The sequence below is a fragment of the Corythoichthys intestinalis genome, chromosome 9 (genome assembly GCF_030265065.1).
Source record: "Corythoichthys intestinalis isolate RoL2023-P3 chromosome 9, ASM3026506v1, whole genome shotgun sequence".
Lineage (NCBI taxonomy): Eukaryota > Metazoa > Chordata > Actinopteri > Syngnathiformes > Syngnathidae > Corythoichthys > Corythoichthys intestinalis.
The window spans coordinates 29,917,980-30,062,158 of record NC_080403.1 but is presented as its reverse complement, the minus strand read 5'-3'; the positions used below and the strand labels follow the sequence as shown (position 1 = coordinate 30,062,158).

General features: G+C 39.3%; 1 protein-coding gene and 1 long non-coding RNA gene across 4 annotated transcripts; one reads left to right on the top strand and one right to left on the bottom strand.

Annotated features, from left to right (window-relative positions):
* Positions 1 to 48,048: 48,048 nt before the first annotated feature.
* cntn3b (contactin 3b) lies at positions 48,049 to 138,597 on the bottom strand. 3 transcript variants are annotated; one of them, XM_057845991.1, is made up of 23 exons: positions 138,250 to 138,597; positions 127,205 to 127,321; positions 123,085 to 123,220; positions 108,182 to 108,357; positions 102,636 to 102,734; positions 91,642 to 91,845; positions 88,415 to 88,517; positions 87,950 to 88,134; positions 83,990 to 84,126; positions 81,379 to 81,508; positions 75,814 to 75,964; positions 72,208 to 72,335; positions 71,235 to 71,410; positions 64,544 to 64,661; positions 63,580 to 63,738; positions 62,903 to 63,052; positions 60,676 to 60,746; positions 60,080 to 60,314; positions 59,564 to 59,673; positions 56,731 to 56,917; positions 54,589 to 54,701; positions 54,329 to 54,494; positions 48,050 to 51,300 (listed from the first exon to the last, which is right to left on the bottom strand). In XM_057845991.1, the coding sequence occupies exons 2-23, from the start codon at positions 127,257 to 127,259 to the stop codon at positions 51,212 to 51,214; spliced, it is 3,078 nt and encodes a 1,025-aa protein (XP_057701974.1). In that variant the 5' UTR covers positions 127,260 to 127,321; positions 138,250 to 138,597; the 3' UTR covers positions 48,050 to 51,211. The 3 variants fall into 3 exon arrangements, 2 of the variants coding, with proteins under 2 accessions (XP_057701975.1, XP_057701974.1); XR_009064396.1 differs by lacking the exon at positions 48,050 to 51,300 and having other exon boundaries at positions 54,347 to 54,494; positions 56,731 to 56,799; positions 56,873 to 56,917; XM_057845992.1 differs by lacking the exons at positions 123,085 to 123,220; positions 127,205 to 127,321; positions 138,250 to 138,597 and adding an exon at positions 115,275 to 115,371 and having other exon boundaries at positions 48,049 to 51,300.
* On the top strand, positions 102,091 to 106,057 carry LOC130921747 (uncharacterized). Its single transcript, XR_009064397.1, has 3 exons — positions 102,091 to 102,171; positions 103,310 to 103,521; positions 105,936 to 106,057. It is a non-coding gene; the product is annotated as an uncharacterized LOC130921747 (long non-coding RNA).
* Positions 138,598 to 144,179: the final 5,582 nt, after the last annotated feature.

Below are 144,179 nucleotides of genomic sequence, written 5' to 3'. Positions count from 1 at the left end.
GCGCTCCGTTCTGATCAATTTATAGTGATATTTGTTCTGTAGAACACATTTCTCTCATGTCACAGCCCCTACAAAATTTCCACCATCTGATCATTACATTTTTTATTTATTTATTTTTTTAATTTTATTTTTCAAGCGCTTGCTTTAACTCTGCAATGCAGATGTTTCATCCACTGTGGTTGCTTTCTTAGGATGCATATTTAATGGTCTCATATGGGATTTAGATGTATCTCAGAGAACACGCTTACGGTACTTGAAGTGCTTTGTTAGACAAAATTACATCCTGGTGAAGGGTGCAGCTTTTTTCCTAAACTGTGAACATCTTGGGTCAGAACTGCCATCATACGACACTTTATTATAAAAATTTGTTGAGATCGTTTCACTATTAATGAATAGTTAAATATTGCCATAACAAAGTGGGTATACACCTAAACAGCTACATTGTTGTTGATTTAAAATGTCACGCTACAGCTTTTGAACCTTCTTTTAAGGTTGATTAGTATTCTAGTCTCCTTTCATGCATACATTTGCCTATTTGGGCATTTTAATGACCTTGACTGGTTTTGTTTCATTTGTGTGTTTGCTTGCCAAATGACATGCAAAAAAAGATCAATTAACATATGGAATATGAAGCCAGAAAATCAGTGGGAAAATATCATTAAATGTTATGTTTTATGGTGAGACATACATATTGCTTTTACACAAAAAACTATTTTGTACAAATGAACAACAGCAATTTGTCTTTTGCTAAAATGTCAAATAAAGGTTGACTAATTAAACTTGGATTTTCCTCTGGGGAAAAAAAACAACATGTTTTTCAGCATCTAAAAGCAGTGTCATGCCTTTAGTTGAGTTTAAGATTTAGTCCTAGGCTACATCTGCACTAGGAAAGATAATTTTCTCCAGGCTATTTTTGTACCTGTTCACACTTACGTTTAAGGTGTGTTTAAGGCCCCTCCGCTTCTGCAAGTTATGCCTGCATTTGCGCAAACTACACATGCCTAGAAATGAGCAGCCTCATATGTTACGTCATCGCCCGCGCTGTTTACCTCTGAACCGGAAACTCATTACTAGTGGGAAGTTTTGAAATTACTACACCTTTGAAGGGAATAGGTACTTTTCTCGCAGACATCATATAACTGTCTACATTTTGCCTGGCATGGCCAGACTATTCTCCCTGTGTTTTTCAAACACTGAGAGTATAGTCTGGGACCCAGCCCATTAAGAGCCTCTCGAGCAAGTACAATCGACAAATCAGATTCGTTTATTTGCGTGACGTGTTCTTAACGAGTAACGTCACTCTTCCGCGTCGGAAGTCGTCTCCACAACAACACAGATGGCGACCAGGAGAGCCGAGAATATGTTCCAATCCACGGTAAAATCGGTTTTAAATTACCAAAAACACATCGACACAAGTCATTGACAACAGTCTGTCTCGCGCTAGCCATGTTGAATAAACTCCGCTCTCCTCGTATATTTACTTCCGCGCGCAAGTCCCTCGTCCCGCCCATCGCTGATTGGTCCACTCCGCTGTCTGTTTGCTTAATGGTGGCCATACTCAATAGCTGGAACAGCGGTGAGTCTGGCGTACCAGATTAGTCTACATTAGTCTAACACATTTCTTATAGTAAGGCAGTTAGGGAGATGATACTACATGCCATTTGACACAGTAAAGTTGACCGGCTTATCAGCCCTTGCCTGATAAGCGAAGAAAAAACATCATCAAGTCTCTGGTGCGGTCAGAACGAAGGAGATGGTACCGTTTCTCGTAGGCACTGTCTAACTGTTTGCATTACTCTTAACACACTTAATATAATCAATCAGGGAATAGTATCGTTTCTCATATTTACTGTAGGACTGTTTGTATTACTCTAACACACCTAATATAAAATAAATAGCACTTATACAATAGGTTAATGAAAAGAAGCAGAATAGAGGGCATAAAAGATACCCAATGCCATCTTACCACAGAAGCCCAACGTACGTCATGAGCATGTGGCCGCTGTTTTGCCGACCCTGGATCCAGCATTGTCTCTCCGTCGTCTGTTTTTACCTTGTTTTTGACCATTGTCGACAAATAAATTGTCAACCTGTTTTCGGTGAGCTTCCTTTAAATTGTTCAAAATGGAGTCAGTACAAAGGGTTAACACCGGAGTGAACGCGCGACATTTTGGCCACTCCCGGTCGACTTGCGGGAGCGGTGCAAGCGGAACACCATTTTTGTTCGGCTGTCGCGGTTTCCGCGGCTTGGACGGGGGGCCGAATTCCTTTAACTTCTTGACCAGGGGTCGGGAACTCTGTTTTGTGATCACTGTTTTTTTTCGTGAACACAATTGAACGCATCACGCGGGAGTGAGAGTGCAAGGAGGGCACGCTCGACTTTTACGAGCAGTCGCCGAGTTGTGATTGAAATAAATCTTTAGAAAACAACGAAAGCCTGACATCGTTACTTGGGATTTTACAATCGATGCTCGGTTGCGCTCTCACCACTTGGAAAATAACAAATAGAAACACATGGTGTGGCGCTTCATATACTTGCTGGAAGCCGCAACCAGGAGTGCTTGTGCATAACAGTGGCAATCCTGGATGTGGCGACAGTTTTGACAGGCGGAAATGTCAAGAAACTGACATTGACTGGGGGTACCACCCAGATCACTTTTCGGGGTTTAATTTTTTACTCTATGCATTTTTATATACTCATGTTCAGTCTACATTGAGTTGGGAGGCACCAGCCCAGCAGCTGAGCGGGAGACGAGCTCTGTAAGAAAACACTCATCTCTGTGTCATCCGTGATGGGAGGACCACAAATGGGCACTGTATTACAGTATATTATTGCGATGTAGTTTGAAGGTTCAAGAAAAATGTGTGGAAAAGAAAAGAGGAACAGGAATGCCACGTCGTGATCGTCCGCCCCCATTGTTTACAATGACTGCGTGCCGCACTAAAATACGTAATTTCCATAGTATCCGATAGCTGTACGGAGACAGCAGTCCATATTAAGTGGTAGGTAATATTACCCGCTTCATTATCCGTGTAACAAATAATCGGGACAAGTGGTGTACTAGTGTGGCCGACATGCTGTATAGTCTAACTAATTACATGTTTAAAGCCATTATCCGTCCTAGTGTAGACGTAGCCCTAGTGTGTCTGGGCATTGTGATTACCCATTGATTTCACCTGTTTTGGCCTGCTCCTTGTGTGTTGACCAATCCGCTTCCTCTTGTGTCACCCACTTGTGCCTCATTGTCTCGTTACCCCTTGTCTGTGTATTTAAGCTCCCAGTTTCTGCGTCATTGTCGCTTTCATGATTATCTCAAGGTTTGGTCTTGTTCATGTCAATTAAGTTTTGGTGCTTTTTGTTTGTACTGTCTGTTTTTGTAGTTATCATTAAATAATTTTTTAATTCACTGCCACCCTGCCTCACAACCCTGCTTCACCTCCCTGTCTTTTTTTCCCCTTCATTCGGGTCCTCCATGCCGCCTCCCCCTGACAAGCAGAGTTCTTAGCTTATCTGATAAATTGGCTAATTAAATGTGATTGAGTTTACGTAAACTAAGCCCTAAGTTTGTCAAACCTTCATAAGGATGATCACATTGGCCTGATACAATGCCAAATTTGGCTCACAAAAATATGGTGAATGTTGCTAAAAAGTAGACACTTAGGGTGTATGGAATAGTTCTCTACTATATACTGTATATATACTGTATCTCAACGCTGTCTTTGAAAAGGAATACTCTACTGAAATCTGCCCTGCTCACAACATACAATATGACATCTGTAAAATGGAATCCTCTATCGGAGTGAACTGTGAAAGCCATTATTCTTGGGGAAAAAAGGTCCTGCACTTTTCCCCATTTTTCTCTGCTCAATGCCATTGAACAGATAACTCTATGCTTTGTTATCTCGCCATATACAGTATTTTCCACCATACATCAACAGTTATGGTAAGATTGTATCAATTTGACATCCTTTTCACGCATTTATAAACCTATCCATTCCATCTGCTTGCAGTTTATAGTACACCCACACCCACACACACCCTCACACCTTGTGTTTTGTATATTGCTCTGCCCCCCTCCATTATTATGTTCCAGCCCATGCTCTCATTCAGCCATTGTTATTTCTAAAGCTTGGAGAAGATCTATTTGGACAGTCTTGCTGCCACGTTAATGGCTGGAAATGACAACGAGGCCATTGTTGACAAGAAAAAAGGGGCTACTGCTCTGAAAACCAGTCTTGTTTATTTGATATGATTTGACATCCCTGGTGACACACTAAAGAGGACAAAAAAGCTTTTTAATCATAATTACAGTCAAACCAGAGTGCAAGATGAAGATATACATAATGGAGAGTAAAATAAGAATCATTGTAAACTGTAAACATTAGGAGTGTAAGGGTACACAAAAATCTCGGTTCGGTACATACCTCAGTTTTGAGGTCACGGTCCGGTTCATTTTCGGTCCAGTAAGAAAACAAAATGCAAAATATAAATGTGCTAGTTGTTTATTACACACATTTGTGCTTTCAACAATAGGAACATTAGCCTATACAAAGCTAGAATTCTGCTCAAAAAGTAGCGGGTATTTAAAGATAATAATCCAACAACAATTTGCCTTTCAGACCCCGCGTATTGGTCAGCTTTCTTTCTGAAAGAAAGAAGATAAAAGAAGTCCTGTACTAAAGAGAAAAGCTATCCCAATGGCAAAGATTTTAACATGTATTTTACAAATGAAATGCCTCAGTGAAACATTTTTTCCCCCTAATGAACGGTTTTCAAAAGCTTTATTGGTGGATTTTCTCAAGTTAAAACGTCACACAGAAATTAATAAATTTTAATTGTGTAAGCAGGATGTGTGTATTATTCTTATTATTTAATTACAGGTGTTTTAGCTCATTTCAATTTATTTTGTTTAAATGGTCTATTACTGATTTTACTGTGTGTTTATATTTTACAAATATGATGTAGTATTCATTTATATTGTATATTTTATGTTGTATAACTTTAGTTCCTATGTGAATATTAGTTCCTACTTGTTTTGTTGTGGTAGAAGGGTTTTGTATTGAACACGGGGCCGTGTTGGTTATTATTATAGCAGAGAAGACAGCAGTAAATCAGCAAAGACAAGTCAATTGTTCCCCGATCTACCACTCAAGAGATCTGATGGACTCAAAAAGTAGGTTATGATTGCATATTAGTTTGAAAATCGACCGGATCCACTGTATTTTTACACGCGTCGATCCTAGCTACCGGTAATAGTATTGACGCAGGAGGGCCGCGTCTCTCGTCAAATAATAAACTCTGCCGTTCTTTTCGCGTGCGTCGCGTTGAGCCGCTTCTAGTACGCATCTAACACGCGGCTGCACTGCGACTGGTGTGCATTGGCTGATTGACTCTAACGCCCGCGTTTCACTGCGTTCTCGCGGCGGCCACGTTGTCGCGCCGTTGACGTTTCTGGGTTATACTGTCCTACCGTGTTGGTCCTCATTATAGTAGAGAAGAGTAAATATAATCTACACAAGAGAAGACTGAGTAAATATAATCTACACAAAGAAACTGTAACCCGATCGACTCACAGCCTTGAAAAGTAAGGGTTATATTATGTCAGAAACCCATTCGGTATGCGTCCGTTCCGAACCGAGCACCACGTACCGAAACGCTTCAATACTATTACACGTACCGTTACACCCTTAGTAAACATGCAAAATAAATAGTGCTTAATATGGTAAATGCCTAACTTCAGCACATTGTTATGGTACAGTTTTGAAGATAATTCTTATTTAATATTTGATTTGGACCACTCTGACCTGATGATTGCACCATATGGATTAGTTGTGATGCTGTTATAATATGCCAGACACTGAGGAATTATGAACTTATCTAAGTTTTCAAGCTGTTATTTTTAATCTTAGCCCCCGAAATTTCAAACAAGACTACAGTTGCAGGAAAAGTCCAAAGATCAATGAAAGTAATTGAGATACTGTATAATTCTTCCCCAAAAAGAATTCAGTGAAAATTCACATAAAGGAAAGTCGAAGACCAAAAAAAAAAAAAAAAAACAGACTACTCAATGGAAAAATGAAGAACGAGAGAAAACAAAATGAATGAAAATAAAATCAATCACAGCCTAACGCAATAAAAAAAAAAAAAAAAAATACAACCTTGTAGTATTATACTTCAAACAAACATTCATGAGTGACAAAGATTTGATAAAAGTGAATAGAACAGTTGTTGTCATTTAACAGCATTGAATTAAATTCTGGCGTGCTGCGAATGTTGTTCTTGAAAACCAATTTAGTTTAAGTCTTAGCTTTTTTCTATCGGACAAAAATGCTTTTTGTCTTAGTGAATGTTTTATTTATCTGTAAATGTGAACGTTTTAGTCTATATCTATTTGATTCATATGTTTTACAATTTTGAAAAAAATAATACCGATTAAGGAACAAACAAGCGAAAGAAAATATATACTTATTGTGTGTTTATTGTGAGGCAAAAGAAATGTGTTTTTTTCCATTTCACCTCATTTAACTCCGAGCAATTCAGCTCTTGAAAATGCCAGAAATGCAATAGGTGTCCTAGCTTTTATGTTATCATACGAGTGCTCACTGTCCCTAGGGTGTATATTAACACAGTATCGTGGGAGTTCTTTCATATGCTCTGATTAACCAACAAAAGGCTCAGTATAATTTTTTTTTTGACATTCCCAGTTGCATGAAAGTTAGCAATGGATCACTTCAGCAAAATGTTCTGCTTTTCAAAATAAAGGTGCAAATCTTAATAGTGGACTGTCTTGATAAGTTCAGTTTTTTAAAGATTTGTTCGTACAATATGAATGGAAAATGCCATTAATCTATCATTAAAAAAAATAAAATAAAAAAAATACAGTGGTACCTCGACATACAAATTTAATTAATTCCAGGACCTGGTGAGGTTGTCGAAATGGTCATATGTTGAGACAGATTTCCCCATAAGAATATATAATAATTCGATTAATTAGTTCCACAGCCCAAAAACCTACGATAAATCCTTAATAACTACTGCAGGTACAATTACAAATAGCAATTACTCATAGAAAAACAAATAAATTATAAATAAATAGAAAATGAAAAAACTTTAATTGTCACCTCAACTAATAGAGACTAGCGAATGGAGGTCGGAGGAGATGGCGGGTCTTGAGGTAGATGAGGACACGGTGACCCGTGTTCTGTCTAATTTAACAAATGCATTAAATTACACACATGTAAAACAAGTAAATAATGAGTAAATAAGAAATTAAAAAAAGCTTTTTTATTGCCATCTTAACTTACTGGCGAACAGAGGTCGGAGGAGACAATGGGTGTGGTGGTAGAGGACAATACGGTGAGCCGTTTTCTTTCTAATTCCAGTTCAGGTTCATGCACACAATGCTCCTATTTTTCTATGATTTCTTACTGTATTTCAATGCGAAGCATCACCGTCTTCATTTTTTCACCACTAATACCACCTGCATAAACCTTCTTGGGACCCTTGATGATTTTTCTCACAAGAAAATCCGAAGTGCTGTTGTCTTGCCGGGAAAACTTGCAACTTGCAAACTTCTGTCGAAAAATTGCAACACTGTTGTAAATTGTCATGTCTCAAGCATTTCCCGTATTTTTCGGACTATAAGTCGCACCAGCCATAAAATGCCCAACGAAGAGGAAAAAAAAACATTAATATAAGTCGCACCGGAGTATAAGTTACATTTTTGGGGGAAATTTACTTGATAAAATCCAACACATAGAACAGATTTGTCATCTTGAAAGGCAATTTGAAATGAAAATACAATAGAGAACAACGTGTTGAATAAGTGTACAGTATGATAATGTTACATGATGCATTCACAACGAAATGCGAACGTGGCCGCCATGTCAATGTAACATAGCTATTAAGAGTTATTCAGATAACTACAGCATAAAGAACATGCTAACAAGTTTACCAAACCACCAGTGTCGCTCCAAAACACCAAAATAACATGTGAAATGATATAATAATGTGTTAATAATTTCACACATAAGTCGCTCCAGCGTATAAGTCGCACCCCCAGCCAAACTATGAAAAAACTGCGACTTACTGTCCAAAAAATGCAGTAGTCATATGTTGAGACAGGAGACGAGTTAAATTTTACGTCACATATCGAAAAAATTGTACGTCAACGCGTTCGTAGGTCGTACTGTGCCATAAATACCTCATTATTTAGGAAATGATGGATGAATCGTGAAAGTAACATTAAAACAATACTTACTGTATTCATGTTGGCATTGATCCATTATTAATCAATGCCAATCTGTTAAAAACAAAATACTATTTTTCAACCTGCTCCTAATTTTAATGATGACAAGGGGGAGTGATTCATCCTGATGAATTTCATTTATCAATCTTTTTCACGAGGACCAAACCACTACACTCTCAGTGACTTACCTCATTTGTATACGCCGGTATGGCCCTGTATGATTCTTGCACCTGTCTCGTTGTACTGCAACAGAGTGTACAATTGCCAAAATGTCTTGTTCAATCTTTGTCACTGATGAGATTTCGATCATCCACTGTCTTTTCTCTTTTACAAATGCTGCTTCATTTCAAAGGGAAATAACCTTCATTATGAAATGCATTTGCACAAAGCATTGTTGCCATAAATATCATCATAGATTGTTGTCCTTTTTTAACTGATTAACAGGACAACATATTTGTTGCATGAGGTATTTTCTGCACTTTTTGAAAAATATGGTGTCGTCTTATCATTCTTAATCGAATATTTGCAGTGCCATCTTGCTGTGAGAAATAAAGTGAACACTTTTAAATATTGCAGAAAAGGACTAGCTAGAGTCAGCATGGCAGGCAGCCATCTTCACAAGAACACACTAAAAGCACAACTTGCCTGTTATTTTTTTTTTCTCTTTTCACTCGACGCCTCAGGAAAACAACAACATTTGCAAAGCCTACCTTGGTAGTATGACCTTGGGCCTTGCCCAAGTACCTAGACGGAGAAGGTTAAACATGTTTTGCATACCAAGAGAGGTGACCTCTTGTTTTCAGTCCTTTGGGCAACTCCATAAGAGCAGACATGTGATGGCCATGCATTTACTCCCTCTCAGTTCTTTTGTTTACTTTGTCCACAGCACCTGCTTCCTCTGAGCCTGCAAACTAGAGGTCACTCACACACACAGGAGCAGCACACTGGATTTGGTACTGCTACACACATGACTTAACTGCTATCACAGTGATAAGAACTTTCATAACTTGCATCCCTTCCAAAAAAGAGCTTTGGGTTAGGATCCTATACATGTGGTGCAAATTAACCAAAATTGAAACAATATCTAGCATTAAGCATAGTAAATGCAGAGCCACTGCAACAACTTTTGATGCCCTAACATTAAAAGTTGGACGGTACATACTGTATATAATTATATATTTTTTCGGACTATAAGCTGCTACTTTTTTCCCCTCATTTTGAATCCAGCAGCTCATAGTACAGTACGTCTTATTTGTTGATTTATTTGGGTTAAGTGGCTGAAGCTTTGAACCAATTGGCTGCAAAGCTTCATTGCTTCAAGAAGCTTCATTTGGCCATCACTGTTCTTTTGGGGAAGACAGTCACCCTCTGCTGCCTCCTGCTGTCAACAGTATTGTAGTCCAACATGCCTCCTATCATGCATTGCAGTGCTACAGATGTAAATAACTGTCACAATTCTTGTTCTAAGCTAATCATTTCTTCAGTTACAGCTCTAGTTTTTTTCATTAATTGCTAGTTATGGAATTTGGCAACACTATATTTGACACCAGCGTCACAAGACCACCAGAAAGCCGTCATAATTATGACATGACATTATCATGGGCATTAGTGAATGCTAATGACAGACGTCATTAAGTGTCATCCGGCAAATTATGTCACTAACTCCATTTATGTCCAGCTCGGATCTTTTACATCCATTCAAAAGTGAGATAGTTTGCCTGATGAAACAAAATGATGTCTGTCATAAGCATTCATTAATAATCATGGTAGTGTCATGTCATGATTATAATGGTCTTATGACAGTTTTATGGCACCACTGTCAAATAAAGTGTTACCAAATTCCATAACTAGCAATTAATGAAAAAGCTAGAAGATTAACTGAAGAAATAATTAGCTTAGTACATGAATTGTGACTGTTATTTACATCTGTAGCACTGCAATGCATGCCGTGAGGCATGTTGGACAACAGTGTTGGCAGCAGAGGTTGACTGTCTTCCCCAAGAGAACAGTGATGGCCAAATGAAGCTTCTTGAAGCATTGAATGGTGCTTCATTCGGTCTTATGACAGCCTTATGATGCCGCTGTCAAATAAACTGTTACCGGGTAATATCTTTTGATGTAAATATCCCATAATACGGTGAGGACAGCTGCGGCTTGTAGTCCAGGGGGGCTTATCTATGAAAATATTGCCGTTTTCGTGTCAAATTTGGTAGGTCACGGCTTATAGTCAGGTGCGCCTTATAGTGTGAAAGTTACAGTATATATATACAGTATATACTGTATATATATACTGTATATATATATATACTGTATATATAACGTTTTTATTACTAATGACTGCACAAAGTATTATTGTTTTGAAAAAAATCAGCTCACCAACAGTGTTGGGAGTAACGCCATTTTAAATAACACCGTTACGTAACGGCGTTATTTTTTTTTCAGTAACGGGGTAATCGAACTAATTACTTTTTCCGCCGTTACAACGCCGTTACCGTTACTGACGGTCAAAAGCAGTGCGTTACTTACTCTGAATAAATTGAAGAAACTACCAGCCGTGTCGAGTCGACTCTCTGCTCTGTTGATTCGTCATTCAAGACTTGGGGTGCATTCAGGTTCGAGAATAGCGCACGTACTTCTGACTCCAAGCTGTTTGTCCCTGCTCATTCAATTAGACAATGCTTTCCAAAGTTTGGTAACGTTTCTGTGTTTGCTACACCTGATGCTAGCCTCGTTCCCATCTCCCACTGTCAGCCAGCAATAATTCTGCTTCCATCTTGAGGACGGCAGACGCTTTGAAGGTGACGTGAATTGTCGGGAAACAAGCCTACCTGAATGCAGCCCCTCGAGAGATGCGATGGAAGTGATTGTGATTGGCTGAGGGTTAGAGTCATGTGTCGTGGTAAGCCAATCAGAACCGGTGATTTCACAAGCAAACCGGAACAGCGCGTGCGGCAAACACACACATGCAAAACAGATGCACAGGGTCGGGATGGCAGAGCATTCAGAAGAAAAATTGTCCTTTAAGAGGTGGAGAAATAGACACTATTTCAAGTTTGTCGAAATTAAAGGAAAGAACCTGCATGTAATGTGTAATTTATGTCCCGGGGCAAAGCTTTTGTCGACATCTGTGGTAAGCAATTCAAATCTGCGGAAGCACCTAACAAGTTAACTACCTGTCTGTTCTTCTCTATTCCACTGACTCGAATACTGCTCAGAAAATTTCAAATTCTTTGACATAAAACAAATTCTTTTTAAAGTAACGGAAATAGTTACTTTCCCTGGTAACTAGTTACTTTTACTATAGAGTAATTCAGTTACTAACTCAGTTACTTTTTGGAAGAAGTAGTGAGTAATGTAACTAATTACTTTTTTAACCCTTTTATGCACAACATGGGTCAAAATTGACCCAACCAAGTTTTTATGATCTGTATCTTTGTAATAACTTAATGTTATCTTTCAGCATTCCAGGTATTCCTCAATTAACTTGTTTTTGGTCAATAAATATTGTTATTCAATTATTTATCTTCATACTTTTTGAATAAAAACATTTTTTTTTATCGCTACCCTTCCAATGCACAACATGGGTCAAAAATGACCCACATCTATTTTCTACGGTATCTCATGTAAGCCCGAGTGTTGCTTAGCTATACATTTGAAATAAATGTATTTTATTGTATACTATCACGTATATTCAGTAAATATCATGTTTTTGTTCAGCACTAACCATCATTTTTATGTTTCCTTTCTTACTCTATGAACAAACACAATTTTTGTATTCGCACATCAACTTCACACACATGGGTCAGAAATGACCCACCTGCCTTCACTGTGGTACTTGGTAGGAACCTTTTGAATTTTAGCATGTTTGTAATTAGGGATGTATTTGGTAAAGTTAAATGGACAGTACTTATATAGCGCATTTATCTACATGGTTACCATGCCCAAAGCGCTTTACATTAACACACATTTACCCTTTCATGCACACATTCACACACCAATGGTGCTGCTGCCATGCAAGGCGCTGCCAACTTCGACAGTGGAAAGTTGTAGCCGGAAATTGAACCACTGACCCTTCGGTCCAAGGACAACTCCAGCTACAAACTGCGCCATGGCCGCCCTTTTGAATCGTCCCACTTCCAGCAGAACAAGAAGTTATAACACTCTTAGAAGTTGCTCTGGACCTACAACTGGATCAAGAACTGTTTTACCAAAAGATGCATGGGATATGTTCATCACTGAAAACATTGAGGAGGTTCTAAAATGCACCAACTTAGAAGGACGCAGAGCAGCCGCAGCTAAAGGGAAAGTGTGGAGAAATATAGAGAAAGAGTAATTCATGGCCTTTATTGGTTTGACCCTCCTTTCAGGGGGGTGGGGGGAACTGGGATGTGGCCTTGCAAGAGCTGTTTCTAGATCAGCTGCAAAATCCAATGTACAAGGCCATCACAGGGCTCAGGAGATATGAGGATATCCGCTGCTTCATACGGTTTGACGACAAGAGGACCAGGGCGTTGCGCTTGGAAACAGAATACATGGCAGCTTTTAGATATGTTTGGAACTGTTTCCTTGACAATTGCAGAAGACAGTTTATTCCCAGTGATTGTGCCACCATAGATGAACAGCTGGTGCCATTCCGTGGCAGGTGTAGGTTTTGCAGTACATGCCTAGCAAGCCTGCAAAGTATGGAATAAAAATCTTCTGGAAGTGTGATGCAAGGGTCCCCTATGCAATAGATGGAATTGTATACACAGGGAGACAGCCAGGAGAGGAGGTGCAGAGGAACCTTGGGGAGAACATCGTCCTAAATTTGAGCAGTCGAATCATACAGAAAAATATATAAGTTCTACAACACTGTTAGAATTGATATAATTTTGAATACTATGTCGAACATTTTGTTCATTTCCTCTCATAGGTCGCAACATCACAATTGACAACTTCTTCACCAGTGTCCCTCTGGCTGAGAAGCTCCTTGAGAAGAACCTGACTATTGTAGTGACTCTTAGCCAGAACAAGCCAGACATATATCCAATCACGAAGCCATCCAAATCACAGCTGATTAATAGCTCAGAATTCAGGTTCAATGGTAACATGACCATGGTGAGCTATGTGCAGAAGAAAGGAAAGGCTGTTGTCCTTCTGAGCACAATGCACGATGACAAAGCAGGGGATGACACTCTAAAGAAGAAACCCGACGTGATTCACTACTACAATAGAACAAAAGGAGGAGTGCACACAACAGATCAGATGGTTGGCACCAAGACATGCAAGCGGAGAACACGAAGATGGCCCATGGTTCTGTGGTACAATATGCTGGATATTGCCACTCTCAATGCTGACACCAGCTTCAATGCAGAACACCCTGGTTACATGGCTGGTGTCACTAATGCACGCTGACTGTTCATCAAGGAGCTGGGCAAAGAGCTGGTCATGCCACATATGAAGAGCCGCTTGGAGGGCACACCCACACTCCAAAAGCATATAATAGAAGCAATGGGAAGATGCGGGATAGAAAAACAAAGAAGCACCGGACCACAAGAGGACAAGGGCACAGCAAAGAGGAAGAGGTGTGCGATCGGCCCATCTGCCAAAGACCGAAAAGCCAGCAGCTGCTGTTCCCGGTGCAAGAAGCCTGTGTGCAAGGAGCACAAACGTACAGTAGTCATTTGTGATACTTGTGACGAATTGTAAGAACTGAATTTACAGTTTGTTCTTTGATGATGTGATCAGTTGTGTTCGATTTTACGCTGATCAAATTCCCTTTTAGTTATCTGTCAGATGTTTGGCAAAATGACAAATAAACAAGTTTCTTTAACAAATGTACAGATTGTTTGGCCTGGACAACATCTAAAATAACTATTTGAAGAAAAATATTATAAAATATGCCTTCGTTTGTTTTTAAATTGCACTTGGATAAATGGGTCATTTTTGACCCATGTGTGTTAACTTGATGTAGTGTCACAAAAATAACTTTTGTTCATAAGATATGGCAGAAAAAATATAAATAATGATTTGTGGCAATGAAAACCAAAGAGTTTTAAAGAATACTTGGATTAATAAATTATGAAATACATAGATTTCAAAAGATGCAGCAAAGAAAAACTCCGGTGGCAGGAAATAACATGAGAACTATATGGGGGTCATTTTCGACCCATGTTGTGCATTAACAGGGGTGCGAATATGTTGAGCATCAGAGGGTTAAATTAACGTGCCCAACACTGCTCACTAATGACAAAAATCAATATCTGTAAACAAAGGTAATAGGTAGTAATAAAAACATTCATATGCCCCCACCCCAAACTACTATATTGTACATATTCCGTAAATTCCCCATTAACACCAACCATTTACGGTTATCCTCACTAGGATTGTGGTTGTGGTTGCTCTGAGGTCCCAGATGACTTGGCAAGAGGCAGATTACACTCTGAACTGGTTGCCAGCCAACTGCAGGCTGCAAATAGACAAACAAGCATTCAAACTGAAATTAACACCTACGGATAATTTAGAGTATCATTTTACCAACCACGTTTCATATTTCATTCACTCTCTTTGTTATTCACATGAGGATTCAAATCGACCCATCTCAAATTGAAGAGCAAAAATATTAGTCTCAAGTATGCTATAATGCAACAATCATTTGGATTATGTTGGATAATTTTTATGGATTATGAAGTGCACTCCAATGCAAATAAAGATGTTACCACTACGCACAATTGGAAATGCTGACAAGTGTTAAACAAGCCTAATGCAGATGAAGTGTGTGGGAGGGTACTTATTTAAAGTAGCAATGATACTGTAATGAAACATGGCACTCACCAATTGAGTTAACACCATTAACAGTTCACGGTCACCAATGAGTTTATCTGATCAAGTCTTACAGCTCAGAGAATTATATTGTTGCCACTGCCTTTAAAATCATCCTTTGTTACTGTTTTATTTACCGTAGCATTTGCAGTTTTGTCAAATGCTGCCTGGATTTTCATGGTAGAGTACAAAAACACTGGCTTGCATGTTTTCCTGTTTGGAATTCTCTACCTGACCCATAAAGTCTAGTTTGTGATATTGTTCAAACATACAGTATAAATGATGCATTTCTTCTAAAATTACAAAATCTACAAGTACTGCGGTAGACTTTCTAAAGGCACACTAATAAAACTAAGATTTACATAACTGAGTTATTTCTTTATTAAGATCAAGGACAATACGGATACTATTCTGATCACTCCCCCAAAGAACAACGGCATTTAATGGACTCAGTCTGCTGTCACAAAGAGCATAAATGTAAATCTGCAGACGTTGCAATAACAAGAGCTACTGTTCTTCACTCTCTGTACAACTATGGTACCATCATTGTGTAGCAGGAATGATTTGCAAGCCTGCAGAATTAATTATCGTTATGGGATTAACGTTCAATCTCACTATACTAGCTAAAGAAAAACATTTAAGTAGGGGGGCAGGGCATTCAGTAATATAATTTTCTTGTTCACAACACAGTTCTAGTTTTATCTCTATTGGGCCTGACTTCTTTTACTCATTTATACAGTATGCTTTCATTGGTGCATTCCAAAGTTGTTTCTTTTCAATGTTTTACATGTCACAGCAATGGTTACATGCTTTTTGCCTGTTGACATGTAGATTCATAGTTGTTTTTATAGCCTTAAACCATCAAAAGACAAACAGCTGAAATGTCCAGCTAAATTATGAACATTGTGTGGTGTGGTGTGGTGGGTGAGGTGTGGTGTGCAGAGAGTGTCTTATATACTATATTTCCCCTTACCACATACTGTGGTATTAACATGAGTAATACAGTATAAAGCTGATTGTTCATGTGATATAGGTACAATAAATAGGAAAGGTTCACATGTCCAGCAGAAAAAGGAACGCAAATACAGTATCTACCTAGTAAATACTCTTCTTTGAATGAGAAATTGAGACCCATGTATTTCAATTCATCTGAAGGATAAGGGCACAAATGAATTTAACAGTTCACTCATTTGTTTTAAGATATGTAATTACAAGCAAATTAAACAATGCTCAGTGTGAATTATGTCTAATCGGATGAATAGATCTCACCAATTAAAGTGCCCTCCAGTCTTGGGGTGTGAAAAAATGTGTTTCAGATTTGCTCATAAATCCAAGTATCGATTGGAACACGAAGGTCGGGTGAGTCAATAAATAAAACCCAGGTTGCTCTTCAGAATGCACTATCAATCTCCACACACACCTTCAGACAATGGATTGAAGCCATTTGGATTGAGAGCTGATGAAAGCAGCCCATCCATACATTATTTGCTATGGTTGAGACCAGTAGTTGAGGCTTGACTTCAGCTACATTAAAGTCTGCATATTATTATCATGATTATTATTTTACAGGTCAGTGGTATCTTGACATACGATCGCTTCGACACACGATCTTTTCGACATCAGAAGTAGAATTTGACTCACCATTTGTTTGTACATCCGATGAAATGCTCAAATAGACGATTTATGACTCATTGTTTCCCTGATGATTCATTGTTTTCCTGCAAGACGCACACACAGCGGATTTCCTTGTGAGAGAAGTCAACATGGGTTCCAAGAATGTTAAAGCGGCCGGTGAAAAATTAAAAAAGTTGAGGCTTACCGTTGGAAAAAAAAATAACATGGGGTGCACGTCCATGAACTGCTTGACAATACTCCTCCGACCTCCATTTGCCAGTCCTATAAGTTAAGGTGACAAGCATCGCCAAAGGGATTGCCAGCTTCGTCAGGTTTTTAATAATTTATTTCAGAACTTGTGCAACACAACACGCCAACTGCCAGCAACAACAGGATGTTACAGTGTATCACAAAAAGGAGTACACCCCTCACATTTCTGCAGATATTTAAGTATATCTTTTCATGGGACAACACTGACAAAATGGAACTTTGCCACAATAAAAAGTAGTCTGTGTGTAGTTTATATACTAGAAATTATTTATTTTCCCCTCAAAATAACTCAAAATATAGCCATTAATATCTAAACCCCTGGCAACAAAAGTGAGTACAACCCTATAAAAAAATGTACATCCCTAAATGTCCAAATTGAGTACTGCTTGTCATTTTCCCTCCAAAATGTCATGTGACTCGTTACAGGAGTGCTGTCAGCATTGCTGCACATATTGAAGAGGTGGGGGGTCAGCTTGTTAGTGCTCAGACCATACGCCGTACTCTACATCAAATTGGTGTGCATGGCTGTCAACCCAGGAGGAAGCCTCTTCTGAAGACGGTACACAAGAAAGCCTGCAAACAGTTTGCTGAAGACATGTCAACAAAGCACATGGATTACTGGAACCATGTCCAATTGTCAACAAAGCACATGGATTACTGGAACCATGTCCAATGGCCTGATGAGACGGGTGGGCTTTCTTGTGTACCGTCTTCAGAAGAGGCTTCCCCCTGGGGTGACAGCCATGCACACCTATTTGATGTAGAGTACGGCGTATGGTCTGAGCACTAACAGGCTGACCCCCAACCTCTTGAATCTCTGCAGCAATGCTGATAGCACTCCTGTAATGAGTCACATCACATTTTGGAGGGAAAATGACAAGCAGTACTCAATTTAGACGTTTACGGATATGCATTTTTTCATAGGGGTGTACTCACTTTTGTTGCCAGGGGTTTAGATATTAGTGGGTATTGTTTGAGTTATTTTAAGGGGAAAATAAATTTATTATACAAACTGCACACAGACTGTTTCCTTTTGTCTGTGTTGTCCAATGAAAAGATATACTTAAATATCTGCAGAAATGGGAGGGGTGTACTCACTTTTGTGATACACCGTAAAAGTGAAAGTAATATCTCAACTGCACTCACTCACTCTGCCGTCAGCCCTGCAGTGCATTCAGGTACACCACAAAAAATACAACTCCCACATTAGAACCCGATTTGTTATATCAGTACAGGTATTTTTACTGTTATTACTGTTATTATATTATTCTTCTGATTTTTATTCATAGTGTATTTGTTTTGCTCTTTGTAATTGCCATTTGCAATAGTAACAGCAGTATTTATTAAGGATTTAGTGTAGGTTTTTGGGTAGTGGAACGAATTAATGGCATTATAATTTGTTTGTGTTTTATTTACCGTACCGTTATGGGGAAATCCTGCTCGACATACGACCATTTCGACTTACAAACAAGGTCCTGGAACGAATTAACTTCGTATGTAGAGGTACCACTGTATGTTAATTTTCTAATTTTCAGCCTTTCACCAAAACACTTAGTCGGTATTCTCCTAAGTAGCCGCTAAAGATGACATTTGCCTTACTTTTTTCTCATCTGGAGTCATAGCACAATGGAGATGAATTCCCTCAATGCATTCTCTGTGTTGAATGTTTTATCTGCAAATACTGAATGAACGCTTCGTGGTCTACTACAAGCTGTGCTTCTCACACATGAAGATCAGTGCAATTGAAGAAAATGCGTGGGAGGAGTAGGGGATCGGAGGATGTGGACAGAGTTTATGCGTGGAACGAATCGTGCTGACTGAGCTGTTTTGTTGGACTAGCCAAGTCTATATGTATTTTGGGTTCCTACATGATGGCAACAGCAGTGTTTGGCTAGGAGGAAGGGTCATAGAAAACAAATGGGGTCTCTGGAAAGGTCTGGGAGGTGGTCTTGTTAGTTTACTACAAGCCTCAGCACAAACATGAAATATGAGAAGTGAACCGCTAGAAGAATTTTGTTACATCTCACCTCTCAAAAATTTCAACTTGAAGTTGGGTGGGCTTTGATTTTACAAAATTAGGAGAAAATGGACTTGAAAAATGGCTACTGTATTTTTACAACAATACTTCACTTGTGCTTAACAACTATTAAATTTGGCTCTCAGAACCTCAAACCCAGAACAAAACGAGGAACAATTTATTGTTTGTTTCAACCATGAAATGATGAACTTCATCAAAATTCAAGGGGTCTTTATCGTCGTCCTTATCTGGTTGGTCAGTAATATTCAAAACCGAGCTATTAGGCATTCTGTTGGAATTTTATGGCTCTGGTGATGACATTATCTTTCTCTTTCCTCCAAGTCACTGCCTTTACCTCCAACATTGTCAAAGAACTTTGTTGACAAATTTTCAGTCGGCAGCCATACATTCCAGTATCATACAAATTGCAAGTTAACAGTGTATGTAGATTCTTATCAACTTCCATCTTGACTTGGAAGGGTTGCCTTAAACTAGAAAAGAGCAATCAATTTAATAAGCGTTCTTACTGTAGCAGGCAATGTAATATTCAATTCAGCATTTAAAACCTAGATGGATGATGCAGGCCACAAATCCCATTATATTTCACTTAATACAAATTTCAGTCACGTGTAAATATTTACAAAAATGCATTGAATCAGCGTGACAATATACATTTTGATTCTGGAACAAGAGGCTAGAGAGAATATTACTGTAAAATACTGTGCACATCAATAATATTTGTTTGAGTCAGACAAAGATGAATATCGATGCATTTTAAAGTGCAGCAGTGAAAGTGAGACATTCAGCAGCAATACAGTCTGTGCAATTGTGCTCAGAGGTTGTTTTGTGTGTGGTTTAATGTTAAGACAATATGTCACTAGAAGCTAACCAGACTTTTTGTCAGCATTAGTACAGAAAAATACTGTCGGATGCACATAGCCATACACCAATCAGATTCACTTTTGGGTGTGGTTTGTCTTTCAGCTCACTGAGTTCATCTGCATATATTTAGACATACTTTTTCTCTTTTGTGTCCATGTGATTACTACAATTCAAAAGCATTTGTGGGGGATATGTTCAGTGAGTGAGGATTCAAGTGATTCAATATGAATTATTTTGTTCCATAGTTTTTGGCGAGTCATTCTTCATTTCATGGCCTGTAGGGGGTGATGGCCAGTTGGGGAGGCTGTTAGCGCTTGAGTGCTTCTGTGTGGGCTTGTGAACTTGGCCAAGACATGATATGAGCAAAATTAAATTCCATTGTTTCCAGGAGATTTTACATTACTGTTCAGCTTGTGCGGTGTATTTCTAAGCAGTGTGATGCACTAAGTGTCTAAGAAAAGGATTAGTGACGAACAAGCAAAAGGGTTTATCTGCCTTCCTGGAATGGCTCAATTTTCATATTTACTCATGGAGTGGCTACCACTATGCTTCAGTAAAATCACGAATTTATGATGTATATTTAAAAATATAATTTTCTGACAGATGTGTTATTAAATTTTTACTTTTTATATATTGACATTTTTCCCTATGAACTGCTTTTGTAAATCATTAAATTACATCTGCAAGAAAAATGTGGATTCAGAGGATAAAGGTTAAACAAATACAGGCAAAATATTGCAGACTGTTTCCGATTTATTTGGGCATTTTCGTCTTCATAATCCACAAATATGATTACTAAATAATAAATAATAATAAACAATGTATTTTCTTTTCCCAATTACAGGTAGTCTCCGGGTTGCGAACGAGTTCTGTTTCGATGCTGGTGACATCACCCGAATCTTCCCGTAAGTAGGAATTAACCCTTCAAGTTCCGCTAAATCTCAAAATAAAAATCCCAAAACATGTATTATATGTCATTGTACTGTCTTCGCCAAGATGTTGGAGCTAAGTCCTAGCTGGACAGCGAGCTCCGTGATGACGTCTGTGTGGCTTGCTGACTTTATTCAGCTGCTCATGAAAATGAAACTAAAATAAAAATGAAATTAAATCAGTTTCATCTTCACCACAATTGAAAATGCACAATAAACAGTACAAGTTGTGTTATACATGTGTTGCGTCTGTGGATGCTTCACAAGCAACAAATGTGCACACAGGCTTGCAGCTGTAATCTTTCCCCTCTCTCTCACTCGGCTGTGCGACTTCTTCGTGGGAGCAAATACGCTCTTCCTCATGTGTGCGTGTGCGCTCTTCTTCGTGTGCGCAAATACGCTCTTCTTCGTGTGTACATGCGCTCTTACGCGCGTGCCATTAGTCCTACCTGCTACGCATTGGCGGAATTTGACTTTTTTGTCAAATTTTGTCAGCAATAAAATGAACTTACAAGAATTTTTATAATAATAAGGTGAAAATAAACGTTTTTTCTTTCCCATCATTTTATAGGGGAATTCTTTAAATCAAGCTGCTTGGGACAGCTATACTACTTAGCCAAGATCGTCATCCATTTAATATGTATATTGTATGCACGCCAGTGTTCTGTCAAATTTTGAACCCCCTCAGAAATAAATATGAAGTAAAAATGGCCGCAAATGCAGCAGTTATAAAGTAAATACTACAAACTTTCTTTCAATAAAGGTACAGTGGGGAGAACAAGTATTTGATACACAGTCAATGGGAAAACCCATTGGCAGTGTATCAAATACTTGTTCTCCCCACTGTATATAGTAAACACTACAAACTTTTTTTAAATAAAGGAATATTTACTTATGTTTGATCATGGACGGACATGTAGAAAAGTTCTCCTCAGACACATCCTGCCATGCAAGCTGCACACAAACACTGTACGCCGCTCTCTCACTGTTTACGTCTTCACAGTGTAGTTAAGCATTAATTTATGCCATATTTGTGTTGAACGTGTATGTTTACGATGTTACTTGTTTATTTAGCACCTGTGGATAACATTGAGAGTCCAACTGAATGTAAAAGAGGGCTTATTCTCCACCACAACAGCTTTGGGAGCAAAATATAAAGATGCAAAATTTGGCAGAACATCTAACCTCTTCGTTCCTCTGGTGGTTTTGGCTAAGTAAAGCAAATGACCGTCTAAGGTGATAGTTGTGTTACTTTGTATTTGTGGGTTTCTTGAATAAGACAACTTACTGAACTTTGCTGACAGATTCTTCGTTACAGAACAGAAGTGAGGCATCAACATTAACTGTCCACTGGCGGGCTTTTTATCAGCTGTCTCGAATTCGCTGCGTATCTCTGACTTCCATGTTCTGTGAAGAGCAGACGTTACTAATCGAACATGCAGATAAGATTTGCTCACATTTTCACAATACTCACATCATCTGTTCGAAAAATAATTTTGACCCAATATATATATATATATTTGTTTTATTGCTTTACAACTTTGATAGACAATATTTTACCGGAAAATTCTTTATTTTAGAATCATATATATATATAGGAAAGTCGATTACATGCAATGACATTTTTCGGCCACCGGGGGGGCCTGGCCACCCCTTAAACTCCGCTCATGCTGCTACGCTTCCTGAGCCAAGATAAAAAGCATGCATCACAAAACAAAAGTCAACATTATAAAAAAAAAAAAAAAAAAAAAAAAAACGAGACCAGGCATCGTAAAGTCGAAATCACGTAAGTCAGGTATGTCGTAACCCGGGGATTACCTGTATTGGTAATTGTTGTTGCCATTTGCCAATGTCATTTTCTATGCAGTGGAAGGCTGAGAAATCACATTTAATAGGATAGTGTCTGACCAGACAGAGGTATTCTGGAAAAAATCCTGCCTTTGTTTCAGGCTGAGAAATTTGTCAGCACCAAACTGCTTTCACGGACCTGTTCCACAAACCGACTCATGAACTCTCAGGAGGTGAATTCAGTCATTTTGCCAGTTGCATTCGCAGACCTCTGTGGATCCACCTTTATTTCAACGAGAAACAATTGAATAAATGTTTCTTTATAACGTATTCATGTAAAACTAATTCAGAATAGCTCAGTGGTGCGCTAAGGTGCATTACCGCCATGATCTTGCCAGTCTATGAAATTGTATAGAGGCACAGCTGGGTCAATGGAACCTTTTCAAAGAGGGATTAATGGAAGTTGGGGCCTGCTGATGCATGCTCATGCTTCTTCGGCCCTCTATAATTCACATTGTCAGCTGAAGAGTCGGACCCCAGCGCCAACCCGGACCTGTCTCTCATCATAACACGCAGTCAAGAGCCTGTCAGAACAGATGAAACCACCGGCTCAGCACTGTCTAGGAACATTGAGCTGTAATTCACATTCTTGTGCCCTGACAGGCCTCACTAAATCCAGGTCCTGCCATGATATGCTGGCATCTAACTGATCAAGAAAGCTTCGCTCACAGACTGCTGGAGAGCCACTGCTTCAAGAATCAGATTCGTAATGAATTACTCACCATGCTTCCCCATCACACTACAGCATAATGTACAGTACATGTACCAATGGTAAGAATGTAATAATTGGTATTTAATCGGTAGTAATAATTGACAACGTCTATGTTCAAGTTGTTTTTTACTTTTGCTTCTGTCAATAATGTCTCAATTTACAGTAGTTGGGGATATAAACAATTGTTTACACCTAGTTTCCTCACGCTTCTATTTTGATTGCCTTAATAGGTCGGAAGGCAGCCAAACACTCATTAGCGCTATATTTTTAAAATGAATTATTTTATGTCCTTTATTGTCATCAGCAAGTTGAATCCCAAAGCTCTGATTAGCAATATTCTCATATACAGTGGGGCAAATAAGTATTTAGTCAACCACCAATTGTGCAAGTTATCCTACTTGAAAAGATTAGAGAGGCCTGTAACTGTCAACATTGGTAAACCTCAACCATGAGAGACAGAATGTAGAAAAAAAAGAGAAAATCACATTGTTTGATTTTTAAATAATTTATTTCCAAATTAGAGTGGAAAATAAATATTTGGTCACCTACAAACAAGCAACATTTCTGGCTGTCAAAGAGGTCTAACTTCTTCTAACGAGGTCTAACGAGGTTCCACTGGTTACCTGTATTAATGGCACCTCTTTTAACTCATTATCGGTATAAAAGACACCTGTCCACAACCCTCGGTCAGTCACACTCCAAACTTCACTATGGCTAAGACCAAAGAGCTATCGAAGGACACCAGAGACAAAATTGTAGACCTACACCAGGCTGGGAAGACTGAATCTGCAAAATGCTTGGTGTAAAGAAATCAACTGTGGGAGCAATTATTAAAAAATGGAAGACATACAAGACCACTGATAATCTCCCTCGATTTGGGGCTCCATGCGAGATCTCACCCAGTGGCGTCAAAATGATAACAAGAACGGTGAGCAGAAATCCCAGAACCACACGGGGGGGCCTAGTGATTGATCTACAGAGAGCTGGGACCACAGTAACAAAGGCTACTAGCAGTAACACAATGCGCCGCCAGGGACTCATATCCTGCACTGCCAGATGTGTCCCCCTGATGACGAAAGTACACGTCCAGGCCCCTCTGCGGTACGCTAGAGAGCATTTGGATGATCCAGAAGAGGACTAGGAGAATGTGTCATGGTCAGATGAAACCAACATAGAACTTTTTGGTAGAAACACAGGTTTTCGTATTTGGAGGAGAAAGAATACTGAATTGCATCCGAATAACACTGTACCCACTGTGAAGCATGGGGGTGGAAACATCATGCTTTGGGGCTGTTTTTCTGCAAAGAGAACATGACGACTGATCTGTGTAAAGAAAAGAATGAATGGCGCCATGTATTGAGTGATTTTGAGTGAAAATCTCCTTTCATCAGCAAGGGCATTGAAGATGAAACGTGGCATGGTCTTTCAACATGACAATGATCCCAAACACACAGTCAGGGCAACAAAGAAGTGGCTTAGTAAGAAGCATTTCAAGGTGGCCTAGTCAGTCTCCAGATCTGAACCCCATAGAAAATCTGTGGAGGGAGTTGAAAGTCCGTGTTGCCCAACGACAGCCCCAAAATATCACTGCTCTAGAGGAGATCTGCATGGAGGTATGGGCCAAAATACCAGCAACAGTGTGTGAAAAGCTTGTGAAGAGTTACAGAAAACGTTTTGCCTCCGTTATTGCACATAACAAAGTATTGAGATGAACTTTTGGTATTGACCAAATACTTATTTTCCACCATGATTTGTAAACAAATTCTTTAAAAATCAAACTGTGATTTTCTGTTTTTTTTTTTCCACATTCTGTCTCTCATAGTTGAGGTAAACTCATGTTGACAATTACAGGCCTCTCTAATATTTTCAAGTGGGAGAACTTGCACAATTAGTGGTTGACTAAATACTTATTTGCCCCACTGTAACATACAGTATATTTCTGAGGTTGAGGCTTTGCAATCTCAGTTAAAGCAGGTCGCTCTAAAGTTACATATTATACGTTTTCAGTACCTTATTGCATTAAACAGTGTGCTTTCTTTATCAAGATGACCAACATTTTTCATAGGATAAAAACCATTATGAAGCATAGAAAAGACATCTATCATTGTCTTGATCACTAAGAAGCATGTGCTATACTTGCGCTTCCAGGCAAGCAGTGTAATAAAAACGGCTCTAAAAATACAAATCAAAATGTTCCATCAAAAAGGCAATTAGAGAGAATGCACTAGTGTATGTTATGGGTTAGATCCTTGTGTACATTAGTGATCTTTGGTTGGCGTTCCTTTCCTCTTCTCTTTCAGACTAATATAGTGTGCTTCAGTTATTTTCATTAGGATGACGAATCCTAATTGAATGGATGATGGACATCTAACCTTTTCAAAGCCAAAGAGGTGAAATGCACATTTGCACCTCAGGTGCTAGCAAATGGTGTGTCTTGAGAAAGGAGATAGGCTTCAGCTAGACAATGATGATCGAGGATATAACCTCCTTGCAGAAAATGAGAACAGTGGCAATGCTACAGCAACCAGACTGATTTCTCCAAGTTAGACCATGCACATGTCAAATAAAACTGTGTTTTTTTAACTTTGGAATGAATAATTTCATACCCACAGTCCAGGTAACAAGATTTATTTATTTAACATTTTCATGTATTTCCCCACTGGACATGTAAGTACACAGCAAAATCACACGTGTTAATTTAACTCAGATACAGTTATAATAATAATAATAATAATAATAATAATAATAATACACTTTTTCTGAATTTAAATAATTCTCACAGATTTGCACTTTGGAGAGTGCTAATATTCTAACTCCTTAATCGTGTTAAATATCTGACATTGGCAGTGTTTTTTAATAACACATTAAAGTGTACTTTCAATACTTAATTGTGATGCTCCTTTTCACTCTGAGTGTTCTAACAGTAATGGTTGCCCAACTTCCCATCCTGCATTTGGGTGGAGCAGGAGACAACCTTTTTCTTAACACGCTTAGTTGAACACAACGCAGAACATGCTGTATACTATTTGCAGCCACCATTGACAGTCATGGTTGCCCAATTTCCCATCATGCATTTGGGAGGAGCAGGAGACAATCTTTTTCTTAACACGCTAAATTGAACACAACGCAGAACATACTGTATACTAGGGGTGTGGAACTCCATTACTGTGGCGATTAGATATGCATCTCGATGCCCTGCCAGCGATACGATATAATTTGCGATACACTTAATCCCTGCCCGATACGATACTTACGATTATTCCATGTTTTCGATACGATGCGATATAATTCATCCTCCGTCCCAATTTGATATGATACAATAAAACCTGTTCCCGATATGATGTGATGCACTTCGATAAAGTGCGATACACCTGTTTGTGATGCTTTTTGATAAATTAGTTCAATCAAATGCGATTCAGTGGGAAGCAAAAACGATATATCGTATTTTATCTACTAAGCAAGCAAACAAAAAAAAATAATATGGCAATTAAGTATGTTACAAAAGGCTTTGGTTTATTAATATAAGAGTAAAACAAAACAAATAAAGATAGCTTAAAAATGCTGTATGTGTAAACGTTACAGTAACATTAATCACCCTCAATGAGTTAAAGTAACACTTTGCAATGTCTACATACCTGTCTGCCAGACAAAACCTAAATTGAAATACACACAACTGCTTGTGCAAAGAAAACCACAAACAACTTGGCAGTGGCATCTGCTCTAAACTGACCACTCTCACCGAGTCTCTTCAGTGCAATGTCCATCTATATCCCAAATAGTAATATGAAAAACAATAACAAATAATGACCTTTTACAATTAGGTCTATCTTTAACAAATCACAACTGCTTGTGAAAAGAAGAATACAAACAACTTGGCAGTGACATCTGCTGTAAACTGACCACTCTCAGAGTGTCTTAAGTGCAATGTCCATACATAAAAAACAATAAATAATAACGTTTCACAAAAGTAGTTGCTTTACTGTTCTTGCCATCATAATCAGTTATCTTCTTTTCCTACTCACCAGTCTTGTTGTTAGCTCCCTGCACTGGCATTTTTGCGACGTCGATACCATGCTGTCTCTTCAAGTGAGTTCCCATGTTTGTTGTGCTGCCGTTGTAAGGTTTAGAAGCGCGACATTCTATACAAATAACGTGAGTCTTGTCAAGTCTGCCATGTTTTTTGTAAAATCCATAGTACTGCCAAACGACGGATTTGAACTTTGAAGGTGCATTGAAAATCTGACCCGCTTCAGCGCCACTGCTGCTACCCTCCGCCATGTTAACTTGTAGCACTAGCTGATGGTGCATTCAAGACACCTCGGAAAAAAGGACAGAATGCAGTCCAACGTGGAAAATATCGATGAAACATTGAAGTTTACCGAAAAAACACACAGCGAACAAATGCATCTTGATTTTACGTCTTTGCACTGATGTACACTGAATGAATTGATACACTCGCATCGCGCACCTTTGTATCTCGACTACAATCCATATCAATTATTTTCCACACCTCTGCTGTATACCATTTGCAGCCACCACTGACAGTCATGGTCGCCCAATTTCCCATCATGCATTAGGGTGGAGCAGGAGACAATCTTTTTTTAACACCCCTAATTGAACACATCGCAGAAAATAATGTATACCATTTCCAGCCACCACTGACAGTCATGGTTGCCCAACTTCCCATCATGCATTTGGGCGGAACAGTTAAGTCGCTACGGTATCATTTCGTGAAAGCACAACAAAAATAATGTTCCTATCCCTCAGAAAAATAATCGCGCTCAATGCAAAAAGAACTGGCATTCCCAATCAAAATAGCTATGCAAAATACACATAAAACTTACTCAGACTTTGCCTTGGCTAGATCTCTAATTAAATTTAAAAACTCGCCATTGACACTTTGTGGTGTATTTCAATCACTACCTTACGTAGTTAAAGACACTGTGGAAGAACGGCAGGGAGCCCGATGTGACGTCACCGCTCGGCGACGTCAACAATGGCGAGCTATTAGTTTATTTTTTTGATTGAAAATTTTACAAATTTTATTAAAACAAAAAGATTAAGAGGGTTTTTAACATAAAATTACTATAAGTTGTACTCAAATTTATCTTTTAAGAACTACAAATTTTTCTATCCCTGGATCCTGTCATATCTGTATGCCTTCTCAGTTGTTTTTTCTTTCCAGCATCTGATTCAGCTGGATGGGCGGGGCCGTGGCCGCACACCTGTGGCGCATTAGGAGCGCTCACTATTTAAGGATTCCTGTCACCGTCTGCGAGTGTCGGACTATTGCATATGCTTGTTCCTGCCTTGCTTACCGCTGTGTGCTCATCGTCATCCTCGGTGCCTTCCGACGTTCTTCGGTCGTGTTCTGGTTTGATCTTATTTACTTTTGTGCTCTTCTGGTTTTTGTAGTTAGGATTTTGTACTCTGTTATATTCACGCCATCTTGGGTGCTCTTTTAGTTATACTTGTTATATCCGCGTTTTCTAGCGTGCTCCCTAAGTTGTACTTGTTATATCCGCGTTTTCTAGCGTGCGTCCTAAGTTGTACTTGTTATATCCGCGTTTTCTAGCGTGCGTCCTAAGTTGTACTTGTTATATCCGCGTTTTCTAGCGTGCGTCCTAAGTTGTACTTGTTATATCCGCGTTTTCTAGCGTGCGTCCTAAGTTGTACTTGTTATATCCGCGTTTTCTAGCGTGCGTCCTAAGTTGTACTTGTTATATCCGCGTTTTCTAGCGTGCGTCCTAAGTTGTACTAATTAAACACAAACATTTGTTCTATTGATCTCCTGGTCTGTGTTTTTGGATCCACATTAACGGCTTGCCGTCATAACAGAATAGTCCGACCATGGATCCCACAGACTCGGAGGGTATTCGCCACGCGCTTGCCGGTCATGGTCATATGATCAGCAAGCATGAACAATCGTTAAATGAACTAGTGAACGTGATCACCGCGCTAACCACGAGAATTGAAAATATGGCCCCACCTGCACAGTCCGGTGGCGTAGGTAACGCTGCCGCGGCGCCCGGTCACTCCGCCCCGTCTCCGGTTGTTCCACCGGCTGCTTTCCGGGAGCCAGTGTTGCCACACCCCCATCGTTACGAGGGAGAACCCGGCGCATGTCGACAATTTCTGCACCAGTGCTCCCTTGTATTTGACCAGCAGCCATATACGTTCGCGAGTGACAGGTCCCGTGTAGCGTATACCATGAGTCTCCTCGCCGGTAAAGCGGCCACTTGGGCAATGGCGGTAAGCAACGCTAATCCCGCAATCCGTCAGTCATTCGAGACTTTTAAAACAGAGTTTGTGAGAGTGTTTGATCACCCGGTTAGAGGCAAGGAGGCAGGCAGCCGCCTGCTGGATTTTTTTCAAGGCGAGCTTAGCGTGGCGGACTACTCCATCCAATTCCGCATTTTGGCCGCGGAGTGCGGTTACGATGAGGCGGCGCTGTGTGGAATTTTTCGGAGGGGGCTGTCGTCTGCGGTGAAGGACGAGTTGGCGGCCCGGGAGGATTCTTCGGGCCTGGAAGACCTTATCTCCTTGTCCGTGAAGTTGGACAATCGACTGAAGGAGCGCGAGAGGGAACGAGCCTTGGAGCAGCGGGGTCGTCGTGGGTCGTCATCGCGGTACGGTCCGGCAACGTTACGTGCAGACGGCTTCGTCGAATCACCATCAACCTCTACGCCGACGCGGAGTCCGGTCCTGGCGGGGGAGGAGCCAATGCAACTCGGCAGCGGTCGTCTTTCTACGGAGGAGCGGCGGAGACGGATGAGGGCGGGCTTATGTCTTTACTGTGGCTTGCCGGGGCACCACGTTGCCGCCTGTGACGCGATCTCTTCACGTCGTCCTGGATCTTCGGCCCCTGGGGTTCCTCTCGCCAGAGGGGGGACCAGGTTCGTACATTATGGCAATCAGTCTAATGATTTGCCTCGCAACGAGTCGATTGAACTAAAACAAACTCGAGGTGAAATGAGACTGCAATTGCCGGGAGAGGTTTCGCATGGGGGGGTTAATTTTAGGTTCACTGCTTTAATAGATTCAGGGGCAGATGAATGTTTTATAGACCAGAGTGTTGTTGATGCTCTTAAATGCCCATTAATAAGACTCTCTACTCCTAAAAAGGTTCTAGATCTCGATGGGCGACCCCTGGCGGACGTAAGGTTTATAACGCCCCCGCTTAAAACAAAGCTGTCCGGGAACCATTTTGAGGTTCGTAGCTTCTTGGTTATGCCATGTAAATCGGCTTCGGTTGTGCTAGGGCTCCCCTGGCTAAAGATGCATAACCCTAATATTGACTGGACTAAAACACAAGTAGTGACTTGGAGTTCCTTCTGTTACGCGCACTGCTTACGCTCGGCGTGCCTGCTTCCGGATCAAGCCCAAACAGTTGCCGAGCCTGTAAATTTAGTAAATGTTCCTGCCGAGTACCATGATCTCGAACAGGTTTTTAGTATAGACCAGGCTAAGACCCTGCCTCCGCACCGCCCTTACGACTGCGCCATTGACTTGCAGCCCAATGCCCCACTACCTAGCTCGAGGTTATATCAAATTTCTAAACCTGAGCAGGAGGCTATGAGAGATTATATAACCTCTTCCTTGGCAACTGGCCTAATTCGCCCTTCGTCCTCACCGTTGGGAGCGGGGTTTTTTTTCGTTGGCAAAAAAGATGGGGGTCTTCGGCCGTGCATTGACTACCGGGGCCTTAATGAGATTACTGTTAAAAACAAATATCCGCTGCCATTATTAGATTCGGCCTTCGCACCGTTAAAGTCAGCCACCATATATACCAAGTTAGACTTGCGCAGCGCTTACCACTTGGTTAGGATTCGGGATGGAGATGAGTGGAAAACCGCTTTCAAAACCCCGCTCGGACATTTTGAATACCTAGTCATGCCTTTTGGTCTGACTAATGCACCCGCTGTTTTCCAGAGCCTCATAAATGATGTGCTTCGTGACATGCTAAATGTCTTCTGTTTTGTTTATTTAGATGACATCTTAATATTTTCTAGAAACTTGCAGGAACACCGCCAACATGTCCGCATGGTCCTCCAAAGGCTTCTGGAAAATAGGCTGTTTGTCAAGGCCGAGAAGTGCGAGTTCCACCGCGGGTCAATGCAATTTCTTGGTTTCATCGTCGAAAAAGGGCAATTACGGCCTGACCCAGCCAAAATTCAGGCAGTTGCAGATTGGCCAACCCCCACTTCACGTAAGCAGTTACAAAGGTTCCTCGGGTTTGCCAATTTTTATAGGCGTTTTATCCGGAACTATAGTATGAGGGCCGAGCCCCTTACCAGGTTGACCTCTAATAAACGCCCGTTTGTGTGGTCCTCTGTGGCGGAAGCCGCTTTTGTAGGTCTTAAAAGGGCATTCACTAGCTCACCTGTCCTTGTTCACCCTGACTCAGATCTTCCTTTTGTGGTCGAGGTTGATGCGTCGAGTTCCGGAGTGGGGGCCATCCTATCCCAGAGGTCTGCAGTCGACCAGAGACTACACCCCTGCGCATTCTACTCCCGCCGCCTCACCCCCGCGGAGGCAAATTATGACGTCGGCAACAGGGAGCTGCTCGCTATAGTTCAGGCTTTACAGGAATGGAGGCACTGGTTGGAGGGGACGGAGGTGCCGTTCCAAATACTCACCGACCATAAGAATTTGGAGTACCTCCGGGCTGCCAAGCGCCTCAACACACGCCAGGCCCGTTGGGCGCTGTTCCTGACACGTTTCAACTATGTGATTACTTACCGTCCGGGATCACGCAACGGGAAGCCCGATGCCTTGTCAAGAATTCATGAACCGGTGGAGGAAATGTCTTCAGAGGAGCCTGTTGTTCCAGAGAACCTGATCATCGGCGCACTCCGATGGGAGGTTGAGCGGCTAGTGGAGGACTCTCTACGGGGTGTTAGGGTGCCCGGAGGCTGCCCTGCTGGCAAACTTTTTGTTCCGGACGCTCAGCGTGCAGGTGTGCTAAAGTGGGGGCACACCTCGAAGTTTGCCTGCCACCCGGGTGTGTCCCGCACGTTCTTCCTCATTTCCCAGAGGTTTTGGTGGCCGGGTATGCGAAAGGACGTCATGGACTACATTTCTGCGTGTTCCATCTGCGCTCGGGGCAAATCGGCCCATCAAGCTCCAGCAGGACTTCTGCGTCCGTTGCCTGTTCCATCTCGTCCTTGGTCCCATGTTGCACTCTATTTTATTACTGGCCTTCCACGCTCAAGGGGATATTCCGTCATCTTGACAGTGATTGACCGATTCTCCAAGATGGCGCACTTCGTCGCTCTCCCCAAGTTGCCTTCAGCTCTGGAGACCGCTGACCTGCTGGTAACACACGTTTTTCGAACCCATGGCATTCCGTCTGACCTAGTTTCTGACAGGGGACCCCAGTTTGTGTCTCGGGTTTGGAGAGCATTCTGCAAAGCTCTGGGGGCCACGTCAAGTATGTCTTCCGGCTACCACCCACAGTCCAACGGACAGACAGAACGGGTCAACCAGGAGCTGGAGGCTGCCCTCCGTTGCGTTTGCCAACTGCATCCGGCCTCCTGGGCCTCACACCTGCCTTGGGTGGAATATGCCCACAACACCCTCATTAGCTCAGCCACTGGGAGGTCGCCTTTTATGTCGGCATACGGGTTCCAACCACCACTGTTCCCTTCTCAGGAAGCCGAGGTCGTCGTGCCGTCCGTCCAAGTGCACCTGCGGAGGGCCCATAGAGTCTGGAGGGACGCTAGGGCTGCACTAGTCCGCACTGCAGCCCGCAACCGCCTGATTGCTGACCGCCACAGAAGACCCGCTCCGGTCTATCGTCCGGGCCAGATGGTCTGGTTATCAACGCGGGATTTGAACCTTGCTGGGACTTCCAAGAAGTTGGGCCCTAGGTTCGTGGGCCCTTTTGCTGTGGACTCTGTGGTGAACCCCGTCGCGGTCAGGCTACAGCTTCCCGGTTCAATGAAGATCCACCCAGTCTTCCACGTGTCTCTGCTCAAGCCGGTCTCCACTAGCCCCCTGAACCCTCCACCAGTGCCTCCTCCTGCCCCTCGCGTGGTTGACGGTGGGCCGGTATATACGGTGCGTACTATTCTCGATTCTAGGAGGCGGGGAAGGGGGGTGCAGTACCTGGTCGACTGGGAAGGTTATGGCCCTGAGGAGCGCCAATGGGTCCCCCGCTCCTGGATCCTCGATCCATCGCTTTTGCGGGATTTCCACTCCCTTCATCCCTCGAAACCAGGTGGTCCGCCAGGGGGCGTCCGTTGAGGGGGGGGTTCTGTCATATCTGTATGCCTTCTCAGTTGTTTTTTCTTTCCAGCATCTGATTCAGCTGGATGGGCGGGGCCGTGGCCGCACACCTGTGGCGCATTAGGAGCGCTCACTATTTAAGGATTCCTGTCACCGTCTGCGAGTGTCGGACTATTGCATATGCTTGTTCCTGCCTTGCTTACCGCTGTGTGCTCATCGTCATCCTCGGTGCCTTCCGACGTTCTTCGGTCGTGTTCTGGTTTGATCTTATTTACTTTTGTGCTCTTCTGGTTTTTGTAGTTAGGATTTTGTACTCTGTTATATTCACGCCATCTTGGGTGCTCTTTTAGTTATACTTGTTATATCCGCGTTTTCTAGCGTGCTCCCTAAGTTGTACTTGTTATATCCGCGTTTTCTAGCGTGCTCCCTAAGTTGTACTTGTTATATCCGCGTTTTCTAGCGTGCGTCCTAAGTTGTACTTGTTATATCCGCGTTTTCTAGCGTGCGTCCTAAGTTGTACTTGTTATATCCGCGTTTTCTAGCGTGCGTCCTAAGTTGTACTTGTTATATCCGCGTTTTCTAGCGTGCGTCCTAAGTTGTACTAATTAAACACAAACATTTGTTCTATTGATCTCCTGGTCTGTGTTTTTGGATCCACATTAACGGCTTGCCGTCATAACAGATCCCTTTAACAGAAAAAATGTTAATGTTAATGCCATCTTGTGGATTTGTTGTTATAATAAACAAATACAGTACTTATGTACAGTATGTTGAATGTTTCCATTCCAACAATAATTTACAGGAAAAATATGGCATATTTTAGAGATGGTTTGAATTGCAATTAATTACGATTAATTAATTTTTAAGCTGTGATTAACTCGATTAAAAATTTTAACCGTTTGACAGCACTATTAATTATATGTACATGGTGTTGTTAAGGTTCTGGATGAGTAGGGGACCCAAGCACAGAAAGGGGGCAAACTGGTTTATTGAAGGTTTTGAGGGGGTTGGCAGTATGTGAGAAGCAGACAGGCAGGCAGGCAGGCAGGCAGGCAGGCATTAATACTGCATCTGGGAAACAAAGAGCAAATTGAGCCCGATCAAAGACTTTATGGATACCAAAAGCTGGAATCCAAAACTCGGAGAGTTTAGTCCAGGGTGGGCAAACTATTCCACAAAGGGCCTAAGTGAGTGCGGGTTTCCGTTCCAGCCCATCAAGAGGAAACCTTTTCCCCAATCTGGTGTCTTACCAGCACAATCAGTTGATCGCAGTCATGTGCTTCTTGGTTCAGCAGAATTCTCATTGGTTAAACTGTACATGCTGGATCAGTTGGAACAAAGACCAGGAGCAGTTTGCCCACCCCTGGTTTAGTCGTTGATTTGGTGATCGAGTGAGACCAAGGACTGGTTTAAATATGCTGTGGATGATGATTGACTGCACCTGTTCCCAGGTTAACTCATCTGTCCAATCCTGTAATTAGAATGTTAACACACCCGCACACACCGAGGGGAGGAGGAGCAGGACTCAGGGCGCAGAGGCCCGAAAAGTTGTTTTCTGACACATGCACACAAACTGGTTGTGGCTCATTAACTGGGGGTGTTTGTGTTCAACTCACTTAATTTACACCGCTCCGAGAGCGATCTTAACACTGATACTGTTAAAACAACACCCAAATCAACACTGATCAGCTCAAGAAAATTTACACCGGAAAATCAGCTGTATAGATTTGGCAGTGATAAATTCCATAGCACTTTGTATTTCCCACAACAGATCCTACACAGCTTATTGTTGCACAAGAACTGTGATTAATTTACAGAATTTGCACCATAATGGAATGGCTGGGAAAAGTGATACATGTAATGAATGAATCAAATGGAGAGAAAAATATTTTCAGGGAGCAGACTGATGCAATTTAAAAGATATGTCTTTAGTCCCTCAAACATACTGTTGTTGTTTTCAGCAGACTAATCCAAACTGAATGTCTATCTTTCATTTACAGAAGGATACTGGACAGCTAACAGTCATACTGTTTCTTGGCAAGACAATGCTCATCACAATCCATTGTTTTCTCTTTACATATGACTGTACTTTTAAAACATTGAGCTTGAACATTGAGAACTTTGAATGAGTTACGTTCTGCTTTATTAAGTGGTCACACTAACTCATCGACGACACTGCCATTTTTTTTTTTTTTTTTCAAAATGATATTATTATTTTTTTTAAACTGCCCTATAAATGTTTTGGACCCCCATATTTCACATTTGCTCATCATTTTTTTCTTTATTCTTTAGTTTTCATGCAATCAGCCTTTCTTATATTATTCTTATTACGGTATTATTATTATTGTTATACAGTTTATTCATATAGTTTTACCCAATCCCAGTTTAACTTTTCAGTCATTTGCATAGATATTTTTTTTCTGAATTGTTGTCAACATTAGCTCAAAACAGTTAAATGAATTTCAAATATTGGAGCTAGATTGGTGATAGATTTGTCACAAGGAGATTCCTTACATTTTGCACTCTCATTCTATCTCAACTGCAGTTTAAGCTGTTTGATAACGGTCAGTTTTTTTTTTGTGTTTGTTTTTTTTTTACATTAATATACTTTACCTTTCAGGACTGACATTACTTTTGACTGTTGAACTGAAAATACAATTGGTGGAGAATGGGGATGTAGCACAATAAGTGCACACATATTTATGGCTTTTAATCCGAGCAGTGCTCAAGGCGACTTGAGTCTAATGCTTTACAATGCTGTTGTAAACTGATGTCAAGCATCAAAGTGTGGACCCAATATCAGCCCTAAATGACTGTGTTATTTGTGATATTAACATGTTCGGTGTTCACCTATAAAGCTTGCCTCCTAAACGCCGTCCTTCTCTGTGGACTCCATTATCCAATGTGATGGATGGAGCGAGCAACTGATCACTCTCTCACATTGTTCTCTGGCCTCAAAGGGCACAAACTGGCTCATTAATAAACCTCTGTGATTAATTTCCAGCCCTTCTTCCTGTGTCTCTTCTCTTGTCATCTTTTAAAAGAGGCACGCTCCTAATTAGTGAACCATAGTACAATGACAATGAATACTGTTAAGGACTACCGTTGACAATGAAACTACATTTAATCTCTTGATGGTTAATGACTTATACTTCTGCTTATTACTGGTTGGGGGTAATTTCTAATTAATCGGCTCAAATTCCTATTTTTTATTTTTTATTTTTTTATAATCAATTCTCTTCATCAGTAATTTCTATAGCATCTGGAAAGATATTAATTTACATTTTATAAAACTAACTGCCCCAGTGAGAATGGTTTACACATGCCTCATTGTCCTGAGGTTGAGGTTCTGAGGCTTTTATTTTGGTTGTTTTCATGTTCTCACTGTGCCTGAGTGAGTTTTCTCCATGAATTAAATTCGATAGTCTAAATTGTCCTCATGTATGAAATCGAGCGGTGATTTTTGTCTATATGATCAGATGGCAGATCTTAATGCAAAATCCTGATTTTTCTTCATATCTGGTCTTTTGGCGTGCCTGTTCAAATTGCCGTTTTCCATTAAGCCCGTTCAAGTATCAAACATGCACACTAGCTCGTATTCCAACATGCGCTGCGCAAACTGACCTGCAAACATCAAAAGAAATATATATACAGTATATAAATAATATATATATGGACGGCACGGTGGCTGAGTGGTTAGCACGTCTGCCTCACAGTTCTGAGATCAAGGGTTCAATCCCGGGCTTCGGCCTTCCTGTGTGGAGTTTGCATGTTCTCCCCGTGCCTGCGTGGGTTTCCTCCGGGAACTCCGGTTTCCTCCCACATCCCAAAAACATGCATGGTAGGCTGATTGAACACTCTAAATTGTCCATAGGTGTGAGTGTGTGCGTGAATGGTTGTGTGTCTCCTTGTGCCCTGCGATTGGCTGGCAACCAATTCAGGGTGTCCCCTGCCCGAAGTTAGCTGGGATAGGCTCCAGCACCTCCGCGACCCTCGTGAGGAATAAGCGGCATGGAAAATGAATGAATGAATGAATAATATATCGTACCTGAGTATAAGTCGCACCAGCCACAAAATGATCAACGAAGAGAAAAAAAAAACATATATAAGTCGCACCGGAGTATAAGTCGCATTTTTGGGGGATAAAAACCGACACATAGAACAGGTATGTCATCTTGAAAGGCAATTTAATATAAAAATACAATAGAGAACAACATGTTGAATAAATGTACAGTGTACAGTGCATGTACAACAAAATGCGAATATACTGTCCTCACAGGGACGCTACGGCTCGGTCCTGGCTATACATCGAACTCCCAAATGACGATGCTGGACGTCTGTATAATTTGCTGCATCACTTTGGTCTTCGATACCAAACAGGTTCGCATCAACGTAAATAAATGATAATTAGGTTGTTTTACAGCAATGGCATAAACGGTTAGCATGCGTTCGCTAGCATTAGCACATCGTTCAAACACCCATACAACTGGCTCTAAGTGTCCGAACGCGGGTGGAAAACACACAACAACAACAGAAAAGATGAAACACACAGGCGTTGCCTCTGTAGAGATATTTTAAAAGCATTAACAATGAACGTAGGTTCGCAGCCTTGTTTCTCTCTCGCTAACTCATCCACTCACTCAGAGCTACGTAGCTGTCTGTCTTCTTCTGGCGTGTGAGCGCTCTTCACCTAAACAAGTGCGAGTGCGCCCCCACGTGGGCGTGAACGCGCTACAAACTAAAAGCATGCATTTCAATATAAAAAAGTCAGTAATACAATTGAACACACATTGCCAAAGGCAGAAGGCGAATGTGGCCATAGCTATTAAGAGTTATTCAGATAACTATAGCATAAGAACATGCTAACAAGTTTACCAAACCATCAGTGTCACTCCAAAACACCAAAATGACATGTGAAATGATATCATAATGTGTTAATAATTTCACACATAAGTCGCTCCTGAGTATAAGTCGCACCCCTAGCCAAAATATGAAAAAAAAAAACGCGACTTATAGTCCGAAAAATACGGTAGTCCCCAGTTTACGAATGAGTTCCATTCCTGCACTGGCGATGTAACCTGGATTTCTGCGTAAGTCTGAATTAACCATTTAAATACATAAAAACATCTTCTAAATAAAAAGGGGTTATCTACAGCCGTTGCCTCTGGATGCTTCACAAGCAACAAATGTGCACGCAGGCTGTCCATCTTCACTCGGCTGCTTCCTCATGTGTGCGTGTGCCGTCACTGCCGTGTGTGGGGTGGGTGGGTGTGTAGATGCTCTCGCGTACGGAAATAAACCTGCTCTACGCTTCGTGCGCCAAAATAAAAGCATGCATCACAAAACAAAAGTCAACATTTAAAAAAATATAAATTTAAAATTGACGAGATGCAGGCGTCGTAACGTCAAAATCCTGGAGACTATCTATATTTAAAGTTTATATTTATGGGCAGAATTTACGCATGCTTGCTCACACACATGCACATATTTGGTCATTTTGCCCTTACTCTCAGTCATGTAAGCAAAATTGACATGACTATGGTCATTTGGCACATGGAAAGAAAACTGGGTGGGCATTCTCAGGCTCACCCAAGGCTTTTATTTTTTTCATTTTTTATTTTGTTTTCCGACTATGGTTAAGCCTGCCTCCAGCCTACAAGGCGGTTTCAAGCCAGGCGCTAACGGTAATGCACACCAACAGGTCTTTGTTTACGTAATTGATGTATGTTTTTTTTTTTTTTTTTTTTTTTTAAATTATTATTATTATTATTATTATTTTTAATGCAGGCCAAATCAGATTTATAACCACATATGAAAGTGGCCTAGATTGGATCTAAAATGTTCCTCCTCCATGCGACTAAGCCCATTCATACCAAGAAATTGTCTCACTCCAGTCAGATAAATGCAAAAAAAAAAAAAAAAAAAAAAAAAAAAAAAAAAAATAAATAAATAAATAAATTAAAAAAAAAAAAAATCAGAATGGGGTCACTTCCCCCTGCGGCGTGAACATAGCCTTTCTGCCCAGGATTTGTTTGGCGACCAATGTGTACACCACCTCCCAAAGTCAGCTGGGAAACCTGCTTCTCTAGTAAACATAAATGGTATAAAAGGCGGCTGGATGACGTTCCCAACAAGTAGTGGATATGGATAAAAGGGTTTGAGTTTCCAGTTCCGTTCACATGGCTTTAGTGGAATTGACCAACTTGGGACAGAAGCAGAAAGTCTCCCATTCATGGCTATGGTGCCTGTGTGGGCTCAACAAATGGTAGAATGCACAGATTAGAAGGCTGTGCAAAACTCCTTTGATGAAAAGGCTGATTATACTCTGAATTGCTCATTTCCTCTGCAAACACCATTAATCTTGTTTGGATCTCAATGACTAAGACAGACCGTTTACTACTGATGTGTGATTCCCACAATCTTAGGGAGCTCCTCTGCTCTTCTTTTATTAAATTGTGGAAGGAGGATCAAACGTATTTGTCACTTTGTCAACAGATACAAATTCAACCAAATAACATTATGAAGGTTTACACAGCTAAATGTGCTTCAGCACTTACATTTTCAGAATAATCAGTAATAAACCACAAACTTATGTATGCACTGAAGTTCAACATAGTGAACATATAGGAAGAATCTTTGACTTTCACAGTCTTTTTTCTTTTTGTTTTGTTTATTATTAAATGTGATCATCGTAACACTTTACTCGAAATGTGTTTTTTCTTTTTTCTATTACGTACTGCAGCCTTACTCTGAGAAATTGCGGCTAGTTAAATGTTCTTTCATATTTGGCTAAAAATAACCTTTTAAAAGTATGAATTATTTCATATTTCATAATCATGGAGGTTGTAACATCACCTCGTATTATAATAATCCATAGATATGAAAAAAATGTTTTGGTTGCAGGCATAGAGACTGATGGCATCCCTACTCTGCTGCCAACTTCACAGGTTATTGTTTTTTAATACTACAATAACATCTCTGCATTATCACACACCTTCTCTTGACATCAGTGAATTGTTTTCCCCCAAGTGCTTTTGGAACATTTTTCATACTTGCTACTTGTTTGTTATATCATCATACTAGTGACACTACGCCCACTGCTTCTTAGAGTGATGTCTCCTGTTGAATTAGAGCATTGCTGCCAAGAACAAGGCAAACAGTAACCTGATTAATGCAAAACATATTAAACACATGTACAGTATGTATGTACTGTATCTAAACATATTAAATGTATGTATGTATGTATGTATGTATGTATGTATGTATGTATGTATATGGCGGAAAACACAGACAAGGCTGGAAAAGCAGTTTCTGCTCTTGCACTCCTTTTTAAAATCAACTGCTGTATTTTAAGCCAAAAGAACTGTTGTGTTTGATAGAGCAGTATGTCTATATGCTGCAATACCAAACTATTTTTAATTTGTCCGTTTTACCATGGAAACCCCCGTTTACAGACGTCGCGCAACCGCTTTTGTTTCAACGTAGCCATAAAGAGAAGGTAAATAATCGTGTCTATCATTCAAAATGTCAGTCATTTTTAGCTCAAAATCATAATTTGATGTCTAATATTTACTTAAAAAAAACGACTTAAAAAAATTATTAAATCGCATATTTTTAACTTTGAAACAAATTACGTCACTAGGAAAAAAGTCCGGAATATCTACCTCAAAACTATCGCTTAATTGTATTTTTTTTTTTGTTACTGTCGCATTTTTACTGTTATTTTAGATGATAAATAATCGGTCCAAAAAAAGAAAAATTGCAAAAAAAAAAAGTTTAAAAGGGTAAATATATGAAAATAAAAATCTCCACTACTTCTTGATGTCTGTGATTTCTGCATCGCGACCCTTGTTATATTACCATGTTTCACCCTTAAAATCCCCCATAAATCCGGCGATGGCCATTCACAGCTATGTTTTGACACTCGGTAATACATGCTGCATGGAGTTTTTGGATCGAAAAGAGGTCAGTACGCGATAATATCTCGTTAAAATCATGGCGTCTTTAATTATTCTCTCGCGTGCTCTCACCTCCAGTTAGGGTTTTGCAGTTTAAAATTTATTCATTTATTTTTAAATGCCTTCCTGTTCAAAATTTTTCTTCCCCTAGAAAATTTCATATATATATATATATTTATATATATATATAACACTCAGGTGACTTAAAGTTCCACTCTGAGACCTCCAATAGGGAATGGGACGTACTACGTCATTGTTTGGACGCGCCTCCATGCTGGCAATATGATTCACTTCCGGGTCGGCAGACTCAATGCGGATTGTAACGTGTGGTCGTGCTAAGCTAACTCTTTCGGTGTTTTAGAAAGAAATTATGGGTGTGTATTGTTGTGTTACCGGGTGCAACAGCTTCTCCTACGACTAAAAAAAGGGCGAGGAAAACTGGACTCACTTTTCACCGTTTTCCTGCACGGAGGACCAAATATCAGATCGCGAAGGCACGACTGATGGCTGGATTGCAGCGGTTCGTCGGAAAAGCATTTCTTATGATCATATTTCTGCTGGAATGAGAGTATTCCCCTCATCTCTACTCTTGTAAGTTGAACGATTTATCCGTTTTGGTTTCAATACGGTTTTTTTTGTGTGTTTTTTTTTACTGTTGTGTAAATCTGCCTCGGTAGCAATGCTAACCTACTCCTCCTCCCCTACCTGTTGTGTTACTAGGAAAACCTGCATATGAAATGCTGACAACACATCCCGATTGGTCACCATATCTCTTCTAAGGTTATTCTGAGGTCAAGCGCACCACATCGGAGCGTTATGAGAGGTTGGAAAGGCGAAGAGTGCACGCTGAAACTTCAGTTTGCTCTGCTCTTACAAACACGATCCCAAGTGTTGTTGTGAAAAGTCAATAAAATATGAATACCAAAACATGACTTGAACAACTTCTTGACAAACTGTAACTGCTTGTTGTTTACTTCAGGTCTTCATAATAAACAGGTGTAATAATTACAAAGTCAGGTGACTTAATTTTGTTATTCTATTTGGAATATGCATTGACAATTTTTGGACAGTGTTGTAGACAAGAACTGGGACTGATAAGTTGCAATAGATTTATTTCAAGTAATGCAATTTCTCCAATACGATATTTTAATTGACAGTTTAAAATCTTTAAATTAGTGTAAACAAGGCCCACCCTCTGACGGTGGCAGCAAATATTATATAATTATAAGTAATACACAAATACAAGATCACAATAAACGTGTCTTTGTCAAAGCAGTTTAAAACACTATTTACTGGCCTTGGGTAAATTGCCAGACAGGATAAATATGTGCTTTAAAGTTCTTGCATTTCCATTTTAAGTATTGCAAGTACTAGTCTCCAACACAGTATTTGAACTGACAGTTTAAAATCCTTTTAGTACAAAATGGCCCACACTCTGGCAGGGGGCAGCAAATATTATAATACATAATACATTATAAAAAGCTATATACTATATAAATACAAGATCACAACAAAACCTGTATTTTTTCAAAGCAGTTAAAAAACATCCAGTGGCCTTAGGTAAATAAAGGTGTAAAAATATGTACTTTACAGTTCTTGCATTTCTATTTTAGGTATTGCAACTTTTCCAACACTATTTGAATTGACAGTCTAAAGTCTCCATAAGTGCAAATAAGAATATTATAATTTAAAAATAATAATAGAATATATAAATTCAACATTACAATGAAACGTGTCTTTGTCAAAGTGGTTTAAAAAAAAAAAAAAATAATAATACGTCACTGGCCATAGTTAAATAGCCAGGCAGAATAAATATGTGCATTACAGTTCTTGCATTTTCACAAGTTAAAAGCCCGCAGTTCATCGACGAGAAGGGCAGACCCAGATGGCGTCTGCAGCAGGGGCTTGTTTGAGTCCGACACAGGACAAATGGAACCACTCCATTGAACAAATTTTCTTTGTCAAATGATCCAAGAAGAGAGATGGTGACAAATCGGGATGTGTTGTCAGCAGGTTTACCTAGGAATACAACAGGTAGGTGAGTCGTAGTAGGCGAGCATTGCTACCGAGGCAGATTTACACAACGGTGTAAAAAAAGAAAAACGTATTGAAACCAAAAGTGGATAAATCGTTCAACTTACAAGAGTAGAGATGACAGGAACACACTCTCATTCCAGCAGAAATATGATCATAAGAAATGCTTTTCCGACGAACCGCTGCAATCCAGCCATCCGTCGTACCTTCGTGATCTGATATTTGGTCCTCCATGCAGGAAAACGGTGAAAAGTGAGTCCATTTTTCCTAACCCCTTTTTTTGTCGTAGGAGATGCTGTTGCACCCGGTAACGCAACAATAAGCACCCATATTTTCTTTCTAAAACACCGAAAGAGTTAGCTTAGCACTACCACACGTTACAATCCGCATTGACTCTGCCGAACCGGAAGTAAATCATATTGCCAGCATGGAGGCGCGTCCAAACAGTGACGTAGTACGTCCCATTCCCTATTTGGCCAAATTTCAAACTTGTCCTATATGCATGTGTGATACATCATTGGAAAGCTTAAAATCTCAATTTTCTGGGGGAAGAAAAAATTTAAACGGGAGCGCATTTTTTTTTTTTTTTTTAATGTTTTTTAAACAGCAAAACCCTATCTGGAGGTGAGAGCACGCAAGAGCAGAATTACAGACGCCATGACCACCATTTTGTTTCGGTCGGGGCAAGCTAGGGAAGGAGTCGGAGGCGGTGTATCAAACAACGGAGCTAATCCGCGTTGCTTTATTGACATTTAGGCTCCAACAAAATACGGAAGCAATGTATGTCTCACATGCAACCCGTGGAATATAACTATCTTTCCGGCTGTTCCCTCAACAAAATACCTCCCCCCGAGACCTACACAACGTGCCAACTTAAGTTCCGCCGGTGAATTCTGTTATAACTCGTTACACGGTAATACTTCACTCTGATTGGTCGAATAATTTCGTCTGTGTTAAATTCTGCTTTTTTCACTCTTCATAAAGCACAGAATTTAGTTTCTTAAACTCATTTGAGCCAACGTTTATTGCAGCTCCGCCAACTCGGACCGCAACAAATGTAACACAACACAGACTTTCTGTGTCCGTCAACGATATCCGTCCCTCTGGAAACTCAAACCCAAATAGTTCCTCTTGTTAGTCTACAGCGATGTGCGCTTTCGGTTTTCCGACTTCTAGCCTCACTTTTACTTTACCGTATCTATCCATGGAAGAAACATTTATTCATCATCATAAAACGAGCAAGTTATACAGCAGCCTTTAAAAGAAAAGCCGCATCTGTTGTGTTTTCTCCTGGATTCTGGTAAGTTGGAGAATTTGTCAAATCATATTATTGCCGTACATATTGTCAGTTTACGGTAATGTTTTGAACTACCAATGTTCTGTGCTTGTGCTGTGTTTCACCAGCCAGTAAAATGACATTTCTGTATCTGTACACGAGCTGTTTTCTTCAGTGAAGTGCGGTGAGGTTCATGGTTGGTGAGGCACTGACTCCTTTAGTGTCAGATTTCCAAATATATAAACAAAAAAGGGTAGCTTATTCAATTGGCTACTGGTTATTTCATATCTCATCAGCATTCTTCACAAAACACGCACGCACGGTACATATTATTGATATGTAAAAGTAAGAAAATAACATGCATTTTCTCTACACACGCAATGTGTTGGCCGTCGCAATTCTATAATTCATGCAACATAAATGAGAGTAAAGAGTGGTGTACAAAACCATAGAATTCAATTCTGACCTTTAGTGAAATATTAAGTTGTTTTTAAAACTTTTAATTCTGATACTTTAATCAATTTATTACAGATTGCTAAACAAAAAGTGTGAAAAGAAAAAAAAAAGAATATTTTATTTAAGGCCAAATTTTAGTTTTTAAATATTCTATTGTATTTTTCTTAGTCTAAGCTCTTTTTTTTAATTTTTTTTTTATTTATTTATTTTTTTAAATTATTTTTTTAAAAATAAGATTGAAATTAAAACTGTTTGTGGTCTTGCGCCTGTCCTTCACCACAAAAACCGGCGTTAATTTGGAAGGGCATAGGTTTGGTCTCAACATTTGTAGGGACGATATAATAGCATAACCTGCCTATAGGTACACTTTTTGCTGGGGACGGGACATTAATAAGACCAAACAGATTAGATGAAGGGGGCAAAGGGCCACATTTCTCATGTATATGAACTTTATTAATTAATAGGCAAAATGATCAATGCAAAATAAATCCTTATCTACTGATAATAACTTTTACGTGCATTGGTTCAGATGATACACTGTTCGATTCAAACCTTTGTTTTAAAAAAATACTAAAGAAACATTTTGAAAACTTCCTGAATAAATGTCTGGTTTTTATTAGCAAACATAAACATAATGAAAATAATTCACTTAATAATGGTAGGGTCAATTCTATCCTTACAACATATGGATCTATTGAAAGATCTAAATTCTCTATATAACTGAACATTATATCATGCAAAAAAGGTAAGGTTGCTTAAAAGTTGGTGGGGACAATTTTAGCATCCTGAAAAGTTGGTAGTGTTATGTCCCTACCATCCCTATGCAAACCTACGCCCTTTTTGTAAAAGTCCTCCTTATTTTCCTTTACTTTAAACAATCTCTCCGCCTCAGTGGAGAGGACTGCTTCAATTAGATCGTTCTGTGTTCTATTTGACAAGCCAGAAAACACAGTGGATGTGTCCAAATGTCTAGCCAACCTTTCATCTTTCTCAGCAAAACCATGTAATCGTTCTACATATATGCCACGTTTAGAAGAGCTTACACGCTCATCGTTACCACGAAATGTTAACTCCTGTTTAGCTAGGATACAGATTGCATTAATGAGGTCTTTCAAACTCCTTCGGTTTTCTTTTACCTTAGAATTGTGGCCGCTACCGTTGAGCTTCCGCTGTTCGTCAAAGCCAAATCGATCCTTGAGCTTCCAAAAGTTTTTAAAGCAATCAGGCTTTGAATGTGAGTGGTCGAGCTCTCATGTTTGCTGAGGCTTCGTGGTAGTTTTTTAATGTCACAATATATCGTGTTAGTCCAGACATTGGCACAAGTTGAGAAGAAAAGGCAGGGAAAGCAGCAAAGGCGATTTTTCAAAGGACAGCCACATAGCCAGTCTTTTCGGGTGTACCAGTCCGTTTGAAAAGCGCGAGTTATCTTCTGTCCCGCAGTTTGAAGCGAACCTTTTAGCTCCGGTGTGGTGTTAATCGCGTCCACTTTTGACGGAAAGTCCAGTTTCACGTACGCCCCCTTTCAGTGCGGCATAGTACTATCTGCCGCAACTTGCGCCTTTTCACTGTGGTTTTATTTCCCATCAGCAAAACTAAATATGTCGCTAACAAACATTAAACTTTAAGGGTTAAAGACATTAGCCAGACTGTGGAAAATCAGGTCAAATAAACGTATCTGGAAACATTATAATGGCGACATGCAGATGTACGGCAACCAGCATGCTCCAATTCCATGTATCAACCCAGTTTGTTATGGATTGCGCAATCAGAGGTGAGGCTTTACTCGCTGCCGCACCTCTCGTTTCATATCTTTATTTGAACAGGAAATTGGCAAATTCAGCGATTTTGACTATAAAAAATGTTTGAAATGAGTCATACATAAAGAGCAGTGGACAAATATTAATATAAATTTGATGCTATAATTATTTTTTTGTCATGATGACAGGTGAGGCTCTGCCTCACCTGCCTCCCCTGGCCGCACGTCACTGGTTATATTCTTCTATTTATTGGTGCTAAAATTAGGGTGTGCGTTATACACGGGTACAATAATTTCCCCTAGATTTTACAAGTAAATTTGGGGTGCGCATTATACACGGGTGCGCCTTATATTCGGGAAATTACGGTAAGTGAGCATGTGCATGGATAAACATAAATGAGTTGCTTTTTCTACAGTTATAATGATCAACAGAGTTGATTCATTATTCCTTCATTAATGGTTGCTATTTTAACAAGCTGTAGGCTCTGCTTTGATTTGGGTGGTCACCTATCATGCACAATGTATAATTAGGGTAAAGTGAGTTTTTTATTTTTTATTTTTTCATACGCAGTCAAGGATACTGTTTGTCCTACATCCCCCACACACTGTAGGTAGAGTTCAGGTAAGGCAACTTTAATCATTTGGAAGCAAGATAGGCTATTAGTGATGAGATAATTATTAAGATGTTTATAATATATTTGCTTTAATCAACTGCTGCCCGCAATGAGGAGATGTTTAGCTTATTTTTGCTCACAATATTGTTTGAAGAAACTGGTAGGATTATAAGAACAGCACCAACCGGCCTGCTCGAGACAGCAGGGCAAGGACAGCGTTGCTGCGCTGGAATGTTTTGATACATGTATTAATTCCACCCACATGTACACACATAGCCAAACAAGTTTCACTGGGTGTCGACCTCGCTTTTTTATCCTCAATTCCCTTTTAAGGTAAGACATCCTCTTTGTTGCTAGGACCATCTCAAATAAAAAGAAAGGGAACGGAGGGCTTAGGTTAGAATGAGTGTGGAATCTGTATTATGTAGTCTTAGTATTGCGTTATATAGCTTCCCTCCGCACTCCTTGCAAGGTGTTTAATTAAATTGAGTGCCTTCTCTCCTTATTTTCTGTAATGTTTGCAAATGTCCTTCTAAGGATTTGTGTTTGAACTTGACAATTAGATTTAGCTTAACAAGGCAAAGACGTGAATGGAGGGAATAAACAATTTTATTAAGTTATGTTTTAGAAAAATCCAACACAAATTCACAAACAGTGATGACCATGCACAATTTTAGTATACAAGACAAAACAGTTACTTTTCAATATGAAAATACAAATCTACATGTCGGTATCTCACAGAGATCATTTATTAATACAGCAGTATTAGGCTGGAAAACACACTATATAAGAGCAATAAGGTTGTTTTGGGTGGCCATATTTTAAAAATATATGCAAATATATACATTATTGGAAATACACTTTCAAGTAACAACCACTTTAACAATATCAACCTTTTGAAAATAAATTGATTTGCTGCTTTATTAAATCAGGACACTTCATGTTGGTGTATGGAATTTCCTAATGATGTAAGGCTTTCTAAAAACATTTTGTACTACATACTAACACAGAAATTCTTGTCTTTTTCAGCAGGACAAACTTCGTAAAGAAATTAACCTATGGTAAAACATGGATCCCTTGGTGTCAAATATTGGGAATCTTGCCTCAAGCTTTAAGTTATATATTAACAATGACAAATGAGTGGAGACTAGTAGATTATGCTAATAGGTTATTTCATTTTGTTGTTTCAAGATCGTCACCATTGACACATTCATCAAAACTCAAAGCCAGAAACATAAACGTGATCTTAATGGTAAAATTACAATCACTCAATGTTATACAAAAAGCTCTGATCTACAATAATACCATTTTAAAACTATAAAAAGACATGATGATGTGTTTGTTTCAAATTTCACCTCGATAATATATATCATTGATTATTGCAATTGCAAGGGTACATCTCTATTTTCTTGCCACCTATGACATTTTCAACAAAATGAGATGGATGATGCCTCACTCCAAGAAATAACTGCAGAACTATACATAGAAAACACCATATCTTGATAAAGTTACTATATTTGGAATCAAAACATACTGTGACAAGCAACGTTAAACTTCATTCGCACACCAAAAAGTGTCACCCAAGTTTCATTAAATGCTTTTACTTAGATTTCAAAAGAAAACTCTTTTTGGAGCAAGCTGGTAAGGAACATCTGCACTTTAAGGAATTTGACGATAAAATTTAGCCTCTAAGAATACTGGTGTGTCCTGGTATTTAGGTTTTTACAAATAAAGTCATCACAATTGTAATAAAGCACAGTAATCATACATCAAGCGTGTAAAGATGCACTTGCAACAATCAATAGACCAGAAAAGTCACTGTCAATCACTGCACTATAACTCTTCAAAAAAAAAAAAAAAAAAAAAGCTTTCACGAAAACATTTATTCGAAAACCAAATTACAGATTTTATGGCAACAGAATGATTACAATAAAATGGAGGCCATCAATCAGACAGGTAACTGAAACATGACCGCTATAATAATAGAAAAGTAAAATCAATATTACATTGACTAACAACCGCACAGCTTTATGAAGTCAGTCAGGTAGCCGACAGAACAGGCCTTATTATGCCAGCTTTTTGGGACTTTTTATGAGGCCTCCGAAGTCTAAACATCTGCTCAGACGACAAGTGGGGACAAGCAGTCACCTTGCATCAGTTGCTTGTGCTTTTGTTTGACTTTGGGAGTGGCAAGAGTGCAACACTACAAATGATGACAACCTTACAGCTGATGACTATACACACAGCCCCACATTCAGCAAAGGCACGGTAACGTCTAGCAGTTGGCTGCATCGTTCCACATCCATTTGGGCATCATCAAGACTCGAGTTGTCACATTGCAACTCTGAAGTGCCTTTCAAAGGATGAAAAGTGTAACTCCCTCATTTTCATTTCTAACTATTCATTCTAGTATGAAGTGGATGGCAAAATGACAGCAATACGTTTTGCTCTGACCGCAGGCAAGACAATGCTAGTTCTGTTGCCAATTATTATTTTTTTTATCAACGATATCTAAATTTGGTCAATTCACAGTTTACAATCTCCCCGTATAAAGCTTTCAGCCCAAGTTTTTGATACGTCGGGCTTACGATGTTAAGTTTGTAAGCAAAAAACAGACGTTAACCTTTAAACAATGTGAATGTCAAGTCTGGGCAGCTGAAAGACGTTTGAGCTCTGGTGAAGGCACTGTCATTGGTATAGTCCATTGTGCACTGGGGCAATCTTGTGTATGGGTTGTTGTGAAATATAGAACTTATTGTTAGTCATCTAAAAGTAAAGAACAATACACATGGGATTTGTTTGACAAGGCAGCACATCTCTCGGTGAAAACCATACTTTTCACTAGACTGAATAAGCCAGTGTGATGGACATTTATTATTTAAGGGTATGAGATGGAGAGCAAGTAGTGACATCTTTCACGGTATTGTAGAGAGGGCCTGGGGCTTACAAGTCTGTGGCTGGACATCTGACTAAAGATTTTTTGAGTATGGGAAAATATGTTTATTCGAGGCATAGCTGGTCAGTTAGCAATTACAGTTGCTACATTAAAAAAAAAAAAAAGGTAATATTTTAATGCTTTGTCTTTTGTTTCTCAAAACCAAATAACTGCTGTCTTTTTATTTAACTCGTTAAAATTTTTGCTCTTGAAATTGCATTTAAAAACAAAGCAGAACTATGGGCCATTCTTGATGGGCAAGCTGTCCAAGAGATACTTTTGTAAAGCAAAAATCCTATGTTTATTAATTTGGTATAGATTGTACGTGTTAAATTGCTATTAAGGCAGTCATATCTTTTTCAGACACGTGGGGTAACTCATGTTGATATTAAACCCTTGAAAATACTGGTGGCACTTAGAAATCCAGATGAAACATTGCAAGTTATCATGCACTCAAATTGTTACATCTTCATCATATAAGCTTTTCTTGTATGGACTCTTTAACAGTTGAGCCTGTTCAGGAATCTATAGTCCTATCGCTGAATCCGGAACCCTCCAGTAGAGGGATAACATTGAGCCAGGCAGGCTGAACGGACTGTCAGGAACACTAGAGTCTCTGATTGGACATCATCAGACAAAGCAGAGCAGTGCGCTGATGAGTGCTGCAGAGAGGTTGAATGGGTTGAGACAACGTGCATCTGATCCCCGTGCTCCCATGCCTGTAATGACAACCCACAAATTATTAGCTTTTAATAAAACCATATACTGTATATAATATTAACATAACATTTTGTCTTAATTTCATCATAAAATAGAACACAAAATTCATTTCACTATAAATAACGTTAAACTAAGAAATAATTTTCAATTTCTGGGCTTATGAAATGTTTTAGCTCTTTATTTATGATCCTTGTCCTAGCAATCAAGGTTAGGGGCTGCATATTGTAGCTGACATTGACATTTTCCAACTACCCTGCACAAGAAAAAACAGCACTGTGACCTACTGTGTTAGAAATTAATCACTGTTTAAAGACACCCCCACAGAGGGCAAAGTCATTTATTTGCACACTAGTGTTTCAGTTATTAATAATTAACTAGAAAAAATATAAATATCCTATACTGTAATCCATCTTTAAGACAAAGAAAATGCTCGCTTTCCCAAATCACCAGTACAATATTAAGCACATGCTCAGTTTGTAAGTGCTGGTTGATGGTGGGATGGAGAGATGGGTGGATGATTTTGTAGGCCATCTTTTTTCTTTTGAGTTGACCTCAAGTACATTTTTGTGTGACATCAGATTATTCTGTTAATGCAAGGAAACTCTGATTTGCCCCTTTGGTGATGTTGTTTGCTAGTTAACTATTTCCGCCTTTTATGTTTTCTATGAAGACAAGACTCAAAAAACAGTTTCTGCTCTTGCACTCCTCTTTAAAAGAAACTGCTGTATTTTAAGCCAAAACAACTGTTGTGTTTGATAGAACAATTTGTCTATATGCTGCCATAGCACATTCATGCCACATTAAGCCCCTGAACTATTTTTAATTTGCCCGTTTTACCCTGAAAACCCCAGTTTACAGATGGCGCGCAACTGCTTTTGTTTCAACCCAGTCATAAAACGAAGGTAATTATATTTAGTATTCAATATGTTTCTCGATTTTAGCTTAGAATCATTAATTGATGTCTAATATTTCGTTTAAAAAAAAAAAAAAAAAAAAAAAAAACTTTAAAAAATTATTCACTCGCTTATTTTAAACTTTTAAACAAATTACGTCACAATGAAAATAAATGGTGTCTGTAAAAAAGTCACGGATAATTACATCATAACTATCGCTTAATTGTATTTTTTTTGTTTCTGTCGCATTTTTGATAATCAATCCAAACAAAGAAAAACTGGAAAAAAATGTTTAAAAAGGTAAATATATGAAAAATAAAATCTCCACCACTCCTTGATGTCTGCGATTTCTGCATCGCGACCCTTGTTATATTACCATGTGTCACCCATAGAATCCCCCAAAAATCCAGTTGTGGCCATTCACAGCTGTGTCTTGACACTCAGTGATACATTCTACATGGAGTTTTTGGATCGAAACAAGGTAAGTACGCGATAATATCTCGTTAAAGTCATGGCGTCTGTAATTCTGCTTTCGCGAGCTCACACCTCCAGATAGGGTTTTGCTGTTTATTATTTTTTTTCTTTTTTTAAACGCCCTTGTGTTCAAAAATTTTCTTCCCCCAGAAAATTGAGATTTTAAGCTTTCCAATGATGTATCACATGTGCATATCGGACAATTTTGAAAGTTGGCTAAATTGGGGGTTTCAGAGCGGAAGTCACCTGAATGTTTTCCGCCACATACAAAAACATCTCTGTCAGTCATGCCCACAACACAAACGAGGTTTCACACAAAAAAGAGGCGAGTTTCGAGCACATATTAATTTTTCTTGAGATGATGAGAGGGGTTTGATCTGCCACCACACTGAGCTGCGTGCTGTCCGAGTTGCGTGATGTTTGAATTGCGCCAAACTGCGAGGGCCTGTTAAGTCCTCCTTGCAGGCCTAGTTACTGTTTACTTTCTGATGAGTGAACTAAGCCATCCCAAAGTTATACACAGAAAGTGTGTAAGAACACAAGTGCTGTACAGCAGGGATCCTCAAAAAACGGGCCGGGGACCGGTAATGGTCTGTGGCGCATTTGTTCCCGGGCCGCAGAGAAATAATAAATCACTTGTTACTGACCGCAATCTGGCCTGTGCCTCTAGACATATGACTAATTGGTGCAGAGATTTGTGTACATTGCCCTTTAGTGGTTGGCCACCATTACCAGGGTGTTTGCACACCTATAGCAGCGTCTGTCAATGCAAACAGTAACATTAGCTGCTGATGGCTATGTGCTGCAAGCAGCACACCTCAGCAATGGCAGGTCATGGTACTTCCGGTCGTTTTGCTCAAATTAGTCAATAGATATAATAATAAAACTGGATAGGAAGTAGTCATTGAAATTCATTGGAGCTCGCATCTAGCATCTATTTTTATATCTATGTGCACTTGTTCTCGACAATGACGTAAGCGCATCATATTTTAGGCGAACATAACTGAAAAACACACGTACTTGGACAGCTTTTTTACGAGGAAAAGGCCACCTGCTGAGCCATAAGAGGAGCCTACAACCAAGTCAATTCTCCATAATATGTGGCTAAAAGCTAGCAAACAAGGCAACAAAAGCAAATGCACTGAAGGTATCATACCTCGTGGTGAACCGTACCGCTAAAGCCAAGAAACCTTTCATGATTAGAGAACTCATAATGCCTGCGATTAAGGATATTTGTTGTCAAGTTTTAGGAGAGGTTGCTGTTAAAAATGGTTGATTCAGCTTTCAATAGGTTACATTTTCTGTGCACTTAATGTTTGTTTTTAGCGCCGTCATGTTATTTTATATTTACTGTAATTTTCTGCAACAGATTGCCGGATCGTGAAAAAAAGTACAGTATATAATATGCTGCAGGGTTGTCTAGCCATTCAACATGAGAAAAATGATGTCATGGCTGTGATAGATGACAAGGAGCCTATACACTCTAAAAAACTATCACTTGTACAGTTGCACTGAAACAGGTTTACAGTATAAGGCGGTTTATAAGATATGCTTGAATAAGGAGATATTAAAATCAAATATGGCCTACTGATAATTTTCCCACACACTTTTTTGTCAGTCGTTAGAAAGAAGAGTGAAAGGAAGAAAACTGTAAACTTACTTAATTTGTGGATGTGGATGGGTTCACTGCCTAAACCTTCACCACCCTCGCTCATGGCCTTGATCTGAATGAGATAGTTGTCATTGCTGGACAGATTGAGCTCCACAGAGGTTTTATTTGTGACATAATAATTCATATCATTATAACGATGTCTTTTCAGAAGCACCTAGAGCAGAGGAGGATCAGAGATAAAAGTAAACTAAGGCAAATATTTTTTTTATGCTGAAGAACGATATTTATTGCAAAGAACGGAGCCCTACCAAATATCCAGTGACTTTTGACTCTTTCTCCGTGGCTACAACAGGATCCCATTGCAGTGACAGTGTGGAACCAATCATGGACCATTGTACGTTTAGTGGTGCCCGGTCAGGTGCTAGATGAAGATCAGGAACATACATTCAGTGTAATTTTCAACTGTGTTTAAAAAGCAAGAATACAGAGATGGACTATATTTTTCTCTCTAGAAAAGCTACGATATTAAAGGAGGCTTCTTCAGTAGGTGACAAGATTTGTCTTTTAATAACATTTGACTGCATTGTTTGTGGCTGACCGGTTGCTGTTTTCAAGGATTATACATTCCAAACACCACAGCGTCACCGAATACAGGGAAGAATTCAAGAACTTGACAGACTGCGAGCGAGCTTTAGGAAACCTTTTATTCGGCTCTGGAAAGACTCTATCTTAAAGAACATCAGTGTACTGTGGTCCTCGCATCATGCCTTCAATGACGTGTAAACTTTTGACTCTACGCCAACCCTTCCGTAATTTTCCGGCCATAAACCACTACTTTTTTCTCCCACTTTGAACCCTGTGGTTTATAATCCAGTACGGCTAATTTATGGATCTTTACATGCTATTGAGCTGCAAGTCTTTTCGTAAAAATAAACCAAAATATAATTTGAACACCTGTGCCTAATATTGTATATGAACAACACAGGATTTTCTTGTAAACTGTTGGGTGCGGCTTATAGTCTAATATTACCGTTCTCAAATTAGAAATAAACTAGTTGTTGCAGTCAGTTTGCACAAAGGTGTACATGTGTACATGTTTTTTAAAATTGGAACTCAAATGGGACAAGCTGGTAGGTGTAACAACAGATGGCTGATCAAATCTGACTATTAAAAATGCTGGATAATATGACCCTATCCCTGAGTCGAAATTGACATTTTTGCATTGTACTGTGATCCCTCATTTTTTGAAGTTAATGGGGACCACAACCCGCTTCGATAAGTGAAAAACTGTGAAGTAGCCGCCCCAAAAAAAAAAAAAAAATATATATATATATACATTTTGTTTGGGGTGTGTTGAATGTATTTATTCAGATTTAGCATTGGAAATAAAAAAAAACCTTATACATATATATTAATATATGTTTTTTATGCACTTTCAGTTTTAAGTTTTATACCTGTTACTGTACCACTGAATTATTTTTAAATAAGAATATAGCAGAAAAAAAAACTTGGCTTTATTAACTGCGCCATTGAGTGAGTCGACTCAAATCCGCTCAAGTTGCTCACTCACTCACAATGAGTTGCCACAGCAAATGATTAACACCTTAAACGATGATTGACACATGGGGCAATTTGAAGTTCATCAAACATTAAACATCTGTCAATCATTGTTAACTTTAATAAACAACTCCAGTGCACTACCACCAACAAAGAGCAGGGAGGGAGGGAGGGAGGGAGGGAGAGTGAGACTAAGCGATCGGCTTGGGACAGCTCATCTGTATTTTTTTTCAAAAAAAAGGATTGAGGGCACAAAGTTTGAAGCGCGAAGTCGCGAGGCATCACTGTATTATAAATTAGGATATGAAGTGAAAGTAACTGTGAAAAGTAAACCTTCAGTTAACTTCTGATAAAGAGCACTTCTTCAGTTAATTGCAATCTCTTTTTATTTTATTTCAATTGATTATTTGCAATAATTATTACATGACACTGTCATGAGCATAAATGAATGCTTATAACAGATTATGTCACTTTTGAATGGATGTAAAAAATGCAGACTGGACATAAATGGAGTTAAAATTTGCCGGAAGACACTTAATGACATCTATCATAAGCATTCATCAATGCTCATGACAGTGTCATGACATAGTTATGACTGTCTTATGACAATGTTATGACACCCATTTCAAATAAAGTGTTATCATTTATTTATTATAATGGAAAAATAATTAATAATAAAAACAAATCAGCTCAAGTTATTGTTGGTCCAGTCCTCCATCACTGTAAAAACAATTAATATGGCCCCCTTTTAAGAATAATTACTCAGGGCTGTCTTGGAACATGAATCAGCAAAGCACATTAAAATTGGTGGCATCATTTCTAAAGCCTGATGTAATCTGTTGACTTGGGAACAATTAGGAAGTTAAACCAACACCCACACATGGTTTACTCACGTGGTTTTTTTGTTGTGATGTTGATAGGCACCGACTGAGGCCCAGGGCCAGCTGTGTTGCAGGCGGACACTGCAAGATAGTACGCTGTATTCGAATTCAGCCCAGTGATGTTAACAACGGTGTAGTTTCCTGATATGCGTACTTTGCCAACTGTGTCAGGCTTAGTGTCATCTTCCCAGTACATGACCTGTTAAAGGGGGAAACATGGCAAGACAGAAATTGTGATTTACATGTTTCAGAAATTAATATATCACTATCAAATTGTCAACATTTGGTGCAGACAGGGATGATGCTATGCTAAATAATACAAATATCATAAGTACCCGTTAAAAAAAAAACATCTTCTCTTTAGTCATTTACACTTACAGGTTTTAATGTGTCACATGATTACTGTATTTGTTGTTCCTGCTTGAAAAAGTGTTATTGTATCTGAAACGCATGAGCAAATAGAAATATAAGAAGTAATATTAAAAGCAATACTGTATGTAAAAAATATTAGAATTTTACCAGTACAATTTAAAAAAAAAGTAAGAAAGTGGATCAAACCTTCTATAGTGCATTTCTTACCTAATTCTATAATTAAAAAACTGCTACATAAGGCTTTCTTTAGATGGCAGCATTCCGTTTTGATCAGTGAAAGGAAGAAGTGCTTGCTTGTGAAAAATTAAAACTGTTTAAAGTGCATGTGACACGAAAAAGCATGTTTATTCCATAATACACGCGGTATTTTATGCTCCTGAATGATATGGACCGCTTGGATGTTTGTGGAAGCGATTGCTATATTTATTTAGTTTTTTGAATCCCGCGCCATGAAAATGAGTGACTTCCGGCTTCGGTCTTGCATTGAGGAGGAGGGCACTGTGACGTGTACGTCCTCTTCATTATACAGCCATACTATTGTGTATGAGGACTAAGGATTCAGCTGATTTTGTGGATTAATATGTTTATTTTTCGCATCACGCCAGCCAAACGGCTGCAGAAAAATCTTTCTGTATAAGGGAGAGGTGTGTGCACCTTTTTGGAGTTTCAAAAGGTTCCCATTCACCGTGGATGTTGGCCAAAACAAGCCCTACTACTGTGGGACCATTGGACTTACGAGGAAGTGAGTAAACATCTTGTTTTGTATTATGTCAAATATGAATACAGCAATTACAAAGTAAACACTATAAACTTTCTTTAAATAAAGGACTACTTACGTTTGATCATTGATAGGCATGTAAAAAGCTCTCCTCATGCACATTAGCTGCACGTTAACTGCACAAAAACTGCAGCCGCCCTCCTCCGGGGAATGAGCTATAAATTGCTCTCCGCCGAGCGGTTTGCCGATCCGCGAAGACAATCGATAACCCAGTCATCATGTCAAATAATCCGGGCTAGTCATGTGTGATTTTTGCTTCAAAGACTTTGAAACATCACTCGGTTCGGGTTAGCATGTCGGCTAGCTGTCACACCTCTTGGTTTGTTTAAATTCTCCAAAGCCGGGGAAGGGAAATGACATATGTCCGATTTAGGTGTCATAAAATATCGTTCGGGAGGTGCGTCAGTAAAGTTGAAGTCGACAGTTTTGACCATTACGGAGTAATTTTATTATGTCGTCCTGAATAAGTGCATTTCTATTATTTCATATTCCATTTAGCACAACACTGTTATTTCTCATGACCATGCCATTTATTTAGCAATTGGGGGAAATACTTGGATAAAAAGAATATCCTGTAAAAATATTGAAGTAAAGAGACAGAAACAATGAAATTTGGAGCTCTCTTTGTCGCGTTTTCCACGTTGTGAATAGTTCCCCCTCGACGGGCTGATTGGTCCTTCTCAAGCCATTTATTTAGCTTTTGGGGAAAAATACTTGGATAAAAAGAATATCCTGTATAAATATTGGAGTAGAGAGACTGAAAAAATGACATTTTGCGGCTCTCTTAGTCGCGTTTTCCTCGTTCTGAATAATTCCCCCTCAATGTGCTGAATAGTAAAACCGATGAGCCCAGTTTCCCGTTGACGTCATCCACCTGTTGGGGACGCTAGAGCCCTATAATGGCAGCCGTGGCTAACTGGCAGATAAAAAGACTAATTTCTTGTCATCTGCGCTTTGCTCGCTTTGCTAAATTGTTGTATATAGTCGAATCGTCTCAAAATATGATTCTAATTCACATAATAATGCTATTTAAGACTTTTTTTCTCCTGTCCTATGCTCTTTAAAGTCCACTTGTTTTAAAAATACATTCAAGAGTCTAATTATTTGCATCTAAGCGCCTTAATAATCACAGTCAATAAAAACGGGGATGTAAAGTCGTCCTCAGGGATTCCTTCATCTCACTTTTTTCATCCATACAAGCTGTATGATCATTGCTGGGATGCAGTTTATAGTAATAGTGTGGGCAGTAATAAGTAATTAAACTACATTGCAATTCAAAGATATTTTAATGAAACGGTGGATATCACATGTGCAGTTAAAATCTTTGGAGCTCTTCTGTTAGCAGTGCATTCAGCATTTGAATGTTTCAGGACTGGAAAAGAGCTCAGTTCTAAGGACATTGTGCTTAGTGCTATGGCAACAGGAGATATTTGCGTCCAGGGCAAGAGGTGACAGATATTGAAAGAGCAGTAGAAAAAAAAGGCAAAAAAAAAAAAGCTAATCCCTATTTGCATTCTTGAACAGTTGAGGGAATCTATTTGTTCACATGATGATGGAAAACTGGAGGATAATACATGAACTTAAAAAAAAAAATGATATAACAAACAATAACAATAATAATAATAATAATATAACAAACACTCCAACATTCATGTTTACTAGTGGAAAATTGTTTTATAACAAGTTATAACTTACCTCATATCCCAGCACTCTTTCAGGGATGGCTGAAACAGCTTCCCAGATCACTTCAATTTGTGTTGCAGACACAATCCTAGGTATAACCCTCTTAGGAGCTACACTGGGGACTGCAGAAATAGAGCACATAGTGAAAATCTGTGAGGCTCAGCATCTCACAGACTAATAGCAATAAGTAGAAAGCACAGAAAAGACCTGTACTTTCACCGAAAAGCTATTTCCCCTACTCTTTTAATGGGTTATGTGACTGACGTAAGGGAATACTGCTGCCCTGCAAATTCAATTAATACTCTACCTCCCTGACAGTACGCTGTGGTAAGTGTCTGCCAGGATTCCCCATAATCTACCATCATGATAACTAATGTACGGTTGACATTCCCAGCTTGAGTGGGTAAGGAAACAACAGGGGTGTGCAAAAATCATCAGAGCATTACTGTTCAAGGTCAAGTTGTAAGAAGATAGCACATCTTCAAGCCCCTTCTCCCTTTGCTGATTGGATGTTTTTGGATACTGTACCATCTTCTGCTGAATACACAGTGGCAATAGAGCTGAAAGGGCCCTCCCCTCTGTTGTTGAAAGCTCCCACTTTCACATCAAAAGGCGAGAATGGTGGGATGGTGTCATTATGGAAGACATAACGTGCAACGCCGGGTGTGGAGATGATGGCTCGTGTCCAAGTAACTGTGCCCACAGGCCTGAGGGCGATGATGTAGCCGAACCCCTCACCGTTCTGCAATTCCTCGGATACAGGCTGGGAGCAAAACACATAACTACAGTGATATTAAAACACATACAGACGGATAAACAGACAGACCCCTCACTGTGCTGCACTTTAAAAAATACACCAATAGTTTCTTTGAAAATACTGCTGAGAACGCTTAGGCGTTGTATTTGCCTTCAAACACGTTGCTATGTACAGTAATTAATTATAGCTCCTCAAAAGCAAATGCTCTCTGTCCTTGCATTTGGAAGGGGGAATGGCACTCAGAAGCTATACCAGGGAGGGGTGTCTCAGGCTGATGGGTCATATAATTGTACAGCTCGGTCTGCACAATTAACCAAAGCTATTATTCAGCAATGGTAACAATATTAAAATTCGTCGGATGACTTACCTCCCATGTTATCACTAATTCCGACTTTGTGCCCCCTCCTCCTCCGATATCAGTGGGAGCTGTATCAGGAACTGAAAGCAGAAAGGCCAGAGGGGAGCAATTAGAAGACAATACAACCAACTCCTTAACAGGCATACTGCAGACACTCTTATTATACATACAGTATACTGTACCTAGCACAACACTTACACCATACCAACATTCAAGAGTCATTCACATAATTAGAATGTGTTGATATAGAATGCTCCCAAAATGTGTTTATCACATTAACAGATTTTTGTGTGCAATTTAAAATGTTCTTTTTGTGACAATCATATTGTAGTTTACTCGAATCTATATATCCGTCTGTCTGTCCGGCTTTATTCTGAGACATCTAATGCTGTTGGGAGTGTGCGTATTTGGAAGAGAAATAATGAGTTTATATTCTTTAAGTGATTTGTCAAGAAATGGCTTCAAAATGGGTAAAATTATGACATGAATCAGACCCAAATAATGGTCTCTATTTAATATTTCCTGAATATTTTCTGCTTCATCATAGGCAATTATCTGTGTAGCCATTTGGGAGCTTTTTTATGATTTAGGGCTATAAAAAATTGACTTAACAAGCGCCAACTGGTCCTCATTGATTGAACCAACTGGTCCCACTGATTGAAAGAACAACTTTATATTTTGGATAAGCAATTGCCACATAAAGACATGACTCAAACTAATCTAATTTGATAAAAAAATTGATAGCTTGCCAAAGAAAATCAACAGAGCAACTATGTAGTATGCATTTTGGAGGGGATTAGTGACCCTCTCAGTGCAATCAAGCATCTGCAATTCACAGACGTCTGGAATATAAATATTATTTGTCTGTCTATAATGCTGATGCCAAGAGGGCATCACTAAGCACAGAGTGGGTAGATGCACATGTATGACTTAATGTGGTTGTTCAAGTTAACAGTATTTATTTGCACAATACTTTTTGGAACAACAACACAGGAATAATGATAACTTTCTCAAGTTAAAAAGTCAGCCTTAGGCTCGGTTCATACCGCAGGTCTTGCACAAATTCGATTTGCCTTGGTCCATTGAGCCCATTCAATTATCTCGCATGACGCATACATACAGTATATGAACAGTTTTTCCCGACTCTCGGCCGTGTAAGCAATCTTGAAATATTGCTCATTTGGAGGACAGAAAGAAAACCGAGCATTTTAATTGTTTATGACTGTTGTCAAGCTCACATCTTCTATATAAGCCACGTTCAAGCTAGGCACTAACGCAGATGCACAGCTCCATCGCTTACATGTGCCCTGTCTCTTTCACTCTTTGGAGACGTAATTGCTGCATGAATTCCAATTTGGAGGACTTGACAGTTCAGAGAGCAGCCACATTCTGGAAAAATGTGGCCCAGATCGGATTTTAACCACATATGAAAGTGACCTACCGTATTGGCCCGAATATAAGACTGCCCTGATTATAAGACGACGAAAAAGCATGTTATTTTGCCTCATTCAAATCTTACTATCTGAACATTTAAATATGTAAACTAAAGTGAAATCACATTTGAAATGTAAATAAACCAATCTATTGTGATAAAACAACAAAATTGCAATAACTGCATTAACCATCAAAGTGAAGTCTAACTGTAACTGTAGTCTTGAAACAAATCTGAATAAGGAAAAACATTAATAATGCAATAAAATAATGCAAACTGGTTAAACTAGTAGCTCAGATATGTCATGACAGAACATTTCTTCAATGATATCTGGCGCCATGTAGCATCGTGAATGGGGAGATTAGCTGAGATCTGTCAAAACAGAACATTGCTTCAACGATATCTGGCGTCATCTAGCGTTGTGAATGGGTATAATGTCTAAACCGCGAAGATAAGACGACCCCCTCTTTTTCAATCTTATTTTAATGCAAAAAGCACCGTCTTATATTCGGGCCAATACGGTATATCGGATTTGAAATGGTCCACTTTTATGCAACCTGTACCATTAAGACCATCAATTCAATGCCTGACTCGAGGCGGGAAAACACGAACAATCGGATTTGTGCATTAAGACCTGGGGTATGAACCTAGCCTCTCAGAGAGTATAAAGCTGGTGTAATGCGGTACCCTCCTTTGTCAAAATTTAGTCTTTATTATTGCTCAGTTCCCAAATGCGTTATTTTTACAAATTAGTGACCAATCTAAAATGTTGATAATGAAGCGGGTGTGATTAATTTTACTTACTAGTATCCTCCGTCTTGGTTTTGGCCGATGCTGGACTGGGCTCTCCAAGGCCCACACTATTCTGTGCCACTATTCTGAACTCATACTCCACCCAAGCATTCAAACCCACGACTGTCGCTGTTAGTGTGTTCCCATTAATCACTTCGGGCACTGCAAAATTAAGAACATAAATTGAAGGTTAAAATTTTGTTTGGTTGAGATTGTTTTGTAATTTGTTTTAGGAGTTTGACATTAATGGTTGAAACGTGGAACAACAGATTATTCAATTCTAGAGATTTGCTGCCCTATTTTCGAAGACTGGGCTAGTGTGATTTGGCACAAAACAACGCAAGTGTGTTTTTCTTTTGTCAAAATGTCCAACTTGTTAGCCAATGTGTGGACAAGGTCTTGTGGTTTGTTTGTCTGCTATAGAGCATCTCATTCTCTGCCATGAATGAAGGAACAACATGAAGGGGAATTTCTTTGAGCACAAAGAGAACCACTAATATTTCTTTCACCATTTTGGAGTGTCATTTTGCTTTCTAATCTTTTAATCATTCATAATTTGGAAGGGTTGTTCACATTCTTCTACGTTGTGTGTCACATTCAGGAGAGATTGTATTTTACTTTTACTAGACTTTGAATGAATGAGCATCTTTCATAGATACAGAATGTGGGTGGGTAGTGTTTGATGATACCCGTATCAACAGCCTGCCAGCCCACAGTAAAAGGCGTCCGACACTGGATGATGTAACCGGTGATGGGGCTGCCATTGTCCCTTCCAGGAGTCCAGGAAAGCTGCGCCGTGCTGTCCGTGATTTCTTCCACTGTCACTTTGTCTGGAGGGCCTGGTGGACCTAAATCAATGAGACAACGAGCTGGGTGAGCTTCCCTCTCATTCCAAGAATCCTCCCATCAAACTCATCAAGCCCTCCATGCTATGTCTAATTAAAAACTCTGCCCTTGATGTGCACACGAAGGGACTTGTTATATTTGATGTGGTGAGACTAAATGGATTACCAAGAATGAAAAGAGATATTGAATGAGGAACATTTATCAGAAAGTGGATGAGTTAAGGGGGAAACAGTGAAGACCAAAATTAGATGCATAGTGAGAGTGCTAGTCATATGCGCTGGGTGACAGTGCTGTTGTTGTTTGATGTGCTGCTCCATTATTCAATGTTTTCTATGATATTGTGCTGATGTGTAAATGAACCAATTAGACTCATTTTTTATGATAAACATTACCTCCTCAAAGCACCTGGGATAGCTATTACAGTTTGTTAAGGGCATGAATACCAATGTAAATCACTAGAGATAGCCCTGCACAGAAGCGTTATACACAGAGCACATACCAATGAGACTGCCTCAGCTGGCCCTCAAGTCACACATGCAGGAATGCGCATGTTTGTTTGTTTGTTTGTTTGTTTAAATATACAGTATATATTCCAGCACTACATACATAATGTAAAAAGAAATTGTCATACTTCTGAACTTGGGAGTATCTATTTTACCATTATTTTCATTATACAGTCCACTCAAAGCGAATTTCAAGGATTTCTTCCCACCTTTATTGATGCTTTTCATTTTTTTTGTACTGATGTATAATGCAATATATGGGTGAATTATTTTTAAAAAAGGAAAAAAATGAAATGGTGGTTACCTTTGACAACCAGGATGGCAGAGGTGGACAGACTCTCTACGTCAGTGTCAATAACACAGACATACTTCCCACCATGATTCAGTTGAATGTTACGGATCATCAGATCTCCAGATACACTCTGAAAAGAAGTATAAACATTGAACATGTGTTGAGAAAGAGATTATAATTCATTTCATCATTATTTTTTTGTATCATGAGTGTTTTAACTTTCATGACACTTTGAACAATCGTAATCTCTCGAGACCACCGATGTTTTCATCTTTTTTAAACAACAACAGCAGACGTGACAGATGTAGCCAGCACACACAGAGCTAATGGGTATCCTTCAGGCTTTATCCCACTATGCAGCTTCTCATTCCCCAAACAGCTACAAGCTCAACACAGGAAGTATAAAATAAACACTGTCTAGTTAATTGGTAAAGTCGTCCTAATTAGTGTGTAATTGCATAAGCATAAGCAAGAAATGAGTACAGTGCGAGGAAAAAATAATACTGAATTCGCTGCATGCATGCACTGGCTAAAAAGACAAGAACAGACTAAAATCGCAATTCTGTAAGTAAACAGTACAAACAAGGTTTTATATAGGCATTGCGTATAATTATACTAGGCATGCAGTATAATTTTCTTCCATATTTTTTAGTGAACAGTGTTATTTATATTGGAAAATTTAGTAGCATGTCAGTCAGAAATTAAAAAAACAAAATAATATTTTTAGACATAAATTGGTCCTGTGTGATCTTGGTTAAGTAATTATATCTTCATTAAGCCCATAATTTCTTAGTGACTATGCAATAATGCAACCTAACCCAAACTTATTCTGACCTCATTTTAATGAACCATCTTGCATCTCCATTTCAACCTGGAATAATAAAAAAAAAAAAGCTCATTGCTTTCCAAGCGAGTTACTTTGGGGTTAACCCGGTATGGGAGCCGACTATTTATATCAGACGTCATCACCCCCAGCGGGGATCCATCAAGGATGCGTCCACTCTTGAAGAACTGGCAAGATAACCTGTATTAAGCCGAGAAGCAAAATCTAAATCTAAATCTACCTTTAGATAAACTCCTCTTTTTCATCTGTTAAGCCCCACACACATATCTGAGTCTGATTCCATCCCTAATGTTATTAGCCACCTGGCCAACCTCAGAGCTACAGTAGTTGTTTAGAGTCAGGAATCTCTGCCTTGGCAGGAAGCAAGTGAGGCAAATTTGCTTTAATTATGTAAATTAATTCAGCGAAAGCTGTTGAGCAAGGGTCTGGCAGTTTTTCTGGACAGGAGCAAGATGAAATATCACATGACACAGCCCAATACTGAATTGCATGTCAATAATAGCTTTCATTGGAATTCACTGTAAGACAGTAAATTAAGACAGGTAATTAAAACAGCTTAAAACAATTGTCTGGGATAAAAGAAAAACTCAACTAATTTTACTGTAAAACAGCTATGATCTTGGTAATCCCACAACACTATGTAATGGATGTAGCAAAATTATGGTTGTATGTTTAATATTACACCACCAGTCAAACATAGTGGTGGTAGTTTGATGCTCATGGGCTGCTTTGCACCTTCAGAACCTGGATGACTTGCTGTGATTGATGGAATCATGAATTCTCATCTTTTCCAGAATCCTGTGGGAGACCTAAATTTAATAAAAATGCTGTGGCATAACCTTGATAGCCTATTGATCTTTAGAAAACATCCAGTGTTGCTGAGTTAAAACTATTCTACGAGGTGCAGTTGGCCAAAATATCTTCACAAGATGTGAAAGACCCATGGCAAGATACAGTACAGGCCAAAAGTTTGGACACACCTTATTCAATGCAACACAAATGAAGGTCCCAATCCCATTCATAAAGCAATAAATTCCATTAATTAACCCTGAAAAGGCATACCTAGGAATAGTTAGCATACTTTGAAGATACTAGAATATGATACATGTTTTTAGTTATTTAACCTTTTTTTGCCAAGTGCATAATTCCACATGCGTTTATTCATAATTTTATTACCTTCAGTGAAAATTTACAATGTATATAGTCATGAAAATAAAGAAAATGCATGAACGAGAATGGGTGTTCAAACTCTTGGTCTGTACTGTACATACAAATATATAGAAAACATTTGATTTCAGTTGTTGCTGTTGGGGTTGGCGCAACCATTTACTGTATTAGTGTAAAGGGGCACTTACTTTTTTCAGCACAAGGCTTAGTATTGAATCCCTTGATAAGTAAAATCACAAGAAAAAAATCCTGCAGAATACATTTACTTTAGTATCTATGTCTACAATATACACGATACAGTGGTACAGTGGTACATTCGAATTTAATTCATCCCAGGTCATTAGTATACTAGTCCTTCTCAAAAAATTAGCATATTGTGATAAAGTTCATTATTTTCTGTAATGTACTGATAAACATTAGACTTTCATACAGTGGGGAGAACAAGTATTTGATACATTGCTGATTTTGCTGGTTTTCCCACTTGCAAAGCATGGAGAGATCTGTAATTTCTATCATAAGTTCTTTTCAACTGTGAGGGACGGAATCTAACACAAAAACCCCCCAGAAAATCACGTTGTATCATTTTTAAATAATAAATTTGCATTTAATTGCATGAAATAAGTATTTGATACATCACAAAAATCGAACTTAATATTTGGTACAGAAACCTATGTTTGCTATTACAGATACCAAACTTTTCCTATAGTCCTTGACAAGGTTTGCACACACTGCATCAGGTATTTTGGCCCACTCTTCCATGCAGATCTTCTCCAGAGTCTTCAGGTTTCGGGGCTGCTGCCGGGTAACACGGACTTTCAGCTCCCTCCATAGATTTTCTATCGGGTTCAGATCTGGTGACTGGCTAGGCCACTCCAGGACCTTAAGATGCTTCTTACGGAGCCACTCTTTAGTTGCCTTGGCTGTGTGCTTTGGGTCGTTGTCATGCTGGAAGACCCAGCCACGACCCATCTTCAGGGCTGTCACTGAAGGAAGGAGGTTGTCAGCCAAGATCTGGCGATACATAGCCCCATCCATCCTCCCCTCAATACAGTGCAGTCGTCCTGTACCCTTGGCAGAGAAGCAGCCCCAAAAAATGTTTCCTCCTCCATGTTTCACGGTTGGGATGGTGTTCTTGGGGTTGTACTCATCCTTCTTTTTCCTCCAAACACGACGAGCCGAGTTTAGACCAAAAAGTTAAAACCACATGACCTTCTCCCATTGGTCCTCTGGATCATCCAGATGTTCAGTGGCAAACTTCAGACGTGTCTGGACATGCACTGGCTTCAGCAGCGGGACCTTGTGTTCGCTGTAGGATTTTAATCCATGACGGGGTAATGTGTTTCCGATGGTTTTCTTCGAGACTGTGGTTCCAGCTCTCTTCAGGTCATTGACCAGGTCCTGCCGTGTAGTTCTGGGCTGATCCCTCACCTTCCTCATGATCAGTGATGCCCCACGAGGTGAGATCTTGCATGGAGCCCCAAAACGAGGCAAATTGACCGTCAACTTGAACTTCTTCCATTTTCTAATATTCGCTCCAACAGTTGTTACCTTCTCACCAAGCTGCTTGCTTATTTTCCTGTAGCCCATCCCAGCCTTGTGCAGGTCTATTATTTTATCCCTGATGTCCTTACACAGCTCTTTGGTCTTGGCCATTGTGGAGAGGTTGGTGTTTGTGTGTTTGAGCATGTGAACAGGTGTTTTTTATACAGGTAACAAGTTCAAACAGGTAGGTGCAGTTACTTCCGGTAATGAGTGGAGAACAGGAGGGTTTCTTAAAAAAGAACTAAGAGTGAAATATTTACTAGTTGGTAATGTATCAAATACTTATTTCATGCAGTTAAATACAAATGTATTATTTAAAAATTATACAATGTGATTTTCTGGATTTTTGTATTAGATTCCGTCCCTCGCAGTTGAAGAGAACTTATGATACAAATTATAGACCTCTACATGGCTTGCAAGTGGGAAAACCAGCAAAATCGGCAGTGTATCAAATACTTGTTCTCCCCACTGTATATTTTAGATTCATTGCATACAACTGAAGTAGTTCAAGCCTTTTATTGTTTTAATATTGATGATTTTGGCAAAAAAGGCAAGGAAAAAAAAAATCTCTATCTAAAAAAATTAGCATATTTCATCCGACCAATACAAAAAAAGTGTTTTTTAATACAAAAAAAGTCAACCTTTAATTAATTTTATCGCTATGCACTCAGTACTTGGTCGGGAATCCTTTTGCAGAAATGACTGCTTTAATGCGGCGTGGCATGGAGGCAATCAGCCTGTGGCACTGCTGAGGTGTTATGGATGTGTTGATAGCGGCCTTAAGCTAAGCTGGTGTCTCCCAACTTCCTCTTCACAATGTCCCACAGATTCTATATGTGGTTCAGGTCAGGAATGTTGGCCGGCCAATTGAGCACAGTAATGCCATGGTCAGTAAACCATTTACCAGTGGTTTTGGCACTGTGAGCAGGTGCCAGGTCATGCTGAAAAAGGAAATCTTCATCTCCATAATGCTTTTCAGCAGATCGAAGCATGAAGTGCTCCAAAATCTCCTGATAGCTAGCTTCATTGCCTCGCCCTTGATAAAACACAGTAGACCAACACCAGCAGCTGACATGGCACCCCAGACCATCACTGACTGTGGTTACTCAGGCATTTTGGCATTTCCTTCTCCCCAGTCTTCCTCCAAACTCTGGCACCTTGATTTCCGTATGACATGCAAAATTTGCTGTCATCTGAAAAAAGTACTTTGCACCACTGAGCAACAGTCCAGTGCTGCTCCTCTGTAGCCCAGGTCAAGCGCTTCTGCCGCTGATTCAGGTTCAAAAGTGGCTTGACCTGGGGAATGCCGCACCTGTAGTCCATTTCCAGCACACGCCTGTGCACGGTGGCTCTGGATGTTTCTACTCCAGACTCAGTCCACTGTTTCTGCAGGTCTGGAATAGGCCCTTCTGCACAATCTTTCTCAGGGTGCTGTCACCTCTTCTGGTTGTGCAGCGTTTCCTGCCACACTTTTTCCTTCCCACAGAGGTCCAACTGAAGTGCCTTGATACAGCACTCTTGCTTGAGGGTGTCAATGATGGTCTTCTGGACAGCAGTCTTCTTGGCCATGATTGCGGATTTGAGTAATGAACCAGGCTGGGAGTTTTTAAAAGCCTCAGGAATCTTTCGCAGGGGTTTTGAGTTAATTTGTTGATTCAGATGATTAGGTTAGTAGCTGCCTTTTCATGATATGCTAATTTTTGGAGATAGGGATTTTTGGGTTTTCTTGACTTTTTTTTTTGCCAAAATCATCAACATTAAAACAATAAAAGGCTTGAACTACTTCAGTTATGTGTAATGAATCTAAAATATTTGAAAGTCCAATGTTTATCAGTACATTACAGAAAATAATGAACTTTATCACAATATGCTACTTTTTTTTAGAAGGACCAGTATATAGATAACAGACAGCTTCCCTGTGGTATACCACAGCAAACAATTTTCCCATCTGATAAGCTCCCATTAAAAAAGACAGCTTCCTCCTGTTTTCTAGATAACCTGTGTGATAACATGTGACTGGTGTGTTTTGCATGCTGTTCCTGAACACAGCTAAGGCGGACAGTAGTCGTGTTGTGTTGCACAAGTTCTGAAATAAATGATTAAAAACCTGAGAAAGCTGGTGATTTCTTTGCCGTTGATACAATAATAACAATTGTCACCTTAACTTATAAAGACTGGCGAATGGAGGTAGAAGGTGGATCATCCAGATCATAGACATATTCTGGCCATATTGTCGAGTCGGTTCACTGTCGTGCACACCACACTCATATTTTTCTATGATTTCCATCTTAATTTCAATGGTACCTTATTCCTTTTTTCACCACCTGCACTAATTTTCTTGGGACCCATGGTGATTTCTCTCAAGAAACTCCGCCATGCATCCTTCTTGAAGCAAAACAATGAAATTGCGACGCTGTCATAAACCATTGTATTTCGACATTTCAAGCATTTCGTCACATATCGAGACAAATGACGAGTCAAATTTTATGTCGGATGTCGAAAGGATCGTATATCGATGCGATCGTACAGTGTGTCGACGCACCACTGTATATATTTTTCATCTTTCTTGATCATTGACATTAAAATGGAGAAAAGTCAGTGACGTGCAGAAAAGCAAGAATTTGAAAAGGGTGAAAGGAGAGCAATTAATTTTTTACAGCACTCTCGGCCTTCTGAAAAGGAACGCATATCTAACAATGAATGACAATTTATAATTATTTCTATGCCAAAGGATTGCAAATGAGCTTTCATAAATGCCACGATGGAAAATGCCGTCATTAATGAAAGCCTTTTGGAGCACATGCTCTAAAAATAGTACATATGCAAATGCAACCACTGTAAAGAAAGAGGATACAATACTTTTCTTCCATGAAAAGTACAAACTGTATGATTGATATCAAACACATTTAGGTTGGAAATGCAACAGTGCCACAGCTCCGTTGATCTTTTTTTTTTAGGCTTTTACGGAATATAGAAACTGGCACTACACATGGAAACTTTCTAACTTGCTGCTGCTTTAGTATTTATTACTCACCTTTTAGCAGGCCTCTATGGAGCTGCTGAGTATACCCTGTGCACACTCCACTGTACATACCAATTAATCCCGGAATACCCTGACAGCATTCGAGTTTAATGTTTGGCATGACTCACCCCGCCCACTCTCTCAAAATGATCGCTGTCTTGCTGGAAGTCGATGAGCAGGCCATTAAATGCCCATGAGAAAGAGACATCCAGAGCTGGATCGTAGGCAATCTGGCACGGCAATACGATGCTCTCGCCAACAATAATCTCAGTGTTTGTGGGCCTCACAGTTATTCTGGTTGGCTCTGAGCAGGGAAACAGATGACATTGAAAATGTGTTATCTCTGCTGTGGGTACCCTGGAATACCACTGCGATATTTGCAGCAGGAACCTAACTTTAGCTCAGAGTGCAACTGTCGTACAACATCTCTACATTGCACATTACAGTATGTTCCTTTATCCATTTGTCAGTGTTACTTCATGCCTTTCAAGTTGTTTGTTCATATGAAAAATCTTTAACACATGTTAAAAACTGTAGATAATTGTATAATAAATGCAAAGTGTAGAATATAAATAGGAATCAGAGGCCAGTTGTCAAATAAGAATATAGGCCAGGGATCCCCAAACTTTTTACTGTGAGGGCCCCATAACTTTTCCTTTCTCTGATGAGGGGCCGGGTCAGTTTGTAACAGAAAAAGTGTGACGATTGCAGGAGTGCCTAAATGTAAAAATAACTGTTTTTCAGAAAGCCACAATCAAATAACCTATATTTAATATAATATAATATAATATAATATAATAATAACACTATTAATTAAATAGATAATAACCAAATAACCCTCTCTGGGTTCTTCACAGAAAAAAGCCAGGAAATAAATAACACTATTGGGAAAAAAAAAAAAATTGTTCAGGGGGCCGGACCAAATGTGGGGGTGGGCCGTATCCGGCCCGCGGGCCGTAGTTTGGGGACCCCTGATATAGGCATTGGTTTAATTATCGAGTGTCATTATCAAAAGGTGCGTACAGTATGTATCGGACATATAGTGTTTTATTTTTAAAGCATGGCAAGAGAGGTATAAACAATAAGGACAAGAATACCCACCGGTCACGATCAGCCTCCCACTGGTGCTTGCTGACCCAAACTGGTTCTTTGCAATGCACATATAGTTAGACGCATCGCTTCTTGTAACGTTGGTAATCTTTAATGTTCCATTTGAAAACAGTGTAATTCTGTGTGAGAAAGACAAACTATCACGGTCAATTGCTGTGGTGAGCTTGCTGATTACACTTTGATTTTACAATTACAACTCCATTTACAGTATAGCATAACACTGCAGAAGAAAATAATGGACAGCACCAAAAGTGGTTTAGCTACCTGTACTCCATGACTCAAATTTGTCTTGAATGCTCATGAGAAAATTCAGTATTGGGTAATGCCTTCTTCAAATGTATAAGCAGGACTTTGAACATAGGCCCGATTTTCGACATTCAAATAACAAGAAACAAATGATTATACGAAATATAAGATCACATTTAGTTCTAATGCAATCCATAATGTACTAGGTGAAGAGAGAGAGGAGTAATATAGAAAAAATAGCCCTGTTGAAAGTCTTTTTTACTTTTGGGCTATGTTATAATTGTCTTCCACAATTCTGTCCAATCTGCATCAAGTTCAACTGTCCTATGAATCTGCAACTCTAGACTGTTAAGGATAAATGGTTGTATGTGCTGCCTGTGACAATATGGATGTTTGTTGTATGTTGGGTTGGGCATTGTTTGAAATTAAATGATTCCGGTTCTGATTCCACGTTTCGAATCTGGTTCCGAACGATTCTCGATTCCGGTTCTTTTAAGAGGCAGAGTAAAAAAATATATATATATAGATAAGAGGCAGAGTAAAAAAAATTGCAGTTTATATAAATGTCTTAACTTCTCGATGACTTTTTATGAACTTCTCACACGGCTCATTTTTACTTTTATATAAATATCAGTCTTTGAACTTGAATGTGATGAAGTTTCTTTCCACAGGAGTGCACTTTCACAAAGATCTTACTTCGAAGCCCTAGTATAAATTCTTCTATTGATTGTAATTTGCTGATCTTTTAATACTGTTGATTTTAATGGAGACAGCAACGCACTACTGCTTATATAGACTATATAGACTGAGAAGTCTACTGCATTAAGATGGCTGCTGTTTACTAACGTCGGCGAGTCTGTCATTTTGCATCTAGTTCTCTATACATGTGCTATCGCTGCCAAGTCTGTCATTTCGCATCTAGTTTTGGATACATGTGATATATACCGTGGCCTGACATAATAATACGATTTATTCTCATTCTATTCCATTGATCTAGCCATCATCTACTGCTTGATCCGGGAATTTTTTTCCACTCGGCAGTCAGAGCATTGAAACATGGTGAAGGGGAATATTGGAATGTGTTGTTTTCAACCCATCAAGCTGACTTCGCAAAATAGTGTACCTTAATGTATCTCAAAGGGAATGTGTTGTTCTTAACCTTAAGGGCAGCCTGACCACTAAGTCAAAGGCCCCGAGGGACCACTAAGTCAAAAGCCCCGAGGTATCACTAAGTCAAACGAAGGAGTAAGGATCCCCAGGTACGGCCTGACCACTAAATCAAAAGAAGGGAGTAAGGACATACGAAACTTCTAAGGGAGGCCAATTATTCTCGCCGTGTGTGAAACTCGAACGGGAGGGGAAGTTACGAAGCGCGAAACTTGTTATAAAGAAGCGACGGGGGCAGGTAGGGTTAGAGTCTGCTGTGGGATTACGCGCGGTCGCCCAGCCTTGGTATTTCTTCGCTCACTATTACTGAGGACGCCCGGCTCTCCGTCCTTCCAGCACACGGTAATGAGATTTATGTTATTGCATGTAATCTATGAGCTGAAATACAATTGTTGCTTGTACACTTTATACTGTGGGTTAAATAAAATGTGCCGCTTGTTTAACGCAGTGAAGTGTTATTGTTTGCTGTCCATGTAAGTCGCCGACGATCCGCGATCCTGAAGTTAATAATAAGTCATAGCAATTGATTATGAGTTGTGACTATTATATTATTTGATACTGTAATTGATTATAAGCAGTGTCTACTTAAAGAATACTTGTCTGATTGGATATAACAGACAAGTTAACCCATAGTAGCCTGGTGATTGGGTATCAGCCTCGCTACTATTCATTTTCATTGATACTGTGATTGATCATAAGCAGTATCAGAATTGTTTCAAAACACATGGTATCGACATTTAAAAATTCGAACAGCTCCGGGAGCATCGAAGTGTTAGAACCGGATCTCATCGATGCTCGATGCCCAACCCTAGTTGTATGGCTAACATTCATGTTTCATGTTTTTTTTTTTTAGACAGGAGTCTTAAAGTCACTAGTGAAGCATCTGTTTAGTTGACATTGTTGTTTATCGAATCCAGTCACGCTGCTTGAGTCCAAGTGTGGTTTTCCCCCGCAGTGCAGGGACCTTTCCTTCTGGAAAAGATTTCCCATTCTGTGCCTTCACACATTGAGTGTTGTGTACCTTGAAATACTGTGTAGTGTTCCTCTATAGTATGCTAAATGTCAGTCATTTTGGGAATTGTACCACTTTCCAACATTGGCATCCAACAGAGCCAACAAAAGAACATTAATACTCATTTTTTGAATAATTTTCTAACCATCATTTTGAGTCCTGCATTTGAATAAGCAGTGTGGGGGCAAACAGCACAGTTAGACATTTCCTCTGTTCAATAGAAGCAGTCAATTTGGGTATTTAAACTCTCCTCGTGTGTCTGAGCGTGTGTTGTTTATTTCTGTTGTCTGTTTCCTCATTCTTATCAAAGTAAAACTTTTCATTCTTCGCATATGTATTTTCATGTACTATTTAATAGTGGTCTTAGAACCCTGCTGCTGTTGTAGAGGCCTGGGTTTGATTCTTACTTGTGAGTTTCTTCAGGATGGCCATCTGGCATAAAAACCTGTGAGCCAAATCTGTCATGCGAATTGATTGTTTTACAGCGGCGAGCCCTGAGGTGAAAAGCTTGAAGGGATGGATATGTATTCACGTTTTTGTTCAGTCTTGCTTGTATTTATCTGTTCTAATTGACTATTCACTTCTTTGTGTCATTGTTTTAGTTGACTAAATTAAGTTTATTTTGTTGACAATACCCAATCAGACAGACAAACACTACAATAAATCAGGCCCCAAATTGCAGTGTTGAGTTTCTGCATGGAATTTAGTCTGCCAAGGATCTACTTCTATCATCTACAACAAGCCTTAATATTTGCAACTACTCTGCTGATCTATCCCTGGCTCTATTTTCAAGACATGATAAGGAAGAACACAATTGCACATCTAATCACAGGTGGAATAGCTTAACACGTCTTCTTTTATATCAATCTAGAAACAGTTCCAGCTCTGTTTAGTTATCTTGTTGGCTATTTCAGCCAGCAAATATAGATATGAGCATGAAGTCCTATTCTCATTACACATACCAAATACTTTTCAAAAGGGTGTCACATATTGTCGTTAAGTACTAGCGTTGAGCAATTTTCCCAGAAGGGAACCTTGCTCTCCCTTTCTCAGTCCTCATTAACTTTCCATTGTTCCTCCTTAGCACTTTTCTTATGCAGCTGCACAAACGCCAAATATACAATTCAAACATGTCTGCACATGATTGTGAATGAAATCTGCAAGGACCCTACCTTTCATTTCTCTGCAGCATCTCATTATCCTTTTTCCACAGGCTAATTGCTGGGGGCGAGGCTTGCGGCTTGCATTCAAGAGTGACTTCACTACCCAAGCGAGCTTTTAGCACAGCCTTTATTGGGCTTTTGGAGAAACTGGGAGGTGATGCTGAGAGTGAGCGAAAAGAGAAAATGAGTGAATTGATTAAAAAGCAAGAAAGCAAGAAAGAAAGAAAGAAAAAGGACAAGTTAAACGTTTCTGTCATATTCTGCTGCTGGTCAGATTTTGTTTTGTTACAGAGCCGGCTATTGGGGCGTTCCTGACACCGTACCTGCAGCTTCCAGCTCATCAACCGTACTATATAAACAAAAACGATCCAAAAGAAGGGTGCCGAGATATTAGCTTGCTGGTCGCAATTCGACACCTAGTACTCTCGAGTCGTATTGTATTTGCTAGCTTGTTCGTCAGCCTCCTTTGTTTTATGATCCTTTATCTTGTCCAGGTATTGAGTGTATTTATTTTTGTTGTCTTATTGGCTCTCTGCCCACCGCTTAGTTATGTATTATTGATTCCCGTCGACCAGTTGTCATAGACCCATTTTGTTATTCCCTTTTTCCGCGAGCACGTTTGTTTTGTTTGTATTTAATAAATCCTTGAACGCTTTCCCTTGGTTGTTGTCTGCTCTTGGGTCCTATCTTGTTTTACGCATTCACGAACCATAACACTTTCCAGATCAGCCATGCACAGATCACTAATTATAAAAGCAAAGAGTGGATGTGGAAACATATGCATGCTAATGCAAAGATATAATATTATTATTCATTATATACAGTACACTTGAGGCTGTCCTACAGTGGGGCAAATAAGTATTTAGTCAACCACCAATTGTGCAAGTTAGCCAACTTGAAAAGATTAGAGAGGCCTGTAATTGTCAACATGGGTAAACCTCAACCATGAGAGACAGATTGTGGAAAAAATAACAGAAAATCACATTGTTTGGTTTTTAAAGAATTTATTTCCAAATTAGAGTGGAAAATAAGTATTTGGTCACCTACAACCAAGCAAAATTCCTGGCTGTCAAAGAGGTCTAATATTCTTCTAACGGGGTCTAAAGAGGTCTAACGAGGCTCCACTCGTTACCTGTACTATTGGCACCTGTTTTAACTCATTACTGGTAAAAAAGACATCCGTCCACAACTTCAGTCAGTCACATTCCAAACTCCACTATGGCCAAGACCAAAGAGCTGTCGAAGGACACCAGAGACAAAATTATAGACCTGCACCAGGCTGGGAAGACTGAATCGGCAATAGTTAAAACGCTTGGTGTAAAGAAATCAACTGTGGGACCAATTATTAGAAAATGGAAGACATACAAGAACACTAATAATCTCCCTCGATCTGGGGCTCCATGCAAGATCTCACCCTGTGGCGTCAAAATGATAACAAGAACGGTGAGCGAAGATCCCAGAACCACACGGGGGGACCTAGTGAATGACCTGGAAAGAGCTGGGACCACTGTAACAAAGGCTACCAACAGTAACACAATGCGCCACCAGGGACTCAAGTCCTGCACTGCCAGACGTGTCCCCCTGCTGAAGCCAGTACATGTCCAGACCCGTCTGCAGTTTACTAGAGAGCATTTGGATGATCCAAAAGAGAACTGGGACCATAACACATTCTGGTAAGATGAAACCAAAATATAACTTTTTGGTAGAAACACAGGTTCTCGTGTTTGGAGGAGAAAGAATACTGAAATGCATCCGAAGAACACCATACCCACTGTGAAGCATGTGGGTGGAAACATCATGCTTTGGGGCTGTTTTTCTGCAAAGAGACCAGGACGACTGATCTGTGTAAAGGAAAGAATGAATGGGGCCATGTATCGATAGATTCTGAGTGAAAATCTCCTTCCATCAGCAAGGAAATTGAAGATGAGACGTGGCTGGGTCTTTCAGCATGACGATGATCCCAAACACACAGCCAGGGCAACAAAGGAGTGGCTTCGTATGAAGTATTTCAAGGTCCTGGAGTGGCCTAACCAGTCTCCAGATCTCAACCCCATAGAAAATCTGTGGAGGGAGTTGAAAGTCTGTGTTGCCTAACGACAGCCCCAAAACATCTTTGCTCTAGAGGAGATCTGTATGGAGGAATGGGCAAAAATACCAGCAACAATGTGTGAAAAGCTTGTGGCGAGTTACAGAAAATGTTTGGCCTCCGTTATTGCCAAAAAAGGGTACATAACAAAGTATTGAGATGAACTTTTGGTATTGACCAAATACTTATTTTCCACCATGATTTGCAAGTAAATTCTTTAAAAATCAAACAATGTGATCTGTTTTTTTTTCCCAGATTCTGTCTCTCATTGTTGAGGTTTACCCATGTTGACCATTACAGGCCTCTCTAATATTTTCATGTGGGAGAACTTGCACAATTAGTGGTTTACTAAATACTTATTTGCCCCACTGTATGAGCACACTTACAAACTTGTAAAAACTCATTTTTAGCCACCCTCTTTTAGAGTTGATAAATTATGTCATAAAGAAATTGCGATCAAAGGTTGACAGTGATGAAATAATAAGTAGAGATGTCCCGATCGATCGGGGATCGGGTTCGATCACGTCATTTTCAAAGTATCGGAATCGGCAAAAAAATATCGGACATGCCTTTTTTTAATATATATATATATTTTTTAATTAAATCGTTTTCTACAGTAATTGTATTTAACGTTACTGACATAATATGTTACACTCATCCAGAGTCTTTAGTTTAGGCTTAAAGTAGGGTTATCAAATTTATCATGTTAAAGTATTTAACGCATGCGCTGCACGATCCACTCACGCATTGTCGCGTTCAATCTGCAGTGGCGCCGTTTTACCTATAAATCGTGCTAAAAGGCAGCGTAAAATGAGTAGAGTGATTTTGGCAGCCTTTGGAGCCTTTTTTTAATTGGCTAAAGCCTTACAATCCCTCTCCCTACGATTAGAAACATCATGGGAAGTAATGTGGGGAAGAAAGGTAATAAATGATCTTTTTCTTAACACCCTATGTTATTTTCCAACGCAGAGAAGATATATCCATTGGTACCATTACGCACAGTCATGGTTGCACTTCCCATCATGCATTTGGGCAGAAGTTAAATGGCTACAGTATCATTTACTGAAAGCTCAACAAATACACTAGATGGCAATATTTAGTCACAATATACAAAGTCACATTTATCCTTTAAGAATTACAAGTCTTTCTATCCGTGGATCCCTCTCACAGAAAGAATGTTAATAATGTTTATGCCATCTTGAGGATTTATTGTCATAATAAACAAATACAGTAATTATGTACTGTATGTTGAATGTACAGTGCCTTGCAAAAGTATTCGGCCCCCTTGAACCTTGCAACCTTTCGCCACATTTCAGGCTTCAAACATAAAGATATAAAATTTTAATTTTTTGTCAAGACTCAACAACAAGTGGGACACAATCGTGAAGTGGAACAAAATTTATTGGATAATTTAAACTTTTTTAACAAATAAAAAACTGAAAAGTGGGGCGTGCAATATTATTCGGCCCCCTTGCGTTAATACTTTGTAGCGCCACCTTTTGCTCCAATTACAGCTGCAAGTCGCTTGGGGTATGTTTCTATCAGTTTTGCACATCGAGAGACTGACATTCTTGCCCATTCTTCCTTGCAAAACAGCTCGAGCTTAGTGAGGTTGGATGGAGAGTGTTTGTGAACAGCAGTCTTCAGCTCTTTCCACAGATTCTCGATTGGATTCAGGTCTGGACTTTGACTTGGCCATTCTAACACCTGGATACGTTTATTTTTGAACCAGTCCATTGTAGATTTGGCTTTATGTTTTGGATCATTGTCCTGTTGGAAGATAAATCACCGTCCCAGTCTCAGGTCTTGTGCAGATACCAACAGGTTTTCTTCCAGAATGTTCCTGTATTTGGCTGCATCCATCTTCCCGTCAATTTTAACCATCTTCCCTGTCCCTGCTGAAGAAAAGCAGGCCCAAACCATGATGCTGCCACCACCATGTTCGACAGTGGGGATGGTGTGTTCAGGGTGATGAGCTGTGTTGCTTTTACGCCAAACATATCGTTTTGCATTGTGGCCAAAAAGTTCAATTTTGGTTTCATCTGACCAGAGCACCTTCTTCCACATGTTTGGTGTGTCTCCCAGGTGGCTTGTGGCAAACTTTAAACGAGACTTTTTATGGATATCTTTGAGAAATGGCTTTCTTCTTGCCACTCTTCCATAAAGGCCAGATTTGTGCAGTGTACGACTGATTGTTGTCCTATGGACAGACTCTCTCACCTCAGCTGTAGATCTCTGCAGTTCATCCAGAGTGATCATGGGCCTCTCGGCTGCATCTCTGATCAGTTTTCTCCTTGTTTGAGAAGAAAGTTTGGAAGGACGGCCGGGTCTTGGTAGATTTGCAGTGGTCTGATGCTCCTTCCATTTCAATATGATGGCTTGCACAGTGCTCCTTGAGATGCTTAAAGCTTGGGAAATCTTTTTGTATCCAAATCCAGCTTTAAACTTCTCCACAACAGTATCTCGGACCTGCCCGGTGTGTTCCTTGGTTTTCATAATGCTCTCTGCACTTTAAACAGAACCCTGAGACTATCACAGAGCAGGTGCATTTATACGGAGACTTGATTACACACAGGTGGATTCTATTTATCATCATCGGTCATTTAGGACAACACTGGATCATTCAGAGATCCTCACTGAACTTCTGGAGTGAGTTTGCTGCACTGAAAGTAAAGGGGCCGAATAATATTGCACGCCCCACTTTTCAGTTTTTTATTTGTTAAAAAAGTTTAAATTATCCAATAAATGTTGTTCCACTTCACGATTGTGTCCCACTTGTTATTGATTCTTGACAAAAAAATTAAATTTCATATCTTTATGTTTGAAGCCTGAAATGTGGCGAAAGGTTGCAAGATTCAAGGGGGCCGAATACTTTTGCAAGGCACTGTATATATTCGTCCGAGTTTTATTCATTTTTTTCTTAATGCATTGCCAAAATGTATATGATCGGGAAAAATTATCGGGAATGATTGGAATTGAATCGGGAGCAAAAAAAAAAAAAGCAATCGGATCGGGAAATATCGGGATCGGCAGATACTCAAACTAAAACGATCGGGATTGGATCGGGAGCAAACCCTAATAATAAGTATATTTTTAATATACAGTGTATGTAGTCATATTTTGTTACAAAAAATATACATACAGTATATATACATATATATAAAATATTTCATCTATAATGTGTACGTTGTCGTATTTGTTAGTCTCCATTTTTCTCAGATGAAAAAAATCAGTCAGATCAAAGTCATCCAAGCTGTTAAATAAGTAATCACTTCATCGATATGCATGGCCATTGTTCATGTAGAATCCAAATCAATATGATGAAACGACTGTATGAATATGAGACAGATTCATGTACAGTCCAAAAAATGAGTCAGTAAACTGATTGTAGAGAGAGATGTGGCTGCCTGCTGTTATTAATCTCAGAAGATGATCAAACACACAAACAGATAAGTAGGATAAAAGCACAAGGAAGGAGGCAATCTTACCTAACACCATTAGTTGGGCAGAAGAATAAATAATCCCATGTTTGTTTTCAGCTACACACTGATACATTCCAGCATCTGACAGGTTTAACGCAGCTATGGACAGGGCCCCATTTTCGATTTGTATCCGGCCCTGCAGAGGAAAAACAAACAGTTGAGCATATCCATTGCAACGCCAGCCTTTTATGTCCGAAGGCACAAAAGCAATTACTCGTGCACCATGAGGGGAGGGAGACAGCGGGAAAGAAGAAATTAAGGCCTAAGGAGCCTTGTGGCATTCCACATATGTTCGTGTTGGAACATAGTTGTAAAAATTGCACCCCTGCATTCTCATTACTTTTTTTGAACAACTGCATGTTGGAAAGTAATTCCTGGTTGTAGGTTAAAGTAACTACTGTCATAGATTATTAGAACTTGTTTTCTTCAACTCAGCAGTCATATGTACAGTATGTCATTTTAAGTGATTTAAGTGTATTTTTGATACAGCACAGAATTAGAAAACAAGCAATCAAGTAATCATTCGCGCCCACCTTCACACGTACAGACAATTTGGAGGGTTCAGTTAACTTAACATGCTTGTTTTTGGAGTGTGAGAACATGAATACTCCACACAGGAAGTCCAGAGCCCAAATTGAACCCCTGATCTCAGAACTGTGAGGCGATGTGCAAACTAGTCACCCACCGTACTGGCAACTAAGGTTTAAGTGTCTTTTAATGTTAATGATTCAGCACATTCAACACTGTTCATGAAAGCATTATCATTTATTATGAAAAATGTTTTGGGAAGCAAAATGTTCAGGTTCGGTGATATAATTAAAAGAACCAGAAATTAGAATGTTGTAACAGTTGAAAGTAAATTCGTAAAGTAAAGTAAAGTAAAGTAAAACTCTGGTGGTGTCTGTGTAAGCTACTGTGTAGCAAAAGGCCACTAATTGTAGTATAAATATAATGGTTATCTAGTTTCTATTTACTTTCTCTATTCAATACAGGACAGGTGCTGCAAAAATCAAGGAACTGTTCTTGTAGAGTAAAACAACCATGACAAATTTGTAAAACTTCCCACAGCGTAGTGTCTTAACTAACCATTCTTGCTTATCGACCATGAGGGGAAGACAAGCAATTTGGAGGTAGCAGCCCAACAGCGACTGCATATAACATAAATATTAGTTTGTCAATTCAGAAAAACAAATTGGAAGACGCGGGTAAGTAAGGTGAGATATTAGATTTTTTGCTTCACCATAGACTTCACTATCAGTTGACGGGAAACGGGGCATGGGGCCGCTCCGTAGGGGGCCTATTTTCAAAAACTTAGAATTCCAATATTTTCAAAACCAAAGCCACTAGTGACCTAAAACCAAAACAGGCACCTCCCTTAGGCATATAGAAGTCTCCATGAGCAGGGGTATCAAAAAATTTAAAGTCGTTCCCTAAAAAAACCCTGATTAATTATTTTTTTATTAAGTATTATTTATTTAGTAAGTATTTCAGAATTTAAAATGTCTGTAAAATTCTCAGATTTAACGCGAGATGCACAAAAATCACAAAGTGCAGAGATAATCACCTGTATTTTCACAATCAATAGCCACAGTTAACGTATCATATGAGTTTTTGCCCAAAATACTGACTTTTTTTATTTTATCTTTTTATTTTGTGCAATTTTGATGTTTTCACCAGTCAATACATCACTCATTTTTTATTAACTTAATACTTGAGGAAAGCATGCAGAATCATCTTAATTTTATTCAACAAAAGCAAATTTTGCATTTTTCTATATACAACCTCAACTTATTTAGGTTGAATTCCAATGTCACTATTGCCTCAGCATGTCTCGACGGCTATCTGGTCCTCGCCTCGTCGTTTTTAGAGTAAAATGTTACATAAAATATAAAACGTAAAAGCCATTTTTTTGTGTGTGTGGACGTAGAAATGTATAAATTACTAGTTTTTTTTTTTGTTTTTTTTTTTTTAAACGGGCAGTTAGCCAAAAATTACCTGATTATTTGAATGTAAAGTTACGCTATTGTGTAGGGATACAACATCTTACATGGAGGCCATCACAAAACAAAAAGCTTTTTAAGTTAAAAATTCCTGTACATAAATGCGAAAAATTCGGAATTTCTATAGATATGAACGGAAAACTGTCTAGATTCTTGGTTAAAGCAAAAAAGCGGGCCGTTATCATTAATTTTACGTAAATATTTTAAGCTAAAGTTACGCTAATTTTTTCCATTCATTTCATTTTTTTCACAATGTTGCAAAGTGCATGCATGCTGCTATTTTATACAATAATTACCTTAAATCCTTGACCAAATTACTCTTGAGACACTCCTGCCTGCTTCAATGCACTAAAACTTTTTTCCTGTTTCCGCCTAAATTCGCCGTTAGAACGTAGCGTGTGTTTTGAGCTTATCACAGTGAAAGCAGCCACGATGCTCTGCCTGGCCAGCCCCTTATGGGAAGCCGTGGCGCAATGTCTGTAGGAGCTGTCTCGTCAACTGATATTGAAGTCTATGGCTTCACCTTTCCACTGACATATAATTTTGCGTTTAACCAATTGGTCTCATAATTTTATCCCTGTTTTAATTGGCATGACAATCGCAACTAGTCATATTACCTCAGTTATCAAATGCTCTCCATTCCTCAGCCAGCTGTAGGATGGTTTAGGTTTTCCGTTCGCCTTACACTCCCAGAACAGCTTTTGGTGGATGGACAGAACCGTGTCCGCCATGGTCTGGAACCAGTGAGGTTTAGCTTGAAATGAATGAGAGGATTACTTTTTCAAACGTGTTTGCAGAAGAAGGCACCATATTAGTAGTGTAGCGTCTGACATTAAAATGCTGTTACAGATTTCATATATTAATTATTATTTAACCAAATAAATGAATGGACCTTTGACTACAAATGTATAACAGCTGTACAAAAGCAGAATAGTCTGTTTGGTAGACAAATTTGAAGTTGTGAGTTTCATTTTGTGGTAGAAAATATAGAGAGCTGAATATGGCTGCAGCTATCGATTATTTTTGTAGTCGATTAATCGATGAACTATTTAGTTTGAATAATTGAGTATTCGGATAAAGAACATAAAAAATTAAAATACCTCAGTTGAGCTTCAAACGGTATAACAAAATAAATAAATGAGGATCTAGGTATACAACAAAAGAACAATTTGCAATTAACAAGAACAATTAACTTACATAGCAAAAGTCCGCTCGCTTAAATGCTATAAAATGCTAACTTTTTTTTTTTTTTTTTTTTTTACAATGCTCAAAACAAATGGTTCAGACACATATTCGCACAAAAAAACGGCTAAATATACCTATAAACTAATTTATGAATGCATTAAAAAAAAAACTTTAGCTCAAAAAAAAACTTAGCTTATGTTGATCTTAAAAAGGACCACCTGGATTCAGCCATGTGAATTGAGGCATACCAGAGGGCAGTGTATTCATCCAAATCAATAAAGCTAAATGCAAACACTTTCAAAACAAACCATTTCAACACCACTTTAATTAAACGAATACTCGAAGCAGCGAAATTGAATTGAATCTTTTTTTCTAATCTAATACTCAATCGATGAATTGTTGCAGCACTAGAGCTGATTAATTTTACAAGTGTAGTTGAAAAGTAAAAATTGGTATTGTTTCCCATCATAACATTGTTGAATTCTTATTATATTTTATTGCACTTATTCTATTTAAAAAAGGAAAAAGGAAAACACGTTATTACATTACAGCAAGGTGAGTTTTCCTCAGTGGCTGTTCTCACTTTATGTTCTCACTCCACACACCTGCGTCATCATGTAACACACCAAGAGTGAACAAACTGACTCTTTGAAGGGAGGGATTGGCATCATCTGACATTTAGACATGTTAGCATGAAATCAGTGTTTTTGTCAACAATAACAATAACGAAAATATTTCATCGACGAACAGATTTTAATGACGATGATGTGACTATGGTGAGCTAAAAACGTGGCTTGGGTGACTAGAACATAATGAGACGAATGCCAGTTTTTGTCTGACAAGACGACTACGAGACGAAAATGTGATAACATTTCTGTCATATGTTCAAAATGCGTGACATTTTCATATTGTATGTGGAGGACGTCAGCTTGCATCGTGGCAGTGTTTGGGTCGTGCCACTCGCGTGTGATGTGCTGCGCCTCCCCCGCCTCACCGGAGTTTAGGATGTGTCCAAAGCTAGGCTGCGCTCCATCTTGCTTGTTTGGAAACATGGTAAGATTTCTTCTATAAGTTTTCTTATCTTGGCAAGAGAGAATATGCAATGTTGCTTTAGCCTTTAATAAAAGTGCATACGACAGGATTTTAAAAAAAAGTCTTAAATAGCATTATTATGTGAATTAGAATCATTTTGAGACAATTTGACTATATACAACAAATTGGCAAATCGCAGATGACGAGAAATTAGTCTTTTAGTCTGCGGTTTAGCCACGCCTACCATTATAGGGCTCTAGCGTCCCCAACAGGAGGATGACGTCGGCATTTAGACTTCAGCCCATTGAGGGGGAATTATTCATAACGAGGGAAATATGACGAAGAGAGCAGCAAAATGTAATTATTTCAATCTCTCTACTCCAATATTTTTAAAGGGTATTCTTTTTATCGAAGTATTTTTTTCCCCAATTGCTAAGTAAATGGTATGGTCATGACAAATGTTTTATGCTTCCGGCTTTTGTCGTTTCCCTGCCCGCCCCGGCTTCCAAGATGGAGGAAAGAGCGTAAACAACGGCGGGCTGGCAGTGCTCGTTGTCGGGAATAAACGCCGAAAATAGCCTCGGTGGAAAAAAAAAGGCCGATATCGGAGCACAGAGCTGCGCGTGGCCAAGCTGAGGAAAACGAATTCTCAGCATGCACGCGAAGAGGACCGATCTGGCTGGGTCAGCCAACCCGACGTGTTACTGGGGCCACGGTGGGCTGCCAGGGCTCGTCATCAAGCAGAGGAAAGCGCATTCTCGGCGGGCATGCGAAGAGGACCGGGCGAGCAAAATACAGCTCACCATTCTGCTGAGGCCACGGCGGGCTGGCAGTGCTCGTCGCCGGGATTGAACGCTGAAAATAGCCCATTCTCCGCCGACCTTGGAGCACGGAGCTGCTCATGACCTAGCCCAGGAAAGCGCGTTCTCAGTGGGCACGCAAAGAGGACCGGTGGGGGGGTACAAGCCGCCGATCGCCGGCCACAAAATGCAAGCTACTTCCTTATTAAATATGTGCCATGATCCCAGTATTTAACATAATACAAAACACAATGTTTACTCACTTCCTCGTAAGTCCAATGGTCCCACAGCTGTCAGAATTGTTTACACCAATCTCGGGGTGAAGGGGAACTTTTTGAAACCCAAAAAGGCTCATACGCCTCTTCCTGGTGCAGCAAAATTTTTCTTCAGCACATTTGGCTGGCGTGATGCGAAAAATAAACCGATTAATCCGCAAAATCAACTGAATCCGCAGTCGTTCTGCAGACTGTAGTATTGGATGTATACTGTACATGACTCTCCCGCTGACATCACATTTGAAATCCTAGTCAATCCAGGAAGTCGCTCATTGTCATGGCACGGGATTAAAAAAACTGAATAAATATATCGATCGCTTCCACACACATCCAAGCGTTCCATTTCATTCAGGAGCATAAAATACCACGGAAAATATGAAACAAACATGCACTTTAGAGGTCTGTGCTTAGTGATTATCAGACGCTAAATGTAATCCTACTGTTAGCGTAGCATGCACGTTCGGGTTAGCATTAGCCTCAGAATGGCGAGCGTCCTCTTAAATCATTGGCCAGTCTAAATCTGAGCCACTTGGCTTTTCTGCTCAGTAAGTCTTGAGGATGTAAACACTTGGACAACACTTTTCACATACAGTTTGTGGCTTCTAGGTAGGTTTAATTAAAAATAATGTATTGCTTTTCCTGCTGAATGTGTATTATTACAAATATGACGTCCTAGTAGATGCTACAAAATGTGCTCGTGTGTTTGTTTATACGAAATTGATACCTTTATTTTTTTACTAAAACTTTGAATCTGAATTTTACCAATGAAAACATTTAGTAACTGTTGACTAAAACTAGACAAAACTTTGTGTTGCAATTCGAAAACCGCTGAAGCGTATATTGTTCACAATGTGTAAGAGCTCTGCGCATGTAAGTATGTGCCCTGCTCTATGCGTACATCCATTCATGTATTTTCTTCCATGTAATCATGTTCAGTGCTACAATTTAGCCTGGACCGATCACCAAATGACTCTGGACTAGGACCAGTCAACCTAAGAGCTATGTAAACAAGTACTCAGACTAAAATCCACATGAGTTACACGTGAATGATCTGTGAATAGTATGTGTGCTGATAATGAGCAAAGATGGTGCGACATTTGCACCGCTGCATCCTCAGTACTGTATTGCAAATACATTAAAATGCAATGTACACAAAATGAGCTGCTTCAATCTTTGTGAGAAAACAGTCAAATTGGACATTCCTCGTGAGAACTATAAAACATTATGAGACTGCCGTATGATATGTTGATGAATTAAGTGAATAATGCAAGAGGTATTTACTGACCATGGAATGAAATACGACCTCGTGCTGTATTTTTGCCCCGTCGATTTTCTGCAATGCACTCATACGTTCCTGTATCTTCTTGTTGGAAATTTGGTATTTCCAGGACAGCGTTTGCGTTTTTCATTTTCACTTTACTAGGGAAAGGGACTCCACTTGTTCTTCTCCAGCTTATTTCTGGGACAGGGCTGCAAAAGATGGGAAATATGTTCACATAATGATAACTGTAATGTGGATATAAATTCTTGAATGTTTGATTGTTGAATAAAAAATGAATAATTTGGTGTTAAATGGTAAATGGTGTTGTACAGCGCTTTACCACCTTCAAGGCGCTCAAAGCGCTTTTCCATTATATCGCCATCCACCTACTGGTGACGCAGCACCAGAATCTTAATCTTAAATCATCTTGAATAGATCTAAACCATGCATAGATGAGTTTATGTCAGAGATGCAATAATACTGACTTACTTTCCCAGAGCAAAACATTCCAGTTTCACAAATGATTCCTTTGCAGCTGGAATCGACTCAGGAAAATGAACTTCTATTTTGGGTTCATATTCTCCCATTACTCCTACAAAAGCGAGACAATTCATACATCAATGATGAACAGTAGCCATGGCATTCACAGTGACTGCATCAAAGATTGAGCCGTGGCACCAGGGGGAAGCAAGAAAAAAAAAAGGAAATCGTTATATGTGCAGAGTTTAAGAAACTACAGTAGGGCTGGTAAAAAAAAAAAAACAAAACAAAAAAAACGGTGGTTCATGAAAGATTTAGGGAATTTATTAAGAAAACGATGTGCCTACAAAAGATTTGACATCTTTTATGATTGTTTATATTCTAACTAGGAAGGTACAAAACTTTGGTGTAGAGAGCGCATTAGAGACAACTGAGCTTCTAATTTGAAATTTGATGGATTAGAGCAGGGGTCCCCAAACAATTCCATGTCAGGTCGCAGTGGGTAAATGATTTCTTTCCAACAAAACAGGATGACACCTTTGCACCAATCTGATGTCTTACAAGTCAGTTGATTGTAGTGAGGTGCTGCTTGTTTTAGCAGAAACCTCATTGGTTAAACGGTCTGTTAAATGCTCAATCGGCAGGAAAAAAAAAAACAGAACCCACAGCGACCCTTGAGAACCGGTTTGGGCATCCCGGTTTAGAGGTTGGTCATCACACCATGACATAACTAAAGAGTTTTAATTTAAAGTCGATAGATCTGACCACTGAACTGATGGCCTTGCATTTGTTATGGTATTAAAATCAGATGTGGTGGTTAAGCAAACAAACTGTTCTGTGAACACTCTTTAAAGAAAATGCCGAGAATAGGTAAGAATCTGGTGGAGAGAAGAGAACACTGATGTCTCACCATGTTTTTGGGAAAAAAAAAAAAAGTTAATGGGGTTTCAACAAACAAACAGTTATACAATTAAAATTAAATAAAATACACTCTTATTACCTCTTAAACTTTTGTCTGTATATAGTGTAAGTTGGATTATTGCAAGCAATCTAATCACAAAACTAAACTTAAACAATTGTAGAGGAGCGAAATAAAAATTGTCACCCATATTAATTGTCACCTAGACATAAATCTCTGTCACAACACAGTAGATAGGAATTGTTAGTGCAATGGCAAAGAGCTGGGACAGATTTGTTCACATATCGACCCTAAGATGCTTCCATTGCGCTTTTTAGCTATACCACCAGATGCGGTTAAAAGGTGGTGATCTGGGTCACTGTCATATGTGGTTAAAATCCGATCTGGGCCACATTTTTCCACAACGTGTCTGGGGTCTGAACTCTCAAGTCTCCCAAAAATCGTTAATAATGCAGCAATTACGTCAGCGAAAAACGAGAGAGACAGACAGGATGGCAGCGACAGAGCTGTGCTTTACAGTTAGCACCTAGCTTGAACTCAGCTTTTAGGCAGAAGGCGGGCTTGACGAGTCATAAAATAAAATGGGGAAAAAAGCATATGCCTGAGAATGCTCCGTTTTCTTTTTGTGCGCCAAATAAGCAATATTTCAATATTGCTTACATAGCCGAGAGTCGGGTGGGGCAAACTGACCGTATGTGTTTGCGTTATGCATGCGTTTTAGGGGTGTGACAAAATATCGAAATGGTAATATATCGTGATACATTGTATCCCAAAAGGTTATTGATATGCTCCTGCCAAGAATCGAGATATCATTTTAAAAAGGTGTCAATATTTAAAAAAAAAACAAAAATTGAAACAACAAGTTGCTATCAAAATCTTCCACCATAATAGTGTCTCATTTAACTCTAAGGCTGCCATCGACGGGGCTCGACTCCAATCCATTTAGACTGGGAACGTTCGTTCATTCGACACCACAGCATTTGCATTCTGTCCGATTTTCGGGGTAATTACAGGTCACTTGCTTTTCATTTACAGGTCATTTCCTGTTGAATTTGAGTTACTGCCAATTCATTTGGGTGATTCCCAGGTCACTTCTAGTTCTGTAACTCAAAATAAACAGGAAGTGACCCTTAAAATACCCCAAAATTGACAGGAAGTAACTAAAAATCAACAGGTAAATGACCTCCAATGGCTCAAATTTACCTCATTGCCTGGCATTGGCTGCCACTGACGGCCATAGATGTTCAATCCGTTTGAAGTGGAAGGGATGGCAGCGAATTTGTTCATTCGCTGCCACCCACCCAGTTTAAATGGACTGGACTTCTACTAGTGATAAACTCATTCCAGTTCACAGCAGAAGCTTGTTTATTAGTTGTTTGGTCGGAAAGTCATTCTAGGATGTTCCACAATGTAACGATAATTGTTGTATCTCCGTATCGTCAGATCATCGTTATCGTGAGCTTTGTATCGCAAATTGTATCATATCGTGAGGTAACAAGAGGTTCCCACTCCTAATGCGTTCTATCAATCCTTTGAAACTGTGAATATTAGACTAAACGGAGATTTATGGCTTTTATTTGTGTTCTCTTTTTGGAAATCAAAATATGATCACCCTAGAATGACGTAGAGCCAGCATGTATAGTCATTTGTTTTGATGCTTCTGTGCATGCAGGTCAGTTACTCAGTGCTTGTTGGACACGAGTTAGTGCGCATGCGTAATACTTGAACGGGCTCAATGGACAAAGGCAGTCTGTGGGGGCACGCCAATAAACAGATATGACAAAAAAATCGGAAACGTGCTGTAAAACCGGTATGACAGTATGAACCTAGCCTAAGTGTGTATATTCACCTTACTCACACTTTAAAGATGTTACATGAAAATCACTGTACAGGAACACATTCCTGGATAAAAAAAGATTTCTGAATGATGTTCTTCAGATGTGGATTTAGGCCAAAAGAGAAGCCTAGAGATTTCCCTAAAAATGTCTTGGCACCAATGTGATTAAATGATACACTGAGTGTACAAACAGAAGTGGACACTTGGCTAACAGGAAATAATGAACAATGTTCCCAAAAGATTCCTTCATTTAAAATTCCTGACTATTTTGTGTCCATTTTACTTGTCCAGGAGTGCCAATACAATGATAGAATTTTTTTTGTCTACAGACCGAATCAAAGCTGTAATATACTCGTAATCTTTTATTTATTTATTTATTTATTTTCTACTTGCTGCTGTTTATCATTGACTGATGAACACAGTAATGGGTCTGATGAACTCGTGGACAACAAATCGGTGAAGCCAAACGATTACATTTACCGTCACTTCTGAGGACCAGCGGGGTTGGTGAGCTTAACACCTTCTCCTTTGTGATCGTGTTGTTAACCACACAAGTGTAGTTGCCCACATCGGATGGTTCTACTTTGGCTATATAAAGACTTCCAGTCTCCTGTGAGATGAATCGACGACTGTCTTGTTGGACAAAGTGGGGATATTGATTGAAGATCCATGCAAAAGTCAGCTCTGAAAAATACAGTAAAATCCTTAAATTGTATAGGGCATTTAGTCTTTCAGTATTTTTGCGGCCTTATTTCCACCAAGCAGGACAGGTCATTTTAGCTTGAAATATGTAAGGATACATCCAAATCTAGGTATCTTGGCTATTCACTCTGCAGTGTTTAAGATGGATGGTGATTATTTCTGTCTAACTCACTGAGAATGTAGTGCAGTAAACAAGCTGAACAATTAGTGGCATCTAACCGTTAATGTTGCTTTTTTTTTTTTTTTTTTTTTTTTTTTAACCATGACTATGAAAAGAGAAACAGCTTTATTCAGAACAAAACGCCTTCCACTCATTTCATTCCAATTGTCAAATGGAAGTGTAATTATTCTCTCTCAATCAGGTAGTGTCACCTTCTTCCTTCATGATTATAATGATTTCCAACCTAACAAACAGGCCCCAAAAAGTGTTACGGTATTCTCAAAAATATATTTTTGTTGAAAAAGAAAGTATACTACATACCTAAATTTAATGAACTAGAAACAGAGATTATGCTGGTTGCATCTATATCACGTATTGATCAGGGGTGGGCAAACCGGTTCTCTAGGGCCGTAGTGGGTCCTGGTCTTTGTTCCAACTGATTCAGCACAGACACTTTAATCAATAAAGTGTCTGCTGAAAAAAAGAAGCACCTGACTTCGAGCAACTGATTGCGCTTGTTAGACACCAAATTGGTGAAAAGGTTTCCTCTTGATGGGTTGGGACAGAAACCCGCACCCACTGCGGCCCTTTATGGAATAGTTTGCCACTATATATTGTACATATATCATATATCTCTAACTATATACAACTCAAGTCCCTTAAATCTACTCCCTCACCCATTACCTCTAGTGTGCCTCAGGGCTCTGTCCTTGGGCCCCTACTTTTCATCATCTACCTCCTTCCCATTGGAAATATTTTCTGTAAATTCAACATCAACTTTCAATTCTACGCCAATGACACCCAGAATTACCTCACTTCCGATACCTCCTCCTCTTTCCCGCCCACCTTCCTGACTGAGTCTATTACCAAAGTAAAAAACTGGCTCACCCACAGTTTCCTCAAACTCAACAGCAGTAAAACCGAGGTGATTCTCATCGGCTCCAAATCCACAATATCCAAATACCATAGCCTCACCATCGACAACTCCACTGTTTCACCCTCCCCCCAAGTCAAGAGTCTGTGTGTCATCCTGGACAGTACACTTCATTCACACATCAATGATATTACCTGGATTGCCCACTCCCACCTACGCACCATCAAGCGCCTCCGCCCCTCCCTCACCCCCCATTCTGCTGCCATCCTGGTTCATAGTCTTGTCACTTCCCATCTGGATTACTGCAACTCTTTCCTCTTTGGCCTCCCTCAAAAGACCCTCCATAAACTCCAACAGGTCCAGAATTCAGCCGCTCGCATCATAACTCGTACCCTATTCTTCCACCACATTACCCCAGTCCTCCGCCAGCTCTATTGGCTCCCTTTCCACTTTCGCATCCAGTTCAAAGTTCTCCTTCTCACATTCAAGGCCATCCACAACCTTGCCCCGTCATACCTGTCCGACGTCCTCCATGCTACAGCTCCCTCCCGTGCCCGCGAATCTTCTACCTCCATACACATGTCTGTCCCCACCGCTCGCCTCAGCACCATGGGGAGTACAGCATTCGGCCTCTCGGCTCCCCGGCTTTAGAATTCACTCCCATCTGACCTCAGGAACGCTGACTCTCTCCCCCTTTTTCAATCTCCCAAACTCAAAACTCACCTGTTCAGACTCGCCTATGCATTAAAATCCCTAATGTCTTTGTGTTTTAGTTTTCTGATAATTATTTTTTAGCTATTAGTATTTTTATTGTTTTCTGTTTGTTTGTTTGTTTTTCATCTCTTTAGTACAGTGGTACCTCTGCAAACGAAGTTAATTCGATCCAGGACCTTGTTTGTAAGTTGAAATGGTCATATGTCGAGCAGGATTTTCCCTTAAGAATACATAATTCCATTAATTTGTTCCACAGCCTGAAAACTTCACTAAAACCTCAATAAATACTGCTGGTACGATTACAAATAGCAATTACACAGAGCAAAACAAATAAATTATGAATAAAAATCCGAATAATAATAGTGATAACAACAGAATACCTATAACAATGTAACGAATCGGATTCTAATGTGGCGAATGTGTTTTTTGTGGTGTACCTGAACGCACCGTGTGGCTGACTTGACAAAGTGAGGGAGGACTTTTTACTTTCATTTTGTTCAGCTACAGAAGACAATAGGCATGTTGTTGCACAAGTTCTGAAATAAATGATTACAAACTTGACGAAGCTGACAATTTTTTGGCCAAGTTACAATAATAATAATTGTCACCTTAACTTACACTCACCGGGCACTTTATTAGGTACACCTGTCCAACTGCTCCTTAACACTTAATTTCTAATCAGCCAATCACATGGCGGCAACTCAGTGCATTTAGGCATGTAGACATGGTTTAAGATAATCTCCTGCAGTTCAAACCGAGCATCAGTATGGGGAAGAAAGGTGATTTGAGTGACTTTGAACGTGGCATGGTTGTTGGTGCCAGAAGGTCTGGTCTGAGTATTTCAGAAATTGCTGATCCACTGGGATTTTCACGCACAACCATCTCTAGGGTTTACAGAGAATGGTCCGAAAAAGAAAAAATATCCAGTGAGCGGCAGTTCTGTGGGCGGAAATGCCTTGTTGATGCCAGAGGTCAGAGGAGAATGGTCAGACTGGTTTAAGCTGATAGAAAGGCAACAGTGACTCAAATAACCACCCGTTACAACCAAGGTAGGCAGAAGAGCATCTCTGAACGCACAGTACGTCAAACTTTGAGGCAGATGGGCTACAGGAGCAGAAGACCACGCCGGGTGCCACTCCTTTCAGCTAAGAACAGGAAACTGAGGCTACAATTTGCACAAGCTCATCGAAATTGGACAATAAAAGATTGGAAAAACGTTGCCTGGTCTGATGAGTCTCGATTTCTGTTGCGACATTCGGATGATAGGGTCAGAATTTGGCGTCAACAACATGAAAGCATGTATCCATCCTGCCTTGTATTAACGGTTCAGGCTGGTGGTGGTGGTGTAAAGGTGTGGGGAATATTTTCTTGGCACTCTTTGGGCCTCCTGGTACCAATTGAGCATCGTTGGAACACCACAGCCTACCTGAGTATTGTTGCTGACCATGTCCATTCCTTGTTGACCACAATGTACCCAACTTCTGATGGCTACTTTCAGCAGGATAATGCGCCATGTCATGAAGCTGGAATCATCTCCGACTGTTTTCTTGAACATGAAAATGAGTTCACTGTACTCAAATGGCCTCCACAGTCACCAGATCTCAATCCAATAGAGCATTTTTGAGATGTGGTGGAACGGGATATTCGCATTATGGATGTGCAGCCGACAAATCTGTACCAACTGTGTGATGCCATCATGTCAATATGGACCAAACTCTCTGAGGATTGCTTCCAGCACCTTGTTGAATCTATGCCACGAAGAATTGAGGCAGTTCTGAAGGCAAAATGGGGTCCAACCCGTTACTAGCATGGTGTACCTAATAAAGTGCCCGGTGAGTGTATAAAGACTGGCGAACAGAGGTCGGAGGAGAACGGTCGAGATTGTAGACCAGGGGTGTCCAAACTTTTTGCAAAGGGGGGCCAGATTTGGTGTGGTAAAAATGTGGGGGGCCGACCTTGGGTGACGTTCTTTACGTAGAACAATATATTTAAGCAAATTTTGGCAAGCCATTCTTGTGTGACATTTGCTTTATTTTTTTTTTTAATTAATGATTTCAACAATCTCGCAACTAGCCTTTGTGGCGTTCTCTTTCGACTCTTGGGCTCTTGTGAAATACTGCGGCAGTAAAATTAAACTAGCTTCAGGTTGCTTCAATTTCTCACTACGTATCTTCCCTATAATCTTGTCGTACATGTCAGTGTGTCTTGTTTGGTAATATCGCCTCAAATTGAACTCTTTAAAAACAGTGACTGTCTCTTTGCAAATGAGGCAGACACAGTTGTTGCGTATTTTAGTGAAGAAATAGTCCAATTTCCACCTATCCTTGAAGCGTCGGCCGTCGCAGTCAATTTTTTTTTTTTTTGTTGATTGTCGCCATTTTAGAAAATTGGGAGTAAAGAGTCACACGGGGTAATGTTGCTTAGAGTGCTGCTGCCTTTTAGTGGGTAAATGAGGAGCAGCATTTCGTGTGTAAGCTACTTCATATGCTGGTAGCAGTACTGCTGACCAATTTATTAAGTGTGTGTGCGGGCCAGACGTTATTGATTTTATGACAGAGGCTGGGGGCCGGATGAAATTTGACCTAGGGCCGCATTTGGCCCCCGGGCCGTACTTTACACGTGTCTGTTGTAGACATTTTACGGCCGTATTGCCAAGCCAGTTCACGGACGTGCCCACCAAGCTCATAGTTTTCTATCATTTCCATCTTCATTACAAGCCACATTTTTTCCTTTTTTCCCCACCTGCACTAACATTCTTGGAACTCATGTTTATTTGTCTCACAAGAAAATCTGACAAGCATCCGTTTGCGGGAAAATAAAGAAACTGTGGCGCTGTCATAAATCGTCGTATTTCGTGCATGTGCAAATAGCCATCAAATCGGTTGTCGAAAAGATCAGGGTCGAAATGATCGCATGTCAAAGTACCACTGTACTAGTTTTTTAAATTTGCCTTAAAAGTTCTATACTTAATTATTTTTAATATTTTCAGTCTTTAATTTGTTTGTTTTTTAAATGATTGTACGGTGACCTTGAGTGCCAGAAAGGTGCCTTCAAATGAAATGTATTTTGACTATTATTATCCTTATACCCCAGCTCTAATTGCTTGATACAAAATACTGACTCTTAGAGACAAAACATGTCACCATTCATCAAAAGGCATTCACATGATACATGAACTTTGAAGTGTAACTTTCATGGTTGACATGAACACATTTGAATGACAGCAGATGCACATTAATAATAGTCATGCTTTGTTTGCAACATGTGGTCCAGTCATAAGAAAAGACACATCTTGCATGAGGAATAAACCTAACTCTGAGAGAAGCACACTAAACAGATTTGCAGTGGTGAATAATATTTTTCAGTTCAGAGGTTAAGAGTCAGAAAGGATATCCAACGACTGTCAGTCCTCTAATGCAACCTATGTCAGAAAAGCTAAAACTATGGAGGGGAGTGAATGTTGCAGTATTGCAGTTGCAATGCTCTGCCAAATTTGGCAAGCAGAATTTTATATGCAGTTGTTCATTGAGTCATAGTAGTATAACAATAATCTCAACTGTGCAGCAATTGTGTAGATAACCTGGGTAGTATTGATTTTTTAAAAACTAAATAGAACTTTTCCTGCGTGAAAAATGAAACTTTATTATAATTATCTTTTATATTCAGACATCATATCATGAGTGTATTGCAAACCATGATGAATTATTGAAGCTGAAAAAGCACTGGATAATTTTTAAATTGAATTGTTTTTAAATGCCAACTCACACTGCTTCATATTTCAATTAAAGCAGTGTTGTTGTTGTTTTTTTTTTTTTTTAAATAACTCAAAAACACACAGACACATTTCTCATCATTTGAACTATAAGACCATTGCAAACCAACTGTGAAAATAAGTCTGCTACCACAATTCTCAGCTCATAAATATCACAGCTAAGACACTTTAGTAGTGCAACTATAAAAGCAACTGTGAACACAACATAAAAAATAAAAATACAAGTATAATAGTACTAAATATTGATTTTAAAAGGGAGAATAATAATAATAATAATAATAATGTTTTGTTGTAACAGGCTACTGACCAAAAGCACCTCTTTTTCATAATAAAAAAAGTCTGATATCATGGATTTGAAATTACTAGTGTAAGGCAAACATACTGAGTCACTGAAAAGAAATCTATTGCTACAATAAATTGGAGCAAGCCAGCCACCATATTAAAACCATGTTTTATTTGATTTCAACTATTCCCAGCTGTATGGCAATTTTATGTATGTGCCCACTGCCCATAATGTGCAATCGCACCTGAAAATCTGCTTTGGGTGATGCCAGCACAAGATAATTTTAATACGGCACTGAAATGAGCTCAGACGCATGGAAATGCAGAGTTCAAAGGCATAATGAGGTGACTGACTTCTTGTGACTGTCTCTAAGCCAGCTCTTCTTGGATGACTCTGATCAGTTCCAAAACAGCATTGCTGAATCTACAACATGTTGTGATATTTTTGGTTGGCATTTCAAAAATGTTTACATGGGCAGAAAAGTTATTCCCTCCACCTTACTTTTTCCCTGTGCTATCCCAGCACCACTTTGTGTGCCAGATATTGTACCTACCTGTCAGGCACGGTATATAAAGATGTAATATCAGCAACTACCCAACAAGCAGGCTTGATAAATCACACAACATGTGCTAAAATCTTCCGTATTGTAATACAGTACAACTTAGATAGATTTTTTGGGTTGATAGTTCTCTTTGTTGTAGAGCAATTGATCCGTGATATGACTTGAAATTTGCCCTCATTCACCGACACATCAGTCAACTTCAAAATGTAGCGTAGGCTACGTATATGTAAAAATGTGCTGACGTTAAAAACGGTTTGTATTTGTGTCACTTTTTTTTTCAAAATGCAACATAAAAGGAACAAGCTATGAACAAAATAAATAAATAGCACCATGCTCCCACAGCTTGCCTTTCAATTCATTTCTAAATACGTGAGAATAGTGCTTTGGTTATGCAGGCAATGCACATAAGCCTGTGTCAGAGCAGAAAGCTGTCAAACTGTATTTCACACAGGGTACTCTGGCCCATTATCCCATAGACCAGCTGTACAATGCACCGTACAACAAATGATTCTCTTGTGTGGTAAATTGGCGTTCCAATGTGCATGCTGCTGTATGAAGAGGGAGACAAACTCAGCAGCAGCCATTGTTCACACTGCTCAGATGCCGACAAAGGACGGGTGGGTGAGTGGTGGGGTGACGCTGCATCTTTATTTGGAGTGTCATTTAAGGAAATATTTTTAGCCTCAAATGTGGAGAAATTTTTAGATTTTCCCATAAAGTCTTCTCACTGATATATTCCAAACAAAACTAATGGCAGCTGCTACTTAGCTTGGCTTGACAAATCCAAACAAAATGTTTTGTGACCAGGTTTGTGAGAATTGCTTCATGATTTATAAGACTAATGGCAAAAACAACATTACTGCACATTAGAATGAGATTTCTAACTACATCGTCACTTGGATTACAATAAATAAATAATAAATAAATGTCCGTATGTATGTATGTATGTATGTATGTATGTATGTATGTACAGTACGTGCAGTACAGTACATACCAAAAGTTTGGACACACCTCATTCAATGCAACACAAATGAAGTTTCCAACCCCATTGATTAAGCAATAAATTCTACTAATCAACCCTATAAATGCATTATTTCACCTGTTTTTGTTAAGTACGTAATTCCACACGTGTTCATTCGTAGTTCTTCATAGACTTCACAGGTATACCTTTTCGGAGATGATTAGTGGAATTTATTCCTTTATCAATGGGGTTGCGGCCTTCATTTGTGTTGCATTGAATGAGGTGTGTCCAAACTTTTGGCCTTCACTATATCCAGGGTGTTCAAAAATGTTTGACCCTATTTCGTAGGCCAATAATTTTGACAATTTTGTTGGAATGACCTCAAATTTTCACAGCTTGTGTAGAAACGTTTCAAGTTTTAGTGTGTAACGTTTGGCATTTCTATCTTTTCAGGTTAAGAAATGCCGTTCACTTGAAAAGAAAAGGCATTTTGCATGTTAGAGTACTCTCGGACTCAGTCACCGAAGACAGTGCAGCATGCCTTCACAAATTTTGCATAGAAGGCACCAACTAAACAACAAAACAGAGAATTATAGCTGCACTGAAAACTTACTGAAGACCCGCTACAGCGAGTTTGGCACGAGCTCGAATACAGACTCGACGTGTGCAGAGTCACAGGCGGCGCTCATATTTAATATTTATGAAAATCTGTCATAGAACCAACAAAAATGTGTACTTTTCACTGTAAATTTAACAAATAAAACTTATGACCTTCAACATAAAGTGTATTTAGTTTCATTAAGCTCCATCAAGAACTTTCCGAGATATCGGCATTTAGCATGGGGTCAACCATTTTGGAACACCCTGTATATATATGGCGGAAAACACAGATAAGTCTGAAAAAGCACTTTCTGCTCTTGTACCCCTCTTTAAAATAAACTGCTGTATTTTAAGGCAAATGAACGGTTGTGTTTGATAGAACAATATGTCTATATGCTGCCATAGAAGTCATTAAGCCCCCGAACTATTTTTAATTTATCCGTTTTACCCTGGAGACCCCCGTTTACAGACACCGCGTGTCAGGGACGCGGGCAGGCAAGGCAGGTTGTGTGGACCCAATTGCAGGGCAACAAAAGCGGCAAGGCAGGTGAACTCAAAAAACGTTTTAATTATAACTAACCAAAGGCACAAAGTACAAACAAAAGGACTGTGGATCAAAAAGGCAAGGTTCAAACAAAACTTACTCTACCGGAGGGACTAATACACGAGGGCTTGGAAAGGACTTCAACTTGGACGCAGACACTGACATTGACATAGACATTTACATTGACAATGACGCAACCAGGAGTGACAAGAAACTGGGTCATTATATACACAGACAAGGGGTAACGAGACGAGGAACAGCTGGGTAACACAGGTGGATGCAGATTGCAGGATACACTGGGAAAACACACACAGGTGAGAGCAATGGGTAATCACAGGGACAAGTCACACAAGGAGAAACCAAACACAAAACCTAACACCGCGCAACCGCTTTTGTTTCAACCCAACCATAAAAAAAGGAAAGTTATTATATATACTATTCGAAATATCTATCATTTGTAGCTTACAATCATTGATGTCTAATATTTAGTTAAAAAAAAAAACGATTTATAATTCTTCACTCGCATATTTCAAACGTTTAAACAAATTACGTCACAATGAAAAAAATAGTGTCTGTAAATAAGTCACGGATACCTCATAACTATCGCTTAATTGTCTTTTTTTTTTTTTTTTGTTACTGTCGCATTTCCCCCCGATATTTTAGATGATAAATAATTAATCTAAACAAGGGAAAAAAAAAAACAAAAAAACGTTTAAATGGGTAAATATTTGAAATAGAAAATCTCGACCACGCCTTGATGTCTGCGATTTCTGCATTGCGACCGTTGTTATATTACCGTGTTTCACCCATAGAATCCTCCAAAAGTTCGGCTGTGGCCATTCACAGCTGTGTCTTGACACTCGGTGAGACATGCTACACGGAGTTTTTGGATCGAAACAAGTACGCGATAATATCTCGTTAAAATCATGGTGTCTTTTAATTACGTATGTTCTCACCTCGAGTTAGGGTTTAGAGGCTTATTTTATTGTATTTTTTTTTTAAATACCCTCCAGTTCAAAATGTTTCTTCCCCCAGAAAATTGAGATTTTAAGCTTTCCAATGATGTATCACACATGCATATAGGGCAATTTTGAAATTTGGCCAAATTCGGGGTCTCAGAGCGGAACTTCAAGTTCACCTGAGTGTTTTCCACCATATATATATATAAACTGCTGTATTTTAAGCCAAAAGAACTGTTGTGTTTGATAGAACAATATGTCTAAATGCTGCCATGCAGATTCATGGCGCACGAAGCCTCCGAACTATTTTTAATTTGTCCGTTTTACCCTGAAAACCCCCGTTTACAGACGTCGCGCAACCGCTTTTGTTTCAACCTAGCCATACAAAGAAGGTAAGTAATTATATTTATTTTTCAAAATGTCTGTCATTTTTAGCTTATAATCATTAATTGATGTCTAATATTTAGTTAAAAACAAACAAAAAAAAGACTTTAAAAGATTATTCACTCGCATATTTTAAACTTTTAAGCAAATTACGTCACAATGAAAAATTTGGCGTCTGTAAAAAAGTCATGGATATCTACCTCATAACTATTGCTTAATTGAATTTTTTTTTGTTACTGTCCATTTTATCGCATTTTATAAATGATAAATAATCGATCCAAACAAAGAAAAATTGAAAAATAACATTTAAAAGGGTAACTATACGTAAAAAAAAAATCTCAACCACTCCTTGTTGTCTGCGATTTCTACATCGCGACCCTTGTTACATCACCATGTTTCACCCATAAAATCCCAAAAAAACTGGCTGTGGCCATTCACAGCTGTGTGTTGACACTGAGTGATACATGCTACATGGAGTTTTTGGATCGAAACAAGGTAAGTACGCGATAATATCTCATTAGAATTGTGGCGTCTTTAACTCTGCTCTCGCGTGCTCTCGCCTCCAGTAAGGGTTTTGCTGTTTAATTTTTTTTTTTTTTTTTTTTTTTTTTAAATGCCCTCCTGTTCAAAATTTTTCTTCCCCCAGAAAATTGAGATTTTAAGCTTTTCAATGATGCATCACACATGCATATAGGACAATTTTGATATTTGGCCAAATTGGGGGTCTCCGATCGGAACTTCAGGTCGCCTGAGTGTTTTCCGCCATATAGATATATATAAATATACAGTGGGGAGAACAAGTATTCGATACACTGCCAATTGTCAGTGTATCAATATATATACAGTATACTGTATGTATGTGTGTGTGTATACTGTATGTATTTATGCACATATAAAACATGTAATTCTTACAACTCATTTACATTGACAAGAAATCTGAAAGGGCTCCAGCGCCTTACCTCCAGAATGTGCTGGTGGACCACATAAGAGAACCACTCCTTGACCTTCTCTGACGTTGACCGTACTTCTCACTGCTTGCGTTTTAAAGTTATCAAGATCTGAGGAAATAAGATAAAAATAGATTTAGATTGCAGCTCAAAAAAATGAAATCCCTAACAGTATTGGACTATCTGTTCGGGATCATGCGCGTTCACTCCCTAGTTTTCACTTATTCACTGAGGCATGTATTTGATGTTACACTTTGAGCCATGGGACTTTAATAGGACATCATTGGCTGCCCTGGGACATCTCCTGACAGCCTGTAATACTTTGAAAGCATCTGGAGTGCTGATGAAAGAGATAGATATAGCTGTATGACGTTTACTGTTTTGCACAAGGAAAAGATTAGGCAGCGCATGGACTGAACAAACACAAGGGAGTATGCATGACAAATGAGTTTGCGCCGCCAGCAGCCATAAGTAGCATCATTATTAAATGGGGTGTAATCTTGCACTTATAAGCATTAGCTTCCCCATCCATACTTACAGCTCAACTTATCCCTTTCAAATTAATGACCGGTTTCTGGCAGCCAAAAATGTAAACCTGGGATGATCAACCACCTCGGACTTCATGAGTGATGGAGGTAAGCGGCTGCCATCCATTCTCTAATCTGCCTGTACCCTCTTACTAACAGACTGGTGTAAGCCTTTCAAACATAAACAAAAGAAAGTCAGTGTGACCGATAAGGGAAATTAGGAGTGAGAAGATTATGGTGAGAAGTGGGACAGACCATTGGCAAGATTAATGAGCAGAGCTCTGATGACCGCAGCGGAATCAAACAGTGCCAAGTCACGACAGGACACCAGGGTCACAGGACGAGATGGCTGACTTGAAATGGAGACAGAGGTGACTTCCTTATGATCTCAGCAGGTTGCTTTGCTGATTCCATCACTTATTTTAATTTACAATTCCAAGCCATCCATACACTAAAAAGCATTTGATCATATACGTAGGCCTATTGTAATTATTAATAATAATATTAAATAATAATTATTTTTGATGAAAGTACGAAATGAAGAACTCTTCTGAAATTTATTGGAGTACAAAGGTGGCCATTTGTTTTTCATTCAACCAGAGGAGTATTTGGGTGCTTATATATTAACACTGGAAAAGAGGCTTGTGCTCAGGTTTCTAGATCATACTTGTCATGTTTTGTATATTTTTGTATGTCTTCAAGTTTTTGTCATTGTTGGTGTTTCCGGGGTTTTATTTTTTAAATTTTGCTAAGTGTTCACTGCCCCAGCATTACATTCAGCCACGTGTATCTTTCCCCTCCCCTCATTCACTCTGATCTCACCCACCTGTGCAACTCATCCAGAACACCTAATCCTCATCATCTCTCCGCTACTTAAGGGGAACCTCGGACTTAAAGACTTACAGGCTGTAACAAGCCACAATTGTTCTCTTTTACTAAAATATGTTATTAGAAACACATGAAATATTGCCAGTAATGAAAAAAAATCTATCTGTTTTGACCTATGGAGGACGCCATGTTTTATGCACGCAATGGAGGCTCGGGGTGATGACGTAGAATATCGTTGTCACGAGACGAACACTAACGGGTTACTCCAATTCCTTCTACAGGGCGAAACGTCCAACACATGCGCACATCAGATAAATGCAGCAATTACTTACTTACTCACTTACTCATTGTCGCAAAATACTTTTTGCATGTGTTCCCCTCTCATACCTTTAAGCATTGTGTTTTCTTGTGGTAGATTTAAAGCAGATTGTTGATCTGTTAAACCACATTAGTCACGTAGCATATTTAAACCACCCTCATTTGATATTACTACGTTTAAGTTTTTTTTAAAGCATCTTTTTGTTCTGTCTGTATGAATCTGATCAAAACAAGATGAAAGCGCACGGTGGTACTTTGCGTTTCAAATTGGCCTCTTGTAGGACGTTTTGCCGGTGTAGTACATTTTGGCAGAACACTTTTTTTTACCCTACTCTCATCTCGTCCCGTCTGTTCATTTTGCTTTTGCTGCTCGTTTTGTGAAATATGGACTAGGGGTGTGAGAAAATATCGAAATGTGATATATCGTGATACTTTTTATCACAAAAGGTTATCGATATGCTCCTGCCAAGAATCGAGATAATGTTTTAAAGAAGTGTCAATGTCGAAGAAAAAATTAAAAGGAACCAACAAGTTGCTACCAAAATCTTCCACCATAATAGTGTCTCAGATAACTAAGGCTGCATTGACGGTGCACGACGCCAAATCCATTTAGACTGGGAACGTTCGTTCATTCGAAACCAGAGCATTCACATTCTGTCCGATTTTCAGGGCATTTACAGGTCATTTCCTGTTGAGTTTGAGTCACTGCCTATTCATTTGGGCGATTCCCAGGTCACTTCCTGTTCTGTAACTGAAAACAAACAGGAAGTGACCCGCAAAATACCCCAGAATCAACAGGAAGTAACTGAAAATCAACAGGCAAATGATCTTAAATAGCCCAAAATTACCTCACTGCCTGGCATTGGCTGCCACTGACGGCCATAGACGTTCAATCCGTTTGAAGTGGGAGAGGTGGCAGCGAATGAACATTCATTCATTCGTTGCCACCCCTCCCAGTTAAAATGGATTGGACGTCTACTAGTAATAAACTCATTCCAATTCACAGCAGAAGCTTGTTTTTCTGTTTATTAGTTGTTTGTAGAATATTCTAGAATGATTTCCTGACCAATGTATTGATAATCGTTGTATCGCCATATCGTCAGATCATCGTTATCGTGAGCTTTGTATCACAAATCGTATCGCATCGTGAGTACCAAGAGGTTCCCACTCCTAATATCGACAGTGCTGTCATTAATGTTCCTCTCGGGTTCAAATTAAAAGGGTTGAACAGATGACATGTTTATGTCGCTAGAGTCATACTCTGGGGGGCAGACAGCATTACCATGTGACCTCACTGCCCAGCAACGTCAAAAACAATGGCGACCTACAAGTTAAACACATTTTACAAATTGTATAAAAACGAAAAAATCAAGAGGGGCTGCAGCATTAAATTATTTTAACTAATAATAATGTTTATCTTTTAAGAACTACAAGCCTTTCTATCCGTGGATCCCTTTAAACCCTCTCTTTCCTCAGCTTCACTGCGAGAGTTTGTTAACCTTTCAGTAGCATATGAGCATTTTTCCCACCTGGATTAACTGAATTCCTTACAACTTTTTGACCTAGTAGATTTTGCCACGACCTGTAACTTGCCTGTGCTCCTGAATGTTTTCTGCGGTATTTGTGTTTTGACCCTTAGCCTTCCCTGGACCTTGACCCAGCTTTTCCATGCCTGTACCTCTGCCACTTCGGAACCCTGACTTGAAACACCTGCTGTGGCAAGAATCTACTGTTGCTGTTTCCTGACCACTGTCTGCGTGGATTCACACCAGATTCAAGCTGCATTGCTAATGCTAATAAATTGTGAACTGTGCTTCTGTCTCGGAGTCTGCATTTTTGGGTCTACAGTATTTGTCCCCTGGCTCATGACAGCTTGTTTTGCTATTAGAGGCAATATATTATTTTATGCCATGTTAAATCCCACTTTACTACATTTGTACATATTGTGCTTTGTATCGTAATGAACAGAACGTGGAAAAGCGGCATTTTTTGTCCATGCAGATCTGTACCTTGTCACAATCTCTAGCATCTCTCTTCAGCCATTTATTTTGATCTCATGACAATTTTATTGGTCTGATGTATCATGGCAGCTTTTTTCCCCCTTACATACACAGTTGTGTTTTGGAACTGCGTCAAAATACACGATTTGAACAGTATCAAGTGTAACATGGACACTAGTTAAATTTCAAGAGGGACAACACAGGATTAAAACATTTGTAACATGTTTTGATATGACTTAAAATTTGTTTTATGATCTAATAAAGCACAAAGAATGGAGAATATTACCTGCTATGCTAATACCAAGAATGATATCTTTCATTACTAAGTTTGATATTTATCACAAAAATATATTTAATGTAATACATAGCCATTTCTAGTCAATTGCGGTGGCTGCTCAAGAAGTGATTCCCATCATTCTTGTGATGTAATGTTGTAACACTAAATACTGTAACAATTTTAGTGGTTTAGTCAATAATTAATTTATCTTTCCTCAGTTTGAGCTCAGCACCCCTAATGTTCTTATCTTGAATCACCCCTGATGCTGTACTATTTGAATTCCTTTTGTGAGAGATGGTCTGAATTACCCTTGTTGATTCAAATTAGGCACACATTTAGGGGCTGTTTTCATAGTGATGTTCACGAATATGACATATTTCATGTTTGCGTTTAAATGGCTCCGTCTCCTTTCGAACGATGTTGCAATTCCACGATAAAACAATGTAGTATTCATGCCAAGCCATAGGTGGCAGTGCAGTTTTACAAGGTGACAGCCAATGATGCGCTTCCTTAACAACAACCTCCTCAGCCGGGAAGACAACATACAGTACCCGCCCACTTGAAGCAATGGCGTCCGTGTGGTTTTTTCTTTTGCTTCAAAAGGGACAACAATGCAAAAATATATTTATATTAAAAATCTTACAAAAACAGTAAATTAAAAGTGACATTCCGCCATTTTTGCTGCTTTGAATGTTCAGTAGCATTGATTGCGCATGGCCAAAGTGAAGTGTGAACTGGCCATCACCATGTAAAGGCGAAGCCATTCCGCAACACAGTTGTTGCATCTTGGTGTCACAGCGGTAAAGGTATTTGGAAGTTCTACAAAGTTACGGGATGATCATAATTTATCATAAACCTAAAAAAAATGCTGATATGAACATTTCTATACACTTTTGAAAATGTGGTTGTAGAAAATTAAATAGGTTCAAATGGACATCGGCTAGAGAGGAGGCATAGCATGGGCAGTGTCCTTATTACACAGAGAAAGTGCATCAGCTATGCTGATCTCTGAGACGTCTCTCACTGTGCATTTGGCAGACAATAAATGTCAAGCTGCTTTGTTCTTCTCCCTAGCCCCCACGGGTAAGATTCATTACCGGACTTCGTATTTGAATAAAAACCGGCTAGCTCAGGAGAGGAAGTTAAAGGGTCTTCATCCTCGGAACTTAATCAATAATCATGATCAGGAGAAAAGAGGTTACTTTGCAGTGCCCCCTAAAATACAGGGAAAATTCCACTGATGTTTATGTTGTCAACAGATGCATTACCTACGGCCCAAATATTACTTGAGTTGGTCTCCTTTAAAGTATGGATCACAACACCTTCCTTATTACTTGGCAAACTATGTGTCAGTTTAGATTGAGCATTGATGCTGTCAAAGCTGGAGCCACTAATTAGAATCAATGGATTTCAGAAGCTGCTTTTCCCACAGTGTTTGTTGCAGCTGGCATTTCATTCGATTACCATCACTCCCTCTAAAAATCTATTTGGAGGCAATCTGAATAGTAAATTAAAGAAGGCCGAGACCATAAGCACATTACATGCACGTCAGGTCGACCTCCAAGAGATATTCAGATGAAGGCTGTGAGTCTTGCCAGAGCTACTCACATGCAAATTGGACGCTGGCTTTCCGGCTCAGGATGGACCCCTTCGTGTTGAAGGCTAGACACTGGTATATCCCAGTGTCTTGGTCCTTGTCCAGGTTGCTAATGATCAGGCTGCCTCCAGACATGTGACGCCGGTAGTCATTCCCAAGATCAATGAGTGTTCCGTTGAGTGACCATCTGAAAAAAACGCAAACACAATCAGTTGCTGAGCCCCCAGGAGATACACACTCAGTATTTATCACAAAGATCAATATCTTTGCTCTGCCCACGTTTAACAGACAAGTTAGGTTAAAATGGAGAGCAGGAGAGGCCACGCATTTTTGCCTCACGGTTTGTATTGTATCAATATTTAAAACCTTAAATTTCATTCTATGAAAATAATGTTATCATTTTTCATATGGTGTATTTTAAAATATATACATTTATGCATGGTATGAATTTAAAAGACAGCACTACAGTGCCAGTTTGGTATGTGGATAAAAGCAGATTTGCAGAGTAAAAATGATTCTTCACAATGTCTTGAAACTAGTCAATGCTCACCCAGTTTCCTGCCTTAATGACTACAAAAGATACACCAGACTCTCATCTTAAATGACTGACTGAAATATTCATTTAACAGTCAATCTTTTCGATTTTGTATACTCTGGGGCCAATATTATTTTAAGAAATGTCCTTCTCAAAGCAAAGTTGCTGTTCTTAAAATATCTGTTCACACAACGATGAGATTAAAATCAAACACCTTTTGACATTTTCTGTTTGTAGGTCTACTGTATGTATGTTTACAACGCCAAGTAAAATGAAGCAGGGATGTTTTATTAAACATATACTAATTTTAAAAAATTACAGTGATGTGCCAATCATGTTCAACCTATATTTGATTGAATACATGACAAAGTCAAGATATTTAATGTTCAAACTGACAAATTTGTTTTTAGCAAATTGTTAAATTAAGAATTTTATGGCTGCAATATATTCCAAAAGAGCTGGGACAGAAGGCAAAACGGAAAGACAAAAGTTAAGAATGCTCATCAAGCACCTGTTTGGAGCATCCCATGTGAAAAAGCTAATTGAGAAGAGGTGGGTGCCATGATAGGGTATAAAAAGGGCTTCCCTGAATTGCTCAGTGTTTCACAAAGACTGGATGAGGTTCACCTCTTTGTGAACAAGTGTGAGAGAATCGTTGAACAGTTTAGGGACAATGTTCCTCAATGTAAAATCGCAAGGAATGTAGGTCTACGGTCCATATATATCAGACATATTTAGTCTGAGAGGAGCACACTATCAGTGCAACGTCCTATTTCCTTTGAGCTGTGCTGTAGTTGCGGCCAGATCTCAGCCCCCTGAGTGAACTTACCATAACCTTGGGTTTCACATACATTTTGCATGAAGTCTCATCAAATAGACTGGGGAATGTATTGTAGCCCTGTCTCATCTAGCTTTCCTTGAGGCCAGCCACCCACAAGAGGCTGCATATACAGTGGTATGAAAAAGTATGTGAACCTTTTGGAATTTCTCACATTTCTGCATAAAATAACCATCAAATGTGAACTGATCTTTATCAAAATCACACAGATGTAAAAACAGTGTCTGCTTTTACTAAAACCACCCAAACATTTATAGGTTTTCATATTTTAATGAGGATAGCATGCAAACAATGACAGAAGGGGGAAAAATAAGTAAGTGAACCCTCTGCCTAAGGAGACGTAAAGAGCAAATAAAACCAATTTTTACCAAACAATTTGATTCAGGTGAGTGCCCAATCACCGATGAGTGGTTTAAAGTTGCCCTGCCCACTATAAAATACACACATGGTAAGAATTGTCTTGATGAGAAGCATTGTCTGATGTGCATCATGGCTCAGGCAAAAGAGCTGTCTGAAGACCTGCGATCAAGGATTGTTGATTTGTATAAAGCTGTGAAAACCATCTCTAAAAGTCTGGATGTTCATCAATCGACAGTCAAAGTACCCTACAAATGGAGATAGTTTGGCACTGTTGCTTCTCTCCCAAGGAGTGGCCGTCCACCAAAGATGATGCCAAGAGTTCAGCGCAGAATACTCAGTTAAAAAAAAGAACCCTAGAGTGTCTGCTAAAGACTTACAGAAATCACAGTCCAATATCTCTGTGCACTCATCAACTACATATAAAACTATGGCCAAGAATGGTGTTCATGGAGGACTACACGGATGAAGCCACTGCTGTCTAAAAAAAAAAAAAAAAACATTATTGCTCGTTTAATGTTCGCAAAAAGGCACTTGAACACTCCACAAACGTTTTGGCAAAATATTATATGGTTGATGAAACCAAAGTTTAAATGTTTGGGAGTAACACACACAGTCATGTGTGGAGCAAAAATGGAACAGCTCACCAACATCAACACCTCATCCCCACTGCAAAGCATGGTGGAGGGAGCATCATGATTTGAGGCTGTTTTGCTGCCTCGGGGCCTAGACAACTTGCAATCATTAATGGAAGATTGAATTCAAATGTTTATCAGGATGTTTTGCATGAAAACCCGAGGCCGTATGTCAGACAGTTGAAGCTAAAAAGAGGATGGATGCTGCAACAAGACATTGAGCCAAAACACAGACGTAAATCAACCTCAGAATGGTTTCAGAAGAACAAAATATGTTTTGTAGTGGCCAAGTTAAAGTCCAGACTTGAACCACATTGAGATGCAGTGGCATGACCTAAAGACAGCGATTCATGTCAGACATCCCAGGAATCTTACTGAACTACAGCAGTTTTGTAGCTATGAATGGGCCAAGATTAGTCCTATTTGATGTGCCAGACTGATCTGCAGCTACAGAAAGCCTCTGGTTGAAGTTATAGCTGCCAAAGGGTGGGGCCAAAAAATGTTAAATGTGATGGTTCACTTATTTATTTTTCCCCCTTCTGTCATTGTTTGCATACTATCCTCATTAAAATATGAAAACCTTTAAATGTTTGGGTGGTTTTACTTGAAGCAGACAGTTTTTTCATCTGTGTGATATTGACAAAGATCAGATCACATTTGATGGTGATTTTATGCAGAAATGTGAGAAATTCCCAAAATTTCAGATACTTCTTCATACCGCTGTACCATTTTTCAAAATAGTTCTTCAGGATGCTCTCTTCAATTATGTTTAGATTATAATTGCAGCTCAGTAAAATGGTTCACAGCTTTTAAGAAAAAGCTAAAACAATGAAATTATATAATACTTCATTTTCTGTAACTTGACAAAAACTGAAATATAGAAATCTAGGAATTTAGAATTACTGAATACTGGTGGGCCAAGCAACATTAAATATTTTTTTCCTTTGATACATAATGGGCAAGCTGGAATTAATTGTTGTTAAATGATAAATTCAACTGTTTCCACAATAAGATGCACAGCACAGGCAAAGAAAAAAAATCTTCTTTTACACTCCATATGGACACAAGGTTCATTGGAGCATCTGGCTTTCAATGACCTCCGCCCCACATTGTTATTGCAATAGTGCATGCTTGCAGACCTCTTACCACACAACACGTTACAGAACATAACTGTAATGCCTTAAAATCTCAGCGGACTACATGATTTGACAATGATTTGGAATTGAATTTACCGTAATTCCCCAAATAAAACGTGCACCCGTGTATAACGCACACCCAAAATTTACATGTAAAATCTAGGGAAAATTCTTGTACTCGTGTATAAAGCGCACCTTAATTTTAGCAGCATTTTTTGTTGTAAAATTGCTCACAGTATAATCATTTTGCCAAAGTAAGCGGTCAACATTTTGTTACCGGTATCCCCAAGGGGTCGCTGTCTCATTTGAATATGACTGGCACTGCCTATATAGCGTGGAAGAAGCGGGCGAGCGAAGGGGGAGAGAGAGAGAGCAGGTGTTAAGAGAGTTGCGCGGAGAGCGCGGCGTTAATCGGCTTTGTCCCCCACTGGTTTCATTTTTTTTGTTGATAAAGTATCCAGCAAAGCCATCCAACACGTCCAAGTGTTTTTATACACATCGCCGCCTTCCTAAGGAAGCACCGGACGAACCGACGACAAACGAGCCACGTAAACTCCCGACTACGGTCCGGAGTTGAAAGCACCACAACTTCCCAAAACTGCAGATTGGTAACAATTTATACGAATTACATCGCCATATACGTTCTCTTCAAGACAACATCAATAAGCTGGCATGTTAAAAATAATAATATATTTTATTTGAAGGCGCCTTTCTGGCTCTCAAGGTCGGCGTAAAATAAAAACAATTAGACAAAGACTAAAAACGGTAAAAATAACTGGGTATAGAACGGTCAAAACAATAAAATACTTATCTATGAAAATAATGATTAGAACAGCAAAACCCAAAGAAATCAGGGATTATTATGGATATGTGAGTCTGAACAGGTGAGTTTTGAGTTTCGATTGGAAAAAATGGGGAGTGAGTCTGTGTTCCTGAGGTCGGGTGGTAGTGAATTCCAAAGCCGGGGAGCAGAGCTGCTGAATGCTCTGCTCCCCATAGTGCTGAGGCGAGCGAGGTGGACAGAAAAGTGTATGGAGGTGGAGGACCTAAGGCAGACATGTTCAAAGTCCGGCCCGGGGGCCAAATGCGGCCCTTGGTCAAATTTCATCCGGCCCCCAGCCTCTTTCATAAAATCAATAACGTCTGGCCCGCACACACACTTAATAAATTCGTCAGCAGTACTGCTATCTGCATATGAAGTAGCTTACACACTAAATGCTGCTCCTCATTTACCCACTAAAAGGCAGCAGCACTCTAAGCAACATTACCCCGTGTGACTCTTTACTCCCAATTTTCTAAAATGGCGACAACACAAAAAAAAGCTGACTGCGACGGCCGACGCTTCAAGGATGGGTGGAAATTGGACTATTTCTTCACTGAAATACGCAACAACTGTGTCTGCCTCATTTGGAAAGAGACAGTCACTGTTTTTAAAGAGTTCAATTTGAGGCGATATTACCAAACAAGACACACTGACATGTACGACAAGTTTACAGGGAAGATATGCAGCGAGAAATTGAAGCAACTTGAAGCTAGTTTAATTTTACAGCAGCAGTATTTCACAAGAGCCCAAGAGTTGAAAGAGAACGCCACAAAGGCTAGTTGCGAGATTGTTGAAATTATTAATTTAAAAAAAATAATACAGCAAATGTCACACAAGGAATGGCTTGCTAAAATTTGCTTAAATATATTGTTCTACGTAAAGAACGTCAGCCAAGGTCGGCCCCCCACATTTTTACCACACCAAATCTGGCCCCATTTGCAAAAAGTTTGGACACCCCTGAGTCCTAAGGGGACGGGAGGACATTGTAATATGGAGGAGGTCGGACAGGTAGGGAGGGGAAAGGTTGTGGATGACCTTGAATGTGAGGAGAACTTTGAATTGGATGCGAAAGTGGAAAGGGAACCAATAGAGCTGCCGGAGGACTGGAGTGATGTGGTGGATGATTGGGGTAGAGATTATAATGCAAGCAGCTGAATTCTGGACCAGTTTCAGTTTATGTACTGTCAGTTTGAGGGAAGCCAAAAAGGAGGGAGTTGCAGTAATCCAGGCGGGAAGTGACAAGACTATGAACCAGGATGGCAGCAGAATGGGGGTGAGGGAAGAGCAGAGGCGGTTGATGGTGCGTAGGTTGTAGTGGGCAATCCGGGTAATATTACTGATGTGTGAATGAAAAGAGAGTGTATTGTCCAGGATGACACCCAGGCTCTTAACTTGGGGGGAGGGTGAAACAGTGGAGTTGTCGATGATGAGGGGATGGCCATGGTACGTGAATATCGCGGATTTGGAGCCGATGAGAAGCACCACAGTTTTACTGCTGTTGAGTTTGATGAAATTTTGGGTGAGCCAGTTTTTTTTTTCTTTTCGGTGATACAGTCAGTCAGGAAGTTGGGCAGGTGAAAGGAGGAGGGTTCTGAAGTAAGGTAGAGCTGGGTGTCATTGGGGTAACAGTCAAAGTTGATGTTGAATTTACGGAAAATATTGCCAATGGGGAGGAGGTAAATGATGATCAGTAGGGGCCTGAGGACAGAGCCCTGAGGGACTGCGGAGGTAACAGGTGAGGGAGTGGATTCAAGGGACTTAAGTTGTACTAGTATGTAATGAGAACGTCCAGAAAGTTAGGATGAGAACCAGTTCAACGGGTGTTGCTGATTCCAATAGTGGATAGACAGCAGAGGGTAGCATGACAGATGGGGTCAAAGCTGAAGATAGGTCCAGGAGGATGAGGATGGTGAGAAATCCACAGTCTGCTGCCATGAGGAGGTCAGTGGTTATTTTAATAAGTGCTGTTTCAGTGCCGTGGAGTGCGCGAAAGCCAGACTGGAACCGCTCATAGAGGTTATTGTGGGATCGATGAGAATGGAGCTGCGAGGCAGCAGTTCTTTCAAGGATTTTAGAGATTAAAGGTATGTCGGATATGGGATGGAAGTTGTTGAAATTTGAGCAGTCGGCACCAGGTTTCTTGAGAATTGGAGTGATGGCAGCAGTTTTAAAAGAGGTGGGGACTATTCCAGAGGTGAGAGTGGATGATAGCGGAAATGAGTGGGACCACGGAGGGGGAACAGGCTTTGACTAGTTGTGTGGGTATGGGATCAAGTTGGCAGGTGAATGATTTGGACTTCCGGATAACTTCAGAGATCTCGGAGAGGGAGGGGAGGTAGAAGGAGAAAAATGGGCGTGAAAGCGGGTGCCAGTCGGGCGAGATGCTGGGATGAGGGGTTGATTGGAGATCATGGTGGATGTTCTTGACTTTATCGGTGAAGAATCTCACGATGGAGTAGCAAAAGGAGGCTGTGTAGCAGTGAGAGGGGAGTGATTCTTGGGGTTGGGTGATAATTGCAGAGGAGACCGAAGAGTTTTGGGGTTACGATAACAAGGTAAGAAAAATGTAAATAATAGACAAATAGTACAAAAGCATATTTAAATATTTAAGGGAAAGTACATACAGTACATAGCACATGTGGATTTCCATAAATGATCATATCATAGGCATATCACAGTCATATCATACCATAGTATCGTAGTCATTTCACCAAACTAATTTTGTGTAGAAAAATACAGACTTTCACCCAAAAGAATCAGTGGTCATTTTTTCCACTTACAGTGCTTGCTGCCCAAATGTTGTGAATGAATTCAGAACAAACGTATCCATCTTTACGCACCCTCAATTCTAATTATGCTTGGAGCTGAGCCATAAACATAGCCAAAGCCATAAATCTGCTTGAAGTTGCATTCCATGATAGGAGAGAATCCAGAGTCAACCCCCCCCCCCCCTTTTTTTTTTCCCAATCACTGCCGTGTCCTTGATCTTGTGTTACAGCAGATTCATTGTAAACAACGTGACAGGTGTATTCATAAAGCCCAGCTCGCAGCCCTGTGGTGTGCTGCAGTGCTTCACTGGACTATTTATCAAAAGAGACTCTGTCAGGGCCCCTTGCTCTATACCCGCGGGATCGAGAATGGGTGAGGCAGGAGCTTAGTAGTGGAGGATAGTGATAGAGTGATAAACCTTCCAAACGTGAACGCAACATCTTTTTGTATTTTGGAGGTGATATTTTTCAACATTTTTTTTAGACTGAATAGTGTAAAAACAATATTTTAACCTAAATCACAATGATTACTAACTATTTGTGCACCATTGATATACATCATAAAGGGGACATATTCTAGAAATTTTCCCTTTAATTTCATGTTTTCGAATGGGCTACATATTCTGATATTCTCTGTCACGCTTATAAAAAAAAAAAAAAAAAAAAAAAAAAACTTTTCAACATTCATAATGGGTACAGCCATTTCACACCTTGTTCTGCACATGTCATAAAGTAAAGGAATCAGTTTGAAGTGTCTGCTGACAAGTGATGGGTCAAAACAAATGACATGGGATTCAAAGCTTCTCTTGAGCAAAAGTGTGCGTGTAAAATGAAGTGTTGTATTGAGGTGTGTATTGGCGAGGAATATATCGGGTGACAAACAAAGCTGTGTTTTGGGTGGCACATGTCAAAGCAGGGAAAGTCACATGACCAGTAACAAACGAAGCTTCGTTTTCAACCTATGCGTCTATGATATACCTAAGGATCTGAATTTATTTGTGCTACGAGTCGCTGTCAGCGGCTTTGATTTTCTTTATATCCTGTTTTATTCTTGTGAGTTCCCCTGGTACTTTGTGTTCTTAATCAGCTTTGTCTTTCCTCCCCTAATTACCATAGTGCCTATACCTGTTTAGTATTAGCCCTACTCCTTAAATACTCCTCTTGTTTCTTATCCTGTTCCAGTGTGTTTTCCTGTGTTTGGAGAGAAGTAGAAAGCTATGTCACTGCCTTCAAGCTAAGTTTTTTGTTGGAACTTTTGAAGCCTGTTTTCACATTCCTTTTTGAATAAAACGTTGATTGGACAATCTCTCACGTCTACTGCATTTGAGTCCAGCCATGTGTGCCCCCGTAAGCTATATGAGAATCTGGGGCGCAAATTGTTGGATGTTACGGCTGACACACAGACTTTCACATGCAGCATACGACTCAGGCATGTTTACTTTCTTTAGATTCCCTCCAAGAAACTGTTAATTTACTGTACTGATCGGATCTATTCATTTGTAAACAGTGTTGGGAATAACGCCGTTATAAATAACGCCGTTATTTTTTCAGTAACAGGGTAATCTAACTAATTTTTTCCCGCCGTTACAACGTCGTTACCGTTACTGGCGGTCAAAAGCGGTGCGTTACTTACTCTGAATAAATTGAAGAAACTACCAGCCGTAACGAGTCTACTCTGCTCTGTTTATTTGTCATCCAAGACTTGGAGTGCGTTCAGGTTCGAGAATAGTGCACGTGTTTTGTTTTGTGCTTTTTCTTAGCAAAGATATACCACACAGGACGTGCTGGCACTCTGTTTCTTTAATAGCACATATAACTTCAACATTAACACGAACGTACAGCTCTCAGCAGGCCGTGTCTCTAACTCACTCCCGCATCATGTGAGCATAACAATATTGCCGCCGTGTGCACTTTCGGGTGCCTCGGATAATTCTGTATCAGAATATTACAGCACGTACTTCTTATGACTCCAGGCTGTTTGTCCCTGCTCATTCAACTAGACAATGCTTTCCAAAGCTTGCTAACGTTTCTGTGTTAAATACACCTAAATGCTAGCCTCCTTCCCATCCCCCACTGTCAGGCAGCAAGAATGCTGCTTTCATCTTGAGGACGGCAGACGCTTTGAGGGTGACGGGAGGAGTAGGGGGACGAGGCTACCTGAATGCACCACCTGGATAGATGCGATGGAAGTGATTGTGATTGGCTAAGGGTTAGAGTCATGTGTCATGGTAAGCCAATCAGAGCCGGTGGTTTCACACACAAACCGGAACAGCGCATACGGCAAACACACACAGGCAAAACAGATGCAGAGGGATATGATGGCAGAGCATTCAGAGGAAAATTTGTCCTTTACGAGGTGGAGATATAAACACTATTTCAAGTCAAAATACTTGAAGTACAGTAGGCTATGTCTACTTGACCAGTTGTCTCAGGTTGTGAGAGTTAGATTTATTTGATTAAACTCACTTTATTTTGTTTACTGCTGATTGTTATTTTATTATATTGTTTACTGTTTATTTTTGTTGCACTTCAAGTGTAGGATAAATCTGTTGCTGGTTAGGTGCAATAAATATTGCAAGGTTCTATAAAACAACTACCTTTATGTTCTTCTCTATTCAACTGACTCGAATACTGCTCAGAAATTTTTTTTTGACATACAACAACTTCTTTTTAAAGTAACGAAAATAATTACTTCCCCTGGTAACTAGTTAATTTTACTATAGAGTAATTCAGTTACTAACTCAGTTACTTTTTGGAAGAAGTAGTGAGTAACTATAACTACTTACTTTTTTAAAGTAACGTGTCCAACACTTGCCACGTTTACATGGAGCCAAATATTCCAATTACAATCGGAATATTTGTTCAAACCGAATAAATGTGTTCCATATAAACACCTCATTCGGAATGAACAGGTCCAAACCGAATGGAATTTCATTCCGATTCACAGGGGTGGAATATTCCTTTTCCCAAACCGATTAGAAGTAAATTTATATCATGTAAACAGGGAAGCGGAATGGTGTCTGGTTGTGTTCTTTCTGCGCATGCTCCGTACTGACATGGTGACGTCACTCGGTGACGTAAGTAACGTCACTTGCAACATGGCTTCCAAGCACACGCACAGCGCACCCACACAACTTTTTAAATGAACGGCGTATCATTCTGAAGTTTTGTTTCCACTCGAAAAGTTAAAACAGCAGCTGATCTGACGATCGATCTCCATGTTTTGCAACGTGACGCTTTGTTTTGATTAATCTGCGCATGTCAGACGGCAGTTGTCAAACATCCTTTCGGAATAAAGGCAGTCACATGTAAACGCTGGATCGGAATAGATGAAGTGACATGTAAACAGCTGATGTGAAATTTCCATTCGGAATGATTTGAATCGGTATGAATAAAAGTCAGCATGTAAACGTGGCTACTATTTACAAGAGACCAGAGTAAACCACACGTTCTCAATCATGTTTATTTGAAAATAATTAGAAAATAAGATACGAACACTAATTATTGCCTTTGCTCAGCCACCGAATCCCGCGTGTCCAGTTCAAAGGTCCCAAGCTCTAAACCTGGCAAAAAGTGTTATTGCAAACAATTCGAAGTGTTAAGAAGCTGGCTACAGTGTCTGGCTATTGCAGATGACTGCAATGACTGTTTTGCACGGTTTGGAAGTATTTTTTATTTATTAGCTTTTTGTGGTGGGTCTATACTTTTTCGATTGTATTCATGCAATGAAAGTAATGAATTTTCAAGTTATTCACAATATATTTATAAGTGAGTTTGCTGATTATCTGGAATGCTAAATAAATAATAATTGACCCCCTCAAAGTTGAATAAATAATATTTGATTGTAATGGTTTGTAGTTTAAATTTGGAAAAAAAATCTGAACCTAATTTTGCGATCATTATTTTCTGTACAAAGACTATGCATTCTTGATGAAAAACGAGCAAAACTACAAACAAGTACTTGTTTGTTTCTTTGTTTGTTTTTTGATAAAAATAGAAATGATAAGGAATGTATACTTTCGATTTTATCATCAAGACCTCTCAATGCCCTTAGGGGGAAATATCAATGACTATCAGTGTCTATTAAGTGACGTAACCCAAATAATACACAAACACATACACAAAACACTCAACCTCCAAAGATAAATTAATGAGGGAAATCTTGTGTCCTTAAAGAAATTGCTGGACATGTCAATCTGATTTGCAGATTCAAATACATTAATTGTTAAATGTGATTTTAGTCTGCAGAAAATAACTACTACAACCTTTTTAATAGTTATATTAGGTGCATGTTGGCATTTTGAGTATTTTTTTTAATGCCAAAATAATACAAATTGGTATGAATGAAAGGGTTGAGCACTAACGCAAAGCCTAGAGTTTTTCAATTACAAGATTTGATATAATTGTTTATAGACTGGTAATGTATCAATAAAGATTCATTACAAAATCTTAACCAAAGACGACAAGTTACCCCTTTCAGAGTATTGCCTTCTCTGCCACTCCTTAATACACTCTTAGAAAGATTCTTCCTTTCTTGTAATCACTATTTTCAATCGACTCTTTGATTACCCTCTTGAATTTAGGAGAAGGGAAAAGGGGGGGGGAATCACTCTGAGATATCGGATGAGTCTGGAGATTCCTTCGGCAGGTCAATGTTCTTCTTGCTTGAAAATGTTGAATGCCCAGGGAACTGTGAGCAGGCGCCTTGTCAGGTTGAAGCAGACACCAGTTGTTCTGCCACAACTTGCCGCTTATTAAGCACTGAAGGAAGTAAAAGCCTCAAGATCCCTTTGCAGACATGCTTGTTGATTGTCTGACCTTCTGGTGAGAATTCAGAATGGACAATAATCCTCACATTGACAAATGCAAATGGCATGATTTTTTATTTTGACTGACTGCCTTGCTTTCTTCGGCCTTGTTGATATCGGAGTCTTTCACGGAAAAGTCAGGTTTGGTCTTATAGCAACTAATGACCAAACACATCTACAACCTCACGAAATGGAATTTTTTTCTAGATGTGGCGCATGAATTTTCAATTGGGCATATGCAAAGCAATTCAGACCATTCTGAAGCTGCACCATAGCAATTAGCAACAAATGATGTTTCGTTTACACCACAAGGCAATAACGAATGACATTATCAGCTGAATCGCTGCACTGAATGCGAAGCTTCTTGTTGGGATGAGACAACTAATGGCCCAGTTCTGTAAGTTTTTTTTGTTTCCATGCAATCATTGCTGAACCCTTTCATGAAGCTTTTGTTCCCCAAGATAATAAGGTGGAAATTTCACACCAATTTCTACTGGCATGGAATGTAAAACAAGTAATGCTCCATCATGAGTTTAAGCTCAACAAAGCAATGTTACTTCAGATTTTTGTTGATGTGTAAATTTTGTTTTTACTGGTTTCTAGGTACAGAATATAAATCATGAAATATTGTCAGAAGCAGTGTTGTTAATAACGGCGTTACAATATAACGGCGTTACTAACGGCGTTATTTTTTTCAGTAGTGGGTAATCTAATTAATTACTTTTCTCATCTTGGCAACGCCGTTACCGTTACTGAGGACAGAAAGGCATGCGTTACTATGCGTTACTATATTGGTCGAAAAGTCTGAGGGAGACGGACTCACCGAGACGACAGAGCAGAGCAGGAGTAGGGAGGAGGCAAGAAAGTTGTGACGCCGAGCAAACGCGATGCTAGGTAGCTCCAATAATACATGTTGTAGCCGATAGCTAGTACAAACTACGCCCGCATATTATGGTAGATATGGTAGACATGGTAGATATCACATGTACTGTACATAGATATAACTAGATGCAAATGACAGACATGGCACTAAATGAGTTAGTAGACAGCCGCCATCTTAAAGCAGTAGACTTTTTAGGACGGCTCTGTTGTAGAGAACCTTCCTAGCGAACCTAAGTAACTTTTAATATAAAATACTTCTAAATCGGCAAAATCTTGACTTGAATCTATCTTTAAATGATGAAACAGTTTTAAAATTTTCATATGTCGAAAGTAGAGACAAGGGAACTAACGCAATAACGGGAGCAATTTTAACAACTTTTAACAGTTGATTCAGGGTAAAGGGTAAATTAGGGTAAAGAATTGGGCTCGGGCCAATTGTACCAAAAACCTTCACAAAAAACTTCACATAGTGTGGCCAATGTTTTTTTTGTTTTTTTTTTTTTGAGGAAAAAAAAAAAAGTAATCATCACCAATTACTTTGCCAAGTAACTAATTACTCTTACATTCAGGTAATTGAGTTACTAACGCAATTACTTTTTGGGAGAAGTAATTTGTAACTATAATTACTTTTTTTCAGTAAGATTAACAACACTGGTCAGAAGTGAGGAAATATATTTTGATACCACGTTTTTTTTTTCTCGAACGGGAAGAATTTATGTGTGGACAGAAAGGAAGGAAGCAGACAGAGGAGGGGAAGAACAAACAACAATCTATGAACATAGAGGTGCTATCCTTAGCTAAATATATTTACCTGTGGACCCATGGGGGCCTGATAACTGAGGGGATGCAAGTCAAAGGAGGTGTAATTACGAAGGTTGACACGTACACAGATCAGCAAAGTGAGGCGTGGAAGCCAGTATTATGTGAATCACATGTCAGTGTGGATATGTTGACATCCTATTTTATGCTACTTGATTGCTAATCCTGGCACTGACAATCTCTCTACCTGAGTGTGTCTTATTGCACCCAGTCATGCGTGAACACATGTGTGATAGTCCTGCAGAAAAGTGGAAGCAGTGCGTGGGGGCCACCCCAGGGCTCTGGCACCACCCTAGCCAAACAAGTGGGGAGTGAGTGTGACCAACCTTTCCTCCCGCAGATCTGGCCATTCCCCCGGGACCCAGGGAGGTCCCCAGGACCATCCCCGCCCCCATTAACCGGCCCTTGGTGAAGGGATGGGGGGACGCACCACAACCCGCCCACCTGGACCCCTAGCCACCGCAGCAACCCCCCAACCAATACCAAGTTTGCTCGGCAGGTTCCCAAGAAGTGATAACTATGTACTGGAGAAAATAGGCTAAAAACTCACTAATGATGCACTTTGTTGACTAATCACTTAATTCCTTACACTCTGGCTCACATTTTAACAGTATGCCTACATGAAATTAGTGTCCGAAACATATGAGGTCACAAATGTGTTTTAAATCTGCCTACCATCCAAGCAGATCACATTGCTTGATGAGTATCTCATCTTTTTCGCTTTTCCCGTTACATTTATATTATTGATGTCACTCACAGGTCACTCCTCCCTCTTTTCTGTGAGCTATACATCTGCAATACATGGTGCTGAGCATGCACAGAAACATAATCTTCCACACCACAGCCAGATGTTGTTTTAGGCAGAATCCCGAAGCAGGAATATGTCTCGAGAGCGCTTAACATGTGTCACAAAGTCGACTAAAGGGCAATTTTCTCTTAAGCTTTCAATTCAGGGTTATAATACAACTCTGTCCTAACCTCATTATGTGTGAATTTAATCTTAAACACTTTCAACATTTTTGACAAATTTAACAGCCACTGTCGGAATCACAACACTGAAAATGAATCAAACATTCATCATCATTGAGGTATTGTATTATCTGGAAATGTGTGATGTACAGTATAACAATACAATTAATGTTACTAGGCTATTTTACCTATATTTTCTTGCACACTGTATTAGAACCTTTGTAGAAATAGTAATAAAAATACAAAACCAATAATGATGAATGATACGTATTCAGTTGTGAAATGTGAAGCACAGACCAGATTGGGATTTGTGGGGAAAGTGTACATTTGATGAGGTAATTTACCTGTATTGTGGCGATGGGCTCCCTTCTGCATCGCACATAATGGTGGCCTGTTGGTTGGGGGAGTTGATCGGCAAAATGAGGTCAGCAGGCTCTGTCCTTAATCTTGGACCTTGAAATATGACATCGTCTGTAAACGCTGTGGGAAAATGACAAAACTAGAAATTTATAAAATTGTACAAATTATAAATCATGACAGGCACTGCATATACTGTATTTTATTATTTGATTTTTCTCTCTATTTTTTTTTTTTTTTTTTTTTTTTTACCATTGCTTATTTCAACTTGTTGTTGTTTTTTCAAAGAAATGCTGAAGGACTATTCCCATGGTGCGGTGTGTAAATTATTTGCTTATCTTGCAGGGAGGAAAATACGTCCCGCTTATCTTGGGCTTTAGCTGCATATAGACACATAGTTGCCTCTATAGTATCACCAGGCTTTAAAACTAATGCAAATGATTATAAATGTTCGCAATAAGTCATATACTGCTTAAATTACTGTGAAAATACAGCACAAGGGTAAAATTCACCCAGTTTGAGATATAGATATTCGTGGGGAACTACATGAATAATCACAATAGCAAAGACTAAAATTGGGGATCGCTGCGGAGGAATGTGTCCGTAATAAATAATTGCTTTTACAGTAAGCCATGTAGCGATGAACAAAGCAGGGTAAAACATTTTCACATTATCTGTGTCAGACTCAGCATGCACATAACTAAGAGCTGTATGGGTGAACATGTCTTTCAGGGCTTCAAAGGTAGAGAAGTGGAACAAAATCTGGGATCAAATGAAGGCAGAGCCAACAAGCGGCCAGAGAAGAACTAATTGGTGCCCTACTGCTTACCCACTGCAGCATGTGGCTCATAGTTTAACACATGGTTAACCAGCTGCCTATTAGATCAATAACACACATTACATGCAGTGATAGATTGATATGTAAAAGCACCCATATAGAGGCGCATCATTCGTACATATTTTACATCTGAAAAAAAATATAGCAATATAAGAAATATTTTAATGAGCATGTTCAGCTATGGTGATTTTCAAGCGTTCTGAATTATTTAATTACTGTACTCTGACTCGCCAGACAATATACAGTGCGGCAAATAAGTATTTAGTCAACCACCAATTGTGCAAGTTCTCCTACTTGAAAATATTAGAGAGGCCTGTAATTGTCAACATGGGTAAACCTCAACCATGAGAGACAGAATGTGGAGTAAAAAACAAAACAGAAAATCATATTGTTTGATTTTTAAAGAATTTATTTGCAAATCATGGTGGAAAATAAGTATTTGGTCAATACCAAAAGTTCATCTCAATACTTTGTTATGTACCCTTTGTTGGCAATAACGGAGGCCAAACATTTTCTGGAACTCTTCACAAGCTTTTCACACACTGTTGCTGGTATTTTGGCCCATGCCTCTATGCAGATCTCCTCTAGAGCAGTGATGTTTTGGGGCTGTCTTCGGGCAACACGGACTTTCAACTCCCTCCACAGATTTTCTATGGGGTTGAGATCTGGAGACTGGCTAGGCCACTCCAGGACCATGAAATGCTTCTTACGAAGCCACTCCTTTGTTGCCCTGGCTGTGTGTTTGGGATCATTGTCATGCTGAAAGACCCAGCCACGTCTCATCTTCAATGCCCTTGCTGATGGAAGGAGATTTTCACTCAAAATCTCTCGGTACATGGCCCCATTCATTCTTTCCTTTACCAAGATCAGTCGTCCTGGTCCCTATGCAGAAAAACAGCCCCAAAGCATGATGTTTCCACCCCCATTGCTTCACCGTGGGTATGGTGTTCTTCGGATGCAATTCAGTATTCTTTCTCCTCCAAACACGAGAACCTGTGTTCCTACCAAAAAGTTCTATTTTGGTTTCATCTGACCATAACACATTCTCCCAGCCCTCTTCTGGATCAACTAAATGCTCTCTAGTGAACCGCAGACGGGCCTGGACGTGTACTTAATTCAGCAGGGGGACGCGCCTGGCAGTGCAGGATTTGAGTCCCTGGCGGCACATTGTGTTACTGATAGTAGCCTTCGTTACTGTGGTCCCAGCTCTCTGTAGGTCTTTCAATAGGTCCCCCGGTGTGGTTCTGGGATTTTTGCTCACCGTTCTTGTCATCATTTTGAAACCACGGGGTGAGATCTTTCATGGAGCCCCAGATAGAGGGAGATTATCAGTGGTCTTGTATGTCTTCCATTTTGTAATAATTGCTCCCACAGTTGATTTCTTTACACCAAGCATTTTACCTATTGCAGATTCAGTCCTCCCAGCCTGGTGCAGGTCTATAATTTTGTATAAGGTGTCCTTCGACAGCTCCATGGTCTTGGCCATTGTGGAGTTTGGAGTGTGACTGACTGAGATTGTGGACAGGTGTCTTTTATACCGACAATGAGTTAAAACAGGTGCCATTAATACAGGTAACAAGTGGAGCCTCGTTAGACCTCGTTAGAAGAAGTTAGACCTCTTTGACAGCCAGAAATCTTGCTTGTTTGTAGGTGACCAAATACGTATTTTCCACTGTAATTTGGAAATAAATTCTTTAAAAATCAAACAATGTGATTTTCTGTTTTTTTTTTCCACATTCTGTCTGTCATAGTTGAGGTTTACCAATGTCGACAATTACAGGCCTCTCTAATCTTTTCAAGTAGGAGAACTTGCACAATTGGTGGTTGACTAAATACTTATTTGCCCCACTGTAAATACAGTAACGTAATTACAATTCATTTTAACAGAGCTTGTTATTTTGACCTAGTGTTGCCGGTCTCAAGTGGGCACAAGGACAGAGAGAGAAACTGTGTTGACCATAGCTTAAAAAACACACTGGTTCCATTGGATGGCTCGTGATAATGATCTAGACAGTTCATGAACGGGAATAGGATTGGAGTCCCAGTTGTCCCTCACTGTTTGCTGCTTATATGGACTAAGACATGGCTTTAGGGAAGATGAAATACATCATCCTATATGTATAGTGCATTTCTATCACTGTAGTCTAATTGAAGATGTCTTATGGTGTTTACTGATATACTAATTAGGTTTCTTATTAGCTTTATATTCCATCTTTACATTGTGAACAATTACTGTAATTTTAATGGTAACATCTATGTCAGAGCAAGAATGACCCCAAATACCGTTAGTGTTGTTGTTATGAGGTATCAGCGTTGTTTTTGTCATAATGAGGATGACGAAAAATTTTGTCGACAAACATTTTTTCACGACGATGACCTGACGATGATGAGCCAAAAATGTGGCTTTGAAGAGTAGAACATAATAAGACGAATGCCAGCTTTCATCTGACGAGACGACAACAAGACAAAAATACGACAGTTTCTGTCATATGTTCTTAATGCGTGACATGTTCATATTGTACGTGGAGTATATCAGATTGCATCCTAGCGATTTTTGGGTTGTGTCACTAATTTAAGATGTGCTGCGCCTCTCCCACTGTCCAAACCAGGCTTCGCTCCATCTTGCTTATTTGGAAACGCATGGTAAGATTTGTTGCCTTATCCGCTAAAGGTCTGTGCTGAGTGATCATCACACACTAAATGTAACTCATCACATTACCATAGTATTCGCGTTAGCATTAGCATCAAATTTAGCGTGGCAAGCATCCTCTTCAAGACTCGGACAACTTGTTTTATTTTACATACATTTCGTGGCTTCTTGGTGGGTTTAAATGAAAATAATTTATTGCTTATCCTCTTAAACGCTCGGACAACTTGTTTTTTGCATACATTTCGTGGCTTCTTGGTGGGTTCAAATGAAAACAATTTACTGCTTTTCCTGCTGTGTGTGTGTGTTATTATCACGAAAGTTGGCGTTGTCCTTGTAGATGCTACAATAATGCTAAAATGCTCTGTCTATGTTTGTTCAAAATTGTTGGAAACCTTTTATTTTTGAACAAAAACTTTTGAATAACAGTCAACTAAAATTAGACGAAGACAAACACATTTGGAAATGACTAAAATATGACTATGACTAGTAGTTATTTTTAGTCCAAAAGAAAAAAACAAAAATTAAAAAGGCTCCTAATAATAACACTGTAAGGTACGATAAATTATGTCAAAGAGGACAAGGTCCCTCAGCATTTACTACAAGTGTTAAATTTTCTTACCTGCAAGGCATCCTGTGATTGATAGGAGAACAATTTGTTTCCATGGCAACATCATCTTTCACTGAAGAGGGCTAATGGGACTCTCATCCAATTACTTGTGAATAGAATAATTTTAATCTGAAGGGAAGCAATTATAGATGTGATTAAAATATGACATTTTGATAGAAATACAATACAGTAAGCATAAAATGGTGAATAAAACACTGAAAAACTAGTTGTTATTATTTTTGAGTCACAATATGGAAAGCAAGTCAAAAGAAAGCCAGAAGCGACACTGGGAAAAACTGCTGAAAATATCTGGGATGCAACCCGTCAGTGCAATTTTCAGGTGGCACTGAAGAAGAAACAGCTGCCTAATGGGTGTGTTTTCTTCTACTATGCTTGTTTCTCATCCTGCCTAACAAGCTCATATCCGTGGTTTAAAAGAGAAGTGAGAAAGGGGATGAATGACCTCAAAAGATACTTACTCTCTCCCAGTTTGACTATTAATAGGAGCTGGCAGACTGTGTATACTAGTACTCTGTAAAACACCACTTCACACTTGAACAAAGAGTTTGGTGTTCAAGGCTGTGCAGGCAAACTCCATTTAGGTTCACATAAATCATTAATGGTGTAAGAGGTTATTGATTATCAAAATAATCAACAACTGTTTTGATAATCAATGAAGAGAGAGATATCAACTTGTCAGAAACCTTGTTTTAATCTCTTAATTGGAATTTCAATAGTTCTCCATTTAACACCAAGTGATTAATGTTGTGTTTGAGTAACAACAAATTTTTATTCATTTGTTTTTTGGGTTAACATCTGTTTTTACCTAAGTAAAGATTGATCAACATGTTTGCATGTTTTCTGACATGACCAAACAAGTAGGCAATCATTTTTGTGCATTTTCTGGACACACAATTACAAAAAAAAAAAAAGTCCCGTATTTGATAGAAGACTTATATCCAATTCAATTTTTGAAAATCAAAAATGATAATACACAGTTAGGTTATTAAAATTGAATGTTATGTTCCATGAACATGTGAACATGGTACATGAAACTGTAAGTTTTGCCAATATTCTATACATTCAGCAACATTAAACGGACTTAAAACCAACCTTTTTTTTCTTTATACCTGCCCTGTTCAGCTGCTTAGACACGGAGAATGGGAATATGAGTGTCCTTAAGCACATCGCACATCATCAGATTGGAACAGTGGGTAGGACTCACTGACACTGTTCTTGATAGGGATGATAGGGATTTCTTTGCGTCAATCGGAAACCATCAGTCAGAACGAACCAAATTCATGTGTGGAGTCCCTCAAGGGGCCATTCTTGAACCACTCTATATCACTCACATCTACTAGTATATGCTTCCTCTAGCTGAGATCATGGAACAGTATGACATCTCCTATCACACCTATGCAGATCACACACAACTCTACATTTCTGTCCCCACATGATTATAGTCCCTTAGTCTTCCCGAGTAAATGCATTCATCAAATCAATGAATGGATGTGCCAGAATTTTCTCCAGCTAAATGTGGAGAAGACAGAAGTGGTCATTTTTGAGCCAAAAAAAGGAAAGGTCAAAGATAAGCATGCACTTTGGCATAATGTCACTTACAGCTACAAATCAAGTCAAAAATCTTGGCATCATTATTGACTCAGACCTAAAATTTGATAGCCATCTAAAGTCCGTCACTAAATCTGCTTATATCCAAATAAAAAATATAGCTATAATTAAGGGGCTTCTGACTCAACAAGGCATTGAAAAACGTATGCATGCATTCATTTTCAGTAGATTGGACTATTGCAGTGGTATACTTACAGGTCTTGATAAAAAAAATAAAATAAAATTTAATAAAAAGTCAGTCAGCTTCAGTCAGGAAGCTGCAGCTAGTACAGAATGCTGCTGCCAGAGTCCTTACAATTACAAAGGAATTGGGCCACATTACACCGGTTTTGAAACCGTTACACATGCTTCCAGTGAGTCAAAGGATAGACTATATAATACCACCACTCGTCTACAAAACACTTAATAGCCTTGGACCAAAATACATGCTTATTTGTTGGATCTGTATAAAACATCAAGACCCCTAAGATCGTCTGGAACCAGTCTCCTGTATCTTCCAAGAACAAGAACCAAGCAGGGTGAGGCAGCATTTAGTTATTATGCTCCTCACCTCTGGAACAAATTACCTGAAGGTCTGAAGTGTGCTCAAACTGTTAGCTCCTTAAATTAGGGCTAAAAACGATTTTTTTTTTTTTTTTTTTTTTTACAGCATATCCATAACTCTTTACATATTTCAAACGTCAAGCTATTTGCTTTTTATTCCTTTTCTGCTTTATTTCCATTTCTGATTTCAGTTTAATGCAATTTTTATGTATAATTTTATGTCCTGCTTCGATTGCCTTTGTTTTAACGTTTTTTTGATTTAATGTGATCTTTATGAGCTTCATGTGATGTAAAGCACTTTGAATTGCCTTGTGTTGAATTGTGCTATACAAATATGTCTCTCCTTGCCTTATGGTCTGAACAGTTTTAATGTTATCACATGGGACTTTGATATTCTCCCATTGTGGTTATTCATTGTGGAGAAAGCAGTGAGCAGAAAGGTGTTATGGGGGAGACAGAAATGAAAATAGAAGAGGAAAGGCAGAAGAGAAGAACGAACAACAACAAATAATACATTAGACGCCTATACTACCTATGAACATAGTGGTGCTGTCGTTAGATAATTGTATTAAAACCAAATTTAAAAGAGACCCATATTTTTAATCTGGGTAAAAAAATGAATGGCTTCAGTGACCCCTGAGAGGCACGTATCATTTAATTTCAGTAAAAAAAAATGCAGTGCAACCAGTGTTCATGAAATTTAAGCACAAGAGAAACATTACTCTAATAAAGTGAAAAATAGAGTCGTTCCCACTGATCTGATCTGAGAAATATTGTCCAAGTACCTTCAAAAAGAATTTTGAAGAAAAATTTCCTCGATAGAAATCCCAAATGAAAAAAAAAGAATCGCAATGCATTCAAAAACACTTAAAGATATTAAGGCAATGATGTACTACAATCATTAATACATGATGGAATCGTTTTTTTTTTTTTTTTAAATGACGGTGTTTAATTATATTGACTTGATATCAGTCAGGGATTTCCATGGTTCATATTAAAACACTGGGGGCTAGAAAAAGTTCATCGATCTGAAAGCTGCATTGCATTTATCTGTCAGCAGTATTTGTCTTTGGGCAGTACATCATCATAAAGCAACATATTCTCATGGTTTAAGCCATTACAGTAAATTTATCTGATTTTGCCATGTATTTGATAGCATAAACATGGCATATGATACATTACAAAGGATGAATTAGACATTTGCCAAGCAAGATGTACGTCCTGAATAGGGTAATAAGAACATGAACTTCATAATGACTTTTTTTGTTGTTTAAGTCTTGACTAATCTTTCTACCATACACACCAGATCAACCAGATCCCACCTATCAATCAGTGACCTATATAATCTTTCAAAGTATTCTCCTGTGTATGTGCATTGGACCTTGACGACTGTAATTGTAGTATCTGTAGCACAGAAGGGGCTTTGCTCAAGCTCTGACCTACATCACAGTAAGTGGAAACTGATATGCCTCTCAGGATTAAGAAACCAACCCAGCCCCTCATCCTTACAACATAACATTGTGGTGATTAACCCTGGGCTATATTTGGAATTCTTAAAATGGACATAAAATAGAGTCAGTCACATATTTTTACTCACTTGTTATTGTAGGATTGTGACGATAACATGAAACGAGAAGGTTGACATTGCCATGCGAGGAGGGGGTATTGGGGGATGAAATATTTGTATGCTGGCCAGGCATGTCTTGGATAGTACGTGTATATTAAAATTTCCATAGTAATTTAATGACCAATGCAGGTGTAACTTCACTGTCCTGGAGATGATTCCTTGTGTGATGTAAATCCAGTCACAGCAAGAGTGGATTTTCTGTAGTTAAAAATTCTGCCACTCTAAAACCCATCGCATCGAATTATACGGTTCTGGATTCTACTGGACAAAAAATACAGAATTTCTCAGTGGCTCAGTATTAACTGCCATCTGCTTTCTATGAGATCCAACTGTATTATCCTAACCCATCAGTTCAAAAAGCCTCAGGCTCTAGTGAGGAAAATCTCCCAGAATAACTTTGACTGTAAGTTTCTTGTTTTCTTGTTTTCAGCGGCACAGTGTCTCTCTTGATTTTACACATTTGTGAAGAGCTTTACTTGAAAGCCAGTTAAACCTGAAAAATATTTTGCTGAGAAATTTTGAGGTCACATGTCATAAACAGCATTATGACATGTTTTTGTAATTTTTTTTTTTTTTTTTTTAATTATTGTTTTTAACCAATCGTAAGCCTGTTTACTGGAATTATTCTGTAAAGACTAACATGCATCAAGCATAACATTCAAACTCTGAAATCATTTTATTTTTATTTTGGGCTGCACGTAAGCATTCATTATTTGACATGATAATAAAGAGATCCCAACACACTAACCTTAATAAAAATCGATATACTGTTTTTAGTCAATTTGTAAGAATACCATTAAACGATATGTAAGGGACAGACCTAGTATATAGTAAGACCTTCCTGTGAAAGATGGTTGTTCAAAGTATTTAACATGCAATTGGAAAATTTCTTAGACCTCTGATTATGGAGAAAATTATGTTGAAACACAAAAAAATGACACGGCTTACTAGCAAAGCCATTTTGTGTAATCAGTCATATACAAGCCTATAACATCTGATAGGCTCCAGCACAGTTGTATGTGACAATGAGTAAATAATGATGTCACGAGAAAGGGCGGGAAATCTGAGATACTTGCGTTTGATTGGCCAAAATAGTGCCAGCAATGTTAAAATGTCTACTTGTACATGTCGGACAGACACATCCTGAAAATACGATTAAGTTTTTACATCAAAAAGAAATTCTGTGTTTTTCTTCAGTTCACTTTTTTTTTTCCCACAGGGACGCACATGATAGAGGTGTTGTCTGTCCCTTTAAAGAACTTTTTAACCATTGTATTTTGGTTAGTGTTGTGCAAAATTTAATAAAATGTCATCATTTACTTTGTAGATGATTACATGCAAGTAAATTTGATGAGTCAATGATTAATGTCATTTTTGTTGTGGGCTTATAGACTTATACGTTCTGAAAGGGTAGTTATTTCTGAAATCCTGAACGTGGCATAAGTGTGGAGTAGGGTTGTTCCGATCATGTTTTTTTTCTCCCGATCCGATCCCGATCGTTTTAGTTTGAGTATCTGCCGATCCCGATATTTCCTGTTCCGATGGCTTTTTTTTGCTCCCAATTCAATTCTAATCATTCCCGATAATTTTTCCAGATCATATACATTTTGGCAATGCATTAAGAAAAAAATGAATAAAACTCGGATGACTACCGTAATTTCCCGAATATAAGGCGCACCCGTGTATAATGCGCACCCCAAATTTACTTGTAAAATCTAGGGAAAATTATTGTACCCGTTTATAACGCGCACCCTAATTTTAGAAGAAAACAGAGCTTGTGTACAGATACTGAGATGTCATTTTACTGACTGGTGAAACACAGCACAAGCATAGCACATTGGTAGTTCAAAACATTACCGTAAACTGACAATATTTATGGTAATAATATGATTTGACAACTTCTCCAACTTACCAGAATCTAGGAGAAAACAAAACAGATGTGACTTTTCTTTTAAAGGCTGCTGTATAACTTGCTCGTTTCCTCATGATGAATAAATGTTTCTTCCATGGATTGATACGGTAAAATGAAAGTGAAAACGTAAGTCGGAAATCCGTGAGAGCTCATAGCTGTCAACTCGACAGTAACAAAAGGAACTATTGTTATTTGGGTTTGAGTTTCCCGAGGGACCGATGTAGTTGACGGACATAGGAAGTGTGTGTCCTTACATTTGTTATGGTCCGAATTGCGGAGCTGCAATAAACGTCGACTCAAATGAGTTTAAGAAACTAAATTCTGTGCTTTATGAAGAGTGAAAAAAGCAGAATTTAACACAGACGAAATCATTCGGCCGATTAGAGTGAAGTATTACTGAAACAAAACGGTGACGTCACGTACCGTAATGGTCAGCAACGGGTCGCCGCATACGTTTCTTCAACACAACGTGGCCGTGTCAATGAAAAAAAATCGGTTTATACTGGTATATATATGTAATACATATATATTTCTGTCTCCATCCATGTACCCGTTTATAATGCGCACCATGAGTTTACAAGTTGATTTTGGGGAAAAAAAGTGTGCGTTATATTCGGGAAATTACGGTATATAAAGTATATACATAAGTACTGTATTTGTTTATTATGACAATAAATCCTCAAGATGGCATTTACATTATTAACATTCTTTCTGTGAGAGGGATCCACGGATAGAAAGACTTGTAATTCTTAAAGGCCAGATGTGACTTTGTATATTGTGACTAAAAATTGCCATCTCGTCGATTTTTATGAGCTTTCAGTAAATGATAATTCAGGCATTTAACTTCTGCCCATATGCATGATGGAAAGTGCACCCATGACTGTGCGTAGTGCTTCTCTGCGTTGGGGACCAACTTAAGATTTTAAGACAAAGATCAAGTGCTACCTTGCTTCCCCACATTGCTTCCCATGATATTTCTAATCATAGGGAGAGGGATTGTAAGGCTTTAAACAATTAAAAAAAGGCTCCAAAGGCTGCCAAAATCACCCTACTTGTTGTACGCTGCCTGTTATCTCTTTTAATGGGTAAAACAGCGCCATTACAGAATGAGTGCGACAATGCGAGAGTGGGTCGTGCAGCGCATGTAAATATTTTAACGTGATACATTTTTAAAAAAATTAATTACCGCCGTTATCGGGATAAATTTGATAACCCTACCTTAAGCCTAAACTAAAGACGCTGGATGAGTGTAACATATTATGTTTGTAATGTTAAATACAATTAGAAAACGATGTAATTAAAAAATATATACTGTATATATTAAAAAAAAGGCATGGCCGATATTTTTTTGCCGATTCCGATACTTTGAAAATGACGTGATCGGACCCGATCTCCCGATCGATCGGGACATCTCTAGCGTGGAGAAATCTAATAATTAGAGTTGTCCGATAATGACTTTTTAACCGATACCCAATATCCCAGTATTGTTTAATTCCAAAAATCTGATAACGATGTCAAATCGATATATGCGGTTTTGGACTTATTTCATTATTTTTCCTTCATTTATTGTTATTTTAATTATGGCATTATGAATGCAAATGTTCTGCTCACATAACAAATCCCAAGCATCTTAGTTTAGAAACATAGAATTGTCAATAAGCATAACTGCTGTGCTAAGCTGTGACCAGCCCTTGTACAAAGGCAGAATCCTTCTACCTTTACTTTGAAGGCAACTTGCATATTGGCCCGAAACCAATGTTGATATTATAGGCTACAGCACGACTAATAGCCATGCTGGAAAAAGATTCAGGTTCTATTTTATAGTTAAACAAAACTGCTTCCAGATCACGCGGTAAAGAATGCTAATAAATTACTGAAATAACTACAACCCCATGCAATTCCAATGACGTTGGGACGTTTAGTTAAAAGTAATTAAAAACACAATATGTTGATTTGCAAATCACATTAAACCTATATTTAATTGACTACGCTACAAAGACAAGATATTTAATGTGAACAAACTTAATTGTTTTAAAAAAATAATTATGAACTCATGATTTTATGGCTGCAACACGTTCAAAAAGCTATAGAACAAGTAGCATGAAAGTTCAGGAATGTTAATCAAACACCCATTTGCAATATTTCAGAGGTGAACGGGCTAATTGGTAACAAGTGGGTGCCACGACTAGGTAAAAAAGGAGCTTCCTTAAATTCCTCAGTTATTCACAAGCAAAACATAGGACAAGGTTCACCTTTTAGTGAACAAGTGTTGGACAAAATAGTCGAACAGTTTAAGGACAGTGTTCCTCACTGTACAATTGTAAAGAATTTTGGGCTACAGTTCATAATATCATCAAAAGGTTCCGAAATTCTGGAGACATCACTGCATGTAAGCGACAATGCTGAAAAACCATACCGATCTAAAATGACACTGCACCACAAACAGGAATGTTCCTGTAAAAGAATTTATACAATGTGCACAGCAATACTAAACAAAAAATCGAAAACTGTTCTATGGTCGGAAGAATTACGATTAGAACTCCTTTATAGAAAACTGTGACATCATGTCATTTAAACAAAAACAACCAATGTTTTAACAGTACTCAGTTCAAAAGCTAACATATCTGATGGAATGGGGCTGTATTACTGCCAATGGAATGTGTAACTTATACATTCATGAAGGCACCGTTAATGATGAAAGGGACGTACATACAGGTTTTGCAGAAACATATGCTGCCATCCAAGTGTTATCTTTTTCATACGTGTCCTGCTACTTTAGCAAGACAATGCCAAACCACATTCTGCACGTGTTAAAACAGTGTGGCTTCGTAGTAAAGGGGTCAGGCACTAGCCTGGCCTGCTTACAGTCCAAAACCGGTCTCCTATTGAAATTGTGTGGCACATGATGAAGCGTAAAATATGACAGCTGAACATGTACATCAAGCAAAAATGGAAAATAATTCCGCCTACAAAGTTTAAACAATTAGTGTCCTAAGATACTAAATATTTATTGAATGTTGGTAAAAGTACTTAATATATATAATATACCAAAGTGGTATATGTACCATTTCCAAATTTTTTTGGAACATGTTGCAGCCATAAAATTCTAAATTCATCAGTTCGAACATTAAATATTTTTGTTTTTGCAGTGTATTCAATTAAATATAGGTTGAAAATCATTGTATTCTGTTTTTATTTATGTTCAACACAACATCACAACTATGTACTGTATATGTACACAACACAAAAGGTTGATTGTATTCAACATATTATTTAATGGATCCCTTTCCACTGACTTAAATTGTCTTTCAAAATATGCAGCCATCTCTAAAACACATACATCTACCACCTCAGGATGCAAACGCAGCTAATTTGCCTATGAATGAAGATTTGCAGCAACTCGTGCACAGATGCCTCCTAATTTACTCTGATTTAAGACCAGTGCACCAGCCCATTTCACGTAATCCAGAAAGGATAGAAACATAACTGAAGTGATTAAAAGATAAAAACGGGGTTTAATGTCAGTAATTCGTGACTACTAAAGCTGTAGCAAAATCCTCAATGAAATGAAAAAGTAAGAAATATTTGTTACATAGCTAAATCTGATTTATGTGCCTTTTTAAAACTCAAATGTATGGCAGTTTTATGTAATTGCGCTTTACTCCCACACAGATTTTGAAAACTGAAATTTTAGCAATCGTGTTGAAGTGGTTGAATGGACGTTGTGGTGCAAATTTTCCTAAATTCATTTACGGCATTAACTTGTTGGTTCAAAATGATATGTCCAAGGCCATTATGGAGCAATTTATTTCGGGTTGTGTAGACATTCAATTGGAGATCATTACTGAGGCAGGAAAGACAGAAAAACATACTTTGTATTTTTATCGATTGTGCAAATCACTGATTTACTCAAAGACAGCAGGCTGGTCCAAGTGACTCCCTCCTGTGTTGAGTGCGGCTGCAACCCTCAGTTGCTGCTTGACACCCAGGATGGGAGCGAGTGCACTTAAAAGATAGAGAAGCAGTGATCCATTTCTCAACCCCATCATCAGCCAGGCACATCCCAAGACAGTTTAAAGTCTGCCACAAACACATGACTGGCATTCAAGGAAGACAAAGAAACACTTTTGGGCCAGTTTGGTCGAGCTTTCCAGTTTTACAACAAACATAATGATAATGCATAATGAACACTTTCAGGGATTTAGGGCCCTTGACTACATTTATTTGGCCCCGACCATGCTCTATAACGTTGCAAATTGTAAATACTATTTGATAGCCCCTGGCAGTCAAAGACCGTTCCTCATCACTGTTAACGCTCATGACGGCGCCACTGACTAGCTGCAATGCATGCTCACTATGCGTATGAGGTCAAATAGTTTTCAGAGCAAATTACGCCATAAAAAGTCATTGCTGCAGTACCATGTTGGGTTTTGCTGGCCTGTGGAATAATTTGCTGCATGACTTCAAAGAAATGTTTCACCTCCCATTTAGCTGCTGCTTGATATTCTCAAATTATGTGCAAAGAACTATAAATAAACATGACTGTCAAGCAGAAGAATTATAATTCCATCAGAATACTTTGAAGATGTCTGCATTTTTAGGTTGTTTGGGTGAAAAAACAAAGTTAACAGTCCACCATGGATAAAATCATTGATTTCGTGGAAGAAAAAATAAAAGAGCTTACATGTGAAGAACACAGCATGAGTGATAAACTAGTATTATGAATCACTAACATGCGGAAAGATGTCGTGTCCACCAAACAGAGTAGGCAGTAAAAATTTAATCAATATGTCTAACTAAATATATATATATATATATATATATATATATATATATATATATATATATATATATATATATATATATATATATATATATATATATATATATATATATATATATATATATATTACTAAACACTCGGGACACAAAGAAAGTTGGAGGATTTATTTATTTATTAAAAAAAAAAAATTGCCGACTGCACGACTGAGCAGTGTGAAAGCATATGGAATTCGTCCTGGATGAAGGAAATGAGCCTCATCCATTCAAACCCCAGTAGGACCATCCAAACCATTTGAGACTTGTCTAGAAACGCATTCATCAGCATTGTGCATGAGTGGCCACTATCAACATCCACAACCTGAATCGATGCCCCTTCTCTGATTTAAGAACGCTTCACGGAGATGCTCAAAGGCTCAGCCTGCAGAAGTCATTCATTTCCTTCAGTTGAACACCTTAGGTTAATTCCCTCCTGTTATTTTTTTCAATGCAAATTATATTGCCAACTTGTCGTTTTTCTCGCCCAGAATATAATGCATAAAATCAAAGGTGGAAATCGATACTTACTTCAAAGTGAGGCTATTTGTTCCCCTTTATGAAACTGCTTTGATTGTAATTCCAATATCCGCTAGTCGGCTGCAAACATTGTTTGCAGCAGAGCCTGCGTCTGGAAACCCGAAGGTGTTATTCCCTGCCTCGTGCGCTCTTTACTTTATCCTGTCTCCTCAAGGTGCGTGTCCACCTCCACAAATTCCCCCACGTCGTGATTTCACAGCCGCGAGGTGGTAGGCGCAGTTTAGCGGGATGTTCCTCGATCCCCTCCTCTGATTCCCACTCCTCGAGATGCTGGCCAACAAACAGGGAGGACAGCGGTGCCACTGAGCGGCGATTCTCCTTGTGCGCATCCCACAGCGAGCTCTGCTCTCTTTGTGCGAGGCGCTGAAACATGCGCCCACTGGTGACGCGTGGAAATGCGCTGCTGTGCTGCGGCACGGTAATGCGCCACCCTGTCTTAAGTGAGTGCAGATTTGAAATTTGAGGAGTTTAAAAATGTTTCACACAAAAGTGAAACAAAAAGTTACTGCGTGTGTAAAATTGGTTTAATAATAAAGTGAGGAAGAAAAATGAACCTTTTCAAATGCCTGTGGACCATTAAAGTGCCTGTGACGCGAAAAAGCATGTTTATTTCATAATACACGCGGTATTTTATGCTCCTGAATGAAATGGACCACTAGGATGTGTGAAAAACGATCGATATATCTATTCAATTTTTGAATCCCGCTACAAAAATGACAGACTTCCGGCTTCGGTCTGGCATTGAGGAAGAGGGCGCTGTGACGTGTACGGGAGAGAGAGTCCTCTTCACTAGTATACAGCCGTACTGTTGTATGAGAAGGACTAAGGATTCAGCTGATTTTGCGGATTAATTCGTTTATTTTTGGCATCACGCCAGCCGAACGGCTGCAGAAAAATTTTGCTGTGCGAGAGAGTGGCGTGTGAGCCTTTTTTGGGTTTCAAAAGTTCCCATTCACCGGTGGATATTGGCCAAAACAAGCCCTACTACTGTGGGGCCATGGGACTTACGAGGAAGTGAGTAAACATCGTGTTTTGTATTATGTCAGATACTGGGATCATTTTAATATGTAGGTGGCTTGAGTTTTGTGACTGACAAACTCCTTGTCCCCTCGGCCGACGACCAGCGGCTTGTCGCACATCCCCCCGCCCGAAGAGCACTATATTTGGCTTATTGCCCTCTTCATGGGCCCGGTGTTCTGTCAAAATTTCCAACCCATCAGAAATTGTAACTTTGTGTTAAAAATAGCCGCGAATACAGCGATTACAAAGTAAACACTTAAAACTTTCTTTAAATAAAGGACTACTTATGTTTGATCATGGATGGGCATGTAAAAAGCTCTCCTCATACACATATTATCATGTTAGCTGCATAACAACTGCAGCCGCCCTCCTCCACTGAGTCTCTCGCTGTTTACGACTTCGCCATGTAGTAAAGAATAATCTTACCATATTTGTGTTAACCATTTGGCAGCTACACACTCCTCCGACGTCGGCCGGTTTGTCCGGCAGTAATTGTCCAGTTGCTTCCCCGCAAACGAACCCTCTGCCCTCAGCAAGGGAACGACGAGCTCTAACTTGTCCACCGCCAGGCGGGTTGCCAATCAGCGAAGACAATCGACAACCCAGTCGTCTTGTGAAATCATCCGGGCTACTTATGTGTGATTTTCCCCTTCGAAGACTTTGAAACATCACTCGGTTTGGGTTAGCATGTCGGCTAGCTGTCACACCTCTTGGTTTGTTTACATTCTCCGAAGCTGGGGAAGGGAAATAAAATAAGCCCGACTTAGGTGGCATAAAATATAATTCGGGAGGTGCGACAGTAAAGTTGAAGTCAACAGTTTTGACCATTATGGAGGAATTCTACCATGTCATCCTGAATAAATGCATTTTTATTATTTCATATTCCATTTAGCACAAGACTGTTATTTGTCATGAGCATGCCATTTACAGTATTTAGCTATTGGGGAGAAATACTTGGATAAAAAGAATATCCTGTAAAAATATTGGAGTAGAAAGACTGAAACAATGACATTTTGTGGCTCTTTTCGTCGCATTTTCCTCGTTCTGAATAATTCCCCATCAATGGGCTGCATACTAAATCAGATGAAATCGTTACTATGCTGACGTCATCCACCTGTTGGGGACGCGAGAGCCCTATAATGCCAGCCGTGGCTTACCGGCAGATTAAAAGACTAATTTCTCGTCATCTGCGCTTTGCTAAATTGTTGTACATAATCAAATTATCTAAATATGATTCTAATTCACATAATAATGCCATTCAAGACTTTTTTTCTCCTGTCTTACGCACTTTAATGTATACCGATAAAAATGTAAAGGATGGATTCAGTGACCTCATGCAAGCCCAAATTATAAGTAAAAGCAAAAAAATACTCGAAGTAAAACATATTGCTCTTATCCCACTGATTAAATGTGCCACCAATGGTGTTCCATTCCAAACACAACTTCAATAAGAGGGTCAAATGTAATTAAGAGCAATTTAAAATGTGGTGATGATAATAAACGACGATTAAAATATGCGTGAATTCTTATATTCATTGCAGGTCTTACACTAAAATGAGGACTGGGACGCCACAACTTCACCCATGGTGTCACCTAATTTCAGTTTAATTGTTTTCATGATGCAAGCAACTGAAATCTCCCTTTGGAAGCTTCATTTTAAAGCTCTTTGCTGGGTCTCAAAATAGCAGTTCTGCAAATGCACACCCCTCGACACCATTAAGTAGCCTTACCAAGCGCTTGTGAAGTCTCACTCATTTGCTCTGTCAGTGTTTTGTAGGCCTACTAACATGTTCACGCTTACAAAATAAATCAAACGCAATCCATATAATGACATTGCAGTAGTCAACATTAAACTTGATTGATTCAACACTTCACCGTCCATTGACAGGAATCCCTTAAACAAGCTGGATACAAATTGTTTCCATTATAATACATTTGTGCGGTCACGTTTTAAGGAAAATTATAACAAAGTAGTGTAAAAACTTGTGATGTTTGTTGTACTGTAGTGCATATCTTGTTTTAAATTGTAATAGAAGGGATGGAAACAATGCTAAATACAGCAACAAAGTCAATAAATTGCCAACACCGCTGTAACCCACTGTGGAGTCTGAGTCAATGACATGCGAAAGTCTTGTGAAATATATGAACATCTGGAGTGGTGACACACAGTTGATAACAGTGAAGTTTCTGTATGACCGATGAGGCACTATTTTTCTACAAACATTAATTAAATTCTGAATTGTTTGACATTCTCTGTAGAGTTATTTACAGTATTTAGATAGACATCGCATAAATAAAGATGAAAGGACTATATTCTTAAAAAAAACAAAAAAAACAGTACAATTGTAATTATCTTTAGCTGTCTTTTTATGATAATGAACATCTTCCACATCAGTTTTTTTTACTGATCATATCATAGTCTATGCCAGCTGACAAAGGGTGAAAGGCAGACTACACCCTAAACTGGTCGCCAGTCAGTTGTAGGGCACACAAGGAGACAAAAAAACAGTGGCACTGTGAGTGTGAATGAGTGGAAAATGGAAATCGATCCCACGCTGCCCGCACCAAAGTTAGGTGAATGTACCAATCCACCATCATATGCGTTTGTTTGTTTCTTATTATGTTGTTGTTGCTCATGTTTTCCAATTCATCATGAATGCAGAATAAATACTTGGTCGCATTTAGACTCCCAAGTAATTAATTTATTTATAAATTAATTAATTATACATTTGTTTATACCAACCAAATATTTTGCATCCCAAACTAATTGAGTTATCACACTTTTCAGTCTTGCCATTAACCCCCCCCCCACACACACACACACACACACTTCTCTGTGAAGTCCCAGGTAAAATAAATTCACACACACATAAAATTTGATCATTTGACAAACCTATATCTTCTTCCGATCATAAGGTGGCGGCAGTGCTCCTTTCAACTAATTAATCTACGAATTCCTCAAAAAGACAATGAAATTATAACTGATATGACAAATAGGGAAAAACAATAAAACATTGATTGTAGGAGTTGCTTACTGCAAAGATCATAATTCAACACAATTTAAAGGTCAAATGAAATGGAAGAAACATCAATGAAGTATTTGACTAATGTGCTCAAACTGTGATTCGCTCAAACTTCAAATGGCAGTCAACTTTTTCTACTTGATATGATATGGAAAATGGATTCCACCTTGTCTAGCTTGTTTCCTAACTTGTTTCCTACAACTCATCTTTCAGTGGGGCTTCATGATCGCATACGTAGGGAGAAGCATCTATATGTTCCTATACATCTATCTCAGTCACATTTTTGTACCTACAAGCCAACAGGACTTCACGAGCCATTGCCTGAGGAGAAGCATTTCGCTCGGCCAAATCGCCAGCACTCCTCACTGCCACCTCCCTGACAGTGAGGCTTTATGAGTATCTCCTCGAGGAGATGTGTGGTTCTTGGCCACATTTTATGCAAACTTCTTGAAATACGGCCGGGACTATTGGCATAGTTTTCTCAAATATTACATGATAAAGTGATTGGTATATACATATACATATACAGTGGGGCAAATGAGTATTTAGTTGGCCAGTAATTGTGCAAGTTCTCCCACTTGAAAATATTAGAGAGGCCTGTAATTGTCAACATGGGTAAACTTCAACCATCAGAGACAGAATGTGGAAAAAAAACAGAAAATCACATTGTTTGATTTTTAAAGAATTTATTTGCAAATCATGGTGGAAAATAAGTATTTGGTCATTACCAAAAGTTCATCTCAATACTTTGTTATGCACCCTTTGTTGGCAGTAACGGAAGCCAAACGTTTTCTGTAACTCTTCACAAGCTTTTCACACCTGGTATTTTGGCCCATTCCTCCATGCAGATCTCCTCTAGAGCAGTGATGTTTTGGGGCTGTCGTTGGGCAACATGGACTTTCAACTCCCTCCAAAGATTTTCTATGGGGTTGAGATCTGGAGACTGGCTAGGCCACTCCAGGACCTTAAAATGCTTCTTACGAAGCCACTCCTTTGTTGCCCTAGCTGCGGGTTTGGGATCATTGTCATGCTGAAAGACCCAGCCACGTCTCATCTTCAATGCCCTTGCTGATGTAAGGAGATTTTCACTCAAAATTTCTCGATAAATGGCCCCATTCATTCTTTCCTTTACACAGATCAGTCGTCCTGGTCCCTTTGCAGAAAAACAGCCCCAAAGCATGATGTTTCCACCCCCATGCTTCACAGTGGGTATGGTGTTCTTCGGTTACAATTCAGTATTCTTTCTCCTCCAAACACAAGAACCTGTGTTTCTACCAAAAAGTTCTATTTTGGTTTCATCTGACCATAGCACATTCTCCCAGTCCTCTTTTGGATCATCCAAATGCTCTCTAGCGAACCGCAGACGGGCCTGGACGTGTACTTAATTCAGCAGGGGGACACGTCTGGCAGTGCAGGATTTGAGTCCCTGGCTGTGCATTGTGTTCCTGATAGTAGCTTTTGTTACTGTGGTCCCAGCTCTCTGTAGGTCATTCACTAGGTCCCCCCGTGTGGTTCTGGGATTTTTGCTCACCATTCTTGTTATCATTTTGATGCCACGGGGTGAGATCTTGCATGGAGCCCCAGATCGAGGGAGCTTATCAGTAGTTTTGTATGTCTTCGATTTTCTAATAATTGCTCCCACTGTTGATTTCTTAACACCAAACATTTTACTTATTGCAGATTCAGTCTTCCCAGCCTGGTGCAGGTCTACAATTTTGTCTCTGGTGTCCTTTGACAGCTTTTTGGTCTTGGCCATAGTGGAGTTTGGAGTGTGACTGACTGAGTTTGTGGACAGGTGTCTTTTATACCGATAATGAGTTAAAACAGGTGCCATTAATACAGGTAACGAGTGGAGCCTCGTTAGACCTCGTTAGAAGA

What these genes read in the sequence shown, in the direction of transcription:
- cntn3b (XM_057845991.1), bottom strand. Translation starts at nt 127,259, where the DNA reads ATGATGTTGCCATGGAAACAAATTGTTCTCCTATCAATCACAGGATGC. An exon ending in GAGAGCATTTGATAACTGAG is followed by an intron (nt 81,509 to 83,989) that starts GTAATATGACTA and finishes TTTCCTCTGCAG; the next exon opens with GGCCGGATACAAATCGAAAA. An exon ending in CTGGCAGGCTGTTGATACGG is followed by an intron (nt 63,053 to 63,579) that starts GTATCATCAAAC and finishes TTAATTTTGCAG; the next exon opens with TGCCCGAAGTGATTAATGGG.